The sequence below is a fragment of the Hermetia illucens genome, chromosome 1 (assembly GCF_905115235.1).
Source record: "Hermetia illucens chromosome 1, iHerIll2.2.curated.20191125, whole genome shotgun sequence".
NCBI classification, from domain to species: Eukaryota; Metazoa; Arthropoda; class Insecta; order Diptera; family Stratiomyidae; genus Hermetia; species Hermetia illucens.
In genome coordinates this window covers 124477142-124621320 of record NC_051849.1, presented here as the reverse complement: position 1 = coordinate 124621320, position 144179 = coordinate 124477142, and the positions used below count along the sequence as shown (strand labels likewise).

The window sequence follows — 144179 nt, the reverse complement described above, 5'->3', positions numbered from 1 at the left end:
TGTCCCCCCTTTTTCCTCCGAATCCCTCCCGATAGTGGATGTAGCCTGCCCTGCATCGCCTACCATTCCCCTTCTTACTCCTATCCTTGTCGAGTACCTCATTGGCAAACTTGATACCAATTTCCGATCTGGCTACGTTGGTCTTCTAAACCCCATTTTGCTAAATTCATGGCAAGAAGTACATAGCATTTACACTGATTTCGCTAAAGCCTTCGACACTGTAAATCACAAGATACTTCCATCCAAATTCCACACCATACCACTTGTTTTATGACTTGCCTTTTACATTTCCAACCGATCCTGCCACGTCTCTTTTGACGACTGCAATTCCCGCTCTTCCCCCCCCCCCCCCCCCCTCATCTGGCGTCCCACAGGGATCTATTCTGTGCCCTGTTTGCTCCATGCAGACGACATTAAGCTGTGTTCCGCTATATCGTCGAAGGAGTTAGTTGAGGAGCCAGAAAATTTAATAGAGTTATTGGGGAGGGAAGGAAGGCCAGAAGTAAAGAAGTGGAGAACAACGATGTTCACTGGTTACAACACTGATGCGGCGCGGCAGGATTCGCGGCATTCGAAATTTATTTCGAATGTTGCGAATACCAGCGGACAGATGACGTCACCGGCGGTCTCCACTCAGTTCAGACCTCGCTACAGGAGTGAAGAGCGGAGTTGTGTTGTTGGAAAAAGTGAAAGGATTCTTATAAAAAGTTTCTATGAAATTCATCCTTTGTTGAAGTTTTCAGCTCCATTGTTTTTAATGGAATAAATGAAGTGTTGTAACCAGTGAACATCGTTGTTGTTGTTTAGAAGGCGAGCTGAGGAAGGGCAAATATACACACGATATGATAAAGGGGCATACGTTTGGCAGAATGACTCGTATGATGACAGAATCGTAGGTGGAGGAGGAGGAAGAAAATATGATTTTGGCACGGAGAGGGGACTTAGCAGCTGTTAGGGCACCTCCGCCGATTGTCTTGCCATGAATAGCCCTGTTTTGGAGTGTTAAAAAATATGGCACAGGTCATCCCTAGTCCAGCCTAGTATTCTACTAGGCGCACTTATTCCTTTGGGAGTGACGATCTCCTGTCCCTCGCTGCTGAGTATCTGTGGAAGTAATCCTTAATTCTAACACCGGGGAGTGCTTCGTTCTCAAAGAAGGAAACAACACTCTTTTCCCCATTTAACACTTTTTATTAACTTTTTCTACTTATGCTAAAAAAGTGCTATAATTAACTTAACCTACTCCTCTACTACTCACTCTTCTGCTCACAAAACGAGAATTTCCTTCCTACTCAGTCGTTCAATAAAAACTCCACTACTACTCACTCCTCTGATCACAAAACGAGAATTTCCTTCCTACTCAGCCGTTCAATAAAAACTCCACTGATTTTCGCCTCGCTGCAACTCAAGTAGCCTCAGTCGCAAAGGCCACTTGCAGCAATCCGGAACTGAAACAATTATCCAGGTCAAGGTTTGTTGCTTCTTAATACTGCAACAGTCAGCCGACGGGCGATGTCGTCAGAATATGCTCATGTGTGTCCATCACGGGTACTATGGTGCTGGTGACGACATAGCTTGAAAAGCAAGCCGGAACACGGAATCGCTTACAAAGTAGGGCATCAGTACATGGACAAGGTTACTAATGTTTGTTTTGAAATTGAACCAGTCTGCGACATACGCTGACCTTGCAGCAATTACTGCCGGTTATTGCTGACGATGTTGACGCGGGCTTAGCCGGTTGATGGCTTGTGGGAAATCCCTCAAACAGCCCAGTTTCTGTCACAAAAGACAGAGTAATCTTTGAGCAGCTTGGAGTCTAAAGTCCTGACATCCAGTCAGGTTTAAGAATTGCAGACAGTTTGAAATCTGACAGCTTGGTCCTTAGACCCTTTACACTTTGATAAAAGAGTCTAAAGTTATCAGAATCATTTAAGTTCAGCGGAAATTTTCGGAAATTTTCACCAAGTTAGGACTCTGATAAGGCTTGACGAAGAAGATTGGACGATAGCATGGAAGTCGTGGAGATTTGTCACTTTCATGGAAGCTATCACTCGGTCAGGAGAGCTATCAGCTGCACACATGAGGGAGGCGACAAACTTGAGTTGGTTTTGCCTCGGATATAGGCCAGAATTTTGTTCGTCGGTGCGACGGGGAGACGACGTCCAATTGGTGCTCGCTCGGAGGCGAGGTCAGAAAGGCCTACGGTTCAGCGGTGGCGGGCGTCGATAATGCACAGGAGGAAGCGTGCTGAGTAGGGAACATGTCCCCCGGATGGAGGACAATTTTTTAGTTGACTAGTGGACGTCTTCAGGCTGATACAATTTTTTATAGATGCAGTGGAATAGTGCGCGGCAGGTAGACTTAGGTATGGCGCCAGTGTTGTTGTATGAAACACTAGAGGGTTAAAGGTGGATCCTAGGGCCGGACCTCTGGAACGCCACCTATGACAGTCTGCTTAAACTCGACATGCCAGAAGAGTTGCGCCTGGTCGGCTATGCAGATGATGTCGCAGTGTTTGTTGCTGGACGCACTGTCGAACAGGCGCAAAGCAGACTCGGCATATTGATGCGACGGGTAAGCGGATGGATGACTACTCATGGTTTCAACCTTGCACTGGAAAAAACCAAAGTAGTCATCCTGACTAAAAAGAGAATTCCGACCCTGCGTCCCATATCGTTCGGCGAGTCGATAAACGAGTCAAAATCAGCGGTAAAGTACCTCGGGTTGACTCTTGACTCAAAGATGAGCTTTTCTGAGCAAATCCAAGCAGCAGCGAACAAGGCTGCGGCAGAAATTTCGGCGTTAAGTAGGCTAATGACAAACATTGAGGGTCCTACTCTAGTAGGCGACGTCTACTGATGAGTTCAACGCAGTCTGTCCTGCTTTACGGCGCAGAGGTATGGGCTGGTGTTCTTAACAAGGAGGTATATCGTAAACGCCTCGCGCAAGTACAGAGACGGGGAGTTTTACGGGTGGAGTCTGCGTACCGCACTGTCTCTGAACCGGCCGTGATGGTGATCGCGGGAGTGAGCCCCGTTGCCCTTCTTGCTAGGGAGCGTCAGGCCATCTACAAGCGCAAGGGAGATGAGCCAAGGGAGCTGGTTGCTCGCGAAGAACGGCAACACACTCTAGACGAGTGGCAGCTCTCTTGGCAAAATGAAACTAGAGGCAGATGGACTGCGCGGCTCATCGGTAACTTAGGTGCGTGGCTGAATCGGAAGCATGGTGAAGCTGACTATTTCCTTACCCAATTTTTAAGTGGGCATGGAAGTTTTCAATCTTACCTGCACAAAATTGGAAAGGCGCGTTCTCCGGATTGTGTGTTTTGCAGTGGAGCTGTGGACGACACCCAACACAAGGCGGGATAGTTCGGGGACTAGCCCGAAGTAATGTGATAAACGTTTTCAGGCTAGCTCTCTGACGATGGGGAGGTGTTTAGTTGGTGGTCCGACGACGTACCGAATCGGGAGTCCAACACTGTGTGCGCAAATGCATTCACCTACCCTACCCCCAACAAAAAAAGTATTGTTGGCCGCAGTCGCCGGCAGCCTATAAGCAGAGCCAGCCAGTGGCGTCTCAGGAGCTGAGGCTACGCTGGTGCTCGATGAAGCAGCAGCTTTAGGGAGCAGAATTGACAGTGATTTTAAAACTGCATGTTACATTGACGCTAAATTCGCCGTGTGTCAATGCAGCAGTTGAATTGTATCAGAAAGCGTGGTACCGCAGAAGGCATTACAACGGTTGGTATCGTTTGGTGAAAATTTCTATGATCGCTTGGGAGGTCGTACCACAGTACCCATCGAAGTCTAAAAATTTGGAGCGAATAGATTCCGGCTCCTTACAAATAGCACACAGAGTATCATAAATCGCCGAGCAAGTTGACATAATAAGTTTGAAAAAGGGTTTGAAATACACAGCAACGGAAGCTAATGAGGCAAAATATTATCCCGTTTAGTCATAATAGTTTATCGTGGGCAATATGAAGTAGAATTTATATTACATGCACTCAGTATAGATTCGGCAACACTATACGTTATTAGCGGAAAAAAGCCGGAGTAACGCGCACGGAATCGAACTCAGCACCCAACGCACAATGGGTAGTGTGTGTTGCCACTGTACCGCGTAACACTTATTGTCTACTCGGCAACAGGGAAACAGGATATCTAAATATATGCTAAAAAAGTTAGATTTGTTTGCAAATCGTCGCACTTATAACACTTTAAGGTAATTGACCGGGGAACATTAATTACAAAGTTGGATGCAAAATATTGTTACCGGAACAAAATTGTAAGTCTGAGAAAGCACACAAGAAGCACGAAAATTAGCCGTTTCCCTTGCGCGACGTATTGACACAACGCACAGCATCAGGTTAATGGGGAAAAGGGAAACTGCAGAATATTCGCGATAAAAGTCCGTGTAATACGTCCATTCGACTTGAAGTTCACAGAATATCCACCAACTCCATTAATGAGAGGATCTGGGAACCTGACTACGGCCGGCGTGTCAGTGACACTGTTGCCTAACTGTTCTAAAATTCGGGTAGGAGCCTCGACAGAAGGAAACTTTAGCCGCAAAGGAGAAGGGACTACAGGCTTGCCTGTCAGAACCTTCACACTGACACACAGCATGAATATAAGAGGCTCGTAAAACGTTTGAAGCGAGACTCTTTTAGAACATACTGTGAGGAACTGAAAGAAGAAAGGAAGACTTCCAGGCTGTGGAGAGTCCTTAACAAGAATGAGTCGGCCAAGTTGGATTCTCAGAAAACCGGATGGTTCTTGCACGAACTTCAGAGTTGAGTCTGTACAGACTCCCTTGGAAGTATACCACCTGAGAGAACAGGTATCAGAAGTGGGAAGAAGTGAATTAGCAGTTTCTGCAAACCCTTCAACACGAAGATGATGCAAGGGGAATTGGGACACTGCGGCTGTTACCAATGCGACGAGAGCTGCTATACTATCATTTGAACACTTCAAAGCACTTGGCATGGATGACATTTACCCAGCGATGCTAAAGGAGGGTATTGATCACTTAGAGTACCTTCTAAGAAATATTTTTCGAGGATGTCTTGTTTTGGGCTATATGCCTTCCTCTTGCCAGAAGGTGAAGGTAGTCTTCGTACCAAAGCTTGGGAAAGATGACTATTCAAATCGAAAGAATTTCAGGCAAATCAGCTTAACTTCATTTTCGCCGGATTGTATGTAGAGACTAATTGAGTTTCACATTCGCGGGAAGGAGCTAAGCTCGCACCCACTAAATGAAAACCAAGATACTTACCAACGTTCTGTGAGTCTGCTCTTCATTCTTTGGTTTCAAAGATAGAGGATGCAACTCTGAAGGGTGAGTACGCGATGGTTGTGTTCGTAGACATTGAAGGGGCTTTTGACTGTACGCCCTTCCAAAAGCTCTGTGATGCCGAGAGATTGCTGCATTCTGAAGTGGTTATTGATCGCTACCTAACAACGGAAGTGACGAAAGGTTGCCCGCAATGAGGTATGCTATCGCCACTTCTGTGGAGTATGCTCATCAACTTGTGGCGCGGCAGGATTCGCAGTATTCGAAATTTATTTCGAATGTTGCGAATGCGAACAAATAGATGGCGCGGAACTATCCACTTTGTAGAGCTCGCCACGGGAGTGGAAGACTAGCGAGGAAAGTGTGCCATAAGTTAGGGGCAGAAAGAAACACATGAAGCGAGATGATTCTATTCTGCCTCTAACGTGTAAATAGTCGTTTCCTCTTACTGATTCATTAAAATTAATAAATTCTAATTATTTCATCTATCGAGTATTGATTGTAAAAACCTAGTCTATGTTCCGGTGTACCTAAAAATTGTGGTTTGCAAAGAAATGGACAATTTTAGTTAAATTGGTGACCCTGTAACAAAAAGTTTGAGTAACGGATCTAAAAATTAAAAAAATCCATTGCCGAGAATTCGATGTTGTTTGACTGTTTTGTGACTCCTAGTTGGATCATGTTGACATTCTCTGGATTGATCCAGGAAAAGAAATTCACATTAGTTCCTATGCAAGAATTTGTCCATGAAGGAAAACAAAATTCTCATATCCCATTACTTGTGTAACTGAGAGCAATTCGTTTACAGCGACTGAGCCCGCTCAACAAGTGGCGAATGCGAAAATTGAAAGTGTCGGCTATTCACACTGTCAGAAGACTCCGCCACCGTTGTTGCAATTCTGCCTCGCAGCAGCGAACCCATCATTTGCCACGTATCCAGAACCACTCGGAGAGCCGACGCATCAGAAGTTCAACGAGCGCGACCACCTTTCAACATTGGCAGCAGCAACCTAGAAAACGAACGATTATTTGGCAACCGCGGTTTTAAACTCAAATAAGGCCACAATTGACTTCATCTCAACAGCCACCACTATCAGGCAGAAGCCGAAGACTCCGCCACCATCGCTGCCGTAGCTACCATCGTTGCCGCAGGCACCAGAGACGCCGCAGCAGTCACCAGAGAAGCAGCCGCAGCCACGCTCGCCGTCTCCAGCATCGACGCCGCCGCCGCCTTCACCATCAACACCGCAGACGTTGCCGCCAGCGCCGCTGCAGCCATCGTCACCTTCACCGCCGCAGCAGCGAATCATTGTTGTAATTTTGTTGTTTGAATTTTAATTTGTTTTAGTTGAATTTATTTATTTAAAAAAAAAATCAATAAATATTATGCCCGCTGCAAGAGACAGCGTTCAGGCGTTTTAGGTGCGGATCATCGTTGGTTGTCCGCTCTCTGGGCGAAGTTCTGGGAAGTGGTTTCGGTCTGCGCTGAAAAGCGTCCGCTTCGGTGGTGATTTCTTTGTTCATGCGTGAATTTGTGGGTTCGGCCTGCCATGTAGTTAGAACAGTTTCACTGCGTTTTCGTTTTAACTACTCGCGTCGAAAAGAAGTTTCCTTTTTACTAGTCAAGATGTCGATCGACAACAAAGACGCGGCAGGCCCATCGGACCCGCAAGTGACCGTCCTCGCCGTGCGTGTTCCTCCATTTTGGCAGCGGAACCCGGAGCTATGGTTCATACATTTGGAAGCGCAGTTCCAAATGTCCGGAATCACATCGGACGCGACCCGCTTCAACTATGCAGTGGTCGGCCTGGATGAAGAGTCGATTCTTCTGGTGTCCGATGTAGTGAAGTCGACATCATACACGCAGCTCAAGAGCGAGTTGATCAGGCGCCTGTCGGCAAGCGAGTCGGCAAAATTAGACCACTTGCTGGCGGGTTTAACGTTGGGTGATCGAACTCCCAGCCAATATACGTTGGAGCTTATACGGATGACGTGGCTATGCTGGCTGTTGGTTGTTGTTACCGTTGCCATTGATTTGATTGACAGTTGGTATCTCAGACATGGACTTTCAGTCAATCCAAAGAAAACCACAATGGTGTTGTTTACAAAAAGGAGGAAATTCTCACTCTAAATGCGTTACTCAATTTCCAACCCTTGGATTTGTTTATTCAGAGCACTGTAGCACTGCAGCTCATAGACTAACTCGATTAGATCAATGGCAAAACAATAGACATGGGAGGCACAGAGCATTGGAAGAGTCATTGGGAGAATTGAATCGCAATTCCTTCCAATTCTCAGATCGCCATAAATTTGTTTGGTAGAAGATATGATGTTATCTTAAAACGAAGAGAAAACTGCGACGAAGCAGGAGAATGCGTGTCAGTATATATTGACGTCTTCTACACCGATGGCTCAAAAACAGAAAATGGTTCTGGAGCAGGAGTCTACCTCTCGAATAAAAACTGGGAACAAGTTTCCCATAATGACAGGGGGCCTTAATGCTGCTAGACAGACCAAACTTTTCGTGTCAGAACCAAATAAACGTACTGCAAAGTTTACCCTGCCGAAAAGCAGAAAGATTTGTAGAAGTATTGTCGGCATTCTGACTGGCCATAATTCACTAGCTGGGCATATGTTCAGAATAGGACTTATCGAAGATGATACGTGTCCACCCTGTAATGAGAAAGCGGAATCCACGGAACATTTCTATGTGAGTGCCCCGTCTGTGGACATATCAGACATCAGATTTTTGGTGCTGATATGCTCCAGCTGCAGCGGGTAGCATCACATCCACTAACGGAAATTATTCCGTTAGGCGCGGGAATCGAGTACAATGGATCAATAAGGTCTGACTGCTCAGAAGCTTTCCCTCTCCCCCACCTCGAACACACACACACCTGCGGTAACTACAGGGTTTGCGTATCTCACTAAACCTCTAGAGAAACTACCAATCCCTCTATCATCCTGTCTAATATTAGGTGTTCGATGTAAATGTGAATTACCCCCCCCCCCCTCTGAATTAAATAGTAGCGTGTGTAAAAAGAATTCATTTTATGACTAAATAATTAAAACCTCTAGCATCTTTAAACTACTATATGCTGAACTAAAACACAAGCAGTATATTTATACTTCATTGCCGTTTAAAGTGGAGAGTGAGATATGTTGGAACATTGCTTGAATGGAATGCGACTATTTCACCTTGTTGCACTCTCTTCCGATGGTATTACACTTAGGCATTTTTCCAATCTATTACCAATTACTCACTGGAAATAAAGATCACCCCCATCATCATATTGATTTGGATGAAGTATCCTTCGATGCTACACTGATGTTGTTTCATGTGCTAGTTTTTCTATCATACGATGAATATTTTTTTTCATATTTTGAACTTCTCCAACATTGCTGCATCATTATCTTTTTTAAACCCCAAATTATCGAAACTCTTATTCTTATTTCCAATATTATGGCATCCGGATTACGTTTATCTTTAGGTACCTGCAAAAAGAAATCTGTGAAAAAGATCTCTAAGGCTGTCTGTCTCAGTATCTATTGCTATTTTAATGGTTTTATAATCACCGCCACTTTCCTTCTCATACGGAGCTCCTACGATAGTACTGTCTACTTCACATTCTCGCCGTTTTACAGACTCTGCATCAAGTGATTTTCATTTCAACTTTTCAAAGTGTGCTAATAATAACATCTTAAAAAGATGGATTTTCTTTTTTCTTTCTTCATCACTAAGCTTCTCATCGTTAAAATGTATGGCCGCCAGCAAAAGTTTTATAAAATTCCTAAATTTACTTCGTAAAGGAAATGGTTTTCTAATTTTCACCTGAATACCTAATCCTGGCTATTGTATCAACAGATGTCGTCTGAACAGGAAATTCAGGGAGTGCAGATCACGAACTCCCCAACACGATTGAAGACTGCAAGCTATCGCAATTTCTCCGCTCCTTCGAAATTTGACCTATAATCACATCAGTGAAGCTTTCAATAGAGGGATGGGGGTATAATTTTTCAAGACAACTTTCTCTACAACAGCATCGATCTGTTTTATGTTATATAAAGTTATATAAACTTATTCAGAAGTTTCTCATAAGAAGCTCCAACTATGACTTCATCTACTAAAATGACTTCTACACGCCCCTACATTTTCACCTTAACTCTTCCTGCACCCAGGCTACTTAACTCGACAGGCTCAATTCTACTTAAAAAAAGATGAAACGAAGGTAGTGAAATCAATTGTTCCATTCCCATTTAAGTTGCTCCTCATTTAGTCCGGTCCACCATCACATGGATGTGGACTTACGATCCCGCAGATCCTGAACAACAACCTAGCTTTAGCCTTAGTCTAGCTTAGACTACAACGACTGGCGTTTTAAGTCCAATATAATTCACGACCTTGTCGTGTTTTTGTGCTGATAAAAGGGAGCGTCTTTCCACCTGTTGGCACTTCCGGTCACGCTGCTCCCAGGGCAGAGGTGAGGCAGCGTCTGATGAGTTGCCTCTGCCCTGGACGAAACCGTCAGTCAAATTTTGAATTTTTCCATCCCCATTGCTTATTTCACTGAGTTGCTTTTGTGTCCAGTTAAGCGATCCATGAAAATCCTCAAAATTTAACACAATTTTCAATGTCAGGGGTTCGCCTCCGGTTGTATGTAATATATTTTATATTCTTTCCCACTCAAAATCCGGAACGCTAGAACTTCGTTCTCTTCTACTACTACTATTACTTTCTACCAAAATGAACGTTTAATTTTGGTGGAAAAGCTAGCACATATTGATCAGGATTCAATCGTGAAAGTTTTAAGGTAGTCTTCCCCTCCCTCCGGATCGCTTTTATATTCTCCCCGGTCACCGTCCTCCAGTCTCTCCATAGAACTGGCTACTTCATCCGAGCTCATTTCTGCAGGAACGGTATACTGAGTTATCCATCATCGGCAGTAATTATTCTATAACCCCCCTGTTAGATTTATTTAGGGTAGTTTTTAAGGTTTTGTGTGAAACAAAACCTTATTAGAATCGATTCGATGTCTGTCTGTCCGTCTGTCTGTCTGTCTGTCTGTCGGTCTGTCTGTCTGTCTGTCCGTCTGTCTGTCTGTCTGTCACACCCGATTTATTCGGAAACGGCTGGACCGATTGTCACGAAAATTGGTAACAGTATGTAATCTGCCGTTCCCTTTACATGCAGAAACTGCCGCCATTTTGTGTTAAGTTTAAGGGGGGGCTCCCCATACAGGTGAAAGGAGGCTGCACAATTTTTTTTCACAGAATGTAGCCATGTGGGGTATCAAATGAAAAGTCTCAATTAGTACTTTTCGAAACTGGTTCAATATTTGATATTGGCGGAAACATAGGGGAATGAGGGCTCAAAATATGACCCCCAAAAAGTGTAATAGGTCTCGTTCTCAGAACCTATCCAACCAAAAAATCTGAAAAAAATCACAGTGGTGCATCTCTATGAAATCTAGGCCTCAAAATATATCCGGTTCCGATATCTGCAGAAATAAAGTTAATAACAGTATATTTCTACATTTTAGAAATTTATCCGGCACCCCCCTTATGTTCATTGCAGAAGTACAAAATTTAGCATAGGTGTAACAAAGAACATGATGCATAATTCGGTCAAGTTTGAAGAAAATCCAACTATTATCAACAAAGTTATAGGGGTGAAACTTTACAATTTTTTGTGAATTTCCTGCATTCTACAACCTGCATGACGTCATCATCACATATCAATTCGTCAATACTACAACGAAATTAGTTCGTATGAATTGGGTGGAAAAGGATTATTTTGTTTTAGTTTTTTAGTCATTTGTATATGAATATCAATTATTCCAACGAGACATGTGTGTATGTAGGTATATAGTATGCGCGTGCTAATGGACTTTGCGGGTAATGCCTAATTCAGATAGATATAAGATGTAAATCGGAAATATGGGTGCGATCAATTTATATACGCGCATATATGTGTATAGTATTCGGAAATAGGCAGTTTGTTTGTTCAGGGTGAGCGTAATATCTACGGCTGTAATATGTACGTATGTCTCGTAGTTTGGAAAAATATGAAGGAGTATGTTGGATTTGTAGCTATATGCGGATAGAAAAATGTGCGTTATAATTTCTTAGATAAGATGAACACAAAACCTTTATACCCGAAGCGCGAGCTTTCGGTATTCCGACTTGTTTTACTTTCATTGGCTGAAGGTTTTTAGCCATACTGCTTGCTGATAGTCGTCGTTTAGATGCTGGTGAGAGGGATTTTCTTGGTGGTGTTACCTCTTCTGCCTCAAAGTAACTCTCCTCGGCCAAAAATGGTACCTACTCTGGGGTTGTCTGTGTTGATAAATATTTTCGAGAAAACAGTCCTATCTGGGTGTGGTTATCTCATAGATCTTTCTGTTTTTTCAATCCTTTACTAGTTGATGAAAAATTTGACTTTACTTACTTTACGTTTTCGCTTCGTATTTAGAAATTCAATTAACTCATTTCTATAGCTGTACCATCCTTATTTTTGTCCTTCAGAATTTTACCCATTGCTTTATCAAACAAGTCTGATTATTTGACTTTTCAATATTTTTTTAAGGTTTTCGAATATCTCGGGTGACAATAAAAACATTTTGTTAAGTGCATTGTTTTTCACTGTTTCACTGAATAGCAGATCCTATAGCGCGCGAAAGAAGACTTCCTAACAATACAGGAACAATCCACCTTGCTGTATCAGGATTTTCCTGTCTCGGGGCAGACCAATTTGGTTCAACCAACTTTTGCATATTGTTTTTATACCTGCAAAGTCTGCTAAATGCTTTTCTGCATAGTGTATGGTTACCGTTCAAAGTGGTTTAGTGTTATTTCACAAATAGTTTTAATTACCTCAGCATGGGCATTCTTGAATATAGCGTTTTTAAGGTTTTGTGTGAAACAAAACCTTATTAGAATCGATTCGATGTCTGTCTGTCCGTCTGTCTGTCTGTCTGTCTGTCTGTCTGTCTGTCTGTCACACCCGATTTATTCGGAAACGGCTGAACCGATTGTCACGAAAATTGGTAGAAGTATGTAATCTGCCGTTCCCTTTACATGCAGCAACTGACGCCATTTTGTGTTAAGTTTAAGGGGGGGCTCCCCATACATGTGAAAAGAGGGTGCAAAATTTTTTTTCATAAAATGTGGCCATGTGGGGTATCAAATGAAAGGTCTCAATTAGTACTTTTCGAAACTGGTTCAATATTTGATATTGGGTGAAACATAGGGGAGTGAGGCCTCAAAATATGACCCCCAAAAAGTGTAACAGGTCTCGTTCTCAGAACCTATCCAACCGAAAAATCTGAAAAAAATCTCAATAGTGCATCTCTACGAAATCTAGGCCTCAAAATATATCCGGTTCCGATATCTGCACAAATAAAGTTAATAATAGTATATTTCCACATTTTAGAAATTTACCCGGCAACCCCCCTTATATTCATCCCAGAAGTACAAAATTTGGCATGCGTATAATAAAGAATATAATGCACAAGCTAGTCAAGTTTGAAGAAAATCCAACTATTATTGACAAAGTTATAGGGGGTAAAACTTTATCATTTTTTGTGAATTTCGGGCACTCTTCATGCATGACTGCATGACGTCATCATCACATATCAATTCGTCAATACCACAACCAAATGAGTTCTTATGAATGGGGTCCCAAAGAATTATTTTGTTTTAGTTTTTTAGTCATTTGTATATGAATATCAACTGTGTATGTAGGTATATAGTATATGCGTGCTAATGAACTTTGTGGGTAGAGCCTAATTCAGATAGATATAAGAAGTAAATCGGAAATATGGGTACGATCGATTTATGTACGTGCATATATGTGTATAGTATTCGGTAATAGGCAGTTTGTTTGTTTAGGGTGAGCGTGATATCTATGGCTGTAATAAGTACGTATGTCTCGTAGTTTGGAAAAATATGAAGGATTATGTTGGATTTGTAGCTATATACGGATAGAAAAATGTGCGTTGAAGTTTCTCACATAAGATGAACACAAAACCTTTATACCCGAAGCGCGAGCTTCCGGTATTCCGACTTGTTTAAACATGATTTAGCGTTCTTCAGAACATATGTATAATATATGCCTGTTGGCGTTTATTCGTTTCATTTTTGATACCATTATTTTTCAGACCACTTGATGAGCAATAACATGTAAGAAATCTCTTATTAAACCGAATATCGAAACCGAACCGATATCGAAACGTAAAGACTTCGTACTGCCTCAATCGATAAATAAAAGACCTAAACTTTTGTATAAAATAATTTTAAAACAAACAAAAGAATCCGTATTTAATAAAAAAGCATATTGTGAAGCATTCCGTCTGCGGATTCGATCAATTTCATTATGTCGTGATTGCTGTTGTTGTGTTTGATGTCCACGAACTCGATGCATTCTTAGCCTATCTACTTCATTATCACTCACTAAATAACGCAATTCTGACATAGCAATACAACTATTTTGTTGATCTGTCTCTCTCTGGTCATCAGTGCGGTTAGCACGTGAGGTAGCTCTTCGCACATTTGATTGACTGCGACGACCTAAGTCGGCATCGTAAATTGTAAATAATGAAAGTGAGAAAATTTTTCGCTCACTTAGCAGTATCAAAACAAGTCGGGAAACTGGAAGCTGGACGCTTCAGGTACGAAAGGTTTTGTGTATTTCTTAGTACGTAGCACGTAATATATGCATATATTATGTGAGAATATCCACTTTCGGATGATATTGACATTCATAGTCTTGAATTTGCAAAGAAGCGACAATTTTGACGTATTATAACTTTGTTAGTAATAGTGCGATTTCCACCAAACTTGGTAACATCATGCTCTATGTTATATCCTATATTGTTGCGAAATTTCGTAGTCCTAGCATGAACTTAAGGGGGTCTTGCAGCGAATTACTGAAAAGTATAGTAATATACTATTATTAACTTTATTTGCGCAGATATCAGTGTGGAAGGTATTTCGGAGCCCAGGCACCATATAGTGGCAGCCTCCTGATTTTTTTCAGATTTTTCGGTTGGGTAGTTTCTGAGAATGGCCCCCGTAAAGGAATGGCCGCTTTCAACCCCCCGCACTCCCCACCTTTTCAACAAATGTCAAAACTAAGACCGTCTTCAAAAAGTACTAACCGAGACCTTTAATTTGATACCCCACATGACTATATTTGATGAAAAAAAAATTTACACTCCCCTTTTGCATGTATGGGGACCCCCCATTAAATTTATCATTCAAGGATGTAACTCACTGTATGCGTGAGCGTTCACAGTTCCCAGTTTTCCACCAAATTTGGTGCCAATCGCTACAACCGTCTCCGAGAAAAATGCGTGTGACGGACAGACAGACAGACGGACAGACAGACAGACAGACAGACAAATAGACAGTAAACCGATTTTAATAAGGTTTTGTGTTTACACAAAGTTCTCGCGCACTCATAGATATCGTAACGCAATATCGTAATACTTCTTTCCCTGTTCTAAAGTGCAACAGGATGGATTGACATATTAGTTGGTTGTCAAATCTAATGTCAAATATTATAGTTGCGTTCAGAAATTTAATTTGTAACAAAACTTAATATCTAGTCTAGGTCTAGGTGGTCTAGTTTGGTCTTGAAATATTTAAGGAAATTCAGAGAAGGTTTAAACGGTGAGAAACAGAAATACTAAAAACAGAAATTCTATTTTCCAATACAACATGTTCTGAGCTGTGAAACATTTGATGTTTTTTTAGAAATAAAAGATTGTCACTTGGTTGTCAAATATTTCTAGTTGCGTTAAAAAATTTGTCCGTTTCATAGCTGTAATATGAGGTCCGATAAACACAGTGAGTGATTGAACTTTATCGAATATCAATAAAGTTCAAATTGACTCTAAATTTTATTTAGAAAACAAGTCGGGAAACCGGAAGCTGGACGCTTCAGTTACGAAAGGTTTTGTGCATTTCTTAGTACGTAGCATGTAATATATGCATATACAATATTATGTGAGTATATCCACTTTCGGATGATATTGACATTTATAGCCTTGAATTTGCAAAGAAGCGACAACTTTGACGTATTATAACTTTGTTAGCAATAGTGCGATTTCCACCAAACTTGGTGACATCATGCTCTATGTTACACCCTATATTGTTGCGAAATTTCGTCGTCCTAGCATGAACTTAAGGGGGGTTTTGCAGCGAATTACTAAAAATTATAGTAATATACTATTATTAACTTTATTTGTACAGATATCAGTGTGGAAGGTATTTCGGAGCCCAGGCACCATATAGTGGCAGCCTCCTGATTTTTTTCAGATTTTTCGGTTGGGTAGTTTCTGAGAATGGCCCCCGTAAAGGAATGGTCACTTTCAACCCCCCGCACTCCCCACCTTTCCAACAAATGTCAAAACTAAGCCTGTTTTCGAAAAGTACTAACCGAGACCTTTAATTTGATACCCCACATGACTATATTTGATGAAAAAAAAAATTACACCCCCCTTCTGCATGTATGGGGACCCCCCCTTAAATTCAACGTAAAAGGATGTAACTCACTGTATGCGTGAGCGTTCACAGTTCCCACCTTTCTACCAAATTTGGTGTGAATCGCTGTAACCGTTTCCGAGAAAAATGCGTGTGACGGACAGACAGACAGACAGACAGACAGACGGACAGACAGACAGACAGACAGACAGACAGACAGACAGACGGTAAACCGATTTTAATAAGGTTTTGTGTTTACACAAAACCTTAAAAACGTTTATATGGGAAGAAGAAAAGTGCTGTTTTCATAGTTTTACCGGCAATTATTCGAATTTTTCTCACCTTTTAAACCTTTCCTAGACCTCCATGGATATTTCAAAACCAAGATAAGATAAATCCGTTCAGCCGTTCTCGAGTTTTAGCGAGACTAACGAACAGCAATTGATTTTTATATATAAGATTACTAGCAAATAACTGTGTGGTTTCTGTGCCATATCTTTATATATTTTCACAAGCTTGCCACAATTCTCTGGATAAATCTGTTTAGCTAAATGGAGGAATTGACTTTTGTATCGTGGGTTTTTGAATACAACTATATATTTACAATTAAGCGATATGTCGCGACAAAACTTCGCTTGGTGAAATACATTCTGTGTTACTAAGATCACAGAGAAGTTGTGATGATGTGAGCTCTTAGTGAAAAGTTCATATACCTGCTTTGAAAATGCGTTTCGCATCATATCAACCAACACGATTAAAGTGGGATCCTTAGTTTTGTTTGTGAACTTATCTGGAATATATTCCAAATATTCAATACTCTTAAACGATACACGATACGCGACGGCAATGCCCCATGTTCTGCATTACACCGAACTATTTTCTCAACCTGAGGCTGTTTGAGTCACATATTATTCAAAAGATTTTCTATAAAGGTCGTCTTTCCAAATCCAAATGGTCCTGCAACCACCATTGTAATTGGATGATTGGACTTTAACATGGTAATACTATTTACTGTACACGGCCATGAGAGAATTCGGTATCCCGACGAAATTAATAAGACTGACTAGGCTGACCCCGGCCAATGTGCGAGGCCAGATAAAAGCAGCAGGATCACTCTCAAGACCAATCGACATCAACAACGGTCTACGACAAGGGGATGCCCTATCATGCGTCCTCTTTAACCTGGCCCTCGAGAAAGTGATCCGTGATGCTGAGGTAAATGCAAGAGGTACGATCCTCTTCAAGTCCACCCAACTACTGGCCTATGCTGACGATATCGACATCATGGGAAGAACCACCCGAGACGTACAAACTGCCTTCATCCAGATCGAGCAGGCGGCAATCGGCGCGAGATCTTGGGCTGCACATCAATGAAGGCAAGACAAAATATATGGTGGCAACGTCAGCACCGAAGACGAATCAACCAACAACATCAAACCGCACTGGTCAAACACCAAGAAGAATAAGGATAGGAGAATACAACTTTGAGACCGTTGACAATTTCTCCTATCTAGGGTCGAAAATCACAACCGATAACAACTACGATGATGAAATCCGCGCACGGTTGTTGTCAGCCAACAGAGCCTACTTTAGCTTACAAAGACTATTCCGCTCGAAACGTCTCAACATGGGGTTGCTAGGGTTGCGAGTTGCTAGCGCAGTTCGCTGCGGAGACCAAAGCTGATTTAGTACTCATCAGTGAGCAGTACCGAAACAAGGGCCCAGTTTCATGGCACCCAGACATATCAGGTACCGCTGTCATCTGGGTTCGGGACAGCACCCTCCTAGGGGTTCTTGCCCAAGGCTGAGAGGACGGCTTTGTCTGGATTCGGTGTTCAGGGATAACGTTTTTTAGTGTCTATCTTACGCCGAATAAGACGATGCCGGACTTTCGTCGGAGGCATGATGCTTTGGAGGACGCTATCTTAGGCACGGATGGGCGGATCCTGGTCGGGGGTGACTTCAATGCTAGGGCACTTGAATGGGGCATGCCTCACAAAGACTCCAGAGGGAAACGAATTCTGGAAATGGCGGCGAGAACGGGACTGGTAGTTCTAAACACCGGATCCATCCCAACGTTCCGGCGCCCGGGCTGCGAGGGAAGCACTCCAGACGTAACTTTCGCGTCGGAATCACTGGTGGATGGGTGGCGAGTCCTGAAAGACTTCTCGACAAGTGACCACCAATACATTGCTTTCGAAGTGGTGGACACAAACTCTCGGTGTGGGCCACCGCGGCGATCTTTCTGTGCATGGAACGTCCCGAAAGTGAACACCGGGAAGTTTGTCGAAACTCTGGGAACAGGTGGGGCCACGCTGGAGGGTACTCCTGGGGGCGGTGGCGCCGCAGCTGACACTGTCGTAAATTCAGTTATGAACCTGATAACGACGGTCTGCGGAGCCTCCATTCCCAGGAAGACATCGAGGCGCGGCAAACCTTCCATGTATTGGTGGACAGTGGAAATCGCAGAACTCCGGAAGGAGTGTCACAGGCTCCGCCGCTTAACACAACGTCTAGGCGACCGGAAGGAGGCATGTACCATAATGGCGGAATACAAATTAGCCAAAAGGAGACTCCGCAACGCAATAAACAAGAGCAAAGCTCGCTGCTGGCAAGATCTGATCGACGTGGTGAATGGGGATCCGTGGGGACTCGGTTACAAACTTGTAACCCGAAAAATCGGGGCTCTGCGGAAACCCTGCTCACTTAAGGCCGAGCAGATGGACCGCATTGTGAGGGCACTCTTCCCTGCACACCCGGTATGGGATGGTGAAGTCGGCGCGGAAAGCGCAGAGGACTGTCAACTTTTCTCTATAAAAGAGTTGGAACAGGCAGTCCTCTCTATGAAAAACAAGAAGGCGCCAGGGCCCGATGGTTATCCAGCAGAGGTATACAAACTGGTATTCCAACACCGGCCAGACCTACTGCTCGGCGCATTCAACGCTTGCCTGAAAGAGGGCATTGTCCCTGCTCGGTGGAAAGTTGCGAGGCTTGCGCTGATTCCTAAAGGGAAAGGCGATCCCGAATTGCCGTCTTCATACCGCCCACTATGTATGCTTGATACTGCTGGCAAAGTGCTCGAAAAGCTCATCAGAAGTAGACTCGCTGAAGAGATACACGCTGCTGGAGATTTATCTCCCCGGCAGTTTGGTTTTAGCGCAGGGAGATCGACAATTGATGCTGTCACGCAGGTCGTGGACGCCGTTCGACGAGCAGAGACACATAGCCGCCGAACTCGACGGGTGGTGCTCCTCGTAACACTTGACGTCAGAAACGCCTTCAATTCCGTAAGATGGAAAGACATTCTAGGCACACTAGACAATACCTTCAACGTGCCGAACTATCTCTTACGGATTTTGAGGGACTATCTGAGGAACCGCTCCCTGCTCTATGAAACACTAGAGGGTCAAAGGTGGATGGAGGTCACGTCGGGGGTAGCACAGGGATCCATCCTAGGGCCGGACCTCTGGAACGCCACCTATGACAGTCTGCTTAAACTCGATATGCCAGAAGAGTCGCGCCTGGTCGGCTACGCAGATGATGTCGCAGCGCTTGTTGCTGGACGCACTGTCAAACAGGCGCAAAGCAGACTCGGCATATTGATGCAACGGGTAAGCGGATGCACTGAAAAAAACCGAAGTAGTCATCCTGACTAAAAAGAGAATTCCGACCCTGCGTCCCATATCGTTCGGCGAGTCGATAAACGAGTCAAAATCAGCGGTAAAGTACCTCGGGTTGACTCTTGACTGAAAGATGAGCTTTTCTGAGCAAATCCAAGCAGCAGCGAACAAGGCTGCGGCTGGAGTTTCGGCGTTAAGTAGGCTAATGGTAAACATTGGGGGTCCTACGTCTAGTAGGCGACGTCTCCTAACGAGCTCAACGCAGTCTATCCTGCTCTACGGCGCAGAGGTATGGGCTGGTGCTCTTAACAAGGAGGTATATCGTAGACGCCTCGCGCAAGTACAGAGACGGGGAGCTTTACGGGTGGCGTCTGCGTACCGCACAGTCTCTGAACCGGCCGTGATGGTGATCGCGGGAGTTATCCCCGTTGCCCTTCTTGCTAGAGAGCGTCAGGCCATCTACAAGCGCAAGGGAGATGAGCCAAGGGAGCTGGTTGCTCGCGAAGAACGGCAACACACTCTAGACGAGTGGCAGCTCTCTTGGCAAAATGAAACTAGAGGCAGATGGACTGCGCGGCTCATCGGTAACTTAGGTGCGTGGCTGAATCGGAAGCATGGTGAAGCTGACTATTTCCTTACCCAATTTTTAAGTGGGCATTTCAGTCTTACCTGCACAATATTGGAATGGCGCGTTCTCCGGATTGTGTGTTTTGCAGTGGAGTTGTGGACGACGCCCAACACATTTTTTTTTCTTGTGGAAGGTGGGATGGGGTTCGTCAGCAGCTCTATTTAAACACAGGGGATCTCTCTCCAGACAACCTTGTCGAAGAGATGCTGGCCCGAAGTAATGTGACAAACGGTTCCAGGCTAGCTCTTTGACGATGGGGAGGTGTTTAGTTGGTAGTCCGACGACGTACCGAATCGGGAGTCCAACACTGTGTGCGTAAATGCATTCATCTACCCTTCCCCAAAAAAAAAAAAAACCATAGGGTTAAAGCTCTTACTGTACGAGACAATGATCTTGCCAGTACTCATATATTCCTCGGAAACTTGGGTTCTTAGCAGGAAAAATTGCGAACTCTTGGCCGCGTTCGAGAGAAGAATCCTCCGAAGAATTTTTGGCCCCCTACATGAGGATGGACGATTCCGTAGCCTACACAATGACGAAATCTATGAGCGATACCATGATCGTCCGGTTGTGGATAAAATCCAGCTCAATAGGTTACGGTGGGCGGGTCACTTAATCCGTATGGATGAGGATGATCCCACCGGAAAGTCTATAAGGGCACTATCTATGGTAGAAAAAGAAGACGAGGCGGATCCTGTCTAAGGTGGAGCGATGGCGCAGGTCAGGACGCCAGACAGCTTTTAGGGATATCGAATTGGTGGACCTCGGCGCAAAATCGGGATGTCTGGAGTTCCTTATTAAGGCAGGCCTAGACCGGATACCGGTTCTTATTAAGGCAGGCCTAGACCGGATACCGGTTGTTGCACCGTTGATGATGATGATGAATACTATTTATGATGTCTTTTCCAGTGGATATTAATATATAATAGTAAAAAGCAATCAATATTTATACGTTCAGGAAAATGCGCAGAAGGCAGATTTCTAATGAGCTTCACAGGCCCGTTCGCAAAAACTTTAAACGACGTCTCATTAGTATAAGGGGGATCGATGATCTATGGCAGGTTGATTCAGTTGACATTAGTGCCTATATATCTGAAAACCAGGAATTCACTTTTCTACTTACAGCAATTGATAGTTTTTCCAAATACGCTTGGGCATTACCCATTAAAAATAAAAGCGGTTGTCAAGTTACTAAAGTTATGCATGTAATTTTAAACCAGAAACGGGTTCCTAGAAATTTATAGACAGACGACGTTAAAGAATTCTTCAACAAGAAATTTATATAGTTAATGAAAAAATATGAAATGAATCACTACGCAAGTATGGCTCTTTAAAAGCCTCCAATCCAACATATTCCTTCATATTTTTCCAAACTACGAGACATACGTACATATTACAGCCATAGATATTACGCGCACCCTAAACAAACAAACTGCCTATTTCCGAATACTGTTCACATATATGCACGTATATAAATTGATCGTAGCCATATTTTCGATTTACTTCTTACATCTATCTGAATTGGGCACTACCCCCAAAGTTCATTAGCACGCATATCCTATATACGTACATACACACATATCTGGTTGAAGTAATTGATATTCATATAAAAATGACTAAAAAACTAAAACAAAATAATTCTTTCCGACCCCATTCATAAGAACTCACTTCGTTGTGGTATTGACGAGAGTACACGAAATTCTCAAAAAATGGTAAAGTTTTACCCCCTATGACTTTGTTGATAATAATTACGCATGATAGCGCATCCCCTTGTCGTAGACCGTTGTTGATGTCGAATGGTCTTGAGAGTGATCCTGCTGCTTTTATCTGGCCTCGCACATTGGTCAAGGTCAGCCTAGTCAGTCTTATTAATTTCGTCGGGATACCGAATTCTCCGATGGCCGTGTACAGTTTTACCCTGGCTATGTTATCATAGGCGGCTTTAAAGTCGATGAACAGATGGTGTAACTGTTGTCCATATTCCAACAGTTTTTCCATCGCCTGCCGCAGAGAGAAAATCTGATCTGTTGCTGATTTGCCTGGAGTGAAGCCTCTTTGGTATGGGCCAATGATGTTCTGGGCGTATGGGGCTATCCGGCCTAGCAAGATAGTGGAGAATATCTTATAGATGGTACTCAGCAACGTGATACCTCTATAATTGCTGCACTGTGTGATATCTCCCTTTTTGTGTATGAGACAGATTATGCCTCGTTGCCAATCGTCAGGCATTGATTCGCTGTCCCATACCTTGAGCACAAGTTGATGAACCACTTGGTGTAACTGGTCGCCCCCATATTTAACCAATTCGGCTGTAATTCCATCGGCTCCTGGCGACTTATGATTTTTTCGCCGATGAATTGCACGGACTGTTTCTCCTAAACTTGGTGGTGGCAGTATTTGTCCGTCGTCTTCAGTTGGCGGGACCTCCAACTCACCGATGTTCTGGTTATTCAGTAGCTCATCAAAGTACTCAACCCATCGCTCTAATATGCCCATTCTGTCGGAAATCAGATTTCACTCTTTGTCTCGGCAGGATGAGCATCGAGGTGTATAAGGCTTCATCCTGCTGACTTGTTGGTAAAACTTGCGCGCCTGGTGCGGTTGCTCCCTGTACTTTTCTAGTTCACAGACTTGTTGGTTCTCCCAGGCGTCCTTTTTCCGTCTGTGAAGTCGCTTCTCCGCTCGACGGAGTTCGTGATAAGTCTCTGTGCGTGCCCGCGTTCTTTGAGAATGCAACATTACTCGGTATGCGGCATTTTTCCGTTCCGTTGCTAGCTTACATTCATCGTCAAACCAGCCGTTCCGACTCCTTTTGCGGCTGGGGCCAAGTATATTTGTGGCCGTATCCAAGATAACGTTCTTCAGGTGGTTGTGAAGATCATTTGTTGATGCTTCATCTCCAGGTCCTCTGTTGACTGCGGTTATTGCGGCATCCATTTCCCTCTTATAGGTGTCGCGGAGGGTTGTGTTGTGGATGGCTTCAGTGTTCACTCTCACCTGATTGTCAGAGGGGATTCTAGGTGGTATTGTTATTCGAGCTCGGAGCACCATGCCAACGAGATAGTGATCCGAGTCTATATTGGCCCCCCTATATGTTCTGACATTCATCAAGGCTGAGAGGTGGCGGCGTTCGATCAACACGTGGTCAATTTGGTTGAAAGTGGCCCCGTCTGGAGAGGCCCACGTATGTTTGTGGACCGCTTTCCGCGCAAACCAGGTACTTGCAACAACCATTTCGTGTGACCCTGCTAATTGAATAGTCCGCAGTCCGTTATCATTTGTTTTTTCGTGTAAGCTATGGGAGCCAACGTATCGCCTGAATACGGGCTCCTTCCCTACTTGGCTGTTAAAATCCCCAAGTATGATTTTGATATCATATCTGGGACAGGCTTCGAGGGTTCGTTCTATTGCCTCGTAGAAGTATCCTTCTCCGACTCTGCAGTCTCCTCTGTAGGGGCGTGAACGTTTATGAGGCTTATATTTCTAAACTTGCCTCGCAAGCGCAGAGTGCATAGCCGTTCGCTTATATTTTCAAAGCCGATAACAGCAGGTTTCATTTTTTGGCTGACTAAGAAACCTACTCCGAGCACATGGTTTACTGGATGACCGCTATAATATATGGTGTAGTGGCTCTTCTCCAGGAAACCGGTCCCTGTCCATCGCATCTCTTGCAACGCTGTTATATCAACCCTATATTGGGACAGGGTATCGGCTAGCTGCTTATCAGCTTCATCTCTGTACAGGGAGCGCACGTTCCATGAGAAAATGCGCAAATCGTTGTTCCTTTGTCGTTGCCGGGTCCGTCGTTTTAAAATCCGTCCTATCCGAGGCTCCTGTTGTGGCTTCGTAACAAGTTGTTTTCCGTGTAGGGTTGTCAGCCCTACCCAACCCCCAACCTGGAGGACCAGTTGGTACAATTTGTCCCGTTTTTAGGGTCATTCGGACGAATAAATACGAGCTTTATTACGGACATCGACATAAATCCGGTACTATAACTTCCGAACGACTCCGAAAATCAAAAAATCACTCTGCCCATATATTTTACGCTATATCTAGATATAATTGATACGAAAAAGAAAATTCGATTCTGCGAATCCGTCACACGGGATGACCCCCTTAATCGAAAATAATGTAAAACTTGATATCGAATACTTACACAAACTTCATTTGGATAATATTAAAAAACTTGAAAAACTAACTTAATATTGTGCCGGTCGCATCTGATGTTGTAATTGACTTATTAACCTTGTCATTGGCTGTCATCCTTTTACTCCTGCTTTTACGAATTAAAACAACCTCAGTGAATTAGAAACAAACTTACTTTATTCTCACGCTGATCCTGTAAAAATACAATTTTAATCTGTGGGACACTGATTTTTAAGGAGGGAGGAGTTATCACATTTCCTATCACAGGTGACCTAGATCCAGGTTATCGCACTTTCTACCATAAGAAGGCAAACGCACGTTTCCCTCACGCCAGCAAGACGTGAGGACTGGTTAACGTTTATTGAACCCATGCATATTGAAATCGGCAAGTAGGTCTCATTTTTAAATTTGCCCATTTGACAGTTTTAACTTTTTCATGATTGTAATTGCACTATAAACATATAAATAGCTGTAATATACTCAGACTTGTCAAATTCAGCAGTTAATAAAGTTGCTAAGAACCAACCTGAATTTTTTTTAGTCAACCGACGGGAGATAAAGTTAACTTGCATATGTTTGCAAATGCTTACCATTAATCCTATCGAGTTCGGGTCTTTTGGACAAATCAGATGAAATTTACTTCGAAAATAGTAACGCTCTTGCCAACGTGTGGATGGCGATATTTGGTCCGCCAAACGTTTGTGGAGGTTTGGAGTTTGCGGCTAGTGGCAAACATATTGAACAGACATTATCGCCAGGAAACCCTCTATCCATACGTTTGAATATGCGATGGGTTTGTAATGTTTGGCAAACATGTAGATTCGGCATTAGGATTAACACCAAACCAAATTTGTTCTGCTGTAGATTCTAACACACCATTCATTGCCCTGCCAAATTAGATACGTATGATAGAAAACTAGATAGATGAACAGAAAGTTTTCTAATTGTTTTAGTTTTTCCTTTCGAAACCCTAAGAAATGGATGAATATCTGTTTCCAGCACTGGAAAAGGAAAAGCTTGACTTTATTGAGGAGAAATAGAAAGCTTTCGCTTGGAGTAACAGAGTGTGCGCGAACTTTCACATTATGTATATTCCTATACCCAATTCGAAAGAAAATCTGTAAAACACCTGAAAGGCGACTAAACAATTAGTTAAATCGAGCCTGATTTCTTTTTGTAAATAACTAAATAATATCCTTATTTTAGCTTTCCCGAGCGTAGTTAATGCACTAAAAGCGAAAATTTAAAATACGGAATAAAAATCGGAGTGAAAAATGTGCAGGATTTTTTCTTTCATCTATTCGTGAAGTGTTGGTTTGTTTATTCTTATTAGCAGATATAGCTAGCATAATGCTTTTTATACAAAAACGATAGGAGCACTATATGAAACATGGCGAAAGTCGAACTTTACAAACTACGATCTTTTGTTGTTACCATCCATTCAATTGGTTGCCTCGAATATATATTTGCAATCTATTATGACCATGTATACCTTAAAATTCCTGAGAATTTAAAACTTCCTATGGTGTCAAATGTTCTAGGAGGGAAAATGAGGTTTTTAACATATTGGTGCTTGGTAAGTGTAAAAAAGACTAATTTGTGTTTTCTTTTAATAGTTATAAGTGTACTTTAAGTGTGAACATGTATGTGGCTCAGTATTTGCACAATACTTATCGTAAGTTTCTGGAAGCAGATGCTTATATGTATATGTGTCCGATCCACATATTCTCCGTAAAGATATGAATATCGTGTGCATGTAAAATAAATAATTGTGATAGCCACAATTTCAATAGATTCGACCTCAAGTTACACTTTTTCGTTGAAAGATCAGTGATGCCACTTACAATGTAAATTTGGACTTACAAAAGGCTTATTATGGCACAGTTATTATAAAGATTGTGCTTTTTTCTTCATATACAATAAAATTTGAATGGGTGCATTCCCAAAATTAGCCAGGAATATAGTACCAACTCGAACGGGGTTCCTATCGAAATTCAATTAAATGCGTGTAGAAATCATATACCCGGTTCTTTTTAATAAGAACCGATAATACAACTTTCCAATTCTGTTCTGAACATTGCTTTTACATGAAATCCTACAAATTTTCTCTTCCGTATTTTCTATGTCCAGCACAGAATCATTCATGTCTCGGAGAAATCTTTTAATATCTGATTGTATTTCACAACATTCCGAATTTTCGTCACGTAAAACATAACTGCCGAATACCTCTGCAACAGCGGATATTGAACATCAATATCGCTCTGCTGATTCTTCTTAGCTTAGGTAGAATTCACTAGTCTGTTGCTTATTTTGCTGCACTTTTCTCTTCTAAAGATAAATGCGAATGGGAGAAATTGGGAGATTTTGGAGTTAAACACACTGTTTTCAACTAAACGATTACTTTATTTCTAAAATGTCATTTTTAAGAAAATCCTCGTTAACTAGCCGTCAGAATCGCCTAACATAATTCAATACATTCAATACCGGTAAACATTTAAGGAAAACCCTTCCCAATCATATCTGTTTTTAAGGTTTTGTGTAAAACAAAACCTTATTAAAATCGATTCAATGTCTGTCTGTCACACGCATTTTTCTCTAAAACGACTGAACCGATCCGAACGAAATTTGGTGGACAGATGGGAACTATGAAATCCCATGCATACAGTGAGTTGCATAAATTTAGGTGGAGTTTAAAGGGGGGCTCCCCATACATGCAAAGGGGGGATTCAAAAATTTTTTTCACCGGATATAGTCGTGTAGGGTATCAAATGAAAGGTCTCGATTTGTACTTTCCGAAACTGACATTAGTTTTGGCATAAATTGCAAAGTGCGTGAGTAAGAAGTCAAAATGTACGCATTTGAAGTGAGATAGGACTCGTTTTCGGAAACTACCCAACCTACAAATCCGAAAAAAATCGGAGTGGTGCGCCTAGATGAAATCTAGGCCTCAAAATATCAAAAAATATATCCCATTCCGATATATACTCAAAAAAACTTACTAATAGTATATTACTACTTTTTAGAAATTTACTGGAAAACCCCCCTTAGATTCATCCTAGGACTTCCGAATTTTGTACCAGCATAGGAGACAATATTTCGTATAATAATAATCGTTGGCGCAACAATCCATATTGGATCAGGGCCTTGAAGGGTGTTAGAGCACTTCATTCAAGACCGTAACGGTACACTAGGAGGCAATGTGGTCAGCATTGCGCTCGCCCGAGATTATTACCCTGATTTGACTCAGGTACCCATTCACAGCTGAGTCGACTGGTATCCGACGTCAAATCACGATGCAAATTCCACTGCCACCAGTGAGATTTGAACCGCGACCTTCCGTATGACAGCCTAGTGCTCTAACCACTGAGCTGTCCGGAAACACCATTTCGTATACATGTGCTAAATTTCATAAAAATCAGGCAATTAAGGCCAAAGTTATGGCAATTCAAACTTAGCAATTTCGCACGAGTTTACTGCTTCCAAAGCCATACAAATCAGATGCTGACGTCATAATTACCCGGAATCCCGGAATAATTGACATTCGCGTAAAATATTAAAGTCGCATTTATGAAGAATCTACTTATCTGCAGCCCTTTTTAAGATTTTGTGTAAAACCGGTATCTGCTCAAAAAATTTACTAATAGTATATTATCAACCTTTAGAAATTGACTAAAAAACTCCCCTTTAGTTCATCCTAAGTGTACTAAATTTTGCACCGACATAGAGGACAGCCTCGTGCATACACATGCCAAGTTTCATGAAAATCCAACTATTAGCGGGAAAGCTATAGCAGTTCAAATTTATCAATTTCGTGCTAATTAACAGCATTCTAAGCCATAGAAATAAGATGCTAACGTCATAATTAACGAGAATAATTGACATTCGAGTGAAATATTAAAATTCCATTCAAGAAGAATCCAATTCTCCCTAGCCCTTTTTAAGGTTTTGTGTAAAACAAAACCTTATTAGAATCGATTCGATGTCTGTCTGTCTGTCTGTCACAGCCGATTTATTCGGAAACGGCTGGACCGATTGTCACGAAAATTGGTAGGAGTATGTAATCTGCCGTCCCTTTTACATGCAGCAACTGACGCCATTTTGTGTTAAGTTTAAGGGGGTGCAAAATTTTTTTTTACAGAATGTAGCCACGTGGGGTATCAAATGAAAGGTCTCAATAAGTACTTTTCGAAACTGGTTCAATATTTGATATTGGGTGAAACATAGGGGAGTGAGGCCTCAAAATATGACCCCCAAAAAGTGTAACAGGTCTCGTTCTCAGAACCTATCCAACCGAAAAATCTGAAAAAAATCGCAGTGGTGCATCTCTACGAAATCTAGGCCTCAAAATATATCCGGTTCCGATATCTGCACAAATAAAGTTAACAATAGTATATTTCTACATTTTAGAAATTTACCCGGCACCCCCCTCATCTTCATCCCAGAAGTACATTTGGCATGCGTATAAAGAAGAACATAATGCACAATTTGGAGAAGTTTGAAGAAAATCCAACTATTATTAACAAAGTTATAGGGGGTAAAACTTTACAATTTTTTGCAAATTTCGTGCACTCTACAACCTGCATGACGTCATCATCATATATCAATTCGTCAATACCACCACGAATGAATTGGGTGGAAAGGGATTATTTTGTTTTAGTTTTTAAGTCATTTGTATGTGAATATCAATTATTCCAACGGGACGTGTGTGTATGTAGGTATATAATATATGCGTGCTAATGGACTTCGCGGGTAGTGCCTAATTCAGATAGATATAAGAAGTAAATCGGAAATATGGGTACAATCAATCTATATACATGCCTATATGTGTACAGTATTCGAAAATAGACAGTTTGTTTGTTTAGGGTGAACGTAACATCTACGGCTGTAGTTTTGTAGCTCTATACGGATAGAAAAATGTTAGTTGAAATTTCTTAGATAAGATGAACACAAAACCTTTATACCCGAAGCGCGAGCTTCCGGTATTCCGACTTGTTTATATTTGATGTTGGTTAAATTGTTGGCATTTGTTATTAATATTAAACTCAGAGTGTGAAGCGTGTGAAGTTGAGTATTTCAATACAGTACTTTCTATCAAATGATTTATTAAATTGCTTTCTAAAAAATAGAGGCCAATAGAATTTTTAACTATGTGACACGGAACTGTCAGGCTCATCGCTCCTCACATCTTCTTCTTTTTCTTCAGCCTTCAGTTCACAAGCGGGGTCGGCTCGTCGTGATCGGTTTCGTCATTTTATTTTATCAAATGCCTGATCAGGATCGCGAGACCTTCAAATCCCCATCCTGTGTATCATGCGACCATTGTTTTGGCCGGCTTTTTGGTTGCCTACCGTTGACTTCGATGTTCTGACTAATACTGGTTGTTGGATTCTCGTTAGCGTAAATTACGTGACCACACCATCGAAAACGCCTGTCTCGCAGTTTTTCCACGATCGGTGCAAACCCATATCGATTGCGGATATTCTCATTTCAGACGTGATCAAAACATGTCACGCCACCAGTGCATTGCAACGTCTTCGTCCCCATTACCGGAAGACGCCGTTCATTGTCCTTTATAGTCAACACTCAAACTATAGACGGGCGACATTGCAGTAAATTTTAGGTTTGGGACGTGCGCTGATACGTCGATCACAGAGAACACCAGTTGGGGAATGCCACTTCATCCAGGTGGCGTTAATGCTTGAAACAATTTCATTACGCAGTTCTCCATTGGCTGGTAGCATTGACTCGAGATATTTAAATCGCTCAGTTCTTTCAATGGCAGTAATCTGCCCCTCCAGATATTTAAATCACTGAGTTCTGGCAATGGCGGTAACCTGCCCAGAACTGAGCGATTTAAATATTTCGGGTCAATGCTATAAGCCAATGGAGAACTACGTTATGCTCCTCACATAGGGAAACACAAAACCTCTTATACCTGAAGCGTCAAGCTTCCGGTTTCCCGACTTGTTTTACTATCCTCTGATAATAGGCCGTTGGGATTAATTCAACTCTTGCACGTTGACAGTTAAGGGCAATATAGACTCACATGACTATCTCGTTGGCTCCGCTCTGACAACCAGGTGAGAGCGATTGCTGAAAACGTCATCAAACCAATTTTTTGTAATCCCTATGAAGAAGAAAAGAGTCGAATCTACTGGATCGATGACGACTGTAAGTAAGCAACGGGACGAAGATTGCTACATGACAGTCAATGCTGCAAAGAATGCGAGCACGCGCAGAGCTATCACAAATTCCGTCCAGCGGACAAGCCACTTCACTGACAGCAAACGGAGGCATGAGGGAACCCACAAGTCCGCTAGTTGGAAAAAGAGAGGGAGTAACCGTAAGAAGCTTAACCAACAAGTAAACAGGATGAAGCCACAAACATCTCTATGCTTATCTCAACGAGACAAAGTTTTATTTGAATATTTTGATGAACTGGCCAACAACAGAATATCGGTGAGATGTAAGCCCCTTCAATTAAAGACAACGGACAAATGCCTGATGATTGGCAATGAGGCATTATCTATCCCATACATAAACAAGTCGGAATACCGGAAGCTCGCGCTTCGGGTATAAAGGTTTTGTATTCATCTTATGTAAGAAACTTCAACGCACACTTTTCTATCCGTATATAGCTACAAATCCAACATATTCCTTCATCATTCATTCTTTTCCAAACTACAAGATATACGTACATATTACAGCCATAGATATTATCCTCACCCTAAACAAATATCTCCGAATACTGTACATATTCATGTACGTATATAATTGATGGTACCTATATTTCCGGCTTACTTCATGCGCCAAAGTATACATATGTACATATGTAGTACGCATATTGAATACGGCTGGTTTAATGTAAAAATATATCTACCTGAATTAGGCACTACCCGCAAACTTCATTAGCACGCATATACAATATACCTACATACCCAAATGCCTGTTTGGAGTAATTGATATTCATATAGGAATGACTAAAAAACTAAAACAAAATACTTCTTGGCGACCCCATTCATATGAACTTACTTCGTTGTGATATTGATGAATTGATATAGCATGATGACGTCATACACGTAGAATGCACGAAATTCACAAAAAATGGCGAAGTTTCACCCTTATAAATTTGGTTGGATTTTCTTCAAATTTGACCAAATTGTTATCCTTGACACCCATGGCAAATTTTGTACTACTACGATGGACATACGGGGTGTTGCCGGGTAAATTTCTAAAATGTGGGAATATACTATTATTAACTTTATTTGTGCAGATATCAGAACCGAATGTATTTTGAGGCTTAGATTTCGTAGAGATGCACCACTGTGATTTTTTTCAGACTTTTCGGTTGGATAGGTTCTGAGAACGAGACCTGTTACATTTTTTGATGGTAATATTTTGCGCCCTTACTCCCATATGTTTCACCCGATATTAAATATTTTGGAAAGTACTAATTGAGCCCTTTCATTTGATACCCCAAATAACCACATTTTATGAAAAAAAATGTTGCACCCTTCATTTATATGTATGGGGAGCCCCCTCTTAAACTTAACATAAAATGGCGCCAGTTGCTGCATGTAAAGTGAACAGCAGGTCACATACCCTTACTAATTTTCGTGACAATCGGTCTAGCCGTTTCCGAATAAATCGGGTGTGACAGGCAGACAGACAGACGGACAGATAGACATCGACTCAATTCTAATAAGGTTTTCTTTCACACAAAACCTGAAAAAAGATGTCACTCAGTGCAGCGATTACAGAGATACAATATTGTTCGTCCCTGGTATACCCGGAGTATCATCGGCCTATACCAAATAGACTTCACTCCACACAATCAGCAAGAGATCAAATTTTCTCTCTCGCGGCAGTCGAGTCGTTGGAAAACTATTTGAGTATGGCCATCAGTCCCACCATCTTTTCATCAACTTAAAGGCCGCTTATGATAACGTAGCCGAGGAGAATTTGATATTTCAACTAAATGGATAATAATGATCGTGACCAAAATGCGAAGGCAGATAAAAGGAGCGGGACCACTCCCGAAACCTTTTTCCATCAACGGCCTAAGACAAGGGTATCCGCTATCATGCATCCTTTTTAATCTGGCCTGCTGATGACAAAGGCACTATCCTCGTCAAGGCCACCTAACTATTTGCTCATGAAAGAACAAACTAAGATGTACAAATTACCTGCATCTAGCTCGATTAGGCGATGCAAGATGTTGCGCAGTACATAAATGAAAACAAGACGAAATACATGGTGGTAACCTCAGTGCTAAAAACGAGAAGAGCAGCAACATTGGAAACTGCCGGTAAACTAAAAACAATAAAGAGACTGGTAACCGGAAGCTCGGCGCTTTAGGTATGAACGATTTTGTTGATCTTTCATGTAACATTATTCGGGCACACGATGTTTTCATTTCACACATAGGTCGTAGTTTATATACCTTCAACGTATCCGATATTCAATTCGATGTAGTACTGACATTTCATATCTAAGGGAATGCCAATTTGATGAAAAACAAGCAACTTTGACCTACTGTTACTTTTTAAGAATAATAGGATTTGCCATAAACTTTCCAGTACCTACATTAATTTTATGGGTTTTGTTTTGGGTCGGGTAGTTGAATGCATTTACGCACACAGTGTTGGACTCCCGGGTCGGTACGTCGTCGGACTACCAACTAAACACCTTCCCATCTTCAGAGAACTAGCCTGGAACCATTTCTCACGTTAATTCGGCCTAGTCCCCGAACTCTCCCGCCTTGTGGAGCCTTAAAAAAATAGACTTTGACCAACGGGAGGGGAGAGGAGGAAGGGAACTGTCAGTTCTAAGAACCCCCTGCCATCCGGCTCCTCAACCGGTCGGGCTCTATCTCCTCAGCAACGAGAAGGACCTGAACGTAGTGGGCAGCACGGCTCCACCTGTCAGCACTCCTCAACATCTTTTCGACAATGTTGTCTGGAGAGACATCCCCTGTGTTTGAATAGGGCTGCTGACGAACCCCATCACACCTTCAACAAAAGAAAAAAGTGTGATGGGCATCGTCCTTTCCAATCTTGCGCACGTAAGACTGAAAACTTCCATGTCCACTTAAAAATTGGGCGACGAAATAATCAGTCTCGCCATGCTTCTTATTCAGCCACGCAGTTGCCGATGAGTCGCGCAGTCCATCTGCCTCTAGTTTCATTTTGCCAAGAGAGCTGCCACTCGTCTAGGGTGCATTGCTTTGGCTCATCTTCCTTGCGCTTATATATGGCTTGACGGTCCTTAGCAAGAAGGGCAAGGGAGATCACTCCGGCGATCACCATCACCGCCGGTTCAGAGACAGTGCGGTATGCAGACGCCACATGCAAAGCTCCGCGTCTCTGTACTTGTGCGAGGTGTTTACAGTATACCTCCTTGCCAAGAGCGTCAGTCAATACCTCTGCGCCACATAGCAGGACAGACTGCGTTGAACTCATCAGAAGACGTCACCTGCTAGACGTAGGACCCCCAATGTTTGCCATCAGCCTACTTAACACCGCAACTCCAGCCGCAGCCTTATTCGCTGCTGCTTTGATCTGCTCAAAAAAGCTCATCTTTGAGTCAAGAGTCAGCCCGAGGTACTTTACGGCTGGCTTTGATTCGATTTTCGACTCGCCGAACAATATGGGACGCAGGGTCGGAATTCTCTTTTTAGTCATGATGACTACTTTGGCTTTCTCCAGTGCAAGGTTGAAACCATGAGTAGTCATCCATCCGCTTAAATATCTTTCCATCTTACGGAATTAAAGGCGTTTCTGACGTCAAGCATTACGAGGAGCACCATCCATCGAGTTCGGCGGCTATGTCCCTCCGCTCGTCGAACTTGCATGACAGCATCAACAGTGGATCTCCCTGCTCTAAAACCAAACTGCCGGGAAGATAAATCTCCAGCAGCTCGTTTCGCTTCAGCGAGTCTACTTCTGATGATCTTTTCGAGCACTTTCCAAGCAGTGTCAAGCATTCATAGTGGGCGGTATGAAGACGGCAACTCGGAATCGCCTTTCCCTTTGCGGATCAGCGCAAGCAACGCCCCCTTTTAGATGTGTGCCCATAATCCAACATTGTAACATTCGGTTGGGACAGCCCGGATTCGTATCCTACGCACTACCCAACCAATTCTTATTTTTCTGCTGTTTAGAAGCTTCCTTGCGTATTGCTCTGCAACTTACACCACAGCGATTTTTTGGCCCGGGAGTTCGCAGAGGTCATATCACTGCGGGCATTGATTACCTCCGGACATTCGCGTTTGATGCGCTCTGCTACCTCGTTCTCTTCTGTGAGCCAATCAAGATCTTGGATTTCCACAGAACATATGGGTTCCAAGCTGGAAACCAAAGTTTTTTCTCCCAGAAGCCCCTTGACTGCTTCACAGAACGTAACTTTATTTATAGTCTTCGGGCCTAGTTCGACTGGGACTCCACCACTCTTCGTTTTACGAATGGAAAACACTTCTGCTCCGTTGTCTTCGGGTTTAATCTTGTAACGGATTTCACTAAGGATTTCCGCAAAAGTTTTGCCTTCGGTCGGCTTAATAAGCAGAGCTGGCAGTCTGGTGCTCCGTCCTTCATGTCCGCCTTAATTATAGGCAGAGGTTTTTCTGATGGCGCGACGTGTTGTTGTCTCTTGTTTCTCTTCAACTTTTTCTTTTGAGATCTGGAGAGTACCTGGGTGAAATCTCCTTCAGATGTCCATTCCTCCGTTCGTTTTTCCCCAGTTCGCTCTGCAAGGGACTGTCTGCGATCTGTTTGGCACCCGCAATGTTCTCGCCGGGAGGCGCGGTGGTTTCTGCTTCCTGCGGATTTTCTCTTACTCTCCATCTCCGCCTTTAACATGCAATCCTGTCCAGGAGCTTCTCCAGTTCCCTTAGCCCGTTTTTCACCCCTTTGCTAACGTTTTTCTGAAGGAACGTCGCAGATCAGATGTGCTTGACAACTGCCGCGCATTTCTTAATAAGCTTTTCCTCTTCAGCTTGCGCCAGAGTAATCGACAGTCCTCCTACTCGACTTATATTCGAAACCATTTCGTTATTTTCGGCAGTTTCCGCTGTGCCTCTTTCCGCAATTATAGCACTATGTGGTGTGGTCTGGGTTCCTGTCTCCTTTGCAGGTGCCGCATCATTTTGTGAGTCCTTCTCTCCATCTGCGCGTCCCGATGTCTCGTCCTTCGCTGGTCGCTGGGGCGAACGGCGCATTTTCGTGCTGCGAATAAACGCAGCCACCCTTCACTTTCACTATCTCCTCGTATCGCGTATCGTGTACAAGGGAGCGGGCCGCAATAGTCAGGAACGAGTATACCCTCGAGGACAAAGCCCCTGCCCCAGTCCTTGAGGCCTAACCTATGATTAGCTGATCCCGCAGCTCACAGCGCTCGCTCGGGGCAACGTGATCTACTAATACCAGTTCAATGCACATTACCAGGGTCCTGAAGGGGCTGGCTCCTGATGCACGCCACAAGTACCACCTTGGGAGAGCTAGGCTCACATCACCCCATCGACGTCGACAAGGATGGATATATTTGTACACTGGACAAGGAGTTGTCGACGGCTTCGGGGACTCCTAGTGTGTTCCGGCGTGTATGGGTCATTAGCAGTTCGCTCTTCACCGAGGAACTGTCTCGAGGCTATTACCTAGGACGCAGGTATTAAGCCAGCTAGGGGGTCGGTACTACTTGTTCGGGCAGCTCGGGGACACCACTCCCCGCATCGTAAGCGTTTAGGGTCGTTGACGAGCCCTGAGGGAAATTTTATGAATCTAGGGCGAACTTAAGGGGGGTTCGCAGTAATTTTTAAAAATATATTAATATACTATTTTTAACTTTATTTTAGCACATTTCGGCATGGAAGGTATTCCATATAGAGGGATAATTTTTTTTAGATTTTTCTAATGAATAGTTTCTAAGAATGGACCCTTATTTTAAGTGACCCTTACTCTACCGTTTCGCAATTAGCTTCAAAACTAAGACTCGATTTGGAAAGTTCCAATTGAGACCTTTCATTTGATATCCCATATGACTATATACGGTGAAAAAATTAACCCCCTTTTTCGCATATATGGGGACCCCCTTACGTTTTAGATAGAACGATATAACTCACTGCATGCGTGGGCGTTAACAGTTCCCACCGGTCCACTGAATTTGGTGTTAGTCGGTGTAACCGTTTCTGAGAAAAGTGAGTATGAGAGACACACACGCTGACAGTAACCAATTTTAATAAGGTTTTGTTTTCAAATCAGGGTAATAATCTCGGGCGAGCGCAATGCTGACCACATTGCCTCCTAGTGTACCGTTACGGTCTTGAATGAAGTGCTCTAACACACTTCAAGGCCCTGATCCAACATGGATTGTTGCGCCAACGATTATTATTATTATATTATTATTATTTGTTTTCAACAAAACTTTACAAATAGGAGAATACAATATGAAAATTGTTATCTAGGCTTAAAAAATCACAACCAATAACAGCTGTGATGACGAAATCGGCACACGGTTGCTGGCGGGCCTATTTCAACTTACAACAAGTCGGGAAACCGGAAGCTGGACGCTTCAGGTACGAAAGGTTTTGTGTATTTCCTGGTACGTAGCACGTAATATATCCATACATTATGCGGGAGTATCCACTTTCGGGTGATATTGACATTCATAGTCTTGAATTTTCAAAGAAGCAACAAATTTGAGGTATTATAACTTTGTTAGTAATAGTGCGATTTCCACCAAACTTGGTAAGATCATGCTCTATATTTTAGCCTATATCACTACAAAATTGCATGGTACTAGGATGAACTTAAAGGGGGTTTCTAATCAATTACAAAAAATTGTAGTAATATACTATTATTAACTTTATTTAAACAGATATCGGCATGGAAGGTATTTCGGAGCCCAGGCACCATATAGTGGCAGCCTCCTGATTTTTTTCAGATTTTTCGGTTTGGTAGTTTCTGAGAATGGCCCCCTTAAAGAAGTGATCACTTTCAACCCCCCGCGCTCCCTACCTTTCCAACGAATGTCAAAACTAAGATCGGCTTTGAGAAGTACTAATCGAGACCTTTAATTTGATACCCCACATGACTATATTTGATGAAAAAAAATTTTACACCCCCCTTTTGCATGTATGGGGACCCCCCTTATATTCAACGTAAAAGGATGTAATTCACTGCATGTGTGAGCGTTCACAGTTCCCACCTTTCTACCAAATTTGGTGTCAATCGCTACAACCGTCTCCGAGAAAAATGCGCGTGACGGACAGACAGACAGACAGACAGACAGACAGACAGACAGACAGACGGACAGACAGACAGACAGACAGACAGTAAACAGTAGATTGGATACAATTTATTACGTCATTGATGATGATGATTTTGGCATTTTTCTGTCGAATTCAACTAGAATTGTATCCATATTTGGATGTCATCCACGGGCTTCCTTTTGAAAAGGTAGGAAACAGCGAGCTTTAAGGTTTTGTTTGTAAAGGAAAACCTTATTAAAATCGGTTCAACGTCTGTCCGACTGCCTGCCTGTCACACGCATTTTTCTCAGAAGCGGCTATAATGATTGACACGAAATTTGATGAGAAGGCAGGAACCCTGAACACCCACATATGCACCGAGCGACATGTTTCTATGTTGAATTTATTGGGACTGTAAATTTTTTTTCACTGAATATAGCCATGTTGGGTATGAAATGATGAGTGTGCGCGGAGTGCGGGGGTCATAATGACGATTTCTTTAGCAAACCCATTCTCAGAAAAAATATAAAAAAAAAATCATGAAGCAGTTTCTATATGATGGCCAGGCCTCAAAAGGCTCTCCATTTCGATATCTACTCGAATTAAATTAATAATAGTATATTACTATGGTTTTGGGAAAATTCTCTTAAGTTAATTCAGCGAAATAAGCTATAGTATGAAGCATGATGTCCCCAAGTTTGTCAGGTGATATTTTTGCTCTTTTGAGTAAGTGTTTCGCTTTGAAAAATAAACCACTCTCCACATGCCGATATCTGCTCAAATAAAGTTAATAATAGTAGTAATTTTAGAAATTCACTGGAAAACCCCCATAGATTCATCCCAAAGGCACAACATTTGACGTCAGCATAGGACATAATATAGCACATAATTCTGAAAGTTTGAAGGCAATGCAACTATTATTAACAAAGTTATAAAAGGTCAAAGTTTCGTATTTCAGTGAATTTATTGCACCCTAAGACCTGCATGATGTCGTCATCATATGAAGTGAAATTATATGAACGGCCGGATTTTAGTTTTCCTTGTCTGTCACACTCGTTCTATTCGGAAACAGCTGGACCGATTGGTACGAAAATTGGCGAGAGCATGTGATCTTTTATTCCCTTTACATACAATAGGTGGCGCCATTTCGTGTAAAGTTTAAGGGGGACTCCCCATCCATGTGAATAGAGAGTTCAACATTTCTTTTCACAGAATGTATCTATGTGGAGTATCAAATGAAAGGATGCGATTAGTACTTTTTGAAAATGATCCCATATTTGATATCGGGTGAAACGTAGGAGAGTGACGGCTCAAAATATTAACCCCAAAACGTGTAACGGGTCTCGTTCTCAGAACCTATCCAACCACAAAATCTGTATCTAGACGAAATCTAAGCCTCAAAATATACAACATTCCAATATCTACACAAATAAAGCTAATAATAGCATATTAGCATATTTTGGAAAATTAGCCGGAAACCCCCATTAAGTTCATCTTAGATCTACAGAATGTGGCACTTGCATAAAGGATACCATAAGGCATCACTTTGGGAAGTTTGGAGGAACTATTATTTGCAAGACAATTACAATTGCAGAAGGTGAAAACTTCATCATAACATATCAATTCGCCAATACCACAACAAAGTGAGCTCACGTGAATGGGAGGTCGCAGGAAATCATTCGTTTTAGGTTTTTAATGATTTATATATCAATATCAATTGGCTTAGCGTGAGCATTATATGTAAGTCTGTAATACGAATATCTTGGGTTTTTAGCCATATAGGAATGGAAAAATGTGCGTAGAAACTTTCTCATATAAGATGAACACAAAGCCACAATTTCTCCAGGTAGACATCTTTTCTTCAGCCTTTATCCCGTTCACAAGCTGGGTATGTATATGTATGTACTAATGAAGCTTGCGGGTATTTTTTTTTTTTTGTTGTACGTACACGGAGGTGGAAAATCTTAGAAAGACACGTCCGCCGCAGCTCCGCCGCCCGAACGGCAGAACTACAGCGGGCGCGTGTGGGATTCACACCCACTAAAAACCACCCCCGGTCTCTCCAGCCCCAGCCCCGCGGAACCGCCATTGAGGTATAACTTCGCGGGGTAGGTTTGCTCTTAGGCACTCATCCTTCTTCTATTTGCAGCTTTCCTCCTTCTTTGTTCCTTCAGCAACTCCTCCTGCATTTGGATGATTGCGGAGCCAACCGCAAGCCACTTCTCCTCGGACTCTAGCATCTCAGTAACCAAGCTCTCCGGGGTTCCGCTCCTGCCCAGCACCTGGTTTAAGCTCCTTCTCTCCATCGCAAATCGTGGGCAGTGAAACATCACATGCTCTGGATCCTCCGGTATGCCATCGCATCTGGGACAGTTCGGAAAATCATCCAACCCAAAGCGGTGCAGATACTGCCTGTAGCAACCACCGTGTCCCGTGAGGAACTGGGTAATGTGGTAGTTGGTATCCCCATGTTTTCGCTCAAGCCACTCCCCAATGTTGGGAATGAGCCTGTGCGTCCACCGACCTTTCGCAGACTCGTCCCATCTCCGTTGCCAGAGATCAAGCGACTCTGACCTTGCCGCATTTCTACGCTGTGCATGCCCCTTCATATGTCTTGCATTGTACAGGACACTCATTTCTTTGGCCAGAATGTCAACCGGGTCATGCCTGCCACCACCAATACTGCCTCATCTGATGTGATTCTAAAAGCACTGCAAATCCTCAAAGCCATCCGCCGGTAAACCGAGTTCACCTGATTCCGTCTCTGAGAGTTTGCAAGCGCCTCTGCCCACACAGGCGACGAGTAGAGCAGGATGGAGCGCACCACTCCGGCTAGCACCAACCTCCGGCAATGTTTCGGCCCATCAATATTTGGCAACATTTTTGCAAGTGCCGTGGTGGCACTGGCTGCCTTTTGGCATGCATACTCTAGGTGTTCCCTAAAACTCAATTTGGTGTCAATTATTACCCCCAGGTATTTGATAGCCGGCTTTGATACGACCGTATGTCCACCGACCTCTACTTTTACAGTGTTATTTTTCCTGCGTTTCGTTATTAAGACCGCTTCCGTTTTCGCGTCCGCCAAGGTCAGTCCGGCCTTTTCTAGCCAGGACTTTACCGCTCTCACTGTTTCTGTTGCGTAAACCTCCACATCTTCTGGGTGTTTTGCTGCAACAACCACAGCTAGGTCATCAGCAAAGCCGACAATCGTAGTCCCCTCTGGGACGGAAAGAGCAAGCACCCCATTATACATGATCTGCTGAGCTTGCGGGTATTAACCAATATAATAGATATGTGTGTACCTGGTTATCAGCGAATATTAATTTACGTACGTAACATATATAGCTTGCTTTTGTGCACGGAGTAAAGTAGAAATGCATGAATGTGCGTCAGATCAATTTAGATGCGCACATATATATTGTGTGCATTGTCATGCGGTAATAGACAGAGTTTGTTTATTTAGGATGAACACAGTATTTATGTCGTTGACATGTATATACACATGGATATCTCTGAGTTTGCAAAATCTGATGGAATATTTTGTATTCTTATCTATGTACGAATGCGGCATCATGTATAGAGAGTTTTTCACATAAGATGAACACAAAACCTTTATACCCGAAGCATCGAGCTTCCGGTATTCCGACTTGTTTAAAATTTAATGTGAAAAAAGGTTTATTAGAATCGATTGAATGTCTGTTTGTCTGTCTGTCACACCGAATTTCTTCGGAGACGGCTGAGCCTACTATATCGAAATTTGATAAGAATAAGTAGTCTGTGAATCCCTTTACATAAAATAAGTGACGCCATTTTCTGTTGATTTTTTTCTGCAAAATACATATGTTCAGATGAGATATCAAATGAAAGGATTTGATTAGTCTTTTTCGAAACTTACCTTATTTCTTATATTGGCTCGTGTTTCAGTCAATATCAGGAAATAAGTGTAATAGAACTCGTTCTCAGAACCTAACCAACCGGAAAGTGTGAACACAATTCACACGAAATATAGGCCTCAAAAAACATCCCATTCAAATACCTGTCCAAATAATATTCATAATAGCATAATATCATATTTTGGATGTTTGCTCGAAAACCCCCCATAAATTCATCCTAAAGATACAAAATTTGGTTCCATTATAAATATCAATCTAATACACAATTCTCGGAAGTTTGAAAGAAATTCAACTATTAGTGAAAAAGTTATGGAAGGTCAAAATTTTGTATTTCACACACAGAAATTTACATACACAAACATTTGCGACTTCCCGTCTAAGTGTTAAGTGAGATGTCACACAAAGTTGAAATTTGTTATCGCGGTTCTTATTATTGACTTTTTCCTCCCGCCCGAGTGAGGAGCTACAGTCAAAATATCTGTGTTTTGTGCGGATTCAGACTCCTAGTCAGTTCTAAGAGGTTAAATTCGCTTTTTGGCTTTTTTAAGGTTTTGTGTAAAGCAAAACCTTATCAAAATCGGTTTACTGTCTGTCTATCACACGCATTTTTCTCGGATACAGTGAAAGCGGTTAACACCAAATTTGGTGGAAAAGTAGGAACCGTGAACGCTCACGCATATAATGAGTTACAGTTACGTAATTAGGGTTCGCATACATGTAAAAGGGAGGTGTAAATTTTTTTTTTCATCAAATATAGGCGTGGGGGGTAGCACATGAAAGGTTTCGATTAGTATTTTCCGAAATCAGTCTTAATTTTGACATTTGTTGGAAACGTGGAGAGTGAGGGGGATCGAAAGTGATCATTTCTTTAATGGACCCATTCTCAAAAACTACTCAACTGAAATTTCGGAAAAAAATCAAGAGGCTATCACTATACGGTGCCTAGGCTCCAACATGCCCTCTATACCGACTACTGTTCAAATATCAACACGACTATATCAACATTCCGGGCGATTTTAATGGTCATGTGGGTGAAAAGCCAGACGGTAATATGTGCCATGGGAGAAAGGGTTCGGAGCGCGCAATGAGGGTGGCGAGCGTATAATCGATTTTGCTGACACCCATGATCTTGTACTTATGATTACATGGTTCATCAAACGATTGTCTCATCTTCCTACATTTTATAGTGGGACAAGTAAAACGCAAGTCAGCTATATTCTTATAAGACGCGACATTATACCACTGTCACTAATTGCAAAGCCGTTCCCTATGAGACATCGCACCTCAAAATCGGCTATTGATTGCCGTCCTGCGAATTAAGCCACAGATAAAACAGCGTGAGGAACGCACTGACCCGCAAATTAAATGGTGGCGATTTCGTGAGAAAAAAAGGAAATGATGTCACTTATGCGATTACCAACCAATACGAATGTGGAAGAATCGTGGAACCAAATGAAAGAATGTGACGTGTCCATGCCCAGGAGGTGCTCATTCCCCAGTAGAAGACCAAACTACTGGTGGAATGATGAAATGACCGGTCTTCGATCAGCCTGCCACCAAGCCAGAAGAGCAGCTCAGAGGGCGGTAGGTAGAATCCACCAGGGGCAAAAAGAGTGCGGATATAAGGCAGCCCGCAAAACCCTCAAGCTCGCAATCCAACGGAGTAAGAAGAAATGCTTTAAGGAGCTCTGCTCAGAAGCGAACGTGGGTGAGTGCTTATAGAATCGTAATGGGACGATTCAGAGACCGCTCATCTCCGCAGATAAAGTGCCCTACCCCCTTGCTGAAAATCATCTATGTATTATTCCCCCAGCAGGAGGAGAGCACCGACACATTTCAACCACCTCTGAATATCATGGCAATTCCTCCAGTCACCAGGGCAGTAGACAATAAAGCGCCGGGCTTGGACGGAATATCGAATAAGGCCCTTAAGCTTGCCGTGAAATCCAGGCCGGACATGTTCACTGAGTCATTCGAAGCGTGCATGTCCGAGGGAATATTTCTAGCGGCATGGAAGCGGTTCTGCCTAAGCCTAATAGACCTCCAGATGAACCATCCTCATCCCGCCCATATGTCTTTTTGACACTGTGGGAAAAATGTTAGAGCGGGTAATCTATAATAGATTACTCCCGGTTGTTGAAAGCCAAGGCGGCCTTTCCGATCGGTAGTATGGGTTCCGCAAAGCCAGATCAACCATCGATGCCATCAAATTGGTTCCTGGCTTAACCGAAGATGCAATCCAGGGAAAGGATAGTACCAGCAAATATTGCGTGATAGTAACCCTAGACGTTAAAAATGGATTCAATTCGGCCAATTGCAATCTAATACGTAAATCCCAAGCATGGTATTCCCATCTATCTAACTGCTATCGTCGATAGTTATTTAACTGAAAGGAGGCTCTGGTATGACAACGATGACGGACCCCAGGAATACGTTGTTTCCGCGGGTGTCCCACAGGGCACCGTATTGGGCCCACTACTGTGAACAACAATGCACTTAATCTTCCTCTTCCGGGGGAAGCCACGGTAATGAGTTACGCTAACGACATAGCGCTGGTTGTTGTCGTAAAGCATCTCGAAGATGCTGAGTTATACTCAAGCGAGGCAATAGGTGCTGTTAAAAGTTGGCTACAGAGGTGTGGGCTGACACTTGTGGAGGAAAAAAAAATCCCTAAGCGCCGGAAGAGAAATTAGAATCGGGAATCATATCATCACTTCCAAGCCGACCATCAAATACTTGGGGGTGGCGCTAGATAGGAAATTGTAGTGACCGCAGGCTGCGCGACGGGAGCGGAATTTCATTCGGCTCTTTCTTAATTAATTTGCTTAAACAATGCATTTAATAGTGTGCAATTGCCTTAATGTTCGCCGCAGATTGCACATTATTTAATGCATACGAGCGAATTGATCTTGACAGGAGGCGAATGATTTGCCGCATCTGCAGGCGCATGCGCATGTTGCCGCAACATTGCCGAGTGAGAAAGGCTATGTAGCGGGAATAGAAGCGGTGCACGAACAAAGACAGCGAGGATGTTGCTGGGGAAAAGAGTTTTGGCGGCAGGGGATTTGGTTTTTCGGTGCTGAGTGAGGACGGAGGAAGAAAAAGAGGAGCGGTTTTTCTTTGCTGGAGAATCGAGGAAGAGGAAGTTTGAATTTGGAAAGTCTTGGAGAGGAGGAAGAGGACAAATTGAATTTGGAAAGTCTTGGAGAGGAGGAAGAGGAAACATTGAATTTGGAAAGTCTTGGAGAGGAGGAAGAGGAACGCAAGTGATTTTTAAACGAAGGTTCAGTGAATAAGTTCAAATCGTTGACAAATCGTTCAATCGTTAACAAATAATAAATGCACAGTGATTTAAAGCAAAAAGTAGAAAAACAATTGAAAAGACAGATAATCGAAATATCAAATGAATGAAGTTAATATTTAGCGGCAGAAGTAAAGTGCCGGAATTCCCACGCTGTGTATAAGCCAACCCAAACACATAAAAAGTGAAGTACGAAATTATAGATAGAAAGTGAATTAACGTTAGTTTTTTTTAAGGACTATATATCTTGTAATGATTAATATTTTGAATTTAAAAACAAAAAATAGGTACACCAGCCGCCAACCGAGCTCGGCGTGACGACCTGGGTGAGTCATTGTTTTGATTTTCTTTTTAAGGTTTTGTGTAAAACAAAACCTTATTAAAATCGATTCAATGTCTGTCTGTCTGTCTGTCTGTCTGTCTGTCTGTCACACGCATTTTACTCCAAAACGGCTGAACCGATCCGAACGAAATTTGGTGGACAGATGGGAACTATGAAATCCCACGCATACAACGAGTGGCATAAATTTAGGTGGAGTTTAAAGGGGGGCTCTCCATACATGCAAAGAGGGGATTCAAAAATTTTTTTCACCGGATATAGGTGTGTAGGATATCAAATGAAAGGTCTCAATTTGTACTTTCCGAAACTGACATTTGTTCTGGCATAAATTGCAAAGTGCGTGAGTTAGGAGTCAAAATGTACGCATTTGAAGTGAGACAGGACTCATTTCCGGAAACTACCCAACCCAAAAATCCGAAAAAAATCGGGGTGGTGCGCCTAGATGAAATCTAGGCGTCAAAATATGTCCCATTCCGATAACTGCTCAAATAAACTTACTAATAGTATATTACTACTTTTTAGAAATTTACCGAAAAACCCCCCTTAAATTCATCCTAGGACTTCCGGATTCTGTACCAGCATAGGGGACAATATTTCGTGTATATGCGCTAAATTTCATAGAAATCAGGCAATTAACGCCAAAGTTATGGCAGTTCAAACTTAGCAATTTCGCGCGAGTTTACTGCTTCCAAAGCCATGCAAATCGGATGCTGACGTCATAATTACCCGGAATAATTGACATTCGCGTGGAATATTAAAGTCACATTTATGAAGAATCTATTTATCTGCAGCCGTTTTTAAGGTTTTGTGTAAAACACTTATGTGAAATCTAAGCTTCGAGAGATGTCCCATTCCGGTATCTGCTCAAAAAATTTACTAATAGTATATTATCAACTTTTAGAAATAGACTAAAAAACTCTCCTTAAGTTCATCCTAGGTGTACTAAATTTTGCACCGACATAGAGGACAGCCACATGCATACACATGCCAAGTTTCATGAAAATCCAACTATTAATGGGAAAGTTATAGCAGTTCAAACTTATAAATTTCGTGCTAATTAACAGCATTCTAAGTCATACAAATAAGATGCTGACGTCATAATTAACGTGAATAATTGACATTCGAGTGAAATATTAAAATTCCTTTCAAGAAGAATCTAGTTCTGCCTAGCCCTTTTTAAGGTTTTGTGTAAAACAAAACCTTATTAAAATCGATTCAATGTCTGTCTGTCTGTCTGTCTGTCTGTCTGTCTGTCTGTCTGTCACACGCATTTTACTCCAAAACGGCTGAACCGATCCGAACGAAATTTGGTGGACAGATGGGAACTATGAAATCCCACGCATACAACGAGTGGCATAAATTTAGGTGGAGTTTAAAGGGGGGCTCTCCATACATGCAAAGAGGGGATTCAAAAATTTTTTTCACCGGATATAGGTGTGTAGGATATCAAATGAAAGGTCTCAATTTGTACTTTCCGAAACTGACATTTGTTCTGGCATAAATTGCAAAGTGCGTGAGTTAGGAGTCAAAATGTACGCATTTGAAGTGAGACAGGACTCATTTCCGGAAACTACCCAACCCAAAAATCCGAAAAAAATCGGGGTGGTGCGCCTAGATGAAATCTAGGCGTCAAAATATGTCCCATTCCGATAACTGCTCAAATAAACTTACTAATAGTATATTACTACTTTTTAGAAATTTACCGAAAAACCCCCCTTAAATTCATCCTAGGACTTCCGGATTCTGTACCAGCATAGGGGACAATATTTCGTGTATATGCGCTAAATTTCATAGAAATCAGGCAATTAACGCCAAAGTTATGGCAGTTCAAACTTAGCAATTTCGCGCGAGTTTACTGCTTCCAAAGCCATGCAAATCGGATGCTGACGTCATAATTACCCGGAATAATTGACATTCGCGTGGAATATTAAAGTCACATTTATGAAGAATCTATTTATCTGCAGCCGTTTTTAAGGTTTTGTGTAAAACACTTATGTGAAATCTAAGCTTCGAGAGATGTCCCATTCCGGTATCTGCTCAAAAAATTTACTAATAGTATATTATCAACTTTTAGAAATAGACTAAAAAACTCTCCTTAAGTTCATCCTAGGTGTACTAAATTTTGCACCGACATAGAGGACAGCCACATGCATACACATGCCAAGTTTCATGAAAATCCAACTATTAATGGGAAAGTTATAGCAGTTCAAACTTATAAATTTCGTGCTAATTAACAGCATTCTAAGTCATACAAATAAGATGCTGACGTCATAATTAACGTGAATAATTGACATTCGAGTGAAATATTAAAATTCCTTTCAAGAAGAATCTAGTTCTGCCTAGCCCTTTTTAAGGTTTTGTGTAAAACAAAACCTTATTAAAATCGATTCAATGTCTGTCTGTCTGTCTGTCTGTCTGTCTGTCTGTCTGTCTGTCACACGCATTTTACTCCAAAACGGCTGAACCGATCCGAACGAAATTTGGTGGACAGATGGGAACTATGAAATCCCACGCATACAACGAGTGGCATAAATTTAGGTGGAGTTTAAAGGGGGGCTCTCCATACATGCAAAGAGGGGATTCAAAAATTTTTTTCACCGGATATAGGTGTGTAGGATATCAAATGAAAGGTCTCAATTTGTACTTTCCGAAACTGACATTTGTTCTGGCATAAATTGCAAAGTGCGTGAGTTAGGAGTCAAAATGTACGCATTTGAAGTGAGACAGGACTCATTTCCGGAAACTACCCAACCCAAAAATCCGAAAAAAAACGGGGTGGTGCGCCTAGATGAAATCTAGGCGCCAAAATATGTCCCATTCCGATAACTGCTCAAATAAACTTACTAATAGTATATTACTACTTTTTAGAAATTTACCGAAAAACCCCCCTTAAATTCATCCTAGGACTTCCGGATTCTGTACCAGCATAGGGGACAATATTTCGTGTATATGCGCTAAATTTCATAGAAATCAGGCAATTAACGCCAAAGTTATGGCAGTTCAAACTTAGCAATTTCGCGCGAGTTTACTGCTTCCAAAGCCATGCAAATCGGATGCTGACGTCATAATTACCCGGAATAATTGACATTCGCGTGGAATATTAAAGTCACATTTATGAAGAATCTATTTATCTGCAGCCGTTTTTAAGGTTTTGTGTAAAACACCTATGTGAAATCTAAGCTTCGAGAGATGTCCCATTCCGGTATCTGCTCAAAAAATTTACTAATAGTATATTATCAACTTTTAGAAATAGACTAAAAAACTCTCCTTAAGTTCATCCTAGGTGTACTAAATTTTGCACCGACATAGAGGACAGCCACATGCATACACATGCCAAGTTTCATGAAAATCCAACTATTAATGGGAAAGTTATAGCAGTTCAAACTTATAAATTTCGTGCTAATTAACAGCATTCTAAGTCATACAAATAAGATGCTGACGTCATAATTAACGTGAATAATTGACATTCGAGTGAAATATTAAAATTCCTTTCAAGAAGAATCTAGTTCTGCCTAGCCCTTTTTAAGGTTTTGTGTAAAACAAAACCTTATTAAAATCGATTCAATGTCTGTCTGTCTGTCTGTCTGTCTGTCTGTCTGTCTGTCTGTCTGTCTGTCTGTCACACGCATTTTACTCCAAAACGGCTGAACCGATCCGAACGAAATTTGGTGGACAGATGGGAACTATGAAATCCCACGCATACAACGAGTGGCATAAATTTAGGTGGAGTTTAAAGGGGGGCTCTCCATACATGCAAAGAGGGGATTCAAAAATTTTTTTCACCGGATATAGGTGTGTAGGATATCAAATGAAAGGTCTCAATTTGTACTTTCCGAAACTGACATTTGTTCTGGCATAAATTGCAAAGTGCGTGAGTTAGGAGTCAAAATGTACGCATTTGAAGTGAGACAGGACTCATTTCCGGAAACTACCCAACCCAAAAATCCGAAAAAAATCGGGGTGGTGCGCCTAGATGAAATCTAGGCGCCAAAATATGTCCCATTCCGATAACTGCTCAAATAAACTTACTAATAGTATATTACTACTTTTTAGAAATTTACCGAAAAACCCCCCTTAAATTCATCCTAGGACTTCCGGATTCTGTACCAGCATAGGGGACAATATTTCGTGTATATGCGCTAAATTTCATAGAAATCAGGCAATTAACGCCAAAGTTATGGCAGTTCAAACTTAGCAATTTCGCGCGAGTTTACTGCTTCCAAAGCCATGCAAATCGGATGCTGACGTCATAATTACCCGGAATAATTGACATTCGCGTGGAATATTAAAGTCACATTTATGAAGAATCTATTTATCTGCAGCCGTTTTTAAGGTTTTGTGTAAAACACTTATGTGAAATTTAAGCTTCGAGAGATGTCCCATTCCGGTATCTGCTCAAAAAATTTACTAATAGTATATTATCAACTTTTAGAAATAGACTAAAAAACTCTCCTTAAGTTCATCCTAAGTGTACTAAATTTTGCACCGACATAGAGGACAGCCACATGCATACACATGCCAAGTTTCATGAAAATCCAACTATTAATGGGAAAGTTATAGCAGTTCAAACTTATAAATTTCGTGCTAATTAACAGCATTCTAAGTCATACAAATAAGATGCTGACGTCATAATTAACGTGAATAATTGACATTCGAGTGAAATATTAAAATTCCTTTCAAGAAGAATCTAGTTCTGCCTAGCCCTTTTTAAGGTTTTGTGTAAAACAAAACCTTATTAAAATCGATTCAATGTCTGTCTGTCTGTCTGTCTGTCTGTCTGTCTGTCTGTCACACGCATTTTACTCCAAAACGGCTGAACCGATCCGAACGAAATTTGGTGGACAGATGGGAACTATGAAATCCCACGCATACAACGAGTGGCATAAATTTAGGTGGAGTTTAAAGGGGGGCTCTCCATACATGCAAAGAGGGGATTCAAAAATTTTTTTCACCGGATATAGGTGTGTAGGATATCAAATGAAAGGTCTCAATTTGTACTTTCCGAAACTGACATTTGTTCTGGCATAAATTGCAAAGTGCGTGAGTTAGGAGTCAAAATGTACGCATTTGAAGTGAGACAGGACTCATTTCCGGAAACTACCCAACCCAAAAATCCGAAAAAAATCGGGGTGGTGCGCCTAGATGAAATCTAGGCGTCAAAATATGTCCCATTCCGATAACTGCTCAAATAAACTTACTAATAGTATATTACTACTTTTTAGAAATTTACCGAAAAACCCCCCTTAAATTCATCCTAGGACTTCCGGATTCTGTACCAGCATAGGGGACAATATTTCGTGTATATGCGCTAAATTTCATAGAAATCAGGCAATTAACGCCAAAGTTATGGCAGTTCAAACTTAGCAATTTCGCGCGAGTTTACTGCTTCCAAAGCCATGCAAATCGGATGCTGACGTCATAATTACCCGGAATAATTGACATTCGCGTGGAATATTAAAGTCACATTTATGAAGAATCTATTTATCTGCAGCCGTTTTTAAGGTTTTGTGTAAAACACTTATGTGAAATCTAAGCTTCGAGAGATGTCCCATTCCGGTATCTGCTCAAAAAATTTACTAATAGTATATTATCAACTTTTAGAAATAGACTAAAAAACTCTCCTTAAGTTCATCCTAAGTGTACTAAATTTTGCACCGACATAGAGGACAGCCACATGCATACACATGCCAAGTTTCATGAAAATCCAACTATTAATGGGAAAGTTATAGCAGTTCAAACTTATAAATTTCGTGCTAATTAACAGCATTCTAAGTCATACAAATAAGATGCTGACGTCATAATTAACGTGAATAATTGACATTCGAGTGAAATATTAAAATTCCTTTCAAGAAGAATCTAGTTCTGCCTAGCCCTTTTTAAGGTTTTGTGTAAAACAAAACCTTATTAAAATCGATTCAATGTCTGTCTGTCTGTCTGTCTGTCTGTCTGTCTGTCTGTCACACGCATTTTACTCCAAAACGGCTGAACCGATCCGAACGAAATTTGGTGGACAGATGGGAACTATGAAATCCCACGCATACAACGAGTGGCATAAATTTAGGTGGAGTTTAAAGGGGGGCTCTCCATACATGCAAAGAGGGGATTCAAAAATTTTTTTCACCGGATATAGGTGTGTAGGATATCAAATGAAAGGTCTCAATTTGTACTTTCCGAAACTGACATTTGTTCTGGCATAAATTGCAAAGTGCGTGAGTTAGGAGTCAAAATGTACGCATTTGAAGTGAGACAGGACTCATTTCCGGAAACTACCCAACCCAAAAATCCGAAAAAAATCGGGGTGGTGCGCCTAGATGAAATCTAGGCGCCAAAATATGTCCCATTCCGATAACTGCTCAAATAAACTTACTAATAGTATATTACTACTTTTTAGAAATTTACCGAAAAACCCCCCTTAAATTCATCCTAGGACTTCCGGATTCTGTACCAGCATAGGGGACAATATTTCGTGTATATGCGCTAAATTTCATAGAAATCAGGCAATTAACGCCAAAGTTATGGCAGTTCAAACTTAGCAATTTCGCGCGAGTTTACTGCTTCCAAAGCCATGCAAATCGGATGCTGACGTCATAATTACCCGGAATAATTGACATTCGCGTGGAATATTAAAGTCACATTTATGAAGAATCTATTTATCTGCAGCCGTTTTTAAGGTTTTGTGTAAAACACTTATGTGAAATCTAAGCTTCGAGAGATGTCCCATTCCGGTATCTGCTCAAAAAATTTACTAATAGTATATTATCAACTTTTAGAAATAGACTAAAAAACTCTCCTTAAGTTCATCCTAAGTGTACTAAATTTTGCACCGACATAGAGGACAGCCACATGCATACACATGCCAAGTTTCATGAAAATCCAACTATTAATGGGAAAGTTATAGCAGTTCAAACTTATAAATTTCGTGCTAATTAACAGCATTCTAAGTCATACAAATAAGATGCTGACGTCATAATTAACGTGAATAATTGACATTCGAGTGAAATATTAAAATTCCTTTCAAGAAGAATCTAGTTCTGCCTAGCCCTTTTTAAGGTTTTGTGTAAAACAAAACCTTATTAAAATCGATTCAATGTCTGTCTGTCTGTCTGTCTGTCTGTCTGTCTGTCTGTCTGTCACACGCATTTTACTCCAAAACGGCTGAACCGATCCGAACGAAATTTGGTGGACAGATGGGAACTATGAAATCCCACGCATACAACGAGTGGCATAAATTTAGGTGGAGTTTAAAGGGGGGCTCTCCATACATGCAAAGAGGGGATTCAAAAATTTTTTTCACCGGATATAGGTGTGTAGGATATCAAATGAAAGGTCTCAATTTGTACTTTCCGAAACTGACATTTGTTCTGGCATAAATTGCAAAGTGCGTGAGTTAGGAGTCAAAATGTACGCATTTGAAGTGAGACAGGACTCATTTCCGGAAACTACCCAACCCAAAAATCCGAAAAAAATCGGGGTGGTGCGCCTAGATGAAATCTAGGCGCCAAAATATGTCCCATTCCGATAACTGCTCAAATAAACTTACTAATAGTATATTACTATTTTTTAGAAATTTACCGAAAAACCCCCCTTAAATTCATCCTAGGACTTCCGGATTCTGTACCAGCATAGGGGACAATATTTCGTGTATATGCGCTAAATTTCATAGAAATCAGGCAATTAACGCCAAAGTTATGGCAGTTCAAACTTAGCAATTTCGCGCGAGTTTACTGCTTCCAAAGCCATGCAAATCGGATGCTGACGTCATAATTACCCGGAATAATTGACATTCGCGTGGAATATTAAAGTCACATTTATGAAGAATCTATTTATCTGCAGCCGTTTTTAAGGTTTTGTGTAAAACACTTATGTGAAATCTAAGCTTCGAGAGATGTCCCATTCCGGTATCTGCTCAAAAAATTTACTAATAGTATATTATCAACTTTTAGAAATAGACTAAAAAACTCTCCTTAAGTTCATCCTAAGTGTACTAAATTTTGCACCGACATAGAGGACAGCCACATGCATACACATGCCAAGTTTCATGAAAATCCAACTATTAATGGGAAAGTTATAGCAGTTCAAACTTATAAATTTCGTGCTAATTAACAGCATTCTAAGTCATACAAATAAGATGCTGACGTCATAATTAACGTGAATAATTGACATTCGAGTGAAATATTAAAATTCCTTTCAAGAAGAATCTAGTTCTGCCTAGCCCTTTTTAAGGTTTTGTGTAAAACAAAACCTTATTAAAATCGATTCAATGTCTGTCTGTCTGTCTGTCTGTCTGTCTGTCTGTCTGTCTGTCTGTCACACGCATTTTACTCCAAAACGGCTGAACCGATCCGAACGAAATTTGGTGGACAGATGGGAACTATGAAATCCCACGCATACAACGAGTGGCATAAATTTAGGTGGAGTTTAAAGGGGGCTCTCCATACATGCAAAGAGGGGATTCAAAAATTTTTTTCACCGGATATAGGTGTGTAGGATATCAAATGAAAGGTCTCAATTTGTACTTTCCGAAACTGACATTTGTTCTGGCATAAATTGCAAAGTGCGTGAGTTAGGAGTCAAAATGTACGCATTTGAAGTGAGACAGGACTCATTTCCGGAAACTACCCAACCCAAAAATCCGAAAAAAATCGGGGTGGTGCGCCTAGATGAAATCTAGGCGTCAAAATATGTCCCATTCCGATAACTGCTCAAATAAACTTACTAATAGTATATTACTACTTTTTAGAAATTTACCGAAAAACCCCCCTTAAATTCATCCTAGGACTTCCGGATTCTGTACCAGCATAGGGGACAATATTTCGTGTATATGCGCTAAATTTCATAGAAATCAGGCAATTAACGCCAAAGTTATGGCAGTTCAAACTTAGCAATTTCGCGCGAGTTTACTGCTTCCAAAGCCATGCAAATCGGATGCTGACGTCATAATTACCCGGAATAATTGACATTCGCGTGGAATATTAAAGTCACATTTATGAAGAATCTATTTATCTGCAGCCGTTTTTAAGGTTTTGTGTAAAAGGGGATTCAAAAATTTTTTTCACCGGATATAGGTGTGTAGGATATCAAATGAAAGGTCTCAATTTGTACTTTCCGAAACTGACATTTGTTCTGGCATAAATTGCAAAGTGCGTGAGTTAGGAGTCAAAATGTACGCATTTGAAGTGAGACAGGACTCATTTCCGGAAACTACCCAACCCAAAAATCCGAAAAAAATCGGGGTGGTGCGCCTAGATGAAATCTAGGCGCCAAAATATGTCCCATTCCGATAACTGCTCAAATAAACTTACTAATAGTATATTACTACTTTTTAGAAATTTACCGAAAAACCCCCCTTAAATTCATCCTAGGACTTCCGGATTCTGTACCAGCATAGGGGACAATATTTCGTGTATATGCGCTAAATTTCATAGAAATCAGGCAATTAACGCCAAAGTTATGGCAGTTCAAACTTAGCAATTTCGCGCGAGTTTACTGCTTCCAAAGCCATGCAAATCGGATGCTGACGTCATAATTACCCGGAATAATTGACATTCGCGTGGAATATTAAAGTCACATTTATGAAGAATCTATTTATCTGCAGCCGTTTTTAAGGTTTTGTGTAAAACACTTATGTGAAATCTAAGCTTCGAGAGATGTCCCATTCCGGTATCTGCTCAAAAAATTTACTAATAGTATATTATCAACTTTTAGAAATAGACTAAAAAACTCTCCTTAAGTTCATCCTAAGTGTACTAAATTTTGCACCGACATAGAGGACAGCCACATGCATACACATGCCAAGTTTCATGAAAATCCAACTATTAATGGGAAAGTTATAGCAGTTCAAACTTATAAATTTCGTGCTAATTAACAGCATTCTAAGTCATACAAATAAGATGCTGACGTCATAATTAACGTGAATAATTGACATTCGAGTGAAATATTAAAATTCCTTTCAAGAAGAATCTAGTTCTGCCTAGCCCTTTTTAAGGTTTTGTGTAAAACAAAACCTTATTAAAATCGATTCAATGTCTGTCTGTCTGTCTGTCTGTCTGTCTGTCTGTCTGTCTGTCACACGCATTTTACTCCAAAACGGCTGAACCGATCCGAACGAAATTTGGTGGACAGATGGGAACTATGAAATCCCACGCATACAACGAGTGGCATAAATTTAGGTGGAGTTTAAAGGGGGGCTCTCCATACATGCAAAGAGAGGATTCAAAAATTTTTTTCACCGGATATAGGTGTGTAGGATATCAAATGAAAGGTCTCAATTTGTACTTTCCGAAACTGACATTTGTTGTGGCATAAATTGCAAAGTGCGTGAGTTAGGAGTCAAAATGTACGCATTTGAAGTGAGACAGGACTCATTTCCGGAAACTACCCAACCCAAAAATCCGAAAAAAATCGGGGTGGTGCGCCTAGATGAAATCTAGGCGTCAAAATATGTCCCATTCCGATAACTGCTCAAATAAACTTACTAATAGTATATTACTACTTTTTAGAAATTTACCGAAAAACCCCCCTTAAATTCATCCTAGGACTTCCGGATTCTGTACCAGCATAGGGGACAATATTTCGTGTATATGCGCTAAATTTCATAGAAATCAGGCAATTAACGCCAAAGTTATGGCAGTTCAAACTTAGCAATTTCGCGCGAGTTTACTGCTTCCAAAGCCATGCAAATCGGATGCTGACGTCATAATTACCCGGAATAATTGACATTCGCGTGGAATATTAAAGTCACATTTATGAAGAATCTATTTATCTGCAGCCGTTTTTAAGGTTTTGTGTAAAACACTTATGTGAAATCTAAGCTTCGAGAGATGTCCCATTCCGGTATCTGCTCAAAAAATTTACTAATAGTATATTATCAACTTTTAGAAATAGACTAAAAAACTCTCCTTAAGTTCATCCTAAGTGTACTAAATTTTGCACCGACATAGAGGACAGCCACATGCATACACATGCCAAGTTTCATGAAAATCCAACTATTAATGGGAAAGTTATAGCAGTTCAAACTTATAAATTTCGTGCTAATTAACAGCATTCTAAGTCATACAAATAAGATGCTGACGTCATAATTAACGTGAATAATTGACATTCGAGTGAAATATTAAAATTCCTTTCAAGAAGAATCTAGTTCTGCCTAGCCCTTTTTTATATTTGATGTTGGTTAAATTGTTGGCATTTGCTAATAATATTAAACTCATAATAATAATAAGCAGGGGCGTATGAGGTTGACTATTATCAACACAGGGCTTTCCATCAAATGATTTATTTAAATCGCTTTCTAGAAAATAGAGGGCAATGGAATTTTTAGCTACATTACACGGAGCTGTCGTGCACTCGTCGCTCCTCACATCTTTTTCTTTTTGTTCAGCCATCAGTTCACAGGCGGGGTCGGCCTGTGGTGATCGGTTTCGTCATTTTATTTTATCAAATGCCTGATCAGGATGTAATCTTGAGACCTTTAAATCCCCATCCAGCATATTAAACCACCATTGTTTTGGCCGGATTTTTGTTTGCTTACCATTGTTTTTGATGTTGTGACCAATACTGGTCGTTGAATTCTCGTTAGTGTGAATTACGTGACCACACCATCGAAAACGCCCCTCTTGCAGTTTTTCCACGATCGGTGCACACCCGTTCGATCGCGGATATTCTCATTTCAGACCTAATCAAAACGTGTCACGCCACCAGTGCAATGCAACTTCTTCGTCCCCATTACCGCAAGACGCCGTTCATTGACCTTTATAGTCGGCCAATACTCAGAACTATAGAGAGCGGCAGACGGACGACATTGCAGTAAATTTTAGATTTGGGACGTGCGCTGATACGTCGATCACAAAGAACACCAGTTGGGGAATGCCACTTCATCCAGGTTGCGTTAATGTGTGAAATAATTTCATTACGCAGTTCTCCATTGGCAGATAGCATTGACTCGAGAGATTTAAATCGTTGAGTTCTGGCAATGGCAGTAACCTGCCCCTCGAGATATTCAAATCGCTGAGTTTTGGCAATGTCGGCAACCTGCCCTTCGAGATATTTAAATCGCTCAGTTCTGGCAATGGCAGTAACCTGCCCAGAACTGAACGATTTCAATATCTCGGGTCAATGCTATAAGCCAATGGAGATCTACGTTATGCTCCTCACATAGGGAAACACAAAACCTTTTATACCTGAAGCGTCAAGCTTCCGGTTTCCCGACTTGTTTATATTTGATGTTGGTTAAATTGTTGGCATTTGCTAATAATATTAAACTCATAATAATAATAAGCAGGGGCGTATGAGGTTGACTATTATCAACACAGGGCTTTCCATCAAATGATTTATTTAAATCGCTTTCTAGAAAATAGAGGGCAATGGAATTTTTAGCTACATTACACGGAGCTGTCGTGCACTCGTCGCTCCTCACATCTTTTTCTTTTTGTTCAGCCATCAGTTCACAGGCGGGGTCGGCCTGTGGTGATCGGTTTCGTCATTTTATTTTATCAAATGCCTGATCAGGATGTAATCTTGAGACCTTTAAATCCCCATCCAGCATATTAAACCACCATTGTTTTGGCCGGATTTTTGGTTGCTTACCATTGTTTTTGATGTTGTGACCAATACTGGTCGTTGAATTCTCGTTAGTGTGAATTACGTGACCACACCATCGAAAACGCCCCTCTTGCAGTTTTTCCACGATCGGTGCACACCCGTTCGATCGCGGATATTCTCATTTCAGACCTAATCAAAACGTGTCACGCCACCAGTGCAATGCAACTTCTTCGTCCCCATTACCGCAAGACGCCGTTCATTGACCTTTATAGTCGGCCAATACTCAGAACTATAGAGAGCGGCAGACGGACGACATTGCAGTAAATTTTAGATTTGGGACGTGCGCTGATACGTCGATCACAAAGAACACCAGTTGGGGAATGCCACTTCATCCAGGTTGCGTTAATGTGTGAAATAATTTCATTACGCAGTTCTCCATTGGCAGATAGCATTGACTCGAGAGATTTAAATCGTTGAGTTCTGGCAATGGCAGTAACCTGCCCCTCGAGATATTCAAATCGCTGAGTTTTGGCAATGTCGGCAACCTGCCCTTCGAGATATTTAAATCGCTCAGTTCTGGCAATGGCAGTAACCTGCCCAGAACTGAACGATTTCAATATCTCGGGTCAATGCTATAAGCCAATGGAGATCTACGTTATGCTCCTCACATAGGGAAACACAAAACCTTTTATACCTGAAGCGTCAAGCTTCCGGTTTCCCGACTTGTTTTTATTTTCTTTTTATTTTTATTTATTTTTCATTTTTTTTATTATTTTCTTCTTTGTATTTGACCAATTGTTTATTTTTATTTTCATTTTTGTTGTTATGATTAATATTATAGAATTTGATGAATAATGATTGAATAATCTGAAGTATTTTGAGGACTTCCTCCCCTTAGTTCCTCCTTACTCCCGCAGAATTCCTATAAAAGGGACATCCTCTAAACGAATCACTGGCCGGAGGATGTCGAGGAAGGGTGGGAACCTCAGAGGCCGCGCCTCGTACAAGATCTGAGGCGGAAGAGACGGCAATCGAGACGGTGATCCGTCGTGGATCTTCCCCTCCTTGATCGCGGCACTCGGGTCCGGAGACTTACGGCTCCACGCGCGCGGTCGAGCCGGTTTTTTTTTTATTTTCCAATTTAGCTCGCGTTCTGTTTGTCCATCGATAGGCCGTCGCGAAATTCCTTGTAAAATCGAATTTAAAAATCCGGTGCGGACCCACGCATCGGAAAAGGCACGTTGTTTTAAGTAATGAAGCGTGATGGATCAAAGCGCTCAAAGGGCCCCCCCACATTCCCGAGCCTGGCTAGCACAGAGGCGTGCAAGAACGTGTCGACCGAGCACTTTGATAGAGTTTCAATCTTTGTGGGCAGACCTTCACGGTCAATTTTGCCAATTTGTTTAGCTTTTTGGGATAGCTCTGCCCTCTAGGTCATTATCGGCCACTCAGGATGATCGGCCTGATCTCCTATTCCATTCTTATTCATTACAAAATTCAGCTATAGGCAACACGTGCAGTATGTTTGCAACAAATCATCCACTACTAGTATGGCCCTGGCAAGGATGAAGCCGAACGTGGGAGGGCCACGGCATACTTCTAGGTTGCTTATAATCAGAGTAGTGATCTCAATTATGATCTATGCGATCGGAGTTTAGAGGGAGGCGTTGCGGATCTCAGTTAACACTAACAAGCTGAGTGCAGTCTACAGGACAACCCAAAGGATATGTTCTGCCTTCACGACTGTTTCGGATGACGCAACATTCAACATTGCTGAAATGATGCTGATTGACACCTTGGCAATTGCAACGGAGTATTCCACTGTCCAAGATTTGTGGATGAAAGGAGGAACCTAGAGTGACTCTAGGAGGAGTGCTGGTACCAGAAAATCTGGTATCGAAAATGGTAGCATAGCAAGAGAATTGGGATGCGGTCAACTCCATGATCGCATCTATCCAAAATAAACTGCGAAAGCCAGAAGAGAGGTGAAAAGCGCGGTCACATATGCCGTGTATCGAAGAAAGGTGATTAAGCTAGAATGAGCTGACTCCGCCCCATGATGTAATACCTTAGTATGGTTCCGCAGAGCAGAGAGGGTGGTTTTAGTGGGTGAAAATCCCACACACTGGTGTGTCCAGACCAACGTCTTTTGAAGATTCCCACCTCCTCAGAAAAACAAAAAACAAAAAAGCGGACAGACGGAAGGACAGACAAACGGACCTCTGAGGAGTTGCCGCATCTCCCATCCCCATTCTCACCATTGATGTGTAAATATGTGCTCATGTAATTTCCTTTTCTGACTGTGCGTGGACTAGTGTTTATTCATTTCTGGTGCGCGGACCAAAATGTCTATGGGAAGGATACCCAGAACATAAAACCAAAATGGAGGAAGAGAGAAAGAGAAAACTTACTATGCAGGACTCGGAACCCCAGTATCCGCGGCTTTTGCGAGTGAGCCAGCGAGCTCCGACCGTCGATATCCCTCGACCGCACTGCCTCGGTGGTGGACAGCTTCGCTACCGTGGCATCTAATGCTCTAAGTTATTTAAAGTCGAAGGAGGAGGTGTTGAGGCCAAGCAAGGCCTTGTCAAGAGCACCAATAGCGAAGGCAAAAAATGGTGGGTTGAAAGGAGATCGCTGCCCAACTACGGTGGAGCACAGGAGGTTCTCCGAGACCAGGAAATTAACACATCCAGGAGAAGTTCCATAATTCTTCATTCTCCATCATACAATATAAAATATAAAATATAAGGGGCAGGAAAGCACGTTAAATGTTCCGGGACTCACAGCGTCACAGGCAACCCAAGTGACACTGAACCATAATGTTAGCGACCTGCCAGTAAAGGTGATTTATGAAGAAATCAGCAAGCGCCTAAGAGGAAAAAAGTACACTAGTAGTTCTGAAGAACAGAACTAAAACCATAGAAGGTAACAAGTGCCCAAGTGCGCTAGCAGTCGAAGGGAAACCTAAGGGCAACAAAAATGGAGGAAATGGAAAAAGAACTTGAGAAAAGCCTATGGTGATACTCAAACGGTCGCAATGCGACTACCAGTAAAGGCAGCGCAAAAACTATTGTCTGCCGGAAAGATTCGAATTGCATGAGTTGTCTGCCGCCCTGCGACAGCTAGTTTCATTAAGGAAGTACTTCGAGGGCCTCATGTTCGGACACCTTACGAAGGCATACACCAGCAGTATTGATCGATCCGATCGATGCAGAAGATGTGGGGAGAATGGACACAAATGTGAAGGACTATTTAAAAGTAGTAATCCGGTTAGGACTCATGGAGAGCAGAGCCCTGAAGCAGAGGAATTACCCTTCACACAGCTTGGTACAAAAAGTTGAGCTGTCCGATTTCTCTAAAGAGATGCTTCAAGTGCCTCGGTTGGTCATTTTGCGAGGCATGCACCAGCGGCATTGATCGATCCGATCGATACAGAAGGTGTAGGGAGAGAGGCCATATTGCTAAAGAGTGCAATAGGGACCCCAAATGGCTATTGTGCGAAGGAAAGGAAGGAAGGGATAATCGGCATATTGCCGGAAGTGGTAAATGCCCCGAATTCATCAAGTCGTTGACTACAATGAAAAATTATTCAAAGAATCCTCAATTATTGCAGGGTCACTCCGAACTTTTAGGCATGCCACTTATGAATCTCAGATGGAAATTACCACCGTAAGTGAACCTTACAGAAACCTCTACAATGATGTATGGGTCAAAGAATCGACTGGTGGAGCGGTGACATAGGCCCAGCTTTAGCTATAGCATGAACCAGTCGGCCAGTGGTGTCGTGTGGGCCGAAAAAAAGAGGTGTGTATGTGCACAGCTGCTACGCCCCACCTAGTCCGACATTATCTGAATTTGAGGACATGTTATATAGCCTTGTTCTCGATGCAAGGGAACGAAGTGCTAAGGTGATTACCGGTAAATTCAATGCTTGGGCTCCCAAGTGGGGAAGCAGAGAGATTGGTGCAAGAGACCGAAGTCTATTAGAGGCTTTGCCCATTTTATTTAGTTTTGGCAAATGAAGGTGATGGAAGCAACTTTCGCAAAAGGAGGCTTCTTCAATGTAGACCTGACTGGTACGTGGTATGTCCTGGCTCGTTAGCAAGGTTTTAGTGGGTAAAAATCCCACACTCTGTCTTGTTCAGGCCAGAGAAGATTTCCACCTTCTTACAAAAAAGGACACACAGACAGATATTGAATCGATTTTAATTTTCACACAAAACCTTAAAAATACACGCTTATAAGCAATATTATGTAGTTTTCGAAAATGGTAATAAATCTGGAACGAAATCGCTGAGGAAGTATGAAATTGTGACTTTTTGGGAAGGTCAAGCTTTTTGACACTATCAACGGAAAACTCTATAACTCTTAGGTATATAGAGTGACCATTCCCTGGGCCAATTCTCTTTAAACAAGTGGTACTATCAACCATTAAAATTTGTACGATCATAAACGTACTGTTTATATAAATATATTTTTATACAACTTGGTTTATTGTTGTATCTCTTCTTTTTACAAGATTGACAATAAATGATCAAATCTGATAGACTAAAGAAAACATAAATTCCTCCGTAATGTTTCGAATTATTAATTGTTCTACCGTGTTTAGATCTCAATGTAAGCATCTGTTATCATTCGTAGGATCTTCAACTGCATCTGTTGAGGTAGTTTGATGTTAGTAATTTTCGTTGCACCCCATAACTGATTTCCGTAGGTCCAGATACTACTTTAATAACTAAAGTACCTTGTTTTCTAGTGGTAAGTTAGAATTTATTTTTCAGGTTTAGTTTCACCTGCGTTCTTTTAGTTTCGATGTGTTCTCCCCAAGTAAGACGTCGATCGAGATGGAAGCTAAGCTATTTGACACTGCCACTTTGTGGTACTTTGATTCCATTCAACGAAATGGGCGGCGCGAGTTCTGATTTAGAGTGAATATAACATGACAGCTTCTGCTTTGGTTTTTGCGAATTCTCCATACCATAATTGAATTCCAAGGATCTGGAGGCTTCCTGAGGGTTTCGTTGAGAACTAAAGATCGTCGTGTCGTTCGCAAAAATAGATATAAGCAGGTCACCGTCAACTGGCATGTCGGAAACATATTCCCAATACAGTAATAGTCCTAGTACGCGTTCTTGGGGGCACCTACTTCGATAGAATAGTATTTGGATGTGAAGCTTCTGTATTTCAATTGGAACGACCGACCTTCAATATAGGATTTGAAAATATCGTACTTCTTTTCCGGTAAGAGTCTTTTAATTTTATACGATAGCCCTTTGTGCTATACTCTATCAAAAGCCTGGGCAATGTCGCGAAGGACAGCGGAGCAATATTCTTTTCGTTGAAAGCGTGCCTTATTGCCGAAAAGATATGCTGAACCTATTCTGTTGTGCGATGCTTTTCTCGGAAGTTGCATTGATAGTCGATGATTATATTCAGAATTTTTAACAATGACAGAATCTTTGATGCCAGAAGGTTTTCAAACGCATTCCATAGGGATGAGAAGCAGGCATAGTGGACGGTACGATGTTGCTTGGTCGACTTTTCCGCATACTGGGAAAGTAACCAATACGTGTAATTTTGTCGTGGCCACACGCTTTTATAGGATCGATTTCCTGATGATACGAGGCTTTGGCGACGCATTGAGTCACATGGACGGCCCTTTCCGTAGAGGCGCTTGTTTTATCAGATTGATTCAATCACACTTCTATGGAGGTCTGCTCATCCAAAGCTTTTGAAGACCAGTCTGAAATATCTTTCGATTTCGGGCATGATAGCTCTTTGCCCTGTGGTTCGACACATATCTCAAAGAAGATTGCCTAGTGATCGCTGTGAGTGTAGCATTCGCTGACGCACCAGGACTTACCACTCGCCAGCGCAGGGATGGTAAAGGTCAGGTCTACAACCGAGCCTGACCTCCCCTATCTAAAAAGTATTTACAGCACGTTCGTTAGCCAAAACTATGTCCATCTGCGCAAAAACTTCTAATAAACTGCGCCCCCTGGCATTTGAATCTCTGCTACCCCAGTCGAGGGCCCAAGCGTTGAAATCACCAGCAATCACCTTTAGACTTCGTCCGCTTGCGTCGAGAACAATATTATCAAGCATTTCCTCGAATTCAGACAGTGGTAGACTTGGTAGAGCGTAGCAGCTATATACATATACACCACCTATTTTTGCCCGTACAAAGCTACTGGCTGCCTGAATTGCAGTATATTGCATGGCCTGTCGACCCCAAGCTCATACCGTGGCTCCACCAGTCGAATCTGTGACCTATATGCTACCGTGACGGTTTCTATACGGTTCACTTGTGATGCAATTTCCATTTCAGATTCGAACGTGGTCTCCTCAACTAAATCCTGAGCGATTATGCAATGATCCAGGTTTATTTGAGTAAGCCTCATTTTCCCATTCTCAGTGAGCGCCTTCCTAAATTTCGGATATTTACCACTTCCAGCAATATCCCCGTTATCCTGTCCCTCTTTCACCTCGCATAATAGGAATTTGGGATCCTTATTGCACTTCCTGACAATATGAGCCTTCTTCCCACATCTTCCGCTTCGATTGGATCGGTCAATGCTGCTGGTGCTTACATTCACGAAGAGCCCAAACATGAGCCATTTAAAGCACCTCCTTAGCGATGTTTCTTCTCTTAAACGGCAGACAACCCATACAATACGAACTTTTTCGGCCGCGAACAACATTTGCGCCGCCCCCGCTGGTACTCGTATTGTGGCCGTTTGAGTACCACCATAGGCTTTTCGTAAACCCAAAGCAGACTCCTCGATAAGTTGTTCCAACTTGAATTGCTCGTTCAAAGCAGTATAAATTTCTCCTTTCGATGTGACTTCATCGAGATCATTACATTTTTTGAGCACGCACTGCGGCATTCTCCCCAAGTGAGTTTTTCACTTGAGTGCGAAACATGAGATCCCCTTTCTGGGTTCTTCGGATTCTGAAATCATTCTCTCGGCATGATTGATTCTTCATGAATGCTGCGAGTTGGCTCTGAAGATCTGAACCCGGCTGGACTCTGCTTCCCTTGCTTTTCCCACAGAGCTAATGGACTTAGAAGTTTGTAACATCAAAACGGCGCACCATAGCGATGATTGGGTTCCTGAGAGCGGCCACTAACATCTACCCTGTCATTTTTTGTTCCCCTGCATATATATAAATTTTAATACATTGTGGCACTGATATATATACATTATATATACAGGGTTGTCTGTTGATGGTACAAATTTTAATTGTGGACCACTTGCTTGAGGAAAATTGGTGTATGGAATTTGCACTCTATCTTTTACTGTGACAGAGTTATAGCATTTTTCGTGTCAAAAGTGTCAAAAAATTTGACCGTCCCAAAAAATCACAATTTTCTTCTCCCTTAATCATTTAATCTCTAATTTGATACCATTTTCGGGAAATACATAAAGTGTCGTATAAATGGATAGTTTTTCAATTGCAAAGGTAATCATCCCTTCGAAGATATACTCGTAACTATTTAAATTTTAAAGAAATTTCAAAATCGATTCTTTAGCAAGCGTTATTGTAACGGCACAACAAAAGTTGCCTTATTATGTTAGCTTTCAAATGATATTACTTGTCATTTGATGATGACGGGTTTAATTATGATATGTAAAATTTAAGAAGGTCATTCCGTGTGAAGACGGTTTTTTTCGCTTTTCTTGGATTTTTTTTTTTTTGTGAAAAATTGGATAAAGGTACAAATACCAATTTCTCACCATATATTTATTAAAGTCTTGAGCATGCGTAGCAATTTTTTCAGCCCGATAGCATAGTTCATTATTGAAATATAGAGCAACTCATACACCCATCTCCAAAAAAAGATGCTTTTCTGCTGCCACGCTAGAAGGTGCTGTGATCATCTTAAAGAAAAAATGTAAACGGCATTTAAACGTGCGGACTTAACCACAGTCCGCAAACTAAGGTTATTAGAAAATATTGAAAAATAAATTGTTGGTGCCTTGTTAAAATTGTTTTTGTGAATTTTGCTGGCTTTTCAAGGCTTCTTTAATGATAATTGACATTCATATACAAATAACTACTAAACTGAAAGAAAATGATTCTTTGCGACCCCATTCATAAGAACTCATACCACAACGAGGTATTCACGAATTGATATGGATGATGACGCCATGCAAGTTGTAGGGTGCACGAAATTCATAAAAAGTGGTAAAGTTTTACCCCCTATAACTTTGTTAATAATATGGATTTTCTTTAAACCTGACCAAATTGTGCATTGTGTCCTTCGTTACACGCATGCCAAATTTCGTACTTCTGGGATGAACATAAGGGGGGTTGCCGGGTAAGTTTCTAAAATGTGGAAATATACTATTAAGAACTTTATTTGTGCAGATATCGGAACCGGATATATTTTGAGGCCTATATTCAGTAGAGATGCAACACTGTGATTTTTTTCAGATTTTTCGGTTGGATAGGTTGTGAGAACGAGACCTGTTAAACTTTTTGGGAGTCATATTTTGAGCCCTCACTCCCCTATGTTTCACCCAATATCAAATATGGAACCAGTTTCAAAAAGTACTAATTGAGGCCTTTCATTTGATACCCCACATAGCTACATTCTGTGAAAAAAAATTTGCACCCTCCATTCACATGTATGGGGAGCCCCCTTAAATTTAATACAAAATGGCGCCGCTTACTGCATGTAAACAGAACACCAGATTACATACTCTCACCAATTTTCATGACAATTGTTCTAGCCGTTTCCGAATAAATCGGGTGTGACAGACAGGCAGACGGACATATACACACCGACTCGATTCTAATAAGGTTTTGTTTCACGCAAAACCTTAAAAAGGGCTAGGGAGAATTAGATTCTTCTTGAAGGGAATTTTAATATTTCACTCGAATGTCAATTATTCTCGTTAATTATGACGTCAGTATCTTATTTGTATGGCTTAGGATGCTGTTAATTAGCACGAAATTGATAAGTTTGAACTTCTATAACTTTGACACTAATAGTTGGAACTTGGCCTGTGTATGCACGAGACTGTCCTCTATGCCGGTGCTAAATTTAGTACACCTAGAATAAACTTAAGGGGAGTTTTTTAGTCAATTTCTAATAGTTGATAATATACTATTAGTAAATTTATTTGAGCAGATACCGGAATGGGACATTTCTCGAAGATTAGATTTCATCTAAGTGTTTTACACAAAATCTTAAAAAGGGCTACAGATAAATAGATTCTTCATAAATGCGATTTTAATATTTCACGCGAATGTCAATTATTCCGGTTAATTATGACGTCAGCATCTTATTTGCATGACTTTGGAAGCAGTAAATTCACGCGAAATTGCTAAGTTTGAACTGCTATAATTTTGGCGTTAATAGCGAGATTTCCACGAAATTTAGCATGTATATATGAAATATTGTCCTCTATGCTAGTACAGAATTGGAAAGTCCTAGAATGAATTTAAGGGGGGTTTTCAGTAAATTTCTAAAAAGTAGTAATATATATTTGAGCAGATATCGGAATGGGACATATTTTGAGGCCTAGATTTCAACTAAGCGCACCTCCCTGATTTTTTTCGGATTTTAAGGTTGGGCAGTTTCCGAAAATGAGTGCTGTGCTCACTTTAAGTGCGTACATTTTGACTCCTTACTCGCGCACTGTGCAATCTGTGCCAAAACTAATGTCACTTTCGGAAAGTACAAATCGAGGCCTTTCATTTGATACCCTACACGACTATATCCTTTAAAATCCACCTAAATTTATGCCACTCTCTATATGCGTGGGATTTTATAGCCCACTAAATTTCGTTCGGATCGGTTTAGCCGTTTTGCAGAAAAATGCGTGTGACAGACAGACAGACAGACGTTGAATCGATTTTAATAAGGTTTTGTTTTACACAAAACCTTTAAAAAAACATAGTTTGCGGACCGTAGAAATATGTTCTGAATAAGTCGTGAAAATTGCAAAGAATTTCGTTGGACAGATTTTGTGTGATGGTGGCAGCAGATTTTCAACTTGCTGTTTCGAGAAAAACGCGTTTAAATACTAGAATGCGATTTTTAATTGACCATTAATCTGCTATACCTAGCACATAAACCCTAGATTTCTTGAAGAAATACATTTAAAACCTTGGCTTCAATTCGTATGATTTTAGCGGACATCATTCGGACCGATAAATACGTGCTTTATTACGGCGATCGACATAAACCTGGCATGTGACATTTTACCTGTTTAACACTGTAATTTCTGAACGATTTCGAATGTCAAAAAATCACGTTGCCCGTATATTCTACGCTATATCTAGATACAATTGATGCCAGAAAAAAAAAGATTCCTCGGATCCGACTCACGGGATGACCCCCTTAAATTCGAACAATAGAAAATTTGAATTTGCTCATCAATTCATCGAAGATAAACAAAACGTGCACCAAGGAATTAAACATATGGTATGAGCCATTAGGGTTCTATACAACAAATCGCGGGAAGATGAGAAAGATTTGAAGGAGAGCCCCAAAATTATTTCTTTGACGATGACGCAGTCGACATAGGTGACACCCGACCGAATACTCGCGGATGGGCAGAGGAAAAAGAGGGTTCGGGAAAAGGGAAACGAACATCCAGGACATCAGCAGGTTCCCAAAAAACAAAAAGGCGAACCACCCGTTTTGAAGGAGCCTAAAACCTCAGTAGGCGGGAAAATACTGCCTAAAATATCAAGGGAGCTAACGTTTCAAAAGGCACACGACGGTTAGAGAAAGAGGATCCGTCCCGAGGCAATCATTTTTTCAAGCACGGGCAGTATGTCCTATGCAGACAAACTAAGATGAGTAAAAGTTGACCCTGATTTCAAAAGCGGAGCCGTTTAAGCTGCACAACTTGCAGGAGGCATCCATTGTAAGCCATCCATTGTAGGCGTATGGAGGTATACAGGCGGCCACCATCCGGCTGCCAGCAGAAGCAGCGCGCAAGTTGCTGGATGTCTGGAAGCTCCGTATAGGATAGGCAGTTTGTCACCTTAGAGAGCAAATTTCATTGAAGGGGTGCTTCAAGTGTCTTTCGTACGGACATCTAGCGAGAGCGTGCACAAGTGAGGTTGATCGGTCGCCGACGCAGACGTTGTGGTGAAACAGGTCACATTGCTCGGGATTGCAACAAGGATACCGAATGCATGTCGTGTGATGGAAAGGAGGGCCTCGGACAGGGAACCTATTGCCGGAAGCGGCAAATGTCTCGAGTTCAAAAAGGCGCTAAGTGTAGCGAGAAAATGAGATTGGTCCAAATCAACCGTAAATACTGTAGGGTCGCGCAGGTGCAAGTGGCTATAATAAGCGAACTCTATAGAAACCCTAATAATAATGTATGGGTAGCCAATCCAACAGGTGGGGCGGGCATACAGGAATGAGGCAGTCCACAAGTGGGCTCGTATGGCCAAAAATAGACGGCATATACGTTTACAGCTCCAAGTTTGACGTTGGCCGAATTCGAGGACACGCTGGACAGATTGGTTCTGGTTGCAAAAGGATGGAAACCAAAAGTCTTCGTCGGTGATTTCAATGCATGGGCCACAGAATGGGGAAGTTCATTGACGAATGCAAGAGGGTGTTGTCTCTTGGAGGCTTTCGCGCAGTTAGATATCATATTGGCTAACGATGGTCAGGTTAATACTTACTGGAGAGGTGGGTCCGGTTCGGCTGTGGATCAGACTTTTGTTAGTCCTTCACTAGCTTGCGATATGTCCTGGAGCGTCAATGAACAGTACACCCATAGTGATCACTACGCAATAGTCAAGCGGTTGGAAATCTCATTATCCAAAAACGAGGAGAACATCAGGTGCGAAAACAATTGACGAGTATTCATAGATGTGTTTTTGGACTGGGACACTGTACAAGGTACACCATCGGAAAGAGCCCTCCATGTCACGGAGTGTATTGCGAACTCATGGGACTCTTGGATGCCGAGACGTTATACAACCCCCAGGCCTAACTGCTGGTGGAACAATGAATTGTCAGATCTTCGGTCGACGTATCATCGGGCCAGACGAGCGGCTTAGAGAGCAATGGATATAAAATTTAGTAATAGAAGGAATGGATGCCCTGGGTCGACACATTCGGAATATATATCGGGCATGCCTAGCACACGCCTATATTCCAATTAGATGGCGGGATGTGAAGGTGTTGTTCATTCCCAAACCAGGAAAACCCACCTACACAGACGCAAAAAGCTTTCGACCGATCAGCCTAACGTCCTTTCTGCTAAAAGGACTAGAAAGATTAGTAGATCGGTTCATAAGGGATACACACATTCCTAAATGGCCACTTCACCATAGGCAACACGCCTACCAGAAAGGCAAATCCACGGAGACAGCACTCCATGAACTTACGGCAAAAATTGAAAAGGCGATGTCCGATAAAGAATACGCTTTAGGCGCATTCATGGACATCGAAGGTGCCTTCAATTATGCCTCATTTGCGGCAATTTGTGATGCGGCAAGACAGCATGGAATCGAACCGCTGCTAATCAGTTGGATCCTTCACATGCTAGAGTGGATAAAAATCCACATATCGGTCGGCCAGAAGTCTATTGAAGCAGGATGTCTCAGGGGCTGCCCACAGGGAGGGGTTCTCTCTCCACTGTTATGGCTCTTGGTGATGGATACCCTGCTGTGGCTCCTGGAGGACAAAAAAGTCTTCGCGCAAGCATTTGCGGATGACCTAGCCGTAATAATCACCGGCAAGTTTGCGGACACAGTATGTGACCGCTTGAGTGCAACTCTGCATGTAATCCACAGCTGGTGCCTCCGCAATGGACTCACGGTGAACGCTAGAAAGACTGGACTAGTTATGTTCACTAAGAACGTCAGGTGGGGCAGCTATACGCTACCCACCTTAGCAGGGGCGGAAATCCAGCTGGCACAAACAGTCAAGTATTTAGGAGTACATTTCGACTCCAAGTTAACGTGGAAGCATCATATCCAGGAACAATACCAGAAATCCTGCAGATTGCTCTGGTGCTGTAGGAATGCGATAGGTAAGACCTGGGGACTTTCACCTAAACGGATATATTGGATGTATACATCCATAATAAAACCCATTTTGATGTATGCATGCATCGTCTGGTGGCCAAGACTGAACTTTGCTAACAGCAGGAAGCTGCTAACGCAGATTCAGAGACTTGGTTGCCTAAGTATTACTGGAGCAATGAGTACTACGCCGACTGCGGCACTTGAAGCCATCCTAAATTTACCCCCCATCCACTTGGAGGTGAAACGGAAAGCAGCCAACGACGCATATAGGCTCGATACCATTGGGGCGTTGAAAGGCGGCCAATCCAACGGGCATGCGTCTATATGGAAATTCCTTGAAAAACATCCGGTAGCCCTGATGCCGACCGATCATATGGTTTCCAGATTCGTCTTTGAAAAGACATACACTGTCGTAATCACCGAAAGAGAAGAATGGTCGACAAGTGGCCATGAGTCTTTTCAGATTACAGACCTAATAATCTTCACCGACGGGTCAGTCACGGAGGATGCGGTGCAGGCGTGTTCTCGGAGAATCCGATTATAGAACTGGCCCGACCCCTCGGAAAAATGACGACCATATTCCAGGCGGAGATATATGCCATTTCATTGGCAGCAGAAGAATGTCTGCGACAAAAATGGAGGGGTCGCACCATTCGAATCTGTTCCGACAGTCGGGCGGCATTATCGGCACTGGATGGCAACAACATATCAAGCCAGTTGGTGTGGAGTTGTCATCAGGTGCTGCTGAAACTTGGCCGACTGAACGAAACATTCCTAATGTGGGTGCCGGGGCACTCTAACATCGCCGGTAATGAGGGGGCTGATAGACTGGCTCGCCGAGGGTCTGGATCCACAATGGTAGGCCTAGAACCAGCTCTTGGAATCCGACCATCTACTGTCAAGTCTACTCTGAAAGGTGAAATTGCAAGGATTCACGCAACCGAGTGGAGAAATTTGGACTCTTGCTGGCAAGCGAAAATCCTTGTGAAGGAGCCTAGGGCCACTAGAGCGGCATTTTTGTTGTCCCTTAAGAAGTGGGACATGAAACCCCTAGTAGGGCTTTTGACGGGACACTGCCCCTTAAACTACCATATGGAAAAGATTGGGGTAGTGGTTTCGGCTGTGTGCAGTCAATGTGAGGAGGAGGAGGAAACTGCCCTGCACTTTTTATGCAGCTGCCCGGCATCCTCAGATCTCAGACGAAGACACCTTGGCAAGGTTTTCTTCAATGAAGAATCTGCACACTCTCTGCCTCTTGAGAATGTTCTCAGATTCGCTAAAACCTGCGAACACCGTAGGCGGGAAGCGATTGAATAGGCAACTTACGGGGATAGTATCATACAATGGGCCTAATAATGGCCTGAGTGCTCGGAGCTGCGGCTCCCCCCATTTAACTAAACTAACTAACTAACTAAATGGATATAATTGACCAGGAAGTGAAACAACGAACTTACAACGAAGCCCGAAGAAGCCTGTAGCTGGCTATACAGCAAAGCAAGAGGGATTGCTTCAAGCAACTCTGCGCAGAGGCGGATATAGACCCATGGGGAAGCGCCTATAGGGTTCTAATGGGGAGATTTAGAGGTCAGACACCTGCACAAATTACATGTCCGGTTCTCCTAGTGAAAATCGTTCAGGGTTTGTTGCCTCAGGAAAAGACAAGAGGTTACAGTAACGAAGGAAGAAGTACTGGAGATTTGCGGTAGTTTGGGAGATAACAAAACGCCTGACCTCGACGGCATACCAAAGAAAGCTCTTAAGCTGGCCGTTAAGTCGAAGTCAGACATATTCGTAGAGTTGTTTGAAGCATGCTTGGAGGATGGGATCTTTCCTGAGGTTAGTGTTTTGTCTATTGGACACTATGAGGAAAATGTTGAAAATATTGTGCTGTAATTACCCTTGAAGTGCAAAATGCGTTCAACTCTGCCACATTGAACCTTATAAGGAGGTCATTGGTGGCGATTGGTGTACCCAGTTACTTAACTGCGTTAATCGACAGTTACTTAACAGATAGAAGGCTCTTGTGTACCATTACTTCAAAGCCAGCAATTAAATACCTTGGAGTGATGATAAATGCGAGGCTGAATTTCAAGCAATTTCAAGATGTTCAATGTTAGCATGGCCCTGGCAAGGAGGATGGCAAATGTTGGAGGCCTGCGATACACTTGTAGACTGCTTATAGCTGGAGCATACCGCATGCAATGCTCAAAAGTGTGCTGTGGTTATAGAACCATCTCGGAGGAAGCAGCCTATGTAGTAGCCGGAATGCTGCTCATCGACATTTTGGCCATTGAGATGGTACGTATCCATGATGGACCCGATTCTTCCTCAGATCGGCAAATGAAAAATGCCGAAAGTGTGGCAGCAACGGTGGGAACAGGCGAAAAAGGGTCGATGGACCCACAATTTGATTCCCAGCATAAAGGTGTGGACGCAGAGAACGCATGGTGAGATAAAATATGATCTCACGCAGTTTCTCACTTGCAGCATTATATGCCAAGGTGGCCAAGCTGTCCACCTCCGAGGCACTGCGGTTGAGGGATATCGGAGACCGGGAGCCCGCTTACTGACTCCTAAAAGGCGCCAGTACTGGGCTTCCGAGCCCCTGCACCGTAAGTTTCCTCGTTCCCTCGTCTTCCATGGTGGCTTTTATGTGCTGCGTATCCTTCCACAACCATTTTGGTCCACACACCAACACTAGCCCATGCACAGTCAGAAAACAAAGTGCATGAACACATATTTACACATCAATAGGTATGCCTCTATCCTCTTCACAGATCCGTCTCTCCGTTTGTCCGTCTTTTTAAGGTTTTGTGTAAACACAAAACCTTATTAAAATCGGTTCTGTTCTTTAATGCGTCCCAAGATCATTTTAGACATTATCTCTACAACGGCAGGCTTTACGCAGAGACCCCTGTAATAATCACACTCATAATGTCTTCGTCTTCGGAATCTTAATCAGAATCCCCTTCTTACACTCTGGCAAAGGTCTCGTTTTCCCAAGATTTTCTTATGGGGAGAAGCAGATCTGCAGTAATTGCAAATAACTATGTAGGGAGACTATCGAGCCCAGAGGCTTTGCTCCGTTTGAGTACATTAATGGCCGAAATAATTTCTCTTCTGTTTGGAGGAACAGTCCGTATGCACCTCTTACGGTGACTAGCCATTTCATCCACAGGGGAAAGAACCTCACCGGATGTGATACGGTTAAGAATCATGGTGAAATGTTCTTTCCTCCTCAGTTTTTCGCCATTGTGTGTGAGAAGTCGACGATTAACATCCTTTGCAGGACCATCGAAAGATTTGTGACCATTAGCACGTTCTTTCGTGATGCGGTATACACATCTGAAATCACTGCGTTCTGTGGTTCTTCCGTTTACCTGACCAGCGGAATAGAAAATTTGCTTTTGTCACGACGCACACTACGTTGAACTTCTTGGGATTTCCCTCGATATCGGAGTCCCAGTGTTTCACACCCGTCACTATTGTCAACGGTCATTAGAACTTTCAACCCCCTCCGTTCATCGATGCACTTCCACAATTCAGCAGTCAGCCAGATCTTATACTAATCACGAAATCGCCGATCTAATCGCTCGTACGGTGTTGGTTGTTGAAAACCGACGCACCTTATGGTCGACTCTGTGCTCGAGGCGCTAGAAGTTGAAAAAATCCACGAACCATTATCGCTATGAAAGACCGTGGTTCCCCATCACATATCCGACCAGAATGATGCCAGAGCCCACCTTGGCATTCAGCTTACAATGTCACCTTTAAAAAGCCACCTCCGAACTATGTGCAATCGCTTGTAGAAAGCATCCTTCGCCACAATATCAGAAACCTCGGTTGATGCGTAGCATTGCGCAATTGTGATACTCCTTAACCTGGATCGGAATCCTGCAGTTAGAAGTCGGTTAGATACTAATTTCCAAGTCCCAACACTGGATTGGCGTTTACCATCACTTGGTTTCCCAGAGTACGAAAGCACCTTGTCGCAAGAGGGGGAGAGAGACTCTCCCCTCGAGTTGGAGAAAACGAACATTCTAAGGACCCCCGCTGCCGTTTTCGAAGAGCATGCGCACATTTCAGAAACTAATCATTGCCCTTTTTCGATAGCCTTCGATAGGTCCAGCAGGCGGCGTGAGATCTTGGGCTGCACGTCAATGAAGGGAAGACAAAATATATGGTGTAAGGTCAGCATCAAAAACCAACCAACCAACTACATCAAACCGCACTGATCAAACGGGAGAATAAAAATAGGAGACTACAACTTTGAGACCGTTTATAATTTCTCCTATCCAGGATCGAAAATCACAACCGATAACAGGTATGACGATGAAATCCGCGCACGGTTGTTGGCAGCCAATAGAGCCTATTTTAGCTTACAAAAACTGTTCCGCTCGAAACTTCTCACCACAGGTTCAAAGCTCTTACTGTACAAGACAATGATCTTGTCAGTCCTCATGTATTCCTCGGAGACGTGGGTTCTTAGCAAGAAAAATTGTAAACTCTTGGCCGCGTTAGAGAGAAGAATCCACCGAAGAATTCTTGGCCCCCCATATGAGGATGGACGATTCCGTAGCCTACGTAACGACGAAATCTATGAGCGATACAATGATCGTCAGGTTATGAATGAAATCCGGTTGAATAGGTTACGGTGGGTCACTTAATCCGAATAAGGGTGATCCAGACACGAAAGTCTATAAGGGTAATATAGGGGTTATATATAAGGGTTGTTGCGCCGTTGATGAAACGTGGTAGCCGTGAGACAGTATCTATTGGAGGCGTTATTGACGCTTTTATAACAATAAAATTTCAAAACTTGTAGGTTGCCAGCCCACAAAGTTATATTTCCTTTAGTTGTCTCTTAGAACAAGCAGGGAAGACTGAGTGTATTCTTAAGACCCAACTCATTGGGTGCAAGCATTACTAGCAATATTTTACCAATAACCTGCAAGCGGTATTCATTCGCATGACAGTGATGCTCGATACCATCAATCTAATACCTTACAAACAATTTCGGGCACAAAAAACTTACTGGCCGACTGACTCCCGCAAAAACATCAGATCCCATTGGTTTCCGAATTACAAATAATATCCGTCCGGAAACGATTTTAGTTGGACCATGTTATCACTCCTCATCCAAACACTCTCCTCACATCATACGCATGTTCGGACACCGTGCCAGAGGAACCGAACCGGAAGCTATAACAAACAAATCTACGAACTGGTTGAAATATCGGAAATATATAAGCTCTTATTTTGCCAATACAATATCTCGTAATACGAAGCATGACATTGACCTAGCCGCTGAAAATTTCACCAAAACTATGTACTTGGCTGCACGACTACCCATAAAACCAAACCACACTGATACAAGCCCTCAGCGCGTATCCTAAAGACGATAAAAACAAGTCGGAATACCGGAAGCTCGCGCTTCGGGTATAAAGGTTTTGTGTTCATCTTAAAATATGTGGGAAAGTTGTACGCACATTGTTCCATCCATATATAGCTACAAATCCAACATATTGCTTCATATTTTTTCAAACTACAAGAGATGCGTACATATTACAGACATAGATACATACATAAACTGCCTATTACCGAATACTGTACATATTCATGCACGTATATAATTGATCGTACCTATATTTCCGGTTTACTTCATGCGCCAAAGTATACATATGTACATATATAGTACGTATATTGAATATTGCTGGTTTAATGTACAAATATACATATATATCTGTCTCGATTAACTAGCCGCAAACTTCATTAGCACGCATATATACCTACATACACACATGTCTGTCTGGAGTAATTGGTATTGATATATGTACAAATGACCCAAAACTTAAAATAAAATGCTTCTTTCTGACCCCCCATTCATATCAGCCGACTTTGTTGTGGTATTGACGAATTGATATGGAATGATGACGTCACTCACGTTGTAAAATGCGCGAAATTCACAGCAAATGGCAAAGTTTCATCCTCTATAACTTTGTTAATAATAGTTGAATTTTCAAACTTGACCAAATTGTGCCTTATGTCGTCCTTTATACAAATGCCAAATTTTGTAGTTGTAGCATAAACTTAAGGAGGAGTTTCTGGCTAAATAAATATGTTAATATATCATTATTAACTTTATCGGAACCGGATGTGTTTTGAGGCCTAAATTTCGTAGAGATGCACGACTGTGATTTTTTTCAGATTTTTCGATTGGATAGGTTCTGAGAACAAGACTTGTTACACTTTTTGATAGTCGTATTTTGAGCCCTCACTCCCTTATATTTGAGCTGATATCTAATATGGAACCAGTTTCGAAAAGTACTAATTGAGCCCTTTCATTTGATGCCCTGCATCCTCCATTCACATATATGGCCCCCTTAAGCTTAACACAAAATGCTGCATGTAAAGGGAAGTGCAGGTCACATGCTCTTACCAATTTCTGTGACAATCGGTCTAGCCGTTTCCGAATAAATCGGGTGTGACAGACAGATAGACAGACGGACAGACAGACATCGACTCAATTCTAATAAGGTTTTGTGTTTACACAGGAGTAGTAAGAAATAAAATTCCTTTTGCATACTATCTGATTTGTAACCATAAAGAGGTTTTTACCTAGGTTTTATTTTAGTGCTAAAGTTTTAGTTCTGCTTGTTCAGGAAGAATAATAATTTCTAGTAGCTGTTTATTTAGGTTCTCTGCAAGCAGGTGATCTACAGAGTTCATGAATCTATCCTAGTTAAAATTATTTCTGATTTGGATATAGTTATACATGCGCGTTGCATGTATTGCAACTGTCATTTCTTATGATTTTCATTTTTTGAGACATGGTTTATTATAGGAGTGACCTGACATGATTCTGTTGGCAGTTTTTATCGGCGACACCTTTTGTGTGGTTAGGTCTTTCGGAGGTTTTATAGGTACATGGGGGAAAATTTTTGCATAGAATTTCTCTTTGGAGCGAATGTCATTTTGATAGCCTGAGTTCCAACCCCTTTGCGATTTGGGTGGCCACCAGACGGTTTTTGTCGATTGGTGCTAGATGACACTTCATCAGCGGGGCGCTGTTGGAGCCTTGAGTAGCTGCCAGATGTGTACTTTCATTTAATTTGATGCCACTCCTTGGAGGGCACCACATTATGACTACTTCTTCACAGCTCATGTATTTGATGTTGTTGTGGATCTCATTGACCATGTAGTTAGAGGTAGATTCTTTGCCCAGGAGCTGGCACAAGTGTAAAGGGTCCGTAGTAATGACCACTTTCTTATGACCTCTTTCCAAAGCATGTTTAATGACTAGCCAAACCGCTTGGAGTTCTGCTGATAACGTTGTAATTTGGTTTAGCTTATATTGCTCCACAGTTACAGCATAATCGTTGACCACTGCAATGCATATATCGCTTCCTCTGACAGAGGCATTTGTGGCATATATTTCAAAGATTTGTAGTTGAATATGGTGGCATTGATCTTGTTTGCTAACGCTATTTTGGAATGTTTTTGCTTGTCACCTCAGTTCTAATTACTTGTGTGTTAGGTGGAGCATTAGATTTTGAGTCAGCATTTAAGAGGTCAAAAAGAGACAAACGTTTGTAAGTTGCAGAGAGGTCATTTTTAGCATCTGCATTCTTTTGGACATTCCGAAAGACATGAGGTCGATTTGCATGAAGCCTTAAGCTCCTTAGCTCCATGAACCTTTAATAGCTTCTTAGTTGCTAAAATTGCCAGGGCAATGGTGGACAGGTGAGGAGCCGTTTTTGTAAGCCATAGGCATCTTAGGATTGCGGCTGCTATTGAGGTGATTTTGTTGTTCAGGTATCGTGGTGCTATTACAGATGTGGCGGCGGCGTAATTTAGGATGGGACGTATTAGAACTCTGAACAATTTGTACTACTTTCATGAGGAAGGCCCCAAGAATGCTCAGTAGCGAAATTGATGACCGTAGCAGCTTTTTAAGGTTTTATGTAAAACAAATCGGCGAAAAAATTTTACACTGGATATAGTCGTGTAATGGAAGGTCCCGATTAGTACTTTCCGAAACTAATATTAGTTTTGGTGTGAATTGCAAAGTGTGTGAGTAAGGAGTCAAAATGTACGCCCTTAAAGTGAGACAGGACTCATTTTCGGAAACTACCCAACCCAAAAATCCATAAAAATCATGGAAGTGCGTTTAGATGAAATCTAGGCCTCAAAATGTACCCCATTACAATAACTGCTTGGATAAACTTACTAATAGCATATTACTAACTTTTAGAAATTGACTGAAAATCCCCCTTAAATTCATCGTAGGACTACCAAATTTCTCACAGCACCACATTACGCATACACATGCCAAATTTCATGGAAATCTGGCCAATAACGCCAAAGTTATAGTAGTTCAAACTTAGCAATTTCGCGCGAATTTACTACTTCTAAAGCCGTGCAAATAAGATCCTGACGTCATAATAACGAGAATAATTGACATTCGCGTGAAATATGAGAGTCGCATTTATGAAGATCTACTTGTTATCATAGGAGTACTAAATTTTGCACCGGCATAGAGGACAGTCTCGTGCATACATATGCCAAGGTTTATTAATCCGACAATTAGTATCAAAGTTGTAGCAGTTTAAACTTATCCATTTCGTACGAATTTACCCCAACCCAAACCACACAAATAAGATGCTGACATAATAAGTTACGAGAATAATTGACATTCGAATGAAATATTAAAATCCCATTCAGCAAGAATCTATTTCTCCCTTGTTTTTTAAGGTTTTGTGTCAAACAAAACCTTATTAGAATCGAGTCGATGTCTGTCTGTCTTTCATTGTCGGTCAACACTCAGAACTATAGGGAGCGGTAGATGGACGACATTGCGGTAAATTTTCGATTTGAGTCGTTCGCTGATACGTCGATCACAAAGAACACCAGTTGTGGAATGCCACTTCATCCAGGTTCCGTTAATGCGTGAAGTAATTTCATTACGCAGTTCTCCATTGAGTGATAGCATTGATCCGGGATATTTAGATCACTCTGTTCTGGGTAGGTTGCTGCTATTGACAGAACTGAGCGATTTAAATATCTTGAGTCAACGCTATCAGCCAGTGGAGAACTGATTTATATTTAGATTTAGGTTTTTACATTCGTTGATGAGGGCTATTGCTTGGGCTTTAATGGAGGCTTCCGTTTCCGAAATTGTTTTGCCAGTGGCTAATATGAAAAAAATGTCAGCATATTGGTAGATTTTAATGTTGGGGTCGACTGTGTTATGGGGTGAGGCAGTGTAAATCTTGAATAGTGTGGGTTCAAGACACATCCTTGGAGTACATCATTGCTAATTTGCACCTTCGCATCACCTAGGATTAATTTCCTGTTAGCCAGGAATCTTGAGCTCCAGACAATGATTTCTGCAGGCAATTTGTGAGATCATTTTAGATTCAAAGGTTTTTAGATCTACACTTTCATATATTTCGTATACATCAAGAACTACCACTTGTGCCTGAAGTTGGTTTACTTTGGCTATAGAGATTGACACAAGGATGTCGTTTAGACATGTCACAGTGGATAATCCGCACTGATGGTACGCATGGCTGTTGAGACGGAGAATTGTGTGCTCTTGAATGAAATGTTTTAGTCTATTTTTAAGGTTTTGTGTGAAACAAAACCTTATTAGAATCGATTCGATGTCTGTCTGTCTGTCTGTCTGTGTGTCTGTCTGTCCGTCTGTCTGTCTGTCTGTCACAGCCGATTTATTCGGAAACGGCTGGACCGATCGTCACGAAAATTGGTAGGAGTATGTAATCTGCCGTTCCCTTTATATGCAGCAACTGACGCCATTTTGTGTTAAGTTTAAGGGGGGGCTTTTCATACATGTGAAAGGAGGGTGCAAAATTTTTGTTCACAGAATGTAGCCATGTGGGGTATCAAATGAAAGGTCTCAATTAGTACTTTTCGAAACTGGTTCAATATTTGATGTTGGGTGAAACATAGGGGAGTGAGGGCTCAAAATATGACCCCCAAAAAGTGTAACAGGTCTCGTTCTCAGAACCTATCCAACCGAAAAATCTGAAAAAAATCACAGTGATGCATCTCTACGAAATCTAGGCCTCAAAATATATCCGGTTCCGATATCTGTACAAATAAAGTTAATAATAGTATATTTCCACATTTTAGAAATTTACCCGGCACCCCCCCTTATGTTCATCCCAGAAGTACAAAGTTTAGCATGCGTATAGTGAAGAACATAGTGCACGGTTTGGTCAAGTTTGAAGAAAATCCAAGTATTACTAACAAAGTTATAGGTGGTAAAACTTTACCATGTTTTGTGAATTTCGTGCACTCTACAACCCGCATGACGTCATCATCACATATCATTTCGTCAATACCACAACGAAATGAGTTGTTATGGATGGGGTCGTAAAGAATTATTTTGTTTTAGTTTTTTAATCATTTGTATGTGAATATCAATTACTCCAACCAGACATGTGTGTATGTAGGTATATAGTATATGCGTGCTAAGGAACTTTGCGGGTAGTACCCAATTCAGATAGATATAAGAAGTAAATCGGAAATGTGGGTACGATCAATTGATATACGTGCATATATGCGTACAGTATTCGGAAATAGGCAGTTTGTTTGTTTAGGGTGAGCGTAATATGTACGTACGTCTCGTTGTTTGGAAAAATATAAAGGATTATGTTGGATTTGTAGCTATATACGAATAGAGAAATGTGCGTTGAAATTTCTTACATAAGATGAACACAAAACCTTTATACCTGAAGTGCGAGCTTCCGGTATTCCGACTTGTTGATAAGTGGGTTGAGGATTTTGGCGAAAACATTAATCAGGGATGTGGGTCTGAAATTTTTAAAGTCCGACAGGTCTTTGTTTTTTTTGGGCATGGGTACAATCTTAATAACAGACTTCTCCTATGGAGGATTGAGATTTAGCCAAGTTTCATTAATGAAGGTTAACAGAGCAGATTTGACAGACGGGTTTAGCCACTGGATGTACGGGTGCGTAATTTAGTCGTTACCCGGTGCGAAGTTCTCTTTCCGTTTGCTAAGGATCATAGCGAATTCCTCAGGAGTAAAATTTTGTTGAAGTGACAGTAAGTGGGTTGTAAAATTGTTTGGAGTTGGGTTGTTGTAGCTTAAGGGAGTCATCCCGTGTGTCGGGTTGGAGAAATCGATTTTTTTTTTTTTTGCATGAATTGTATCTATATATAGTGGAGAATATGTGGGCAAAGAGATTTTCCGATATTCAGAGTCGTTCAGAAATTACAGTGCTAAACAAGTAAGGAGTTTGCAGCCGCGGCTAGAGTACTCGATGAGAAAGAGCATCGAATCTTTTTTTACCTGTGAGTTTTTTACCTGAGCCTTATAAATTCGAACACAGGTATAAATATAAAAAGATGGAAAACCAATCAATTGTCTAAACTTATTTGCTGTTTGGAATAAAAAGGATAATCCAGCATAGAGTGAGCACTGAAAGGCCTTCAAGCAATACTCAGTTATAGTTTGTTGTAAGTATTGTGCTGTTTGTGTGTTCAACGTCATACTCGCACTAAAAAACGAGTATTTCATGGGAATCGATACTTATCAGAGAAAAAAAAGGACTTCGCATCAACATCAGCAAAGAAACTTTTAGCAAGCATGAACATGGATGTTCCAATTACGACAAGTTTTGTATATTGTATATTAGATTTTGCTGGAGTTTGCTCCGGTATTTCTGCAAGTTTCTGCAGATAATAAAATATACGTAGTAGTAAAAAAGGAATGCGCAGTACATGTCGAGAAAAGAATAGGAACGCGGCTTAGAAATGCAAAGAAGTATCACAAAGGCATTGGTGGAAAAGGGGCTGGAAAACTTACTAATAAGGTTATTAACCACCTCACTACATTTTTCGGGCTAGCTATTTGTCGACACGCAAATTCGATAGCAGGAATGAAGCAAGAAATTTGGGCAACTTTCTTCCATAAATGTTTTACAGATGAAAATCCTCAGCATCAAAATTGTCCAGCAGGTGAGGACAGTTGGTGCAAATGGCGCAAAACTAAAGGAGAACTGGATAGTTTCCACCACGAGAAGGCACCTTTGACTGAAGAAGTTCAAACAGTCATCAAACCAATCTACGAAGATTTGTCACGAGATGATCTCTTGTACAGATGTTTAGGAGCAGAGACCTAGAATAACAATGAGTCGTTAAATGCATTGATCTGGACTTTCGCTCCTAAACACCCTCATTCTGGGGCCAAGGATGTAGAAATAGTCACTTTTCTGACTGTAATTATCATATTTTCAATGAAGGATTCAATGGCATTTTCAAAATCCTAGTGACAATGGGATGTCAAGTTGATCACATATGTCAGGGTTATGCCGACCGCCTAAATGGAGCGCGAATTTGGCGGTCCGAACGACGATCGACTGACCTCTCTAAAAGAGCCAGAATTGAAACCAGAGAGCAACAATCGGCCTTACAAGACTTTTTTGAAGAAACGGAGGGTGCTCTCTATGGACTAGGTATAGCAGATTAATGGTGAGTGAAAATTTTACTGTTGATAATGACATTTAAATTTTCAAATGCGTTTTTCTCGAAACTGCATCTTGAAAATCGGCTGCCACCATAGCTCAAAATCTATTCAACCAAATTCTTTGAAATTTTCACGACTTCTTTAATACATATTTCTGCGGTCCGCAAACTAGGATAATTGCAATCGGACTGGTAGTTTTTTTTTAATTCATAAAAAAAGCCGTAAAAAAACACCAAAATCCAAAAAATTAAGTTTAAAAGCCCACCAAAAATTTACCTTTTAATATTTTCTAATTATCCTAGTTTGCGGACCGTAGAATATTGTCCACATTAAAATGCCGTTTAGTTTTTTTTCTTCAGATGAACACAGCGCCCTCGAGCGTGGCAGCAGAAAAACACCTTTTTTTGGAGATGGGTGCATAAATTAACACGAATTCCGAAAACTAGCTACGATATCAAGCTGAAAAATTTATCACATATACTAGAGGTATCAATAAACATATGGTGAAAAAATCACGTTTCTATCTTTATCCAGTCCTCCAAAATAATTTTTCAAAAAAAGGCAAAAAAAAACGGCCTTCACACGGGATGACCCCCTTAAGCTTAGAAATTCGAGGTATTTCTGGTCATTTTCAGAGTTCCAACTCCAAAGGAACAAGGAGAACGGAGTTTTGACAACGGTGTCACATCGAACGGAAGGAGAATTTATCGAAGGACATTGTAGCTCGTCGGATTTTCCGTAGTTCATTGTTTCGTGTGGTTTTATCTGAATTGTGTGGATGCGATCGCCGCAAAACTTGCAACGTTACCCACCGAGCCTGATGAAAGTACCAAATTTTGTCTGAGTCAAGTGGAATCACAAAAAGGCCACTTACAGTGTTGAGCTCTTTTTGGTGTGCCGATGTTTCGTGCGACAAGGAGCCGCCGGGAAAAGAGCATGAAAGTCCTGGGCGCTTACCGTCAGTACCTGCCGTGTAGGCATAATCTCACGGTCCTCTTCGGACACGGATTGATTTTGGGACCAAAATCAGAGCCCCGCCATGCAAGCACAGCGGTCCTGGTTTATACTGAGTGCAGGCTCAGCATTCATACCAGTGGATGCGAAGCCTATCTAACACCTCTGCTGCAACTAAGGGATACGGCACCCGAGTTGCACAGTGCAACTCCACGCTTGAGCCCCGAGGAGGTCTGCCCGCGATGTAGGCATAACCACAACCACCATGAAACTCCCACTACCGCAAATAAACGGGCGAAGAACACATCCTCAAGGAATTCTCCAGGATCATATGCTCTCAAAGAGCCGTCCCGGTTCCCATGGTATCAGATAACCTCCGGTGAGGCTTTGTAGTCAAAGCCACTTCAGATGAGTCCCTGGCAGACTCGGGTCTGATCGCCCTCCTCGAGTACGGGTTGACTGGAATTAGCTCGAAGCGGAGAACCGCATCGAAACCTTTCCATCAGTCAGTAACCGCTCTGCGTACAATACAACACAAACACAAAACACACAGGACTGGTGGCTATCCACCACGGCCATTCATCCATCACACTGCAGGCGAAACAGCGTTGAGAAACTCCTTCCTTCGTTGGAAGGCAGCACGCGCGAAAACATAAGCACATCGAAGTGTCTCACTGCTAGTAAGGCACTGGCTAAAATCAAAGATACCCTTCACCACACGAACGCCCATATCGTCTAGATTGCGGATGTCACAGTACACCGGACAGACACAGAGAACATGGAACCAGTCCTCTGAGTCTGCCCCACACAGAAAACAATCCTGACTGAAGGCAAGGTTCCGCTTGAAGAGAAACTCATACAAGCTACCATGCCCCGTCAGGAGGAAGCCCATCTCAAGCCCAAAGTCCACGACGGAACTTCCTCTGGCAGACACATATCTGACGTACTCATATGTGACCTGACCTTTCCCACATTCGTTCCATCTAAGCTGCCACTTAGATGTTACACTCTCGTCTTACACCTTTTTGACCGGAAGCGGTCCTAGCTCCTCAGCCTGATCAGCACTAAATAGATCGGTTTGCAGCAAAGATACGCCCCTCCTGATCTTGTAGGCCGTGGCACGCCGGACTACCTCTAGATCAAGAGGAGGAACACCCAACAAGGCCTGCATGGCGTCGGTCGAGACCGTACGACATACAGGATGACAACGCCACTCTCTAACAAGCGTAAAGATGCTGCCTGCCCTGCACCGTCAACGCCAAATCATACAATATAGGGGACCCATACGTACAACATACAAGAAAGAGTTCCACATAAATGGATCTAGCAGCTCTCCTGCTTAGACCCCATTCACACTTCATCACACGTCTCAACATACACACCAATTTAGTCAAACGTGGCTTAAGCTCGCGCAGGTGCGGAGCAAAGTACATGCGTTCCGCAATTGTGACTCCCAAGTATGCCACTTTCTTCCGGTATTTCAATGGAACTCCATTGAGTTTAACACATGGCGTACGACGTAGGTAGCCCTTCAGCATCATCGCGACGGTTTTTTTCCGTTGAGACCGCGACACCCACTTTTAAAGACCACGAGTTAACAATGCGCATGTACTCATTACCCTGCTGTTTGACCTTACGCCGAGTGTTCCCCTCAACAAGAATGAGGAGCTCATCCACGTAGGCAACACTTTCAGCAACGGTTGAAAGCTCACCCAACAGTTCATCCATCATGAGATTCCATATAAATGGACCTGCGATAGACCCCTGTGGGCAGCCGCGCTCCACGCTCATCCACACATGCTCATTGACACCTTGGACGAATGGTCTTCTGCCATGAAAGTAGCTCTTCCGCAGATCTAATTCCTGGCAACCACACACGAATTTTGGACAACACAGACGACCAACTTAGGTAATCAAATACGCCTTTGAAATCTACAAAGATTCCAAAGACGTTTTTGCTAGGACAACGGACAACAAAATTCTTCACATGTATTAAGGCGTCGTCGGTGGACCTACCAGTACGGAAGCGATACTGCCTGTCATACGCCAGATGAGATGTTTTCACCCCCAGTCGCTGGACCATAATCCAGGACCTTGCCAAGGGCTGGAATTAGAGATATCGCCCTGTATGACCAAGGATTACTCTTATCCTTCTCTGGCATCTTCAGGAGCACGACCACCCTGGCTTCCAGAATGTTGGGAAATAACCCTCCCGAACACAACACTGAACATGAAATGGGATGGCCTGCAAGATGGCTTTGCAGAGATCTGAGCCTCGCCATGCTCTCCTCGATCTCACAACACCTCAGGAGAGGAATTTCTTCCCCTTCCTGAGCGCGACCGTCAGGAGACACCGAGGGCTCGGACCTCGGAAACAATTCACCCAGCAAAGCACAAACACTGTCATGCCAAGTCAGCATAGGTTCACCGTTCACCTTGATGCCGGCTATGTCAAAACTACTTTTCCCTCTGCATATCCGGTAGAGCCTACCCCAAGGGGCATCACAACGTTCACCAACGAATCGCCTCCAGTCTTCTTCCTTCGACTGCCTCAACAGATCTTTATAAGACAGGACACCTCACCTATAGGCGAGCCTAAGTTGGTTAACATCAATACACGGACGGACAACACGCCCTTTGGAATCTCTTCCTCAGGTGACGGACTTCCCTCCTCTTAACACGGAGAGCATTCGTCCACCACGTGACATGCTTCCGAACCCTTCGTTCGGGCTTCGTCAGCATGTCATCATTCACGCTACACATCCACTCATTCAACAGCGCAACCCTTTCATCCACAGACAAGAGGACAAACTCAGCGAGGGGAGAGCGGCCGGTAATTTCTCCATCCGAGCAACATATAAACCCCCATTACACCTACGCGTATTCTAACGCGTCGGTATAAGCGGGGGATCAACCCTCACGTTCACACCACTGTGGACAAGCACGACCTCAATGGGAGCGTGGTCACTCACATTACATCCATCCAACAATCTCGAAGACAAGACAAACGCCTTTGCTGCGACATTTACACACGTAATATCAATATCACTGACGCACCTGGAACTCTCAAAAGTCGAAACAGTTGACGGAACATTCACATTCAACAATATCTGGGACAACACCTCTCCCCCACGTATAGCACGGTGGCAAGATGTGCGCTGGGCAATCTTGCTGTGCCACATAGGGGAGACCGCGTTCGCGTCTATGCCCAGGATAAATGGTATTCCGCGAATACGCGGAACACCTCATTCAGGTACGCAATATACTGCTCCAGGTCGTCTGTGGGTGGACAGTACATGCTCGAGTAAAACCACCTAAAGGCCCCGTGATTGAGACCATACGCCCCACTCATTAGTGAGACTCTCAACACAGACGCAGTCTAACCGCATATCATTAATGACGACGGCCGCCTTGGCCGACCCCCTAGCAGTGAACAGCCGCATGTCTCCAGGCAAACCTCTGAAGCAGCCATTGACTGCCCAGGGCCCAGGGAACCTCGTTACTGCAAGAGGAGGTCATATGGCCACTCTGCGAGCAACGAGCGCAGACATGATCCTTCGCACGTGAGTCAGCCACGCGGTGATCAAAACCTAAACACCTAAAACACGCAGAGAGCAAGTCATGCGACCTGACCCTGTAACTGAACCACTTGACATATACTCTTTCAGTGGATATCAACCTATCAATTACTCCTGGGGTGCCTTCAATGACAGCATTGCTGACAGTCTCAGGACTAGACCGTATTGGGCGACTATCACCGCCTCTTTCTTGAACCGCTCGAAGGACATCTGGTCCCCCAAGGGGTCCTCATGAATCTGCTGCATAAGCTTGTCAGCGCTAATACAGCAGTGTACATCATACACAATGGCACGCGGTCCCAGCTTCTGAGCCACTGCCACCTCCAACCCATGTTCAGAGAACTTCGGGTTCTCCACAATCTTCCTTCGCTCCTTTTTGGAGGGCACTCATAAGGCCACCCCCCCCCCCCCCCCCAGACTTCAACGGGTTCACCGTATGAACCCTAACACCTAATGCAGGGGCAACTTTGCGCATCACCACCTGCGCAACTTCCTTTGGGGAAGCCTCCTTGTTGCGGCTTTTCACCACAACCGACAATGTCTCGACCGGTTTGGAGACCGCGGGCAACGCACCGGCAGCGGAGGCTGCCGGCCTACTGCCACCGACTGACTTAACCACAGGCAGGGGAGGCAAGTTGGCTACTCTTCGCAGCCATCAGCCCCTCCACCTTCCCTCTATATAGGGCCACCTTCTCGACCATCTTCGACAGCAGATTGCCGTACTCTAGAATTACCTTGGAGACAATCTCACCCATTGTCTCCGTGGATGCACCACCCTTGACCAGAATCTGGACAAGCCGGCCGCTTATCTGCTTTCCTTCCTCGATCTCATCTCCTTCAATAGACGAGCAGGAAGGCCCACCCTTCCTGGTTTTCCTACTCCGCTTCTTCACAGCTGGGCCAACCACCTCACTACCGGAGGCCGAATCAGTGTAGCTCTGACCCTCCTCCCCAGTCTTTTTTGGGACCTTCCACCCACTCCATCCTTCCATCTCACTCTCACTTGATTTCTCACCCTTACCTGTCGGCTCCTTACGAAGCCTTACCGCCTATCGCTCGACATCGGACGATGTCCCCGTCTCCTTGAGGCCAGCACCCCCATATTCGTCACCACTTCTTTTTCCAGCAAAGTCAAAGGAAAAAAAAATAAAAAAAAACAATGATTTTTTTTTTCCAAAACATGGTGGCCCCCCAAAAAATTGTTCGAGCGGCAACCCCAGTTATGGTAACCCTGCAAAACCAAAAAAATTTCCCGAGCGGCACCGCTCACTCCACTGGATTATAAAAATGGTTAATAGCACAACGGCGTCGCAACAATTTGAACTGAAAACCTGCGAGAACAACACAATTCACACAAAAGCACTTGTGCCACAAAGGCCACAGTCACCAAAAGCACTTGTGCCACAAAGGCCACAGTCACCGCCCGGACACAGTAACGACGTCGCAAACTATTCAAAGAGGAACATCTGCAGGGTCAAAATTCCGGCGCAAAACACAATTCTCACAAAAGCAGTTATGCCACATAGGCGACAACCACCGCCCGGACATAGCAACGGCGTCGCAACCTCGAGATCAAAACTCCCGCGCAAAACACAATCCTCAAAACCACAATTGCCGCGCAAAGCACAATCCAAAACACAATTCCCGCGCAATAACACAATCAATCGTAAAGACACAGTTGAACACTTGGGATTCGGAGCGAGCCAAAACACGTCCGCACTTAACGAGCTCAAGTCGAAAAGTGACGGGAAAAGAGCAAGAAGGTTTGGAGAACTGCTATAGCGGCCACAGTTAGATACTAGACAGCTACCACACTCCTCCTTGCCCCTCAAGGGGGGAAATCAGTGCGAGTACACACGATTTCAAATTGTTCTGACAAGACAATGTCTGGAGGGAGCTCCCCTGTGTCTGCATAAAGCTGGCGGAGGCCGTCCCACCTCTCGCAAGAGAAAAAGGTGTGTTCAGCGTCATCCGCCACTCTATTGCAGAACACACAATCAGGAGATCGCGCCTTCCCAACCTTGTGCAGGTAAGACTGAAAACCTCCATGCCCACTTAGAAGTTGGGTAAGGAAGTAATCAGTCTCACCGTGCTTTCTGTTCAACCATGGGTCTAATTTGTCGAGGAGCCGCGCAGTCCACTTGCCCCTTGGCTCATTTTGCCAAGAAAGTTGCCACTCGTTAGAATAGCAAAAGCTCACCGATCTCTCTCTTACCAATACGATTTGACGAAGATTATGCCTTTTCCTTGTTTAGCGTCTCTGATGTGTACAGATAAGCTTCTGCAAGCACATTCGCAAGTGGGGTCATTTTTGTAAGGGTACTGCCTATAATAGATCTACTGTGATAGCAGCATTAAGGAAATAGTCGGATTGAGTTCTACCGTGATCGTTCAATGTTTCGCTCAGGCAGCCTGCAGGAGGCAGCAACTCAATGAGGGAAGTCGAAGTCCAAGTAAGAGCCCAATTTGGATTCTATTTGGTCAATCTAACGCCGCACCGGGCTAAACCTGGTTCAAGTGCACTTTGTTTAAAAAAGAAAATTTCGAAAAGATTTACAAATCATAGCCAAGTATAAACCTTCAGAAGAACTACGGGAGTAATCAGAGATATGGACAAAGTGTCGAAATTCCTGAGCTGCATATAGGTAAACACATAAATCATGAAGCTCAAAAATTTTAGAGAAAAAGTGAATTAACGTTAAAATTTTTTAACAATTGTATGCATTTTTTTCTTTTATTACCTTTATTTTTGATTTGTAAAAGGGAAATACGCAGCGTTTTGAAATTTTTTAAATCTTTGGGGAATATTTATGATAATAAAATTGCGTGATCACCACAGCTGTGGATGTGGGTTTCATTTTGATATTTTTCCTTATTATGGTACTTATTTTCTTCCTTTCTCTTTGAAGTGTTTCTTTCTACTCTTTCTTATTATTCCCTTCACCTACTTTCTTTTTATTCCTTTTCTTTCCTCTTTCTTTTCTCATCCTCCTTAACTCCAGAAAATTCTAACACAACGCGCGCGGTTGAGCTGTCGTTTTTTCTTTATTTTCATTTCTCCGGTTTTAGCTCACGTGTCGGTTTAAATTGTTAAGTTTACGGGAACCCCTAAGGTTGTGCAGTTTTGGATTAATGACACGTGCGGGATCGAAGCACTCAAAGGGCCCTGCCACATTCCCAAACTTCGCTAGCACAGAGGCGTGCAAGCATGTGTCGACCGAGTGCTCCGATGTAGCTTCAGTATTTGCCGGCGCACCTTCACGGTCAATTTCGCCATTTTTAAGGTTTTTGGGTTAACTCTTCCCTTAATGTCGTCTTTGGCCACTCAGGATTGTCGTTTCACCATCGCAATCCCATCATTATCACTACAAATGGCGCCCAACGTAGGGCCCAACATTTCCTGGATTCAGGCCTGATAGTTCTTATTTACAGGATTCCTGAATCTAGGCTAGGTTCCACGTTCACTTGCCTTCACATTTCTAGTTTCACGACTTTAACCGGAAGCAAGTGTTCCTAAGCCTCAATTTCCTTTTCCTCGTGTAAAGTAGAGTTTCCTGCCCCTTCCTTGGTAGAATAGTCATCAGGGAACTTCTAGCACTGCGGCCCATGCTAGGGGACCATATGACGTGGCGCCGGAATCGCCGTAGATGTCATATCTAGAAGCCAGGTTGATGTTGAAACTGAGTCTGTTTGTAAAGGAGATATTGTACGAGGAACAACGTTCTTCCACGATTAAGATTACTTCAAGGATGAATCGACCCCCCGCTCTTGTTTCGCTTTTGTGGCTTTAGGAGCTTTTATTCTTTTATAATTCGAAATAGGTTTCTGACATGTTGTTCGTATTTAACAAAGTTCAATACACAATTTCAAAAAAGTACTCGTATTATAACTCCGAGATATTAGAAATTATACTGATTTCCGTCCGTAACTATTTTCTTTCTACAAAAAATTCGTTCTATTCACAATGGCAGCCAACTGTCTTTTTTTTATTATTATTCTTTTATCTGACGTTTCTCGTCACCTACTCTGTTCTTCACTCTTGTAGCGAGGTCTGAACTGAGTGGAGAGCGCCGGTGGCGTTATCTGTCCGCTGGTATTTGCGACATTCGAAATAAATTTCGAATGCCGCGAATCCTGCCGCGCCACATCACTCCGCCCCCAGATGAAACCGAGGGGTTTCAGCGACAGTCTTCTTCCTTCGACTGCCTCAACAGATCTTTATAAGACAGGACACCTCACCTATAGGCGAGCCTAAGTTGGTTAACATCAATACACGGACGGACAACACGCCCTTTGGAATCTCTTCCTCAGGTGACGGACTTCCCTCCTCTTAACACGGAGAGCATTCGTCCACCACGTGACATGCTTCCGAACCCTTCGTTCGGGCTTCGTCAGCATGTCATCATTCACGCTACACATCCACTCATTCAACAGCGCAACCCTTTCATCCACAGACAAGAGGACAAACTCAGCGAGGGGAGAGCGGCCGGTAATTTCTCCATCCGAGCAACATATAAACCCCCATTACACCTACGCGTATTCTAACGCGTCGGTATAAGCGGGGGATCAACCCTCACGTTCACACCACTGTGGACAAGCACGACCTCAATGGGAGCGTGGTCACTCACATTACATCCATCCAACAATCTCGAAGACAAGACAAACGCCTTTGCTGCGACATTTACACACGTAATATCAATATCACTGACGCACCTGGAACTCTCAAAAGTCGAAACAGTTGACGGAACATTCACATTCAACAATATCTGGGACAACACCTCTCCCCCACGTATAGCACGGTGGCAAGATGTGCGCTGGGCAATCTTGCTGTGCCACATAGGGGAGACCGCGTTCGCGTCTATGCCCAGGATAAATGGTATTCCGCGAATACGCGGAACACCTCATTCAGGTACGCAATATACTGCTCCAGGTCGTCTGTGGGTGGACAGTACATGCTCGAGTAAAACCACCTAAAGGCCCCGTGATTGAGACCATACGCCCCACTCATTAGTGAGACTCTCAACACAGACGCAGTCTAACCGCATATCATTAATGACGACGGCCGCCTTGGCCGACCCCCTAGCAGTGAACAGCCGCATGTCTCCAGGCAAACCTCTGAAGCAGCCATTGACTGCCCAGGGCCCAGGGAACCTCGTTACTGCAAGAGGAGGTCATATGGCCACTCTGCGAGCAACGAGCGCAGACATGATCCTTCGCACGTGAGTCAGCCACGCGGTGATCAAAACCTAAACACCTAAAACACGCAGAGAGCAAGTCATGCGACCTGACCCTGTAACTGAACCACTTGACATATACTCTTTCAGTGGATATCAACCTATCAATTACTCCTGGGGTGCCTTCAATGACAGCATTGCTGACAGTCTCAGGACTAGACCGTATTGGGCGACTATCACCGCCTCTTTCTTGAACCGCTCGAAGGACATCTGGTCCCCCAAGGGGTCCTCATGAATCTGCTGCATAAGCTTGTCAGCGCTAATACAGCAGTGTACATCATACACAATGGCACGCGGTCCCAGCTTCTGAGCCACTGCCACCTCCAACCCATGTTCAGAGAACTTCGGGTTCTCCACAATCTTCCTTCGCTCCTTTTTGGAGGGCACTCATAAGGCCACCCCCCCCCCCCCAGACTTCAACGGGTTCACCGTATGAACCCTAACACCTAATGCAGGGGCAACTTTGCGCATCACCACCTGCGCAACTTCCTTTGGGGAAGCCTCCTTGTTGCGGCTTTTCACCACAACCGACAATGTCTCGACCGGTTTGGAGACCGCGGGCAACGCACCGGCAGCGGAGGCTGCCGGCCTACTGCCACCGACTGACTTAACCACAGGCAGGGGAGGCAAGTTGGCTACTCTTCGCAGCCATCAGCCCCTCCACCTTCCCTCTATATAGGGCCACCTTCTCGACCATCTTCGACAGCAGATTGCCGTACTCTAGAATTACCTTGGAGACAATCTCACCCATTGTCTCCGTGGATGCACCACCCTTGACCAGAATCTGGACAAGCCGGCCGCTTATCTGCTTTCCTTCCTCGATCTCATCTCCTTCAATAGACGAGCAGGAAGGCCCACCCTTCCTGGTTTTCCTACTCCGCTTCTTCACAGCTGGGCCAACCACCTCACTACCGGAGGCCGAATCAGTGTAGCTCTGACCCTCCTCCCCAGTCTTTTTTGGGACCTTCCACCCACTCCATCCTTCCATCTCACTCTCACTTGATTTCTCACCCTTACCTGTCGGCTCCTTACGAAGCCTTACCGCCTATCGCTCGACATCGGACGATGTCCCCGTCTCCTTGAGGCCAGCACCCCCATATTCGTCACCACTTCTTTTTCCAGCAAAGTCAAAGGAAAAAAAAATAAAAAAAAACAATGATTTTTTTTTTCCAAAACATGGTGGCCCCCCAAAAAATTGTTCGAGCGGCAACCCCAGTTATGGTAACCCTGCAAAACCAAAAAAATTTCCCGAGCGGCACCGCTCACTCCACTGGATTATAAAAATGGTTAATAGCACAACGGCGTCGCAACAATTTGAACTGAAAACCTGCGAGAACAACACAATTCACACAAAAGCACTTGTGCCACAAAGGCCACAGTCACCAAAAGCACTTGTGCCACAAAGGCCACAGTCACCGCCCGGACACAGTAACGACGTCGCAAACTATTCAAAGAGGAACATCTGCAGGGTCAAAATTCCGGCGCAAAACACAATTCTCACAAAAGCAGTTATGCCACATAGGCGACAACCACCGCCCGGACATAGCAACGGCGTCGCAACCTCGAGATCAAAACTCCCGCGCAAAACACAATCCTCAAAACCACAATTGCCGCGCAAAGCACAATCCAAAACACAATTCCCGCGCAATAACACAATCAATCGTAAAGACACAGTTGAACACTTGGGATTCGGAGCGAGCCAAAACACGTCCGCACTTAACGAGCTCAAGTCGAAAAGTGACGGGAAAAGAGCAAGAAGGTTTGGAGAACTGCTATAGCGGCCACAGTTAGATACTAGACAGCTACCACACTCCTCCTTGCCCCTCAAGGGGGGAAATCAGTGCGAGTACACACGATTTCAAATTGTTCTGACAAGACAATGTCTGGAGGGAGCTCCCCTGTGTCTGCATAAAGCTGGCGGAGGCCGTCCCACCTCTCGCAAGAAAAAAAGGTGTGTTCAGCGTCATCCGCCACTCTATTGCAGAACACACAATCAGGAGATCGCGCCTTCCCAACCTTGTGCAGGTAAGACTGAAAACCTCCATGCCCACTTAGAAGTTGGGTAAGGAAGTAATCAGTCTCACCGTGCTTTCTGTTCAACCATGGGTCTAATTTGTCGAGGAGCCGCGCAGTCCACTTGCCCCTTGGCTCATTTTGCCAAGAAAGTTGCCACTCGTTAGAATAGCAAAAGCTCACCGATCTCTCTCTTACCAATACGATTTGACGAAGATTATGCCTTTTCCTTGTTTAGCGTCTCTGATGTGTACAGATAAGCTTCTGCAAGCACATTCGCAAGTGGGGTCATTTTTGTAAGGGTACTGCCTATAATAGATCTACTGTGATAGCAGCATTAAGGAAATAGTCGGATTGAGTTCTACCGTGATCGTTCAATGTTTCGCTCAGGCAGCCTGCAGGAGGCAGCAACTCAATGAGGGAAGTCGAAGTCCAAGTAAGAGCCCAATTTGGATTCTATTTGGTCAATCTAACGCCGCACCGGGCTAAACCTGGTTCAAGTGCACTTTGTTTAAAAAAGAAAATTTCGAAAAGATTTACAAATCATAGCCAAGTATAAACCTTCAGAAGAACTACGGGAGTAATCAGAGATATGGACAAAGTGTCGAAATTCCTGAGCTGCATATAGGTAAACACATAAATCATGAAGCTCAAAAATTTTAGAGAAAAAGTGAATTAACGTTAAAATTTTTTAACAATTGTATGCATTTTTTTCTTTTATTACCTTTATTTTTGATTTGTAAAAGGGAAATACGCAGCGTTTTGAAATTTTTTAAATCTTTGGGGAATATTTATGATAATAAAATTGCGTGATCACCACAGCTGTGGATGTGGGTTTCATTTTGATATTTTTCCTTATTATGGTACTTATTTTCTTCCTTTCTCTTTGAAGTGTTTCTTTCTACTCTTTCTTATTATTCCCTTCACCTACTTTCTTTTTATTCCTTTTCTTTCCTCTTTCTTTTCTCATCCTCCTTAACTCCAGAAAATTCTAACACAACGCGCGCGGTTGAGCTGTCGTTTTTTCTTTATTTTCATTTCTCCGGTTTTAGCTCACGTGTCGGTTTAAATTGTTAAGTTTACGGGAACCCCTAAGGTTGTGCAGTTTTGGATTAATGACACGTGCGGGATCGAAGCACTCAAAGGGCCCTGCCACATTCCCAAACTTCGCTAGCACAGAGGCGTGCAAGCATGTGTCGACCGAGTGCTCCGATGTAGCTTCAGTATTTGCCGGCGCACCTTCACGGTCAATTTCGCCATTTTTAAGGTTTTTGGGTTAACTCTTCCCTTAATGTCGTCTTTGGCCACTCAGGATTGTCGTTTCACCATCGCAATCCCATCATTATCACTACAAATGGCGCCCAACGTAGGGCCCAACATTTCCTGGATTCAGGCCTGATAGTTCTTATTTACAGGATTCCTGAATCTAGGCTAGGTTCCACGTTCACTTGCCTTCACATTTCTAGTTTCACGACTTTAACCGGAAGCAAGTGTTCCTAAGCCTCAATTTCCTTTTCCTCGTGTAAAGTAGAGTTTCCTGCCCCTTCCTTGGTAGAATAGTCATCAGGGAACTTCTAGCACTGCGGCCCATGCTAGGGGACCATATGACGTGGCGCCGGAATCGCCGTAGATGTCATATCTAGAAGCCAGGTTGATGTTGAAACTGAGTCTGTTTGTAAAGGAGATATTGTACGAGGAACAACGTTCTTCCACGATTAAGATTACTTCAAGGATGAATCGACCCCCCGCTCTTGTTTCGCTTTTGTGGCTTTAGGAGCTTTTATTCTTTTATAATTCGAAATAGGTTTCTGACATGTTGTTCGTATTTAACAAAGTTCAATACACAATTTCAAAAAAGTACTCGTATTATAACTCCGAGATATTAGAAATTATACTGATTTCCGTCCGTAACTATTTTCTTTCTACAAAAAATTCGTTCTATTCACAATGGCAGCCAACTGTCTTTTTTTTATTATTATTCTTTTATCTGACGTTTCTCGTCACCTACTCTGTTCTTCACTCTTGTAGCGAGGTCTGAACTGAGTGGAGAGCGCCGGTGGCGTTATCTGTCCGCTGGTATTTGCGACATTCGAAATAAATTTCGAATGCCGCGAATCCTGCCGCGCCACATCACTCCGCCCCCAGATGAAACCGAGGGGTTTCAGCGACCGAATCCGGAATTGTGTTCCCCATAGGGTCCTTGAAGCGAACGCACCGTTGTTTAGGGATGCACACGGGCTTCAGCCTGGACAGGGAGACCGCCTTTTTGTGTCCGCCGATCTCGAGCTGGAAGAAATGTTCTTCCCGCTCGAGAACGCCGTACGGGCCTACCTAAGGAGGCTGCAGCGGCTTCCGGACGGCATCCGTCCTGATCAGGACGTGCGTACACGTGTCCAGTTCCTTGGGCGCACAGACAGGTGCGGACGAGTGTTGGGTGGGAGGAGTGGCCTTGATGCGTCGGAGATTGTCTCTCAGCAGACGCACCAACCCCGATTCTGTGAGACCCGATCTCTTGTCGAAGACCGGATCACTTGGAAGTCTCTGGTTCTCCCCGTATACCAGCTCCGCGGGGCTGGCAGCAAATTCCTCTCGGCGGGTTGTACGTAGGCCGAGTAGGACGAGAGGCAAGACTTGGATCCAGGACGGATCGTCGCGTGCCATAATGGCGGCTTTCAGCGTCCGGTGCCAACGTTCTAGCACCCCATTGGGTTGCGGGTGGTATGCAGTAGTCCGCTGGCGTTTAAACCCTAGGAGGTTGCCTAACTCCGAGAAAAGGGTGGACTCAAATTGCATTCCCTGGTCAGTGATGACCACTGCAGGGACGCCGAAGCGAGGTATCCACTCTCGACAGAGGGCTTCGGCACAAGATTGCGTCGTAATGTCTTTACCAATAAATACATTTTTTTTCAATCCTTAGCTCATTCGACTATGCAGGCAATTTTTCTATTTTGTACGCCTACACTTTATTTACTATAGAAGCGGCGGACTGGTACTGAGAATATCGACAAGGCAGCTCAGACGCTCAATGGCCGGATCTGTGGGACGCTCTCCAGGATGAATTCGGGGATCCTTTGCTAGATATTGATCAGAACCAAAAAGACCAAGAACCCCTTGCGGAGTTTTATAAAGACATCAGACAATGGAGAACTGCGTTATGAAACTGCTTCACGCATTAACGCAACCTGGATGAAATGGCGTTCCACAACTGGTGTTCTTTGTGATCGACGTATCAACGAACGTCTCAAATCTAAAATTTACCACAATGTCGCCTGTCCTGTCGCTCTCTATAGTTCTGAGTGTTGGCCGACTATAAAAGACAATGAACGGCGTCTTTCGTTGGACTAGCGGCATCATACGTTTTGATCACATTCGAAATGAGGATATCTGCGATCGTTATGGAGTTGCACCGATCGTGGAAAAGTTGCGAGAGAGGCGTCTTCGATGGTATGGTCACGCAATTCGTACTAACGACAATTCACTTGCCAAGATTGGTCTGAACATCGAAGTCGATGGTAAACGACCAAAAGGCAGACCAAAACAACGGTGGCTTGATACGATGGATGGGGATTTAAAAGCCTCGAAATTGCACCCAGACCAGATGCTAAGTTACGCCTCGCTGAACGCACCATTGACGGGCATGCTTCAGAAAGAGCGTCAGTTTTGCTGGACTGAGAAAGCCATTTCGGCCTTGGACGCTCTGAAAACGAATCTCTCTTCGGGTCTCGTCTTGCACAGTCGCGACTTCACCAAACCTTTCGCCATATATAGTGACGCAAGCCAACGAGCGGTGCTGAAGCAAAAGACAGAGGAGGGAGATGAATTTCCAATAGCGTATATGTGGATACTCAGCTTCAGCGGAATTACACTGTCACTGAGCAGGAATTTCTGGCAGCGGTGGATGCAGTGCGCAAATTCCGAGCGTATATTGGAGGTACAACATTTCGAGTGGTAACTGATCATGCTTCGTTCAAATGGCTAATAAACCAATCAGACCTTCATAATAGGCTGGCCAGATGAGCATTGAAGCTTCAAGGATTCTCGTTCATCATCAAACAGAGGAAAAGATCACAACATTTGGTCCCGGTTTCTCTCTCTCTCGAATGTATTCACCAGCGGATTTGGATGCTTCGGAAAGAAATAGGAACAACGCAGACGTGGTTTTTGATTCACGGCATTGTCGGTCTATAGTCTATTTACGACTGATCGAGCGTATTACGGAGAAATAAACTCCCTGATCAGCAAGTGTGCGATGGATTGGTATACAAGAAAACCAATTATGCTTCAGGAGATGAGCTGCAAGAACAACAGGCTTCGATGCTTTGGATTCCAGCGGAGTTGACGACTGAGGTGATTACCCGCGCCCATGATCATCCTTTCAGTGCATATGCGGGGGTGGTAAAACCTTGGGTAGACTGCGGTTGTGGTTTTATTGGCCTAAAATGGTTTTACAGGTCAAAGACTACATCCGTAATTGTGAAATGCGCAAGACGTCAAAAGCTCCCAGCCTCTAATGGGAAAAACACTCATCTCCGATTGGGGCTTTAAACGCTTGTATATCGATTTGATCGGTCTATACCCCAGATTTCGCGCCGGAAATATGATTGTTAAGCAGCTAAATATGGGAAAACTATGGAAAGTAATGTGCATATTTACAAAAGCAAAGTGAGGAAATGCCACCTTTGAACATTGCATTTAATACTGCGTTTTTCTTGACATTTAGATTTCTGCTGACAAATTAATAAATGGTTCCAAACAATTAAATTATCTCTATGGAAGTAGCTATTCGGCTTACAGAAGATTATTTTGCCTATAGATTAAGTACAAATTTAAACATATAAAAATGTATACTGTGTCGTTTTTGACCAATAGGTTAATTAGAATGAATCAACTTACTATTTTTATGTGAACATAATTTAATTTATTGTTAATAAACACAAAGGAATTCACGGAATATTGATCCACTTGCTAATTATCCTATCTTAAATGATGTTTGTTTGATTTCGTGTTGCATCTTAGTTAACTTTTTAATTCCAGGATGAAGCAAAGGACCGTTTCAGTATAATTTCTCATTTTCAGAAAATGCAAGACAACGTTACAGGGTCCAAGTACATCGCAAACCCATTTTTTAAACAAACGAAATTCCTACTTGGGCAATACCCAAAAGCGGTAATTAGGTTTCGTTAATACCGAACAAAATTGTTAATTACGAAGCATGTGCTACACGGGAATTCCACCTACACGTATATGCGTCGCCTACTTGCCATTAAATAACCACAGTAGACCAGGGGGATCACGGTTCTTTCAGGTAAAATTCCTTCATAATTAAGGAAACATTAACGTAAACGTGTATTCACGTAAACCTCCTTTCTTTAAGAGTTAATATAAACATGTACAACTAATTAACGTTAGGAATCAGCTGTACGGAAGAGCAACTCCCTCTCTTTTATAAGAAAGTACATCCATTATAAATTGGCTACTGTTGCTCAACTCATAGAATCTAATTCTAGAACAAATAAACAAATAGTCACATACATCTCCGAAACTGAAAAAAAATGTCGCACATTACAATGTGGGCTTCACTGCCCTAAACATTTATTCAAACGAGAATTATGAACCATTCGATTGAACGATAAGAAATTCAAAGTGCATCCGAAGCGTCATAAACCAATAATGAAATGTATGAAATATCAAATTCACATCTGTTTGAATATTTAAGGATAAGGAACATCGTAAGATACCACACTACATGTACTTACATTCGAAATAAGATAAATGTATTTTAAAAAAGGATATGAGCAAACAAGAAAGAACAAAAACTAACATATTATCGTAATGAACTTGTAGTGACCGCGCAATTTAAATTTTTCCACTTTAACTTTACATAGTGGCAAGATCTAATAATCATATATCATATCAATGTTATCATGTAGTTATAACAACACAGTCCTCCATTTACAATACATTTACAATCCTACCCATAAACCACCCAAACAAAACCCCATACAATCAAAACAGACAAGAGAATCAATATTTTAAATATGATTCTCACCAAACTCCACCCATTTCATATAATTACTCAACCTATCCCAATCACCAACAAATCTTATTCCACACTCTAATTACATTTCGCATCCCCATCCGCAGCGGATCCTGCCGCGCCACACATTTTTATCCCACTTACATTATTCGATACCACTTCAATCAATATCATTTCCTACAAATTCGTGCATAAAAATCTTATCTAGCTCTCACGTTTTAAAATGTTTTATAACATAAATATCTTGTTTGCACTGATGAAGGGAACAAGTGGTTCCCGAAATATCGGTTTTTGCAAGAATAAATACCCACACCAACGAAAAAGAAACAACAAGTTTTTATTATTTCAATTAATTAATCGTTGGAAACACCGCATAATTTCACTCTGATCATAAATATCTTCTAAACTTTTGGAGATGTGTATTTTATATCATGACATTCTTATCATATAAATTTCAAACCAAATAGCACTTGTTATAAGATTAGTTTCTTACAATATAAGTTTTTAAGAAATATATAAGGGGTTGGAGTCGAGTCGAGCGGGACAAAATAAATGAAGGAAACGCAGAGTATGCATCTAAAACATTTACTATATATATGTAGTTACATCCGCATCATGGCTTCCGTACGAATATACGACGGTGCCACAATAATGGCTTTCTAGTTAATGATAATGATAGCCGTGGGTAATAGCAGCTGGTATAATACTAAGAATTTTTACTACTAATGTAATTAAAAAATAACCGAAGGCACATTTGCACTTGAGCAACAAATTGCATTAAGTGGACTAATATATAGAGTATAGTAAGATATTGTTAGTATAAATAGGAAAAAGAGTCAAATATGCATTCAGTTGGTAAGTAAACGCCAACTCAAAAGCAAAGTAAATAAATATATTTAGAAAACTCATGTTTCTATTTTATTACATTTATATTTGCCAAGTTTTATTCGTAAAACTTATCATATCATATCAAATGATGATATCAATATATGGTATGAACGGCTCAAGTGTTCGCAGCACATTAAAGTTACCGCTTTGAAATGTCCTTCTAAGTTTTGAATAAATGATGTCCTAACGGGATACTAGCAATTCTCACATCTTAATTCAAATATAAGTAAGTTGTCAGATTCCAATATGCGCTCCACTACCCTAAACACGTGGTCAAGCAAGCATTATAAGCCATTCGATTGAAAAATAAAGAATTCAAAGTGCATCCGAAATGTCATAAACCAATAATAAAGTGTATGAAATATCGAATGCACATTTGTTTGAATATTCAAGGATAAGGGACATCATAAGATACCACACTACATGTACAATAAGACACTACATGTCAAATAAGATAAATGGATTTTAAGAAAGGGATATGAGCAAACAAAGAAGAAAACTGACACATTATCGTAATGAACTTGCAGCGATCGCATAATTTAAAGTTTTCCACTTTAATTTTACATAGTGACAAGACCTTATATTCATATGTCATCTCAATGTAATCATATAATTATAACCTCACAGTCTTTCCCTTCCAATCCTACCCATAAACCACCCAAACAATACCCCATACCATCAAAACCGATAAAAGAATCAATATTTTAAATAAATATAATTCTCACCAAACTCCATTAATTTCACATAATTACTCAACTTATTCCAATAACCAATAAATCTTATCCCACACTCTAATTACATTTCCCATACATTTTTATCCCACTTATTTAATTCGATACCCCTTCAATCAATATCGTTCCCTACAAATGCTTACAAATCTTATCTAGCTCTAAAATAAACATCTCTTGCAGATGTATATTTATGTCACGACATTCATTCAAATTCTTAACGTATAGATATAAGAATGAAATGAATGTATAATATAGTATAAATAAGATGCAATTTAGTTTTAAGATCGCGGCTTAAGTTCAGTAGTTGTACAGCGAAAATAAATTACTTTACCGCAAGAACACGTAATGCATATAGTATCTTGCAATCATATGTACATCACATCGATATATGTTGTGAACTGCTCAAACCTTCGCAGTACATTAAAAGTCGCCCGGAAGCTTTTGAAATAACCAAGCACACACTGAACCGACTCGTTCACAAAATTTCAAGATATTTTGATATTCTTGCAACCGTTGCTGCTGCCGTTACCGTAACCTGAGTTTGTATGGAGAATTTGCCCCTAGACGTGCAACCGCACTGTATTCGGGAACTTTGTTCGTCGTATGTGCTTACTATGACGGATAACATTAGCGGGAAATACAACAGCGGATTGAACGCGTGCGTGCGCAGTGGGAGACCTGTCAAATGGAGTTCATTACACCGATTTGAATGAGGCAATATGCAACAAGTTGGATGCGGAATACAAGACACAAAAAAAATCGGAAAATTAATCTTTTGCGATGCGTGACAGATAATAGTTTGTTGACACTTGACGTCATTTGCAATATAGCGGTGCTTTTCATTTTTGGTTGTTACTTTTGAATGTAATTAATTTGAATGAATTCGTTTTGAGAACTGCGGAAGGCACTATTTCCATTGCAAGTGCTAATTATTAATGTCACTTGCATTAGTCCCGTCATTTCCATTTCCATGAATTAAAACCGAAGCTAAGTGCACTCTTAGTGGCATTTAATTGTATGATTTTCATAACATAAAAGTAGGAAGATTCATAAACTAATTGCATAAAGTTGAATACGTGCTACTTATATTACCACGAAATGTCAAATCAGCTGAGTAACAAAGAGAATATTCCATTATATCACATTGCATACAGTACATAAAATTACATAATTGCCTAAATAATTAGATCCTCAAAATTCCGGGATCATTGTCGTGCACGAGGTACGCGAACGTCATACAAACGCAGCTGTAAACGTATTGCGAGGTTTGAAATTAATGGCGCATTTACGATGCGCATAATGTGTTATCACTTAAAGTATTTCACTTAATGTAAGCCGGTCGAGGCAACTGCCACATCATATTGCGACGCACACCTCATAACATAGAACCTTCCAAGGTTCTAACTTTTATGTTTCGTGACGTTTCCGTTTAGTGAGGGGAACACAATAGCGAATCACAATGCACGCATGGAATTACTTATTGTAAGGTGAACATAGAATTGGGAAAATGTTTTGATAGAAGTAAAGGTGCAAAAGTATTGTACAAATTGCAATTTTATTATTAAAAACCTAGCAATTCGAAATATTTCGAGGATTGGAGAAGCGGTAGTAATGAACGATGCTTCGGGCTGCATATTTGTTGTTGAATATCTGAATTAATTTAATTTTTTTAAACACTATAACGAGTAAACGATTGCACAATTTTTTCTTTTTCTCTACAAAGTGTTTGGGACAACACAAAAGCGTTCGTACACCCGATTTTCTTCAAAAATTTGGTAAAATTTCTAATATTAACCAAACAATTTAAATGTATTTCTGATTGAAATGTAATTTATTGGTAAAATTTATAGCAGAAAAAAAAATGAGGATAACGATATTTTGCTATGGACAAAAGGGTTCGTACACTACTCAATATGTGACGTATGTAGCATACTCAAGCATCTAATATGTCATTGCGAAAAGAAAAATATTTGTGGGTAATGTAACGTAGTGTGGTCAACCAAACGAACGATCGCAATGAGAACAAATAGTCGTTTTAGCAGAAAATTCGAATAAAGCTGTTTATTAGAAAACCATTCATAGAGTTACCCATTCTCTTGATTATAATAGTAGAATGCCTTGAATAAGATGAGTTATTAATGAAAAGGAACAAGTAGGCCCGCACCGCAAATGTTGCAGGCCGTTGTGTCTAAGAGATGGGGAGTTTTGCATAAAGTATTATTCACGGATGAAACCAAAGCATATTTCTTCGGAAATGGTAATGAAGGAAATGTCTGGCCTGAATCACATTCCTGTATAGAGAATTTTGGTTATCAAAACCTTTAGATTCTCCATGAAGACAATAATCCGGGGCAGACTGGGCACATTATGAAAGGCTGTTTTACTTTATTATGCACCAAACCAGCTTTACATGCCTCCAAAATCGCCTGATCTATTTCAATTGACCAAGTTTTATCAATTCTGGAACTGTTCACTGAGTCAAAGGAAGAGCAACTGAATATTGACATATAATATTTTTTGAAGTATTCTTGAGTAAATGTTATTATTTTTGAATTTAAATAAAAAAATAACTTCGGATTTATACATTCTTAATAAATGGGTTTCAAATGTAAACATACTTGAATTTTCTGGTATATAATATTAATTCTTAGATATTGTATTTGAAAAAAGAAAATGAAATGGCCGAAGACTTTTGAGTTTAACTGTATATATTTAAAATTCGCCTTGAATGTCAAATACAGGAATCCGTCAACTGATAGTGACCAGCTGAAACAGTTGAACTGGATCAAAGTCCGGTTGATGTTGTCTTGATAGTTTAAAGTGTGTTTAATTTTCGATTTTGTGTGTGATTCGTGGAACGTGGAAGTAATTCAAAGCTCGATATGAACAGAAAAGAAACGATGCTACCCCGTGTTAAAACAACGTTGACTGTGTCAGGATCCAATCGTGACACTTATATGGACTTCCGTATAATAATACACTTTATTGCAGCTGTAACTTTTTGGTTCGCTTTGTATTATGACTACAACCATGTCAGAATCCCGGAACAAATTCATCGTATGGGAAACAACTTCGGCGGGAAATTCAAGTTTTTGACTTTTCTGGATGCTGTGAGTAATTGTAGTTGTTCCATTTACAATTTTATGTACTCACTTCTACTATTCACCTTACCTTCCAGTCCAATTGAACGAACTTATAGATGGTACTCAGCAGCGTGATACCTCTATAATTGCTGTACTGCGCGATACCTCCCTATTTATGGGAAATAGAATGCCTCGTTGCCCCACACCTTGAGTATCCGTTGATGAACCACTTGGTGTAATTGGTCGCCTCCATATTTAACCAATTCAACTAGAATTCCATCGGCTTCTGGCGACCTATGGGTTTTAAGCTGATGAATTACACTGACTGTTTCTTCTATACTAGGTGGTGGCAGTATTTGTCCGTCGTCTTCAGTTGGCGGGACCTCCAACAGACCGATGTTCTGGTTGTTCAGTAGTTCATCAAAGTACTCAACCCATCGCTCTAATATGCTCATTCTGTCGGAAATCAGATTTCGCTCTTTGTCTCGGCAGAATGAACATCGAGATGTGTAAGGCTGACTTGTTGGTAAAACTTCCACCCCTGGTGCTGTTGCTCCCTGTACTTTTCGAGTTCATCGACCTGTTAGTTCTCCCAGGCTTCCTTTTTCTGTCTGTGAAGTCGCTTCTCCGCTCGCCGGAGTTCGTGATAAGTCTCTGCACGTGCTCGTGTCCTTTGAGAATGCAGCATCCTTCCGTTCCGTTGCTAGCTTACATTCATCGTCAAACCAGCCGTTCCAACTCTTTTTGCGGCTGGGGCCAAGTATGTTTGCGGTCGTATTTATAATAATGTTCTTCAGGTGATTGTAAAGATCATTTGTTGATGCTTCATCTCCAGGATCTCTGATGACTGTGGTTATTGCGGAATCCATTTCCCTTTTATAGGTGTCGCGGAGGGCTGTGCTGTGGATGGCTTCAGTGTTAACTCTCACCTGATTGTCAGAGGATATTCTGGGTGGTGTTGTTATTTGAGCTCGGAGCACCATGTCAACGAGATAGTGATCCGAGTCTATATTGGCCCCCCTTTATGTTCTGACATTCATCAATGTTGAGAGGTGGCAGCGTTCGTTCAACATGTTAATTTGGTTGAAAGTGGTCCCGTCTGGAGACGCCCATGTATGTTTGTGGACCGCTTTCCGCGCAAATCAGGTACTTCCAACAACCAATTCGTGTGGCGCTGCTAATTGAATAATCCACAGTCCGTTATTATTTGTATTTTGATGTAAACTATGGGAGCCAACGTATGGCCTGAATACGGGCTTCGTTCCTACTTGGCTGTTAAAGTCCCCAAGCATTATTTTGATATCATATCTGGGACAGGCTTCGAAGGTGAGCCATTTTTTGACTGACTCAGAAACCTACTCCGAGCTCATGGTTTACTGGCCGCTATAATATATGGTGTAACGACTCTTCTTCGGGAAACCAGTCCCTGTCTAACGCATCTCCTGCCACGCTGTTACATCAGCCCTATATTGGGACAGGGCTAGCTGTTTGGCAGCTTCATTTCTTAGAGGGAGCTTTGTATTATCAGCCCCCTTGAAGTGTGTTAGAGCCCTTCATTCAAGATCGTAATGGCACACTACAGGATTACAGTACCTGTAGGAGCCATTGTAGTCAGCATTGCGCTCGCCCGAGATGATTACCCTGATTTCCCAGCTGAATCGACTGATATCCGACGTCAAATCCCGATACAAATTTCACTGTTACCAGTGAGATTTGAATCGCGATCTTCCGTACGATAGCTTTGTTCTCTAACCACCCAGCTATCTGCACACCACATCCTGGAACAAAGCAGAAAAACACTAGCGAAACTACCAAACAAGGGTACAACCCAGCTCATCCTGTACGCAGTGGGGAGAACTCCGAACAAAAACAAATCAACCGGCCCCAAAAAGCAAGGGGGACTCACGCTAAGCAGCGAGGTCGACAACGAGCAAATCTGCAACGACATTTGGACAACTACAAACACTTTATCAACATCGCGGCTACACCCGGAGCAAATACCGACAATTAAAATGTTCATAATAAGGAACATATCTGAACAATGTAAATAATAATAATTTCCTCCTTTTAAATATAAAATATAAATATAAGCAAAATTCCACGTACATATTCTGGAACAAAATGGGAAAACTGTGACCATTGTGACGGTTGTTAAAAAAAACACCATTTAAAAAAACTAGCTTCAGCGTTTCAGCGCCTACGAGCCTAAAACTAAATCCCGAAAAATGTAAATTCTTCCAACCGGAAGTGACATATCTCGGACATCAGATTTCAGCTAAAGGAATACACACTAAAGTCAATATTAATGACACCGCTCATACTACAGCACCCTGACTTTAAAAAACAGTTTGCAATATCTACAGATGCTTCCAAAAATGCAGCAATATTATGACAAACAATTGACAGAATAGTAAAACATACTTCAAACCATATGTATCATCATCATCATCAACGGCGCAACAACCGGTATCCGGTCTAGGCCTGCCTTAATAAGGAACTCCAGACATCCCGGTTTTGCGCCGAGGTCCACCAATTCGATATCCCTAAAAGCTGTCTGGCGTCCTGACCCACGCCATCGCTCCATCTTAGGCAGGGTCTGCCTCGTCTTCTTTTTCTACCATAGATATTGCCCTTATAGACTTTCCGGGTGGATCATCCTCATCCATACGGATTAAGTGACCCGCCCACCGTAACCTATTGAGCCGGATTTTATCCACAACCGGACGGTCATGGTATCGCTCATAGATTTCGTCATTGTGTAGGCTACGGAATCGTCCATCCTGATGTAGGGGGCCAAAAATTCTTCGGAGGATTCTTCTCTCGAACGCGGCCAAGAGTTCGCAATTTTTCTTGTAAGAGCCCAAGTTTCCGAGGAATACATAAGGACTGGCAAGATCATAGTCTTGTACAGTAAGAGCTTTGACCCTATGGTGAGACGTTTCGAGCGGAACAGTCTTTGTAAGCTGAAATAGGCTCTGTTGGCTGACAACAACCGTGCGCGGATTTCATCATTGTAGTTGTTGTCGGTTGTGATTTTCGACCCTAGATAGGAGAAATTGTCAACGATCTCAAAGTTGGATTCTCCTATCCTTATTCTTGTTCGTGTTTGACCAGTGCGGTTTGATGTTGTTGGTTGATTCGTCTTCGGTGCTGACGTTGCCACCATATATTTTGTTTTGCCTTCATTGATGTGCAGCCCAAAATCTCGTGCCGGCTGCTCGATCTGGATGAAGGCAGTTTGTACGTCTCGGGTGGTTCTTCCCATGATTTCGGTATCGTCAGCATAAGCCAGTAGTTGGGTGAACTTGAAGAGGATCGTACCTCTTGCATTTATTTCAGCATCACGGATCACTTTCTCGAGGGCCAGGTTAAAGAGGACGCATGATAGGGCATCCCCTTGTCGTAGACCGTTGTTGATGTCGAATGGTCTTGAGAGTGATCCTTCTGCTTTTATCTGGCCTCGCACATTGGTCAGGGTCAGCCTAGTCAGTCTTATTAATTTCGTCGGGATACCGAATTCTCTCATGGCCGCGTACAGTTTTGCCCTGGCTATGCTATCATAGGCGGCTTTAAAGTCGATGAACAGATGGTGTAACTGTTGTCCATATTCCAACAGTTTTTCCATCGCTTGCCGCAGAGAGAAAATTTGATCTGTTGCTGATTTGCCTGGAGTGAAGCCTCTTTGGTATGGGCCAATGATGTTCTGGGCGTATGGGGCTATCCGGCCTAGCAAGATAGTGGAGAATATCTTATAGATGGTACTCAGCAACGTGATACCTCTATAATTGCTGCACTGTGTGATATCTCCCTTTTTATGTATGAGATAGATAATGCCTCGTTGCCAATCGTCAGGCATTGATTCGCTATCCCATACCTTGAGCACAAGTTGATGAACCACTTGGTTTAACTGGTCGCCTCCATATTTAACCAATTCGGCTGTAATTCCATCGGCTCCTGGCGACTTATGATTTTTTAACCGATAAATTGCACGGACTGTTTCTCCTAAACTCGGTGGTGGCAGTATTTGTCCGTCGTCTTCAGTTGGCGGGACTTCCAACTCGCCGATGTTCTGGTTGTTCAGTAGCTCATCAAAGTACTCAACCCATCGCTCTAATATGCCCATTCTGTCGGAAATCAGATTTCCCTCTTTGTCTCGGCAGGATGAGCATCGAGGTGTATAAGGTTTCATCCTGCTGACTTGTTGGTAAAACTTGCGCGCCTGGTGCGGTTGCTCCCTGCACTTTTCTAGTTCACAGACTTGTTGGTTCTCCCAGACTTCCTTCTTTCGTCTGTGAAGTCGCTTCTCCGCTCGACGGAGTTCGTGGTAAGTCTCTGTGCGTGCCCGCGTTCTTTGAGAATGCAACATTACTCGGTATGCGGCATTCTTCCGTTCCGTTGCTAGCTTACAATTATCGTCAAACCAGCCGTTCCGACTCCTTTTGCGGCTGGGGCCAAGTATGTTTTTGGCCGTATCCATGATAATGTTCTTCAGGTGATTGTGAAGATCATTTGTTGATGCTTCATCTCCAGGACCTCTGTTGACTGCGGTTATTGCGGCATCCATTTCCCTCTTCTAGGTGTCGCGGAGGGTTGTGTTGTGGATGGCTTCAGTGTTCACTCTCACCTGATTGTCAGAGGGAATTCTAGGTGGTATTGTTATTCGAGCTCGGAGCACCATGCCAACGAGATAGTGATCCGAGTCTATATTGGCCCCCCTATATGTTCTGACATTCATCAAGGCTGAGAGGTGGCGGCGTTCGATCAACACGTGGTCAATTTGGTTGAAAGTGGTCCCGTCTGGAGAGGCCCACGTATGTTTGTGGACCGCTTTCCGCGCAAACCAGGTACTTCCAACAACCATGGTGTAGTGGCTCTTCTCCAGGAAACCGGTCCCTGTCCATCGCATCTCTTGCAACGCTGTTACAGTCAGCCCTATATTGGGACAGGGTATCGGCTAGCTGCTTATCAGCTTCATCTCTGTACAGGGAGCGCACGTTCCATGAGAAAATGCGCAAATCGTTGTTCCTTTGTCGTTGCCGGCTCCGTCGTTTTAAAATCCGTCCTGTCCGAGGCTCCTGTTGTGGCTTCGTAACAAGTTGTTTTCCGTGTAGGGTCGTCAGCCCTACCCAACCCCCAACCTGGAGGACCAGTTGGTACAATTTGTCCCGTTTTTAGGCGCGGGAGACTCGCTTTCATCCTTCTCCGTCTGCAGCTTTTCGTTAAGAAAGAGCTCCCAGCGGTCATCACGTGGAGGTGGAGATAGGGTTTGGTAGTAGAGCTGTTGGTGTTGGTTCAGCAGGCATTTCCCAGGTTTTATGCTCCATCGTGGGTACCAATCCGCGTTTCGCCCTGGGACCTATACTACCCTTTGACCACCTTATGTATGTGAAAGAAAATTTACCATAAGGACAGATCATAGACCACTCATTTACTTGTTTGGAATGAAAAGTCCATCATCCAAGTTAACGCGTATAAGACTTGATCTTGAAGAATACGATTTTGACATACAATATATCAAAGGTAAAGACAACATAGGACCAGATGCTTTATCTAGAATAGAGATAGACATAACAGACTTGAAAAACTTGAAATACGTGTTGCAAGTGCAAGCACGAGCAATGACCCAAAATAATGAGCAGTCAGAAATTGTCAGCAATACTGTAGTAGAAACATGCAGCCTGATCAGTTGGAGTTAACGTGCCCTTAGAACTCCGCAAAACACCTGACCCAACTTACAATTACGATTTGTACAATCATGAGCTAAAACACAGATTACAAAATTTCATAAGTAAAGCTAAACAACTCTTAGAAAAAGCAAAAGAAAAGAGGAAAATGCTATGCGAGTCCAATCCATTACCACTAAAAATAGGCGAAAAAGTCTGATTATCCGTGAAAACGGACGAAAATTAGACCCATTGTACCATAATCCATACACTGTTATATCAATTGACAATGTAAATTGTTTAATAAAAGACAAACAAATAGATTAAGACGAATAAAATAAACAAGAAAAAATGTAATATAATCCGAATAGTATTTAAATAATAGCATATAATTACAATTATCAAATAGTTACAAAAAACGAATTGTGCCTTGTTCCTCAAGACAATTCATCTTTTTCAAAAGGGAAAATGCAATAACCATTCAACGTATGCACAGGCGGAAATTGATCTGCATACCGCCTGTATGATGCATTTAGCGCCAAATAATTAGTAAGTATTTTTTTTTAGTATAAATTAACCTAAGTAATTTACTAATAAACAGTTCAGTTCTGAACTTGAACTCAACACCGGTTTTTTATTAGTGGAGTTAAGCGATTACTGCTCCCTTCGGTTTGCATCTTGAGTTAAGCCTTTTTCGCTGCTCCGACCAAATTTATTTCTACCAGTGTAGTTAAGGGAGTCATCCCATGTGAACGCCGATTTTTCCCCCCCTTTTTTTAGATTTTTTTTGTGAAGTACTGGATAAAGGGACAAATGCGAATTTTTCAGCATATATTTATAAATATCTTGAGCATGCGTACTAATTTTTCGAACCCGATAGCGTAATTCATTATTGAAATACAGAGCAACTTATACACCCATCTCTGAAAAAAGTGTTTTTCTGTTGCCACGGTAGAGGGCGCTGTGATTATCTTATAGAAAAAATGTAAACGGCATTTTAACGTGCGGAATTAACCACACTCCGTAAACTAGGATTTTTAAAAAATATTGAAAGGTACATTTTTGATGCCTTATTAAACTTTTTTTTGTGAATTTTGGTGTTTTTTCAAGGCTTCTTTAATGAATAAAAAGAAAAAAATCCTCCTCGCAATTATCAATTGCGGACCGTAGAAATATGTTCTGAATAAGTTTCAAAGAATTTCGTTGGGTAGATTTTGGGATACGGTGGCAGCAGATTTTCAACATACAGTTTCGAGAAAAACGCGTTTAAAAAGTAGAATACGATTTTTAACCATACAATCTTAACTGACCATTAATCTGCTATACCTAGTCCATAAACCTTAGGTTTCTTGAAGAAACACAAGTAACGCCTTGGCGCCAATTTTTATGATTTGAGCGAAGTCATTCGAAAGTCGTTCGGACTGATAAATACGCGCGTTATTACGGCGATCGGCATAAACTTAGCATGTGACATTTTACCTGTTTAACGGCTGTAATTGCCGAGCGATTCCGAATATCAAACAAGTCGGGAAACCGGAAGCTGGACGCTTCAGGTACGAAAGGTTTTGTGTATTTCTTAGTCCGTAGCACGTAATATATCCATATATTATGTGAGAGTATCCACTTTCTTCAATTTTCAAAGAAGCAACAAATTTGAGGTATTATAACTTTGTTAGTAATAGTGCGATTTCCACCAAACTTGGTAAGATCATCCTCCATATCATAGCCTATATCACTGCAAAATTTCATGGTACTAGGATGAATTTAAGGGGGGTTTCTAACCAATTACAAAAAATTGTAGTAATATACTATTATTAACTTTATTTAAACAGATATCGGCATGGAAGGTATTTCGTAGCCCAGGCACCATATAGTGGCAGCCTCCTGATTTTTTTCAGATTTTTCGATTTGGCAGTTTCTGAGAATGGCCCCCTTAAAGAAGTGGTCACTTTCAACCCCCCGCGCTCCCCACCCTTCCAAAGAATGTCAAAACTAAGATCGGCTTTGAAAAGTCCTAATCGAGACCTTTAATTTGATACCCCACATGACTATATTTGATGAAAAAAAATTTTACACCCCCCTTTTGCATATATGGGGACCCCCCCTTAAATTCGATGTAAAAGGATGTAATTCACTGTATGCGTGAGCGTTCACAGTTCCTACCTTTCTACCAAATTTGGTGTCAATCGCTATAACCGTCTCCGAGAAAAATGCGTGTGACGGACAGACAGACAGACAGACGGACAGACAGACAGTAAACCGATTTTAATAAGGTTTTGTGTTTACACAAAACCTTAAAAATCACTTTACCCATATATTCTACACTATATCTAGATACAATTGATCTCAGAAGAAAAAACGATTCCTTGAATTAAAGACTATCTTCATCATCATCATCAATGGCGCAACAACCGGTATCCGGTCTAGGCCTGTCTTAATAAGGAACTCCACCAATTCGATATCGCTAAAGGCTGTCTCGCGTCCTGGCCTACGCCATCTATCCATCTTAGGCAGGGTCTATATCCACAACCAAACGGTCATGGTATCACTCATGGACTTCGTCGTTATGTAGGCTACGGAATCGTCCATCCTCATGTAGGGGGCCAAAAATTCTTCGGAGGATTCTTCTCTCGAACGCGGCCAAGAGTTCACAATTTTTCTTGCTAAGAACCCAAGTCACCGAGGAATACATGAGGACTGGCAAGATCATTGTCTTGAGCAATGAGAGCTTTGACCCTATGGTGAGACGTTTAGAGCAGAATAATTTTTGTAAGCTGAAACAGGTTCTGTTGACTGTCAACAACCGTGCAAGGATTTCATCGTCGTAGCTGTTACCGGTTGTGATTTTCGACCCTAAATAGGAGAAGTTATCAACGGCTATGCTATCATAGGCGGCCTTAAATTAGACGAAAAGATGGTGCATCTGTTAGCCATATTTCAATAGTTTTTCCGAGAAAATCTGATCTATTGCTGATTTGCCTGGAGTGAAGTTTCATTGGTATGAGCCAATGGTGTTTTGGGCCCCAGGGGCTGTCCGTCCTAGTAAGATAAATAATTGTCACAATGCTGACATCTCACTTTTTATGTATGGGTCAGATAATGCCCCGTTGTCAGTGTTAACTCTCACCTGATTGTCAGAGGGGATTCTAGGTGGTGTTATTATTCAACAGCCGTTCGCTTATGTTTTCAAAGCCGATAACAGCAGGAAATCGGTCCCTGTCTAACGCATCTCCTGCATCGCTGCTACATTAACCCTATATTGGGGCAGGATATCGGCTAGCGGCTTGGGAGCTCACGTTCCAACTTGGAGAATGAGGTTATACAAGTTGTTCCGTTTTTAGGCGCGGCTTCATCGTTCTCCTCTCTTTTCGTTATTAAAGAGCTCCCAGCGGTCGCCACTTGGAGGTGGAAATAGGTAGAGCCGTTGGTGTTGGTTTAGCAGGCGTTTCTCAGGTTTTATGCTAAATCGTGGGTACTAATCCACGTTTCGCCCTAGGGCATATACTAGCCTTTGACCACCTACGAATAGTGCCCAATTTCAATAGGTGTGCATACATATATGTGTACGTTAGCACCAGGGGATAAAAGTTTCGCAGAGTAAATCGGTGATGCGTACAATCAATTTACATAGATGCATACTTTTATACATATATAAATGTGTATGCATCAGTATTAGGTAATAGGAAATGTTTGTTGTCAGTGGTGGTTCAAGATCTTTTAGATTTTACCGGGCTGTGCATTTAACCATAACCCAGATAAATGCAATATTGTGCAAGTAATGGAATTTTATATAATTGCAAAATTGTAGCATTTATCCGTCACGACGTAGATTTTTAAAATCGTTTAAAATAAATGAATTTATTTTATTAAACAAGGAATACTTAATATAAAATTTAGTCCTTATTTAAAAAAAATAACTTTGTAAATTATTCATAGAGACAAAGCAAAAGTAATAAACGAAGGTTTAATTTTCGTTTATCAGGAAATGCAGAAATCTTTGATTATGTAAAATGTACTAGTTTAGTTGATTTCTTTAAAATGGATTTTTTTAATCAATTCATGATGAACATTTTCATTATTATGGAAATACTTCTGGTCCAGATAATGCTTCACCGTATGCAGGGGTTAGTTTTATACTTTCAATTTCTAGAGATTTTTCATCTTCGTCATTGCCTTCAATTATTTCGATGTTGCATCTCGTCACTTCTGCTACAATTTCCTCATAGCACTCAAAATGTGTATTGTGCAGAAGGTATTGTTTGAAGAAGTCGCCTACTCCCTGGCCGGCTCGTCATATCGCCGGAGTTGTTTTCCTAGTGACGAGCAACTCTCTCCGCCTACGCTGGGGATCACCTTTCGCCCTGTAAATGTTCTCTTATTGCCTAATACTTACCTGCTCTTCCAGGCCGTATCTTCAAGCAACTTTTAACTCATTAACAACACCTTTTACTTTTATTCCACACAGTTTTATTACTTTTTAAAATTTCTTACAATTATTCTTATTGCACTAAATTCTTCGACTGCCATTGGTCTAGGTGAAGACTGCGACTTCGCGTCCCGTAATTATATAACAAAGACTTGCACTGGTCTTCCGCAAACATCAGAAGCAGCTATTGAACATGGTCGGCCTGAACATTATTTATGTTGGTTTGTTGCACTTTCGGATGCATGCACGATTACATAACAAAAGTGCGAACCTTGGGCTATTATGCGCATTTTACGGGACCATGACCTACATTACTATTGTTTGATTTTAACTTGCTGGCACGATTAAATGACAAAAGTGCCTGCTTGCCAAAAATAACTTAACGCTATTTGTTTTGTGTCATAACAGATATTAACAATTTACTGTTATTATGTTGATCGAGGATTGAATCGTACGATATTTGAATAATTTCTTTGAAAGGCTTACAAATTAAGTCATGACCTGATCTTCTAGTTCAGAAGTTCTCTTTAACCGTTTACTTGGCTGCGTTATCATATTCAAACATGACATTTCATACTATAATTTTCGAATAAGGAGAGTATCACTAAATCTGCAGTAATTGACAAATTATAACTAAATAATACAGCAGATGCCAGCTTATTTTGCTAGAATTGTTGACATCTCCGTCCCGAAACTCCATGGAGGTTGTAGGGAGCGCAAGAGCGAAACCTCGCTGGCCATTAGTCGATTCTCATAAACATCCTCCCATCCGAAGAAGACCCATCGATGTAAATAAAACCTCCCCAGTAGCTGCCGCAGATGTCAAAGTTATTAGATTCAGTAGATAATCAGCAATGCAGCCCTCAATAAATAACTACGCCTGTGATGATTGCTTGCCGTGAGATTCGTTCGGTTTTTTTTTCTAATTGTGTCTTAGGTCGCGGGATCTTGTAGTACGACATTTCTAATAAAGCAATCGTCCAACTATTTGGTGGTAAAGTTTAGGCTGCGTTCTTACATGTTTGTGAGACCTTTAACTCTGCTTCATTGCATCGTCGTCATGCTACTTGGACACAACCTATCCTATCTACACTAATGATCAAAAAAAAGTGGCCACCTACCTGTTGTCGAAAGAGTGTCAAATATTGCCGCCGCATGTAATATTTCGGGGTTTTTCGTAATTTTGCAATGAAGCAGGTATAAAAAGGGACATCAGAACATCAAAGGACATCAGTTCCTAACAAACAGACGAAGTGCAAGGATACAAAATTTAGAAATAGTGAAAAATCATTTAAAGGTGGAAATAGTGCTTGAAATATATTTTTAATAATTTGTCGAATTAAAATGTCTCCAAAACAGCGGTAAGTGATTATTATCATTAACTTAGTAAAAAAGGATAGTAAGAAAAAACTCATCAAAAATTAGGCTTGCCTCAAGGACTTTCCACAAGGATAATCCTGGTAGAGTCCTGGAAGTAAGCGGAGAAATCAGTTTGAAGATTAAAAATTCATATATTTGAATTATTTTCAAAAAATCATTTTGTTTGAAAAGAAACTCAAGAACAGTGTATACATTTTTTCTACAGGCAATTAACGGAGGAAGAAAAAGGACGCATCGTAGGACTAAGCGAGTCTGGCAAATCACAACGCGAAATCGTGAGAATTTTTAAAAAATCGGATGTCGAAGCAGCAAGCAAGCGACAGTGTAGCACGTAAGAAAGGTTCCGGAAGACCACGAAAAATGAATAGCAGAGACACGAGAGCGTTGGAACAACACGCGCTGAGGAATCGGAAATCGTCGATCGCACAAATATCTAAAGATTTTGTGCCAGCCAGCGGAAACTTAGTAAGTCGCCACACGATTTCACGCCGTTTGAAAGATGTTGGCATTCGCAGTCGTCGCTGTCGAAAAGTTCCGGCTCTTAAACCGAGGCATAAAGCTGCAAGATTGGTTTGGGCCAAAGACCATCGAAACACCGACTGGACTAAAATCATTTGGTCGGACGAATCAAGATTTTGCCTTCGATCGGACAGGCCGCAACGCTGTCTTCGTGGGTCAGGCGAGGAATACAGTGAGGATTGCATCCAGGAAACGCAGAAAGGCAACCCTGGAATAATGGTATGGGGCTGTTTTTCCTCAAAAACAGTAGGTGTACTGCACCGGGTACCAGTGAATACAAAAATGAACTCAGCTGAATATAAAAATATTTTAGAAACATCACTTGCAAACTTTGCACTGATGAAGGGAACAAGTGGTTCCCGAAATATCGGTATTTGCAAGAATAAATACCCACACCAACGAAAAAGAAACAACAAGTTTCATTATTTCAATTAATTTGTTTTCTATTTATAAATAGCCTTTACAATTCCTACCATAGTATTTGTAAAACAGATATTTGAAATTGTTATCAATTGGGGCGAAACTAGGGTTCAAGTTTGGAATTTCGGAAAAAGTTTAGGGTGGCCACTTTTTTTTGATCATTAGTGTAGGCTTACGTATACCCTATCAATCTGCTCTAAAGCGTCTTCCATAACCTGAAGTTCCGTGAGAGATTTCTTTGCTGTGCATCACTCAAGTAAATTCCCCCCTCATGCTACTACCTTAATATGCTTGACTAGGACATTTAGCTTCATTTGATACAACTTTACCATAACTTATATAATTTTATGTTATTATGTTTTATATGTATGTTATAATACAATTTAATATAGCTCTAGTTAATGTTTAACATTTTCAACATTTTTAGATTTATGAGTGTTACTTTATTTCATTTAATGGTTTTGAAAATTTTACAGATTTTATATAGTTCCTTTTCTATTTCTTTTTCATGGCCATTTACATTCTTTCTATTTAGCAATTGGCATAGCACCCCGGTGCAACTGTGCGAAATGTGCTGCTCCAGCTCAACTCCTTGGCTAACCTTCCCCTCCAGCTGTCGCTTTAGCTCTTCTATGGCTTGGGTTTCAGCTCTTCGCAGCTTGAAGTTGGATTGCGGAAGATCAAACCATGGTGTTGTAGTGTCATACACCTTGTTCAGTTAACCGTGATTACCCGGGGAATTTCTTTAACCTTAAAAGAAACTGCATCTAAGGTTCAGTAATCTAATTGCACGAACGTGACAGGAAATCGGATCTCTAGTTGGGTGCTGTTAAAGGTGATCGAATCCTGTCTGTCCTTCCCTTGAAAATCACTCCTAAATTTGGCTCCACATGACCGATATAGGTTCCGTTATCCCACTGTTTCACTGAGCACCAGTCTTGCAACTTCTTATTTCTCCGTACAATCTCCTGGATGCATGACGGTCCAGTACGAACCAGCTTCGCCTTATATAAGCGAGGAAAGATCTCAGTAACATTCTCTCCAAAGAAATATTTCTCCTTCTCTGGTCCTACGAACAAAACTCGAAATGGCATGGGATCTCCAAGATCCAAGGAATGCTTCTTCACATCAGGCACGGCAACAATTGCTACATGTCTGAACTTCTCTTTGTATGCAAGAGGGATCAGATTCTCTATGGTGATTAACTCATTTTGGAGCCATGTTGCCGCTATATGTGCATCAAATATTTGGTCCGGCTCATCTAACTCTGGCAACATGATCTCGGGCACCTCTTTATTAATACGAATCACATACTCCGCCAGCCCCCTTGTAAGACAAATGCTGCGCGGCTGGTCGTATTTAGCGCTGATTTCCCTTATCAAGGTTTTGACCCCCATGGAAAATTCTGAAATCTCTTGTTTCAGCATTGTTTTCCCCTGCTGCTTAGCATTAGCCCGTTGATTTGTCCCTCGACCTGCTGATGCTCTAAGTTCGTGATATAGAGCGTCAAAGCTGCAATCTTAGCCTGCTTATGCTTCATAGTGTCCACCCCCCTTACGAATAGCTACATCTCGATCACTAAAGTATGCTATTGTTCCCGCAGCTGCTAGGGCAGTTATATACTTGGCACTCAGCCTCAAAAAGCTACTAGCCACGATGGGAACTACACCAAAGGCCCGCTTTAGTGCATTTGAACCTTTGAGCTCATTACAATGGTCCCGAATTTCCCCCATTTTCTGTCGTCCGCATATTTTGCCGAATTTCTCCAATTGCTGTGCCATGAGGTCGAACGCTTTTACCTGAACTAATCCCAGTTCTACTATTTTGGTTTCTAAAATCGGATCTGCTGATCATGGAACCACAGGCACTGGGATCAGGTATAAACACAGCAAAGTGGCTACATGCGCCAATGACCACTACCCCCGCCTGACCCTTCCCCGTGTACTTGGTGGGGTGCCCGAGGAGACTGCATCCGATTTTATCGTAGTATCAGCAACCTTACCCTACGATGGTAGCTTCTCCTTCTGGAAGAAGGGGAGCGAGCTGATGTACCGCTCAGTGGAAGTTCTCGCTGCCGGTGGTTCTAAGCCTTACTTGCCGCACGACCCCTTTAGGATCTGGATAGACCTCTGGTACTGGCGCTATCCTCCAGTCTAACGGACTATGACCACTCTCTCGGATCAGCACCAAGTCCCCTTCAGTCCCTGGCCTTCCCGATTCCTTCCACTTGTAACGTTTTTGGAAATAACCCAAATAATCATCCTCAAACTTGGACCAGAAATGTCGTTGTAGCTCCTGAATCTGGAGCCATCTCTTGGTCACCGGCAGACCCTGGCGTAGCCCTACGCCCAACGGGGTCGATAAAGGGCGCCTTTCGATCAGGAAGTGGGGGAGAGTTAATGACCGGCTATTTAGTATTGCCTCCCACCTGCAAATGGCAGTGTAAAACTTGTCATACGTGAAGTTGGATATGGAAGGCATCCTTTCGCCATAAGGTTTCTGGCTCCCAACTGCGGCCTCAAAAGGACCCCCGAAATGGGTAGCTCGTGAGGGGTTGTGATGTCACACAATCTGGCATTGAGCCATATTTCCTTCATACTCGGATATCAGCCAAAGCCAGGCCTCCCGAAGTATGATACTTTTGAGGCCCCAAATTTGTCTCATTTTCGAACCGAACTGTTTTATGCTGTCCGCTGCGGTTAGTGAACCGTTGAAACGCGGCTTAAAATGCGTTGGTGATGAGATCCATGCAGATTTCCAAATGTATCGCTTTCGCTTGAATAAAGCCCTGTCTTCCCGATCGGAGGCATCTAGCAACGGTGTTCACCAGCCGAGGTAAACTCGAGAAACATGCACATGCTATGCACTCTGCGCTTGAGAGGCAAGTTTAGAAATATAAAGCTCATTAACGTTCACGCCCCTACAGAGGAGACTGCAGGGTCGGAGAAGGATACTTCTACGAGGCAGTAGAACGAACCGTCGAAGCCTGTCCCAGATATGATATCAAAATCATACTTGGGGATTTTAACAGCCAAGTAGGAAAGAGCCCGTATTCAGGCGATACGTTGGTTCCCATAGCTTACACGAAAATACAAATGATAACGGACTGCGGATTATTCAATTAGCAGGGTCACACGAAATGGTTGTTGGAAGTACCTGGTTTGCGTGGAAAGCGGTCCACAAACATACATGGGCCTCCCCAGACGCGACCAGTTTCAATCAAATTGACCACGTGTTGATCGACTCGGATCACTATCTCGTTGGCATGGTGCTCCGAGCTCGAATAACAACACCACCCTTTGACAATCAGGTGAGAGTTAACACTGAAGCCATCCACAACACATTCTACCTATAAGAGGAACGCGGGCACGCGCAGAGACTTATCAAGAACTCCGTCGAGCGGAGAAGCGACTTCACAGACAGAAAAAGGAAGCCTGGGAGAACCAACAAGTCTGTGAACTAGAAAAGTATAGGGAGCAACCGCACCAGGCGCGCAAGTTTTACCAACAAGTCAGCAGGATGAAGCCTTATACACTTCGATGCTCATCCTGCCGAGACAAAGGTTTTGGAGATAAATACGTGTGACAGACAAACAGACAATAAACCGATTTTAATAAGATTTTGTCTTACACAAAACCTTAAAAAGATATGCCGATATGTTTAAAGAAGTAACTTGAATTTGTATTTAACCGTATCTAAATGAGTTGTGTTCCCCTAATTCGCCAAGCATTTCTTTTGCATTTATAAGTATTTTGGATTTATACGTGTTACAATTATCAACGAAATTCTAGAACAATTCTGATGAAAAAGTCATGTGACTCAGTGAATGCGTACATTTAACGTCAGCCAGGTGCGTGGTGATGACAGTTCACGGCATTCGGAGTTCGACAGCGCTTTTGATTTTCTCCTATTCAATTCACTGTAAAGAAACAACAAAAGGAAGAAATAAAGAAACAAATTGCGGAAAACCAGAAGCGCTGTCGAACTACCATTGACATGAACTGTCATCACACGTTTCGCGCCGTCGACGCAAGAAAAGTTTAATTTTCCCGATTTCCTTGTAAATGTTGAGCAGACGGACGGTATTATATGTATATACATTGCGCCATATCATTCCGTACAATGAAATTGATTTAACAGTTCGCACGAATCGTTCATCACTTCGCTCTCACCAATTGTATCACAGGCTTTAAAAACAGCTTTGGCTTGTTTGAGCGGCATCAGCTGATAAGCCTTCCTTTTCAAGGGTCATCTTCAACTGATTGCCTTTCACTTTTGCAAAGAGTTTACAGGCGAACGTTAAAAGTTATAAAAAATATTACTTGCAAAACCTAACAGTAATAACAATATTTTTAAAAGATTAAATCTATCAAACTAGTAACTTATAACTATATAAAACTTATATATTTAATTTCTTGCAGATAATCCAGGCGGTCTACTTCACAATTTCTTTGGTTAATGATTTTCTTGGAAGCAATGAAGTATCCCCGATACAAGTACCGCTCATCCGCAAGATAAAGGACTATTTAATGGCTTCATTGGCTTTTCCAGTGGCAATGAATGTTGGAATTTCATTCTGGTCATTAATGGCAATAGATCGAGAGCTTGTGTTTCCTAAAGCTTTTGACGCCTTCTTTCCTGGGTAAATGAGTATTGAATTCAACTTACAAGTTATTAATAATATTTTCATTTATTTTTAATAGGTGGCTTAATCATATAATGCATACAAACATTATGATATTCATAATCCTTGAGCTATTCATATCGTTCCGAGCATACCCGAAAAGACGCAAGGGATTACTGGGGTTGACAGTTTTTATGATAAGTTATTTGATTTGGATACACGTTATTAAATATTATTCTGGAGTATGGGTGTATCCAGTGTTAGACGTTCTTAATTTTCCTCTGCGATTAGCTTTTTTTGTATTAATTCTGGCTATCACTCTTTCACTATATATCCTTGGAGAATTTTTAAATAGTAGAATTTGGGCAAAAGAATTAAAGCAACTTTCCAAAAAATCAAATTAGTTACAAGAGAATTTATTCACTCGTCACCTCCAATCTTCAACTATACACGTCATTATATTATGTACTACTTCATCACTTACATATACACTTGAGATTTATTGCAATAAGAATTAAGTTGTTGTTAACAGAATGTGAAAGATTATTTTCTTTTTTATGGTTTTTGGCATTATATAAGAATTCAATAAAATTATAACTTCTTTCCGAATCTTACTAGCTGGTAAAACATTTTAATTTTGAATTAAATATTAATTAATTCATGAACTGTATTTTAGTTGAAGGCTAGTTTTGATATATGAGCTTAGATATCGCCAGTTAGTATTGTAATTAACAAATTTACTATTTAACGTTCCAGTCTTGTGTGAAACAAAACTTTATTAAAATCAATTCAATGTCTGTCCAATTTACTCGGAAACGGCTAAACCAATTGTCACGAAATTTGGTGAGAACATGTGTTCTGTGTTCCTTTACATGCGCCATTTTTTGTTAAGTTAGAAGGGGGCTCCCCATACATGGGAATAGGGGTGTATTTTTTTTCACAAAATATGGTAATGTGGGGTGCAAATGAAAGAGCTCGAATAGTATTTTCCGAAACTGGGATTTTTGCTGATATTGGGTAAAACAAAGGGGAGATAGGGCTCAAAATGTGTGCCCCAAAAAGTCTTATTCTCAGAATTTATCCAATCTGAAAAAAAATCACAGTGATGCATCTATATGCAATCTAGGGCTCAAAATACATCCCATTCCGATATTTGCACAAATGAAGTTAATAATAGTATATTACTATAAATTTCCCGCAAAGCCACCCTTAAATTTATCCCAGAAATACAAAAGCAGCATAGGCGATAATATAGGACATAATACTGAAAAGCTTGAAGACAATCCAACCATTATTAACAAACTTATAGAAGGTCAAAGTTGCGCATTTCAGGTAAATTTATTACTCGCTAAGACGTATATGAAGTCACCATCATATAAAGTGAAGTTATGTGAACAGTGGGGTTCATGGGGACGTTTTAGTTTTGCTTTTTTGGCTTCTTTTATTTATTTGCATATCAGTGTTAATTACTCGAGGGAGACATGTGCAGGTAGTAACCAATATAATAGATATGTATGTATCTGGTTACCAGCGGTTTTAAGTTTATGTGTGTGTTTTTGTGCACGGAGTAAAGTGGAAAATGGATGAAGATGCGTTAGATCAATTTAACAATGCGGTAATGGACAATGTGACACAGTATTTAACATTAGTTAAAGTTATGATTTATTAAAATATTTTTCTGCCGAAAATTTTCCTTGCCACATAAATTCAAGAATAAGAATTTTCTAAATATTTCAATTTTTAAAGATGGTCAAATTTCATAAAAACTCCCGATTTCAATACTTTTTTGAACGGTGTAGAAATTGCGGAGTATTCCAATTGTAACAGTAGACAAGTCGGGAAACCGGAAACTGAACGCTTTAGGAGGATGGCATGATAGTTCCATGTGCACATTGTTAATTAGAAATTCAATTCGCTCTATTTTTCAAAGACTCACAAATAATCTCATCACGAAAGTTCCCTATTGATAATAGTCAACTTCATACTACAGTTTATTAGCAAATGTGAAGAAGTTTACCTACGACAGATACAAACAAGTCGGGATACCGAAAGCTGGGCACTTCGGATATAAAGGTTTTGTGTTCATCTTTTGTGAGGAACTCTTTATGCACGCTTTTCTATTCGTACATAGCTCAAAATCAATCAAATCAAAATAAATTTCAGATATACATATGTACATACGTACCAAAGACATACATTTTGTGCTCATCCTAATAAACAAACATTGTCCATCCAAGTTGATCTAACACATCTTCACGTATTTCTACTTCACTCTGTCCACAAAAGCATATTTATATGTGTATTTAAAGTAAATACCACTGGTACTGACATACACAGTATGAGAAGTTTAAGGGAGGCTTTCGGTTAAATTTCTGAAATATAGTTATATACTATTATTAATTTTATTTGAAGAAATATCGACTTGGAATGTATTTTGAGGCGTAAATTTCGTATAGTTGGACTTGTGAATTTTTAGCATTTTTCGGCTGGATTCGTTCTGAGAACGGGACCTGTTTCCCTTTTTGGGGCACACATTTTGAACCCTCACCCCCTATCACTCTCCCAATATTATAAAAAATACCAGAAGTATTAATCTAGCCCTTCCATTTGATACCCAACCTGATTATATTCTGTGAAAAAAAATGTACACCCTCCTGTATGGAGAGCCCCCTCAAACCCAACATAAATGGGCCCCACTTGCTATATGTAAAGGGATTCTAAGACCGCTTACAAACAATGACAATTTGATCAGCTGTTTCCGAGTAAATCGGGCGTTACAAACTGTCTATCGGCTTTAATAAGGTTTTTGTGTGAAACAAAAGCTTAAAAAGGACTGGGAAGAAGTAGATTCTTCATAAATGGAACTTTAACATTTCACTCGAACATGAATTATTCTCGTTAATTATGACGTCAGCATCTTATTTCCGAGGCTTAAGATGCAGTGAATTCTCGCGAAATTGATAAGTTTGAAATACTATAACTTTGATATTAAACCCTGATTTCTACGAAACTTTGCAGTATTATGCGCGACGTTGTTCTCTGCGTTGCTGCATTTAGTACTACTAGGACGAACTTAAAGGGAGATCTCAGTCAATTTTAAAATGTTAGTAATATACTATTAGTAAATTTGAGCAGATATCGGAGTGGGATGTATTTTGCGGCCTAGATTTCGTATAAGCGCATCAGATTTGTGGGTTGAGTAGTTTCTATAAATGAGTCTTCGTCTCACTTGAGGGGCATGCTGATATCACTCGGCTTTGGTTTGTGAGCGTTTACCTGTCAAAACGGAACTTTGGGGAGGTAATTATTTAGGAAATACTTGTATGCATGTATGTATGAAGTAATTGTATACAATGTGATTTAATGGAATCCTCAGCTCATTTGACATTTCGTCGAAATGTTTTTAAGTCATAACGCGAAGACGGTCAAAAAGTGGCATAATGCTCGCGATTCGACGCAAACGAAATGGCTTGTGTGCACACCGCGAGGCTCGCCAGTGATATCGAAACATAGCTTTTAAGTGTCCATTTGTCCATAGCTTTTAAGTGTCCATTTGTTATTTGCGTTTTTTCTTTGCTATTTACTCAATTGTAAATTGAATTGATAACAAAACATAGTAGCATCAAGTTCGATATCGATTCTATTACTATTAACAAAGTTATAGAAATTTTACTACAAAACAATGAAGCCAATAGTCTCGAATACACTAAACCAGGCTTCTATACCTCCATATAGCCGAATGTGTTCTTTCTATCTGTAAACTATCCGAAAATTTCCTTTAAACGTTTTCAGCTGAAAACCATGTACTAAATGTATTAATTACCAATTACGAGCTAATCATAATAAGATTATCATATACTCAAACCACTGAGGATTAGTTTAGTGGATGGTGGGAGGATTTCGTGTGATCACAATAGTTAAACCTTAGACGAACAAGATGAGAATTCCGAGATAAGAGATGTTTGCCCGTATTTACTTTTTTGATTTTTATAAAGGTTTTATGTTTAACAAAACAAAATGGAAAATTTGAAGGGAATTCAACTACTATTAACAAAGTTATAGACCATATTTTATATGAATTGATTGCACTCTAAGATGTGACGCCATATTTATACAAAGTGGGCTCATCTGAACAGAAGGGAGTATGTGAAAATCTTATTTTTACCTTTTTATTTTTTTTTAGTTATTTGTATATCAGCATCAATTAGTTGGGGCAGGTATGAATATGCTAATGGAGTTGCGGTAGTGCCAAAATCAAATAGATATACGTATGTATGTAAACAAGCAGCGGTATTTGCGCGCCGAGTTCGTGCATATATACCTATGTATGCATTAGTATAGTATGTTTGTTTAGGATGAGATATATTCATGACTTTTTTGTACTTTTATGTACCAATGGAGAAACGTGCATAGAAAGTTTTTCACATAAGACGAACACAAAACCTTTACACCCGAAGCGTCGAGCTACCGATACTCCAACTTGTTTCTAATTGTCAACATGTCTCCGGTTATCATTAGCCATTGTTGTGGCACCGTCGTTTATCACTGGAGGGCATGATAAGCATGTTGCAAATGAAATGGCCGTTTTGGTACAAAAATTTGAAACGACTGTAAAGCTTACAAAAATTTATTTATCTAACCAAAATAGGTGCCAGTCGATTCAAAACACTTCTCCAAGCGAGATTCAAGAGCATGTATGCCAGTTTCGTAGAAGTCCAACTGTCGGGTGTTGATAAATTCGTCGAACGCAATTTTGACAGCCTCTTCGTTCCTAAATTGTGTTTCCGTTACAAAATTATCCAAATGCTTAAAAAAGTGGTAGTCGGTTGGCGAAAGGTCCGGTGAATATGGTGGTTGAGGCAGAGTCTTATACTAGAATTCATTCAATTTTAAATCGTTGTTCTGGATACATGAGTTCGTGCATTATCGTGAAGGAGTATCACACCATCTTTGTTGACTAATCCCGGCCGTTGAATACTCAATTTTTGGGGCATTTCCTCGAGTTGAGCACAGTATTTCTGTGCATTTATCGTTTCTCCAGGTGCCAAAAAAAATAGTGGATAACTCCAGCTGTAGACCACCAAACAGTCACCATTACCTTCTTCGGATGGAGGCTCGGTTTCGGCATATGCTTCGGTGGCTCATCAACATCTAGCCATTGTGATGATGAGCGACGATTGTCGTATAATATCCACTTTTCATCACAGGTCACTATTCTGTGCAAAAAGGGATCACTTCTGTTGCGGGTGAGTAAAGAACTGCAAATTTCCATTCGAAGCGCCATGTTTTGCTCCGTAAGGGCATGCGGAACTCGTTTGTCGAGCTTTTTCATCTTTCCAAGTTGTTGCAAGTACCGGGAAACTGTCGAATAGTGCACGCCCAGTTTCTCTGCAATGTCTCTCACAGACTGACGTGTGTCGGATTCGACTAGCAAACGCTGCTCGTCGTTGTCAATCGATGGTCCTGGATGTCCACGTGGCTCACTTTGAAAGTTTATGTCGCTTGACCGGAATTTTTCGAAGCACCGCCATGTGGTTCGTTCGCTTACCGTATCAGGTCCAAATGCGCTGTTAATGTTCTTGGTCGCCTCCGCTGCTTTATGACCGAGTTTGAATTCATACAGAAAAAGTATACGTTCTTCGCTCTTTTCCATGCTTTTTTCCTTTCTATTCACTGTTATCACAACGATGGTTAAAACTGAAATGACTCCTTGATTAAATGTAGGAGTATTTATATTTCATTATCCGACACCAACGGCGCCAACTGGTGGTGGTTTCGCAACTAACTTGACTTGATTGCCCAAACGGCCATTTAATGTGCAACAACCTAATAATTGTGTTTAGTAGTTTGATACTAAATGCTTGTAATGCAATAAAACGATTCATGTAATTTACGCAAGGTAATAAGGCACATAGAGGATGTACAAATGTAAACATAAAAATATATCTTTGTCATCTTTTACCAATAGGTTAATTAGAATTTGGTGTAAGTTAGTCCGAGCAAAACAAACAAGAGCTTCACCGCGTACGCACCACAGACAGGTCGACCTGATGCTGAGGAAAATGCCTTCTGCCAACTTCTCGATACAAGGACCTGCATGACCTTGTACTTATGAACACATGGTTCATTAAACGGGAATAGTAAAACGTGAATCGCCTATATCCTCATTAGACGCCGACATTTTGCCATCGTCACTGATTGTGACATCGACCGTTGATTCCCGCCCTGTCACCGATAAAACAGATTTCTAAGAGGAAAGAAGAAATAATCTTACCATTACGAATGTGGAACAATGGTGCAACCAAATAAAAGACACGATCCACAAAGCAACCTCTGCAAACCATGGGGTCACCAAGCCAGGTAAGCGAGATACTTTGCTTTGGAATGACGATGTTGAAATGAAAGTCCGTGAAAAGAAATGCCTTTATCACGAGTTTATCGGCGATAAAACGTTCGCCAATTGGTGTAAATTTATAAGAATGCCAACCGGGAAGTAAAGAAAACGATCGACCCTTACAAACATTTTTGCAATAAACTGGACACTCAGGATGGTGAGAGAGATTTGTATCGACTTACCAAAAGTCGACACGAACGCACACAGGATATCGAACACTTCTCTTGCTTTACTGACAAGAACGATACTTTGCTTACCGAACGTCGAGCCGCGACGAATAGATGGCGAGAATATTCCGAGCAGATTCTAACTCAAAAATTTATTCACCCTTCACTTTCACAATCATTGCCAACATTTGGAACAGTTCCACCTGCCAGCGCAACTGAAGTCGAGGAAGCAATAAAATGACTGAAATCGGGGACTAGTGGCGTGACACGTTTTGATCACATCCGAAATGAGGATATCCGATATCGATATGGGGTTGCACTGATCGTGAAAAAATTGCGAGAGAGGCGTCTTCGATGGTATGGTCACGTAATTCGTGCTAACGAATATCGAAGCCGATGGTAAGCGACAGAGAAACCGGCCAAAACAACGTTGACTTGATTCGCTGGATGGGGATTTGAAAACCTCATGGTTGCATCCAGGTCAGGCATTTGATGGAACCAAATGGTGAAACCGATCACGACAAGCCAACCCCCCTTGTGACAGAAACTGAAGGAAAAGATCTACTTACTTTTATATGTGCATCATTTAATTTATTTCAGAGCAATTGTAAGTTATAGTATCTTAATTAGTTTTTGCTTGATTTCGTGTTGCATCTTAATTAACTTCCTAATTTCAAGATGAAACAAAGGACTAACTTCACTATAATTTCTCATTTTGAAAAATTACGAGGCATTATTGCAGAATCCATATACATTGGAAAACTGTTTTTTAAGTAAAGGAAGGAAAGGTTTGAGAAGTTAGAAGCCATTCGGAATTCGGTTGGAAAGTGACTCCCAAAGGAAAAAGGATTACATAACACATGTCTCGTAATTAAAAATGATGTCCTATATTAATGAAACCTGATTAGAGTGTTTAAGTAACGCAATACATTTGAAATGAAAAATTGAAAACCGTGTTCGTTTTACTCTACTAACTTCTATTTATCGCAGATGTGCATATTTTGGGGACTACTTGTTGCCTTCTTCAGTGCTTGGGAACCTTCACCGAGCCAGGGTCAGGCAATATTCCTTCAAAATTAAGAGAGTCTCAAGGTAAACATGTATCCACGTAGGAATCCTTTATTTAGGAATTAATATAAATACGTACAATTAGTTAACGATGGGAATCAGTTATAGAAAGAACAACTCCCTCTCATTTATGAGATAGTATACCCATTACATATCAACTTTTATTGCCCAAGTCATAGAATTCTGGAACAAATAAGTAAAAAGTAGCATATGTAATATCGAAACTGAAAATAAACCCTTTGAACCGCCCTTCCAAGTTTTGACTAAACGATAGGGGATGCTAATGATATACTTAGCAATTGTCACATCTTAATTCAAATATAGTTATATCACCACTTTTCAATTTGCGCTCCACCACCCTAATCAATTGTTGAATATAATAGGTAGGTGCATCCGAAACGTCCTAAATCAATAATGAAAACGTCCGAAATATCGAATTTAAATATTCAAGAATAGTTATCCGTACCGCACCTCAAATTTCTCCCTCTTCTCATTTTTGGGTTTGCATTTTATGGCTAACTGCCAGGTGTGGTGACAGCTTCCTCAGTGAGTAATCTGCAAGACTGCAAATTTCTGCACTTTTCTCATCTACTCCCTGAGACGCTGCGGTGGCACACAGCCATTGAGACTGAAGCTCTTGCCAACTAATCAATATTGAAATACAGAGGAATTTATATACCCATCTCCAAAAAAAAGGTGTTTTTTTGCTGCCACCTTAGAGGGCGCTGTGATTATCTTAAAGAAAAAGTAAACGGCCTTTTAACGTACAGAGTTAACTACAGTCCGCAAACTAAATTTTTGGTGCCGTGTTAAATTTTTTTGGTGAATTTTCGTGTTTTTTAAGGTTTTTTTAATCAATAAAAAAAACTACTGAATGAATCGCAATTATCCTAGTTTGCGAACCGTAGAAATATGTTCTGAACAAGTCGTGAAAATTTCAAAGAATTTCGTTGAATAAATTTTGGGCTATGGTGGCAACAGATTTTCAGTATGCAGTTTCGAGAAAAACGCATTTAAAAAGTAGAATGTGATTTTTAGCCACAAAATCTTAACTGATTATTAATCTGCCATACCTAGTCCATAAACTTTAGGTTTCTTCAATAAACACATGTACAGCCTTGGCTTCCTTTCTTGTCCTTTAGAAAAATCATTCGGACCGATAAATACGCGCCTTATTACGACGGTCGACATAAATCTGGTATGTGACTTATTACGTGTTTAACACTATAATTTCCGAACGACGCCGAATATCAAAAAATCACGTTGCCCATATATTCTACAATATATCTAGATACAATTGATGCCAAAACAAAAATCGATTCCGTAGATTCGACACACGGGATGACCCCCTTAAACTAAATAATATTCCATGAGAAAATTATTTTCTCATGACGTTCCGTCTGAGTTTTGAAAAGGCCTCGATAGTTCAACGTTTTAAGGAAGGTATAATATTACGACTGAATACTGAGTGGGAACGTAAACGAATTGTAGTACTCATGTATGCTATATTGTATGTTTAATGTGGGTATTCTACAAGAGTTTGGAAGATACATTTGCAATTTTAACATAGTAGTCCGTTTCCTCCACGGCAATATTACGAATCCATAAACCAGTGAAGGTATAGCGAATACATTCAATGCGCTTATTTTATTCTTCCTCGAGAGATGCGATTTCAGCACCGGCTTTACACGTCTCACAAATTTGGATAACAGAACATCCTTCAGAGATGGCATAGTTCCGGTAAACCCTCTGCACTTTATTTCTCACCCATCTGCAATGTCCTGCCTTAATGAGTCACGTCGAATTTGACGCATTTTCCACGTTGGATCTCTTCGGTCACTCAAACCAATAACGCGAAAACGAATCGTCTGACCGTGCAATCTGATAGCCGTAACCGCACCGAAATACACTAGTGATTGTAGTTGCAACAGCGACATATCAGCACGCAGCCAAGATGCAACCTCATCATTGATTTGAGATAGAATTCTCAGAGTTGCTGGAGAAACACGATGGAAAAGAGTGCTTCGGCGAGTACTGAAACTGTTGGGTGCAGTGCGGCGTGGTGTTGTTGATGGCGCCGCCTTTGCCCCCATCGACTCTTGGTCACCAGTTTCCGCGATGACCTCAAGTCGAACAGGCACCCTGATGATGATGCGAGTTTGCCCAACTCCGAGGATAGGGTAGACTCGAATTGCATTCCTTAGTCAGTAATGACTTCGGTCGGAACTCCAAAGCGTAGGATCCATTCCCGACAAAGGGCCTCGGCGCACGATTTTGCGGAAGTGTCGTCCAGAGGTATTGCCTTAGGCCACCGCCTGAACCTATCGATGATTGTGAGGCAATACTTGAAGCCATGCGAATCTCGCAAGGGGTCAATGATGTTGATGTGGATGGTGTGAAAACGCTTGGTAGACTAATGGAATGATCCTACTTCTTTCTGTACGTACTTGGTGAATTTACAATTCTAGCACGTGATGCACTGCAGAGGTTGGGCCGAAAAGGGGAAACTCTCGAAATTTGTATTTGGAGTTGTCCCTGGGACTTTCAAGCACTGCATCATTCTTCTGGGCCTCGGCGATAGCCGAAAAATCGACAGCGGCAAGGATTTTCACCTCTGAAACGCATGACAAAGCGTCTGCAACTACATTTTTTTTGCCGGACACGTGCTGGATGTCCGAAAGAAACTGACTTATAAATCTATCGCATCACTTCTGTTGAGCCGTATTCAATTTATTGGAATAAAAGCTAAACGGCTGCCACATTTGGTTCACAAGTAGGATCTATCGTTAAGGATCGCTTGATGGTGTCCGGCTTAGAACGATAGAAGTTTAACATGCCCAAAAACCTTGACAGATCCTTAAACCTTTTAGGTTGTGTCTGTGATGGCTTGAACCTTGTCTGGATTCGGTTGTATTCACTCAGGAGAAATCATGTGGCCTATAAACTTCACCTGCTGTTGAAGGAATTTGCACGTCTGTAATCGCCAAATGGTCTCCATTCGCCGATGGACTTTGCGACCATGTGTAGTGAAGAAGACCAGCAGCTATTTGATAGTCTGCTTTAAATGTGTGTCGAGTTCTTTCTTACCAACTGCAAGCTTCCAGGGTTATTATGGACACAACTCCGAGAAGATAGGAGAGCCAGTAGTGGATGTGGTGCTACACGTTATGCTTAGCTGGCTGCGAGAGACTACTTATAGTAGTTATGTTGCTGTATTTTTGAAGAAGCGCGTGAATGCGAGGGTCGGCTGCTTCTTCAAAAATGATTGAGAGACTAACAGTAGCGAATTTACGGGATCTATAAGAGACCTATTCTGCAGATCCACTAGCAATTAATAGTGGTCTAGAAAGTCTGCGAATAATATGGGACTACTGATATCCGCAACAACAAAACGCAATGAGAAGGTTCGCCGAAGTCCCAGACTTACGTCCACTTGCCTGTAGCCGCAAGTGTATATAGTTGAAGAGTTTACGGCCGCTAGTTTGAGTTGATCCGGAATCAGTTTGTGATACTGGGAAAACTGAGGCATGGAGCTGCGTTCTGGCTAGCCACCGCCGGAGCTGCCTGCGGATTAATTTTTTGAAGCCGTGAACGTGCACGGGTTGATACATTTCTTTGCTTTGTCGGCAAGATAAGGTGGTACCAGCAAATTGCAGGACTCGTTGAGGTCCCTGATGTACGACTACTCGATCGTCCATTTCGGATGGCGGACTGCAACCACAGCGATTCCAGAAGTTCAACCCGACCTTATCACCGCCCAACTGCTTCATCTTACGCAGCAATTGGCTCGGGGAGCGGTCGCCTAAAGTAATCTCCGTCAGCAAGTGATTCAGCTTTGCTGACTCACTCACCGACAGTTGCTTAATTAGGGTGCTCTTTAATTTCGAGTACGAACACTTCTCAAGAAGGTTGGTGGCGAATCCAATCGTGTGGCATCAGCAATGATGCCCCCGAGCGCGAAATGCGCCTACAGTTGCTGGAACCAGGCCTCCGGGTTACGGCGCCAAAACGGTGGCACTCCTACCGCGATTGTGGAGGCGCTTGTCGTGCTGTTCTCAAACGACTTTGACGAAAATAGAGGAATTACTTAGAAAAAACGAAGAGTCGTCCGATCCCCGCAAGGAACGAGAAACTCGAAAATTCAATCACAACCGAAACGAAACTCACACCCGGAGCGGAGCACTCGAGATCCACTGACGATAGCATAATGAGAATCAGGAGAACCCCACGGAGCAACAAAGGCACAGTCTACCTAACTTTGTTTGCTTTAATATTTTAATAATTTAATAAAAATTTTATATAAGAAAAATAAAGTTAAAGTGTTTTACCAACCGATCAATAAAAATTTAGTATAAGAAAAATAAAGTTAAAGTGTGAAGTATGATCGGTGCAGTGGTGTTTAGCCCCCGGTAGAGCAGGCTTACCCCTGAAAGGCGAACCGCGTCCAATTGTTGGATGCCCTCAATATCCGGCAACTTCGGGTGAGCTGGGCTTCGATTCGGGGAAAGTGGCGACTTCACGTTGTCGTTTAGCGCTGACGGACACTGAATTGATGTTGTGGAGAGGCCGATGCAAATGGTGACGTGAATCTTCATTGGCTTCCCTTCAATTCTAACCAAATTTCGCAATGTCAAGGTAAAAGTTGTGTGGACGATTTGTTAGGTGGAAAATTGTGCATCGAAATAAGATGTTGTGGATGATGCGCCTGTAGTTGTTGCGGCAGCTGTTGCCGGATTGTGGTTGCGCAGACTGCGATTTTATTGATGACAATGGTGATGCACTTGTGCAGTTGGGTGGAATTTTAGCAGTTGTTGGCATTAGCTTAACCAAATTCGAGTTGCGATGCAGCTTGTTGATTGATATAGGCGGGAGAACTGCACCTTTCTCCAAAACTTCAATTATATACGGGCGAATTTTCCTCGAAAAAATCTTATCACAAAATTCATCGGCATACTTAAACTCGTAGAAAATTAATTTTCTTTCACCCTTCCTTCTGATATTTGGCCTTTTGGGTGGCGAACTTTGGAAACCTGGAAAATATTCGGGAAATGCAGCAATCGCCGGAATGCGCTTGTACTTTTCTTCACTTCTCGGCACAAGGGATCCATCGGAGAATTCTGTTTCCTGTTAGCTTCTTTCCAATTTCAATAAATCTTGCTTTATTGCTTCACAAACTTTTGAACAATACTTTCGGGGTGCGTACATTGACACGTGGTCACCAATTTGGTTCTACTTAGTTAGGTCAAATAACACATCACCATTTATATCAATCTTTTTACATTTAATAACCACCATTATTCAAGTTAATTCTTTTACATTTAATTCAGAACATTAAAATTGAAAATCTTTCGAATTTTCATAACAATCAATCCAATTTCCAAAAACATCAATAAGTTATCATCATCATCATCAACGGCGCAACAACCGGTATCCGGTCTAGGCCTGCCTTAATAAGGAACTCCAGACATCCCGGTTTTGCGCCGAGGTCCACCAATTCGATATCCCTAAAAGCTGTCTGGCGTCCTGACCCACGCCATCGCTCCATCTTAGGCAGGGTCTGCCTCGTCTTCTTTTTCTACCATAGATATTGCCCTTATAGGCTTTCCGGGTGGGATCATCCTCATCCATACGGATTAAGTGACCCGCCCACCGTAACCTATTGAGCCGGATTTTATCCACAACCGGACGGTCATGGTATCGCTCATAGATTTCGTCATTGTGTAGGCTACGGAATCGTCCATCCTCATGTAGGGGGCCAAAAATTCTTCGGAGGATTCTTCTCTCGAACGCGGCCAAGAGTTCGCAATTTTTCTTGTAAGAACCCAAGTTTCCGAGGAATACATGAGGACTGGCAAGATCATAGTCTTGTACAGTAAGAGCTTTGACCCTATGGTGAGACGTTTCGAGCGGAACAGTCTTTGTAAGCTGAAATAGGCTCTGTTGGCTGACAACAACCGTGCGCGGATTTCATCATCGTAGTTGTTGTCGGTTGTGATTTTCGACCCTAGATAGGAGAAATTGTCAACGGTTGCTGGTTGGTTGGTTTTCAGTGCTGACGTTGCCACCATATACTTTGTCTTGCCTCCATTGATGTGCAACCCAAGATCTCACGCCGCCTGCTCAATCTGGATGAAGGCAGTTTGTACATCTCGGGTGGTTCTTCCCATGATGTCGATGTCGTCAGCATAGGCCAGTAGTTGGGTGGACTTAAAGAGCATCGTACCTCTTGCATTTACCTCGGCATCACGGATCACTTTTTCGAGGGCCAGGTTAAAGAGGACGCATGATAGGGCATCCCCTTGTCGTAGACCGTTGTTGATGTCGAATGGTCTTGAGAGTTATCCTGCTGCTTTTATCTGGCCTCGCACATTGGTCAGGGTCAGCCTAGTCAGTCTTATTAATTTCGTCGGGATACCGAATTCTCCCATGGCCGTGTACAGTTTTACCCTGGCTATGCTGTCATAGGCGGCTTTAAAGTCGATGAACAGATGGTGTAACTGTTGTCCATATTCCAACAGTTTTTCCATCGCTTGCCGCAGAGAGAAAATTTGATCTGTTGCTGATTTGCCTGGAGTGAAGCCTCTTTGGTATGGGCCAATGATGTTCTGGGCGTATGGGGCTATCCGGCCTAGCAAGATAGTGGAGAATATCTTATAGATGGTACTCAGCAACGTGATACCTTTATAATTGCTGCACTGTGTGATATCTCCCTTTTTATGTATGAGACAGATAATGCCTCGTTGCCAATCGTCAGGCATTGATTCGCTGTCCCATACCTTGAGCACAAGTTGATGAACCACTTGGTGTAACTGGTCGCCTCCATATTTAACCAATTCGGCTGTAATTCCATCGGCTCCTGGCGACTTATGATTTTTTCGCCGATGAATTGCACGGACTGTTTCTCCTAAACTCGGAGGTCGCAGTATTTGTCTGTCGTTTTCAGTTGGCGGGACCTCCAACTCGCCGATGTTCTGGTTGTTCAGTAGCTCATCAAAGTACTCAACCCATCGCTCTAATATGCCCATTCTGTCGGAAATCAGATTTCCCTCTTTGTCTCGGCAGGATGAGCATCGAGGTGTATAAGGTTTCATCCTGCTGACTTGTTGGTAAAACTTGCGCGCCTGGTGCGGTTGCTCCCTGTACTTTTCTAGTTCACAGACTTGTTGGTTCTCCCAGGCTTCCTTTTTCCGTCTGTGAAGTCGCTTCTTCGCTCGACGGAGTTCGTGATAAGTCTCTGCGCGTGCCCGCGTTCTTTGAGAATGCAACATTACTCGGTATGCGGCATTCTTCCGTTCCGTTGCTAGCTTACACTCATCGTCAAACCAGCCGTTCCGACTCCTCTACAGGGTTATAATCGAGAAGATCTCGGTCTTCAGATTTTTATCGGAGTAGGTACACTCTCCAATGTTCATTTAAGGATCTGTGTGCGATTTCTATGTCAGAATTGCCGGTATTATGGTATGGGCTACAAAAGTGATACGTTATGTTTTCCTTCTCTAACCATTCTTTAGTTTTTGTGTGTTTAGTGCGCTTTCATTATCCGAAATTAGGTTTTCGGGTTTTCCTATTTTATTAAAAATTGCTCTTAGCGCGTTGTTAACTGAATCCCATTGTCTGTTTTGGAGTTTCTTTATTGTAAGGAATTTAGAGAATTTGTCTATGCAGGTAATGTATGGTGAGTTTCTATCCCTAAACCAAATATCGATATATTTCCCTAATTTTTTTGAGCGTTTCTTCAAAAGGGAGTTTATTTGGAATTAATAGACCATTAGCTTAATCCCAACTACAATTTTATTTTATTATGTATATATATATTTCGGGAGCAACTTACTCCCTTCATCAGTACAGTCTGGGTGCCTTAGTATTGGATCGTTCATTAGATATAATTTAAGTGTCTGGAAGGCTTCTTTATATTCTTGTTCATCGGGGTTAATAGTGGATTTTTTTTTTTCAATTGTGTAGTTAGAGGCTTTGCAATTTTTGCAGTCTTTTATGAACTTTCTATAGAAACCAGTTAAACCGAGAAATGATTTGATTTCTTTCTGATTTTTGGGTATTGGGAATTTTTCGATGGTTTCTATTTTCTTGGAGTTAGCTTTGATACCGTCTTTTGTTATTATATACCCAAGAAATTCAGTGCTTCTTTGCAAAAATAAGGTTTTTGACATTTGAATTTTTAGATTAGCTTCTCTGAAGACATTGAAAACTGCTCCGAGTGCGTTTTCGTGTTCTTTTAATGATGTGCTGAATACTAAAATGTCGTCTATATAGACTCTACAAATTTTGCCGATATGCTTCTGTAAAATAGACTTCATAAGGCGCTGAAATGTTGCTGGTGCATTTTTAAGTCCGAATGGCATTCGAGTAAATTCGAAATGACCTTCGTCGGTAGAAAAAGCTGTTTTTTCCCTGTCTTCGGGTTTGATTTCGATTTGATGGAACCCCTTGGCCAAATCAATAGAGGTAAAGTAGTTAGCGTTACCGAGCTTTCCGAGTATATCATCGATTTGTGGTATCGGATATTTGTCCTCTACGGTGAAATTATTCATTTTTCTAAAATCAATAACAAGTCGGTATTTTTTCCCCCCTTTTTAGGAACCTTCCAAATTGGGGAATTGTATGGAGATTTTGAGGGTTTAATAATACCTTGCTTAAGATCTTTTTCTATTTGTTTTTTCACGAATTCTTTAAGTGCATACGGGTATCGATAATTTCTTTGATATATTGGGTTTGGAGTTGACAGTTGAAGTTCGTGTTTTATATCATGGGTAAATGACAATTTTTGGGTGTCATCGTATTCTAAATCGCAGAATTCTTTTTTGATTCTGTCAATGACTTCTTGTTCCTCTTTTGTGAGATGGTTTTCTACCCCCAACGTTTTTTCATTTTCTGGCTCAAAGTTTGCGGCTTGGGCCATGTATACCACTTGTTGGACACTTATAGGCAACGCGATGCCGTTAATTGATAAAGTATTATCTTCAAAGTTAATTATCGCTTTAGTCGGTTTTAAAATGTTTTGTACTATAATACAGTCAAAAGTTTCACTTTGGAAAGGCAGTAATTTTCATTCAATTCTACCATTAAACTGAAATTCTTGTGTGAATTCTGAACAAAATCCATGAAAGGTGGATGAAACTGCATTTACCGAACCTATTTGCAATGGTTTAGATAACCTATGCTGTCTATGCTTTGCTACTGCCTTCGAGTTTAATATTGAGGTAGAACAGCCGGTATCGATTAAGCATCGAAGTTCTTTGCCTTCGATAGTTAGTCGAATAATGGGTAGTTGGGGTTCTCTTCCAAGGCATATAGCCGAAAATCCGTGTTGACATGGAGCGAAGATGAACGGGATGTTGCCGTATTCATGGAGAAATCCGAAGGTGGAGATAGATCTGCTCTGTTTGGGAATTTAAGGTTTCCTAATGGAGCGAAGACATTTGAAGGTGGAGATAAATTTGCTCTGCTTTGAAACCTAGTGTTTTCTGTTGGAGCTAAATTTCGCACTTTCGTATCACTTCTATTTTCACCATATTGATCAGCACTGTTATTCACATTTCCTGCACCACTGTAACTAACGTACCCTGTTTCTACTAACACTTTATAAGCACTTTCAAGTGAATCTGGTTTGTAGGAATGTAAGATACCTCTAATAGGTTCAGGACATTTGTTAACAAAAGTATTTTTAGCGATCTGATTTTTTAGCCTAATCATTTCCGACTTCTGTGCAGCGGAAAATGTTACATTGTACTTAATCTTATGGTTAATTTTAAATAGACACTTACATATATATTCGTATAATTGTCCTGCTGTTGTGAATCGTGCCGCTAGCAATCTTTCGGTGAGCTGAATTTCATTTTCCGGTGTATCAAAGTGATTGATGAGGAGCGCCTTGACCTCTGACCAGGATTCTGTGATGTGAGTATGCAAAACCTCTCTTGCTCTTCCAACGATGCGTCCTAACAGCATCTGATGAAGGATGGTTTTGAAGGGGCTGTTGTTCACTTCATATATCACTACGTCCACTGCATCTATCATATAAAGGGGAATAGATCCATCTGCGTTCCATCGAAATTCGAAAGGGCTCCAATATAGCCCGACAAACTTTTGAAATCCATTGTCATGTTGAGCGTTAGTAAAGAAAAATCTTTGATGAGATTCTCCAGGTTCTTTTATTTGTGAGTGATATATAGTTTTTAAACACTCGCAGACCGACTACGCCAGTTATGATCACAAGTTTCCGACCGTGACCCGCCTTTGCAAAACAAATAATTTCAAATGTAACTCTTCACTTTAATATCTTGAATAAGAGTGCACCCTTTGCTTGCAGTTACATGTCCTTTTAAAGGGTCACAATGCAAGCAATAAGATACACATCATTTCCTTATTCTTACTTCCTAACAATTATGTATTTACTTAGGTTTAGTGCAATAAAACTAACTTACTTGCTAGCGAGTATTTATTTAGGCATCGTTCTTTGACGATGCCCATATGTGTAGGCGGATGGATGAAGATGACGTAACTAATATTAATTTTTCCAATTCGAAAAAATTATTAAATCGTCATTCTACTTTTTTCTCCTTGTCATCGCACACTAACGCTATCTGATTGCTATTTCGACCTTGTGCCTGTCAACCCATTACCAATACATAGGCGAGCTACTCAGGTGGGTGAGTTTCGCTTTGTGGTGAGTTACGCTAGTCTGGTGCGGAGCTCAGACGAATCCCTGATAATCGACTCCCCACTGGTTTGGATCGAGTGCAGAATTTCTGATATAAAAAAATTACCAAAATGCACCGCCAGTTGGCACGTAGCATAAATCAAGTCGTTAAACGGTCGGAGGAATTTCCACCTTTCCCTACCCTGGGAATTACCCATCTTATCCCTAAAAATGACAGGGTGCAGGACCCTGCAGACACATAATCGATCTTGCTTACCAACCTTCTACAAATTTATGGCGCCCATTATTAGTGTGCACTTTAAGTCCAACAACATTCTGTCCCGGGTCAAGGGGTTGCAAAGAGAACTAGAGGCCAAAGAAATCTCTTTAGTTGCTATCATATATCAGTAGTAAGTGGGACACCCTTCCAATAGGTTCTGTGTGCTACAGCGAGATAGCATGATAAAACTTTTAAGCTTTCGTGCTATCTCGTTGGCTCCGGCTCTTACGCACTACGAGTTTTTGGTATGGAGCTGTTTTTTGGTGTGTTTCTGAGGTAACGATCTTTTTCGAGTGTTTTTGCGTAGGGTTAAGTTGCATTTGTTGCCTTTATAGGTGTATCGTTCTTTTTGGAGGTTATTAAACTGGTTTGGTGTATATCTTAGTTAGTGATCTTTTCCGAGTGCTTTTTGGGGAGTGTCAAGTTGTTTTGGGTGTCCTTATAGGGTAGTCGATCTTTTGATGTGCTTTTCGTTTCGGTGAGTGTCTTGGATTAAGTGGGGTTTGTGGGGTTGCGGCGGAAGGCTACGGTGCGGGCTTTAGGTGGTAGCTTCGCCGCTGGCTTGGGGTGGCCCATTTGGCCAATGGAGTTTTTGCGGTAATCATTGCTGACCAGGTAATGGTTTTAAGTTTAAATGAAAAAGTTCGTCAATAAAGTTCAAATATCTATTTTATTATACTGATTTACACATATATCATTCAAAATTCTTGTAGAATTAACAATATGTGTACACTTACTTATATATCTTTTCTACTGTACATTTAAAATGTGTGGAATTCTTAATGTTTTATGAAGCCACTATACTTTTGGTTAATAGAATAGGCAAATCCCAGGGCAATAGACACCCATTGAAGATGTTGATTTAATACTCGGACGATTATAAGGTGCGCAAACATCTTCCCTGTTAACGTAAACATATGTTAGTGATAGACGCAGATATTCAGCTTTAATGCCTGAGGGAGTGTTGAATGTGTTGATTTCTAACGTACAGAAATAGCACTTCACGTAGTTTTTTACATTTTTGTAAAAAATTCACTTCTTGCAAATTTTTGCAGCTTTTTATCGTCGATGTTTAGATTGCTGAAAGTTTTCAGACGATCGTATTCACGTTTAATGTTTAACATTTCGACTGCGAGTTTCTACTCTATTATATTGTCACTCGAACGATGTACTAAAATTATTCCTGATGGGGAGCGGCGTACCACAGGGGTTTGTCTTAGGTCCCTTACTGTGATTAATTATGTTTGATGGAGTGTTGACGCTACGCCTTCCTAACGACGCGACAACCATTGGCTTTGTGGACGATATCGGGGTAACAGTAGTTGCAAAACGCTTATACGAGATTGAAATCTACGCAAATGAAGCGATATGGGAGATCAATCCCTGGTTGAAAAGGGTCTGGTTTATCTCTGGTGCTAATCAGCAAAAGAAGAAAGGACACAACTATGAAAATTAAAGTTGGTGAGCAAACAATTTACTCCCAAGAGTCGCATAAATATTTGGGAGTAATGATTGACAAAAGGCTGAACTTTAAAAAACACATTGAGTGCGCTGCAACTAAAGCATCTTCCATCGCTGTAGCGATCTCGAGGATACTAGCAAACGTTGGTGGACCAAGACAAAGTCAACGTCGTCTCATTTCAAGGTAGTTAGTTCCGTGCTACTCTACGTAGCTCCAGTTTGGGCAACTGTTCTGGAAAACAAATCAAACTGCGGAAAACTAGGAATGGCGTATCGACTAAGTACATCAGGAGAAGCAGCATATGTACTGGCAGGGACAATCTCCATAGATATGTTGCGGAATGAAGATCGGCGTCTCTATGACTCTCTATGACAAAATGTATGCAATCGGGAAGCCTATTGTGCTTCGACCGCAACTAGCGCGGCGGGAATCCATCGTAGAATGACAAAAGAAATGGAATGAGACACAAACTGGCCGTTGGATACGGTATATCATTTCACACATTCGAAGATGGATTGAAAGGAGCCACGGGGAACTAAGCTACGAGCTAACACAGTTTTTAAGTTGACATGGACGTTATCGGGCTTATCTAACACATGAAAATATAGTAGAGTTTATGTTGGAGTCAACGAAGGCTTGGAATCAAGCGCCTTCTTACATCAGGGTTGCTTCCACTGGCTCTACACGCCTGAGCGCAACCTCTCTTTATTTCCTTGCACATCCCCGTATGTCAAAACTGACGCTCACCACCCCGCGATTGAATTTGAAGCGGAGCTCCCTCATTCAAAACCAAGCGTAAACCCACTAAGTTCTACTTCCGCAAAGCCAATTTTGACGGTCTGACCTCAGCTTTAGCGTCTTTCAACTCATCGTGTGATCAAGCTCTTAACACCTTCTAGAATATCCTCTCTGATCTCCTCTCCTGTTATGTCCCTTCTTCCCCTCCCTGCCTACGTTCGTACCCAAATTGGTTCACAACGGAAATTCTTATTAACATCAGTTTGAAACATACACTGCGGAAGAAGTTTCCGGCTTCTAAGAATGACGCCGACCTTGCTCACTTTAAGGCTATAGGCTCTACTGTGAAGTCAATGATCAGAAAAGCGCGTCTCTGGAAAGAGGCCCTTACCGTACCTATCCTCAAGAATGTAGATCCTCCCCTTGCTGTGAACTACTGCCCCATTTCTCTTCTCTCCTCTTGCTCCAAAATCCTGAAAGATTCGTCAACGACTGGTTGACCGCGCACTTCGGTCACCTCGTTGTCAAAGAGCCGCATGGTTTTGTGAAACATAGATCAACAACTTCAAATCTTCTGGTCTTTGCCAACTTTGTTGCTAAATGCTTGAATTCACGACAGGAGATACGTGCTATTAATACCGATTTTTCCAAAGCCTTTGATACCCTTGACCATAACATTCACCTCTCTAAACTTTCATTACCAGACTTCCCTCCCTTAGTCATCTCATGGCTTTCCCCCTATCTCTCATACCGTTCCTGCAAAGTTTCTTTTCATGGTCACTCATCTGGTTCCTTCTCTCCTTCCTCTGGTGTTCCCCAAGGCTCTATACGTGGCCCCCTACT

The 144179-nt window shown here is 41.8% G+C and overlaps 1 protein-coding gene across 2 annotated transcripts; it reads left to right on the top strand.

Annotated features, from left to right (window-relative positions):
* The first annotated feature begins 25285 nt into the window (after positions 1-25285).
* LOC119652090 (androgen-induced gene 1 protein-like) lies at positions 25286-123184 on the top strand. Of its 2 annotated transcripts, none has more exons than XM_038056034.1 (3): positions 25286-25750; positions 122368-122588; positions 122650-122974. In XM_038056034.1, exons 1-3 carry the CDS (start codon positions 25565-25567, stop codon positions 122972-122974), a joined length of 732 nt encoding a protein of 243 aa, XP_037911962.1. In that variant the 5' UTR covers positions 25286-25564. The 2 variants fall into 2 exon arrangements, with proteins under 2 accessions (XP_037911962.1, XP_037911957.1); XM_038056029.1 differs by lacking the exon at positions 25286-25750 and adding an exon at positions 105196-105565 and having other exon boundaries at positions 122650-123184.
* Positions 123185-144179: the final 20995 nt, after the last annotated feature.

What these genes read in the sequence shown, in the direction of transcription:
- LOC119652090 (XM_038056029.1), top strand. Translation starts at nt 105,338, where the DNA reads ATGAACAGAAAAGAAACGATGCTACCCCGTGTTAAAACAACGTTGACT. An exon ending in TTTTGACTTTTCTGGATGCT is followed by an intron (nt 105,566 to 122,367) that starts GTGAGTAATTGT and finishes AATTTCTTGCAG; the next exon opens with ATAATCCAGGCGGTCTACTT. An exon ending in TTTGACGCCTTCTTTCCTGG is followed by an intron (nt 122,589 to 122,649) that starts GTAAATGAGTAT and finishes TATTTTTAATAG; the next exon opens with GTGGCTTAATCATATAATGC.